Here is a 144,179-nt window from a genome sequence, read left to right on the forward strand (position 1 = left end):
ATGTCAATATAGCAGATGGAGATATAGTTGCTTATTGATATCGGAATAGAACAATTTCGGTATGATTTTGACACATTTGTGTGACGTGCAGTTATATTTTGTGTGTGGTATCTAGTTGTACTGTCGTAAATTCATGGTAGGTATCCTTTGTTATTCAGTAGTTTACATGTTGTATTGCATTTTATTATTCATTTACTTATTTCTGTGTCCTTAGTTTTTGTGTGTTCATTTGAACTGCATTACTGTCACGTAATGTTATCATTTTAGCCGTATGTTAATATTGCCATAAATGCAGGAGGTTTTGTTATCCAGAAAGCTAGGTTCAACCCAAAATTATTTCTGAAAAGGTTCTGTTCCAAGTCAGGAATATAGTAGTTGTTATCAAACAGTCCGTGTCTATGTATGTTTGCGTTAGTTTTTGTTGCAGTTCAGTATTTCTGTTGTCTCGTTGTTTTCCTCTTATTATTGATGTGTTTCCCCTCGGTTTTTATTTTATAATCCGGATTAATTTTCTTTTAATCGACTTATGACTATTGGACAGCGGTAAACTGTTGTCTCTCTCTATACGAATGAGATATTTTTCCATAGAGACATAGGTACAAATATTTAAAAAAAACAATATAGGTTACCGTATTTTAAACCTTGAGTAAAATCCATACATTCAAATGCATATTTCGCTTAATATGACAGTTTCAGTTATTTTGTTTATTTTCTTTGGTTACATCTTCTGACATCAGACTCGGACTTCTCTTGAAATGAATTTTAATGTGCGTATTGTTATGCGTTTACTTTTCTACATTGGTTAGAGGTATAAGGGGAGGGTTGAGATCTCACAAACATGTTTAACCCCGCCGCATTTTTGCGCCTGTCCCAAGTCAGGAGCCTCTGGCCTTTGTTAGTCTTGTATTATTTTATTTTTAGTTTCTTGTGTACAATTTGGAAATTAGTATGGCGTTCATTATCACTGGACTAGTATATATTTGTTTAGGGGCCAGCTGAAGGACGCCTCCGGGTGCGGGAATTTCTCGCTACATTGAAGACCTGTTGGTGACCCTCTGCTGTTGTTTTTTATTTGGTCGGGTTGTTGTCTCTTTGACACATTCCCCATTTCCATTCTCAATTTTATTACAGTTTAGTTGAAATAAAGGTATTCACTTACATATCTTCATGTTGAAATGGCAAGTGTTCATTCCATTCATTAAATGGGACATTTGACTCCCGGCAAAGATAATCGTCTGGTGTCGGTAGTTCTTTATTTACTCGACAACCACGAGCTATTGGAGGAATTGTAATATTTCCATCTACAATATATTATCGTACGAGTTGTTAAATATCTACAATAAGAAGACTAGGTGTTGTTGCCAGTGTAACAACTATCCATCAGAAACCACATGCAATAGAACTTAATAACTATTGATGACCGCAAAGTCAACAACAATGGATAAACCCCATATTGCATAGGTATTAAAAGGCTCCAAAATAATTAATTCAAAACAATTGAACGAGAAAAGCATAGACATAGTAACAAAACAATTTTAACAAAACAAAAAATATGATATACGACAAACAACAACAACTGAATACATGCTCCTGACTTGGGATAGTTACAAACATAATTCTGCGGGTTTAGACTAATTGAAGGCGCCATGTAGTATATACAATTTTTGTAAACAAATTACTTCGTGTAAATTATAGAGCAGTAATGAGCTTGCCTCTATTGACTTTTGTGATATATATTTTTGCCCACATTGTATTGCAGTTTTATTTAAAGAATGTCATGGGAACAAACATGTTCATTGATGAAATAAGAATGCCATATCTCCGCTAGTGGTGTATACAGATTTTATACAATCATGACGTCGTGTAGAACACAAGTTAACGTTTTAAACAGTTTACTTTAATTAACGTATTAAATATCATGCAAATAAAATTATATTTTACAAAAAAATAGGTAGTAACTGCACAAAAAGAGGAGTGATTATGTATCTTTAAAAATGATACAGTCTATTTGTACCTCTTTCCAAAGTTAGTTTCAATACACCATTGTTTATTCCATATTTAAATCCAGTTACAAAGTGTTCTCTGCCTGTCTCACTTGGGGGATATGCACTATTGTTCACTCTGAAAATTGCTGTTACGTTTAACACAGCATGATTGATTGTAACCTGGTTCGTCCATTTTGTCTCACGTGGTATAGGGTCATTAGGGTCTTCAGGTGTTTCTACAGGGTCATCTGTAGGATTGGCAGTTAAAAACTTTGCCAGAGCAAATTTGATATCTGAATCCTTGGTTACTTAAATGTAAAATAAATGCTTTTTAATTTAGACATTGAATAGCCTTGCATGCGCTAACAATCATTATATTTCTACGTGTTCTTGAATGTGAAGAAATGAAAGCTATTGCAGTGTCATTGTCCTAACGTTCAAATCACAAGCTACTGATAACGTACAGTTGTGTTCAATGTTCTTTGAAAAAAATGTTATGTTAATTAAGTATTTACGACTTTTTAATTTATTTTTTCTCTACGAGAAATATCTATATATGAAATATTTCTAAATGAGTTCGTATTGAAGAAAAGTATAGTGCTGGCAGTATTCATTCATTATGATATTATACTTTAACCAATTACTTAAATGGAAGACATGAAATTAGGTGAATCTTACTTGTCTGACAGTGTTTTCCGCCAAATCCTTCGGTACAATTGCAAGAAGAAGCAATTTCACTAATACAAGTACCCGGGTAGCAACGGCTACTGTTCTTTCGCCATGAACAAGCCTCTGCAATACAAATATCATCAGCTTGATCAAGTTCATACTTTTTGAATCCTTTTAAAATCAGGCACATTACAGTTGTTCATCATTTGTAGGATGTGGTTGTGCTTTCGATTCTGTCATTTGATAAGGGATGTTCTGTTTTAAGGTAGCACAATACAAAGATTTTATAACTCCAACTCCCAAGTTTTAAAATACTGTAACTTTCTTAATAATGCTTGAAAATTTATAAAAGTGGTAGTTTTGGATAGCTAACAGATTACTCTTTCAAATAAATGCAATGTTAGTATTATGCAAATATTATGTAACCAATTATAATGTTAACTGTGTCTAAAATATTTTTCACCAAATTTCCACTTTCAAATGAAATTAGCTTCTGCATAGGTATCCCTAGAGGGTTGATTTTATTATACGTTGTTCCTATGGCCATTATCTACAAAAGGGTGTCTTAGATTTCAGATAGAATGTATAGAACAAATTTTACACCTAATTGAACCTTATCTTCTTTTATGTGGTTAGGATGTTTACACTAATTAGAGATTTATAAGAGAATGGAACACCATAGAGACAATCTGAGACACCCTTTTGAAGCCCATGATGTGTTGATTAAGATTCCGTTAAAATTTTCAGTATAGTTAAAGAGATGATAGAGCTAAATTCATTCAAGTGAATCTACCCAGATTTTGCCACTAATTACATAAGAAATGATTACATAATAATTGCATAATAAAAATATTGCATTCATTTAAAAGATTAATCTTTTATCTATCTATATATACCTCTTTTATTATTTTCTATGCATTCATAAGAAAGTTACAGCATTTCAAAGGTTAGTGATTGGAAGTAAAAAAATCTTTGTATTGTGCTACCTTAAAATTTCGTTTGAGTTCGATATTATTTAACGCTGAAGTCATATTTTAAACTTTGTCCTTTTAAGATGAAGGATTTATATTCTAGTCAAGAAATGTATGGTTTGTAATATAGCCCAAATCGATCTTTAAACGACTTTTCAGTAATCGCGAGTACAATAATATTAGTATTGTTTGGCCTTTATAATTATTTAACTGTGTTTGTGTAATATATCGATTGTATGAGACGAGGCTTACGGATGCCATCACGAGTTGGTTTACCGTTATGGAATAATCGTTTCACAAATGATATCGGATATGTTCCTTAAGTCGTAACTACAATCCCCTTCCCTTTCATGAATGTGACCTACCCAATTAGACTATTTACCGGATTTGTTATCACATAAGCAACACGACGGGTGCCACATGTGAAGCAGGATGTGCTTACCCTTCCGGAGCACGTGAGATCACCCCTAGTTTTTTGGTGGGGTTCGTTTTGTTTATTCTTTAGTTTTCTTTGTTGTATCATGTGTGCTGTTGTTTGTTTGTCTTTTTCAATTTTAGCCATGGCGTTGTCAGTTTGTTTTAGATTTATGAGTTTGACTGTCTCTTTGGTATCTTTCGTCCCTCTTTTATAAAACTGATTTAAGCAAGTTCTGTACGAACTGATTTTATCAAGCATTTCACTATAATATATAGCTTTGTTTACCATATTTCTGGAAGCATTTATTTATGTTTTGGTTTTGTTGTTATTGGTAAATTACTACGATTTGTCATTAGTGAGACAGGCGTTAAATGGGTTTATTTTAGCTTGGATAGGGGGTATTAGAAAAAGAAACATGACACAGTATAATTAGTTTTCACGCTTATATTTAAGAATTGAATGCTGCTTTTTGTAAATTTATTGGGGTGTAAAAGCGTTGACCGAAGTACATTTTGTATGAGGCGCGGAAGCGCTTCATTCTTAAAATGTGCGCACGGTAAACGCTTTTACATCCCTATAAAGTTACAAAAAGAAGCATTCAATACTTATAATTACATTCTTTTAGCTAGAATCATGAAAACACGATTTTTATCAAGTTTTCATTTAATTTGCCTGTGCACTTTATTGTGGGACCTCGTGTCATCATGAATGATAAATGTTATTGTCTAATACAATTGTTTCAGGAATAGCACGTGCTGTGCAGTTAGCCAATCAGAATAACGTATTATAATGAAACATACATCTAATGTAATTATTTTATCACTTTCCTGTTAACCGAATACATCTATTCGCTTACAAACATTGTTATGTATTAAACTTCATTCTTATAATTTCAGGAACTTCGCGTTATGGCTTCCAAAAACAATCTTTATTTTACCGTTATTTACCATTTGCTTTGTTTCACATACACCACTTTTCAACTTTCTGCATTACATTTTGTACGAACACATGTGGTAGCGGTATCATTCACAACGAATAACTTTCGGTGCATTCTACATGTATACCGTTATTTCAATGTTTTTGTCAATGTGAATAATTTCATGTTGATATCAGATTTGTTATAGTCTGTAGAATATTTATGGGGACATCCAGATATGTTTCCATTGAAGAGACAACTCTATTGTTTAAGAAGCTATTTTTGGTTTACAGTTTAAAAAGACAAAATAAAATAAAGTTTTATTATAGTTACCATAAAATAACAGCCGCAATCGCTGGTATAAAAGATATATTACATAGATAATAATGAATACACAGAAGTCAATCATTTAATTGTAGTTGAATTTAAACAGTTGATCTGTATGACACCTTACCACGTATAAGCTATATCTTACGTATACAATTCTTCATGAAAGAATCATCACTGCCATGTTTGTCCTTATGTCTTGTATAGGCCCTCCAATACAGTTTGTCTTGTATCTCCCCTTCACAATACTCACAGTGATTGTCTGACACAGATGTACAACTTCTGTAGTTGCAGTGTTTTATACTAGGACAAACTACAATACAAAACTCAAACTAAAATGTGATTTAGGGATTAGAAAATGCAAAGTATTTCAACGACTTTCATCTCCTGGATTCATTAGTGTATTGACTGAAAAAAAGTTTTTAATCAAATATCGCCAATATATTTTTTATGCATGTTTTATATTATACTAAGTAAAGCTACTTTATCTATCAATGATTATTTCAATTTTTAGCCACCAGATAATTCTGTGTAGCTATTGTATAAGAACATTCGTATTCCTCTTTTATCAGCTAGAAATGCAATATATCAATTGCTTGATGCCGTTGAAACTTTTCGGCGAACATAGAACAAAACATGTTTCCACAGGACTTATAAGGAGAAATTATATAATGAAATGAGCATGAAAATTCTAATGCAACAACGTTTGTAATGTTCATTTTGATTGGCTAACGCGTCGCCAGTAAACTTAATTTGCAACCATCAAATCCCCAATTGATGCCGTCGGAGCTTAAAATGCAATTCAGTTATCTCCTAATTATCCTTTTAAAAGATAATATTTTACTCAGTAATTTACAAGAATGTGTCCCCAGTACATAGATGCCCCATCTGTACTTTTATTTTCAATGTTCAGTGGCCATGGACAAATGAAAAGAGGAGAAAATCTCTAATTTGGCATTAAAATTAGAAAGATAATATAATAGGGAACATGTGCACTAAGTTTCAAGTTGATTGGACTTTAACTTCATCGAAAATCACCTCGACCAAAAGCTTTAACATGGAACGGGACAGACGGGCGAACGGACGGACGAACGGATGAACGAACGGACTTACGACCGGACGAAAGAACAGACGGACGAACGGATGGACAGACCAGAAAGCATGATGCCCTGTTTGGAGACCGTGTTGAATACACCTATAACCTCTTATCGGATAAAATATAAAACAGTCAGTCTAATAACTGGACTTACATCTAGAAATTGATAATAAAGAGTCGATTGAAAACAAAAATTTTCTACAAAAGAGATGATGACAGTCAATTATCAAACCACATTGTTACATGGAGAAATTTGACGCTGGTTATTAAAGATTTATACTCTGTATGACCTTTTGCGATTTCTTCTCTTGACAATGTGATTCAACTAGATATGTTGGTAGTATACGTACACAATAATTATTGTTTGAACACATTTACTCAAAAAACTAGTATATATAAATGTTCTGGACCATATGAGTATTTGGACAATACGCGTATGGTCATGACCATACGCGTATACTCATATGGTCCGACCATATGAGTATAATACTCGTTTGGTTGCTAACGGGCCGGACCATAGAAGTATTTGGACCATATAAGTATTTTTTTTAATAACATTATAAACATTTCAATAATACAAAAACTTTACCTAAAAAGCAGTGAAGGTTACATGACAATTTATTGATTTTATAATAAAACAAAATACGGAAAGAATTAATATTGTTTCATCGCTAGTGATCAATCGCTAGTTACATTCTTGCATATAGGCTTGGGGTGACATTTCCACACGGTATCATGGCAAAACAGAGAAGGCAAAAATATCCTCAGTTGGCTTTCTTTAGTACTTGTAGGTCGCGCTTGGTTTAGTTTAAACATATATAATCTACTCAAAGTAAAATGGATTGGACACACGTAAACCATACTTATGAAGATCGCTCCGTATATCAATAAATTACAATACAATATTAATGTGAGCATGCAATAATTTACAATATACCATATTTACGAGTCTATCAATTGAAAAAAAGATGAAACAGTAATAACGTAAAAATTAGTAATGATGATGAGGATCACGTGAATGTAACGTAAATATACTTTTATTTTCGATTTGGTAATAAGCTCCTCTCGTATTCATTTTAGTTTTTTCCGTTTTACTGGGATTATGCATTACTTTTTGAAGATAACTCAATAAAAAGTAAAATCACAAAAATACTGAACTTAGAGGAAATATAATCGGAAAGTACATAATCACATGGCAAAATCAAATAACAAAACACATCTGACTTGGTACAGGCATTTTCAAATGTAGAAAATGGTGGATTAAACCTGGTTTTATGACGCTAAACCTCTCACTGTAAAGACAGTTTCATCAAATTCCGTAATATTTACAATGATGGATGAACCTCACAGTCATAATACATAAATAGTCAAAATATGGGTACAGCAGTCATTATCGTGTAACAGTTTTAAAAGAAACAATTTAACAGAAAACACATCTATCAAAGAAACACAAAAAGTCGCATATACAAAACACACCAGCAAAAAATGAAAGATGATACAAACACATTGACGGGTTGTTTAAGTACCGAGCCACGTTAAATGAATATCACATAAAACAATCCAGCAGTAAAAGTAATATTAATAATAGATCAAAGACAAATGAAAGAACAATATAACACGTTGTTAAGATGATAAACAACATAAGTACGCAGAATCTATGCATCAAGACCATCATTTATTATTTGTGAAGTTGATACGGAATATTTATCAACAAGGTCTTGGTACCTTCTGATGAACTTTTTTAGAAAAAGGACGAGACGTGATAAAAGCGGTTCGGAAGCACAGATTCATAATTTTCATATACAGAACTATAACAATACACCATTGTGCTGTCAAATGGTTCGACATATATACCTTGTATAATTTACGGATAAGGACCATCTTGGCAGTAATAGGGTAAGAGATTTAATACCGTTATTTGTTTGAAAAAAATCATTTCAAGTGTTCAACATGTTAAATTTACTCTTTAAATAATCTTTACGAGGCTTGAACTTCGTTTTAAAGATCTCGCTGTAGCCTCTTTTTTGTCATTTCTCCACTTAACATTCACATGATTAAATCGACTTTCAAAGATTGATTTATTTTTTTATCAAGTAGTAATCATATGGTTGATCAAAACAGGATGTTTCGGTACCATCAAATTAACAAAAGTAGGCCATTCTGATAAAAATGCAAATTCGGTCTGAAGATCAATTTTCAAAATCAGTCCAAATAACTTCTTAAATTGGTCAGGTGACACAAAACGCAAACTTAATCTGAAATTAATCATTATATGATAATGTTAAAAAAGGAACTTAATACATAATTGAAAAGTCTGGACAAGATTTTGATTTCGGAAGGTTATCAGGAAAATCATGGATAACACACATGGACACGCTCAGGCCAATAAGTGATGGGGCCATTGAAATAAAAAAAAAATGATATAAGCACAAGATTTCGTATAAACAAGCCCAGTAGTCAGCACTTTTTGTGCTGACATGAATTATCATTGATATGGTTATATTTATAAATTAACTGTTTACAAAATTTAGAAATTTTTGAAAAACTAAGGCATAGATTACCTTAGCTGTATTTGGCAAAACTTTGAGGAATTTTGGTCCTCAATGCTCTTCAACTTCGTACTTTATTTGACCTTTTTAACTTTTTGGATTCGAGCGTCACTGATGAGTCTTTTGTAGACGAAACGCGCGTCTGGCGTATATACAAAATTTAGTCCTTGTATCTATGATGAGTGTATTCTCTATGATGTGCAATTTTTTTTAAATTACACTATAGGAGGCTAAACAATGTAAGATCTGATCAACATGATACGCAATAACGGTTTACCTAATAGAAGAGTAAAAACGTTATGTTGTCCCTTTCATTAATTTCATGTCAGCTGCACTTGATTCAAACCTCTGTTAAATCGAAATTTTGACACTATCCCGTCGGTTTTGAGATAATGCAATTTGACTGTATTTACGTAACATCCAAATTTTATCAACCTTCACAAAAGCATTGCATCAAAGCTGGCACCATGACAAACTGTGAGATCGTTATATAGTGAGTGTGTGCAAGTTTCATAATGTCCCTGATTTATTCGCTTTTAACGATTTTGACCTACATGTCATTAGTCTTATTACTAAAAGTTAATTCTAGGTTTATAGATATAGGAAGATGTGGTGTGAGTGCCAATGAGACAACTCTCCATCCAAATAACAATTAATAAAAATAAACCATTATAGGTCAATGTAAGGCCTTCAACACGGAGCATTGGCTCACACCGAACAACAAGCATAACATCACAACATATAAAACACACAATAAAATATCAATTGGCAGGCTTAACTCAATCATAAAGAGTAAATTAACATGGTTGTTTACCAAATTATGCTTCCCTTTTGGGAAATATGCTCTGATGTTTTATTTTTTTGCAAACCAATATAATTAATTATAACAGATTCTAAATAACATTAACACAGCAACCTTATTACATAATATGTACATACTCGAACAATATCCCCTGTTATCATTATAGAATCCTTGGTTGCAGTTTTCACAATTGTTTGGCTGTGTACAAGTTCCACCGCCATAATTTTGTGTTCTACCGCCACGATAGATAATCTTATCGTCACTGTAACTTCTGTGGCAAGCACCATTTAGATTTGTTCTTCCAGCGCAAACAGCTTGAACAAAAATCAAAACATAAAAATAAATCCTACAATTACATTGTAAGTGATCACACAGTACCTTTTCTGAAATTAATTTCCATGAGCTTGAGTTAGACTCTAAATTACTTCCAAACAAAAGGCATTAAATTATCTTAATTATGCAACAATTTCATCTGTACCTAATTAACACGAATGATACTTGCAAGATCTAAAAAGATATGTGGCTTCAAAATTATGATTTTTGCAACGATCTGATGCATATCTTTTCTTAAAAATCATATATTCACTATACTCTGTTTCTAACATTTGTGTCTACGGTTGATCTTGGCGAAACAAATCAAAAAACAATAGCTAAATGGAGTTTAATCTAAATAACAAATCAACAATGACATAATTCATCCGGCAAATTGTATTATTGCAAAGGATTTTGTTTTATCTATTTAAAGCAATTGGAAATTTGACAGACACACTACTCATTATGCATGGTACAAAATCGTACACATTGATGAAAGTCTTACCATAATTGCAACCGGTTGACTCATAAACCCATCCTGAGCAGCATGCATATCGGGATCTTGATACTGATCTTAAATACAGAGGTAGTTGATTAGTAACATAAGTTATGTAAGTTGACTTGAAGTCTTAAAAAAAATGTAGGTTATATATTAATAAGTTATGTTGTGCCTATGGAAGATGTGTCATGACGCTTTTGTAGGAAAGAGGCCAGTTATAAATTATTGCCTATATGTGTGATATTAAATTCATTGTTTCATTAATTGGAAACGTCTTCGATAAACACAGTAATAATCTCAAGCAAATTTTATCCGATATTTTTTTACTTTATTGTACATTATTTAGTACTCGTAGCCATATAGTTAAAATATTTTTGTATTTTTAATCTTTACTCTTATACTTTATAAAACCCTAACAAATTTAAGATTAAATTGATTAGAAAATCAATAGTTATGTTAAGCTTAATATACTATCATACACGTATGTCTGTTCAATAAAAAAAAAGCCTTGCATCTATATACCGCATATTTGTTGGTAATTCCAGTTATCATTGGATGTATAAAATATGCTGAATAATGTAAAATAGTATGTTTTAAATTGTGTCCTTGGTCCTTTAAATAAATGAGTGACTAAGTCCAGCCCAATTACAAAAAATGAATTCAGAGAAGCAGGTCTTCAAAATTATGTCACTGGAATCCTGTAAATTGTAGTTTAACTACATTACCAGATAGGGAGCAAGTATTCTCCATCACTTTATTAATTATTGTTCTTAAATGCTCACTTATATTTTGAACACCTCCACCATCCAAATAGCCAACAGCCAGTTTGATCCTTTTTCTTGTAATATTCTCTACGGTAGCACACACTTCCACTATTTGTTAAATGAAAGTAAAAACATATAAATATATATGTAAAATTGTATTTAACCTTTAGATGCAGATTTGAAGTATGCAGAATAAGGTGAGAATCACGTCTATTAAAAATAAAAATGTAAACAGTTCACATTCTATGTACATCGAGCTCAAATATTACCAATTCGTCGTTGTGAATCGTCTGTGAATCGTTGACAATGTTATGGAATTTGATGCGACTGTCATACAAGTGAGAGGTTTAGCTAGCTATAAAACCAGGTTCAATCCACCATTTTCTACATTAGCAAATTCCTGTACCAAGTCAGGAATATGACAGTTGTTATCCATTCGTTTGATGTGTTTGGACTTTTGATTTTGCCTTTTGATTTTGAACTTTCCCTTTTGAATTTTCCTCGGAGTTCAGTGTTTTTGTGTTTTTACTTTTTACAATACATTTACAGTTTATAAGTAACAATAACATACCACTTATATCAAACTCAAAAAGAGAAATAACTCCTACAGTATAAGATGTTAATAAACATAGATCAACCTAAACGAATGAAGATTTGTAGAAAACATTTAGGCGATAGCTTCTATTCTCTCTGATGAAGCGATTACAAGCAAACAGTATACGGCGAGATCACTCTCATTTTGGAAAATGATCTTTCTCATTAGGAATAATTCTAAAATTGCAATAACTGTTCGACATCATGTATAAAAAGTCTTATTGACAAGTGGGGCAACTACATCAATAATTCAGAAGCAAAAATGACGGAAGAACAAAAAAGATGGAAGAACAAAATAAAACAAAACAAAATCAATAGGTCTTCTTACAGATATGTCAATAAAAATATAAGAAGTTTTGGCAATTGGATTATTTCACAATATATTATTTGTGAAAAGCTAGACATAAAAATTGATAAAATCGAAAAAAATATGTATTTCATTTTCCTATTATGTATGTGTGTTTGCGTATTCGATAATGGTAGTAAACATAAGTCAATACAGTAATACGATTCCTCTGTTGCAATTTATACCCTCCCTTTAAAATGCAAGTTTTACTAAAGCAGCGTGTAAAGTTGTAAAACCCAAATGTTTAATGTTGTAAAGTTTTCATATACAAAGTTTTGTATGTCAAATTAATTCTTATTTCGTGTAGACACTTGATTCATTTTGAAATACAAATAAGTTTAAAAGTTCAAAATAATCAATGTTTTAAGCCCAAGTTGAATCAATGCATTGTAATGTATTGTAGTTCCTGTATAACATGCTTCTTAATTAATAAGCATTAAAAGAGAAATTTGGAAACTAGACATCCGTGATACTTACAAATGTTAAAAAATAATGTATTAGCTTTTTAATATGTAAAAGAAATATTCGTTCAAATTTATATGATCTAAAAATGAAGGATCATAATGTTAATGAGATTGCAAATCGATCTAATAAACAATGTTTCTTTAACATTCTCTTTTTAATCACATAAGAAGTTATTTGACGGTGACTGTTTTAAAACATCCGACCTCTAGTAATATCCGTTTTACACGTTAATGTAAATTTGCCACCCATTACAAAATAATGTATCCTTATTTAAAGAATTTTGTCACATAATTAAAATAAATAATTGCATGATGTCAAAATGTTAATTGAAGACAAAACTTAAGCCATGCGGTGTTAGAAAGTCTTTAAACTCTTCTTATTCTGTTTTTTTTTCATAACCCTAAGACGAACCTACTTATCACGCATATCGTAATATCACAAAATTACCAAACTCTGAAGCTAATTCAAAACAGAAAGTTCCTAATCATATGGCAAAACCAATGCATTTTAAACATCAATCGAATGGATGACAACTATCATATGCCTGACTCGGTAAAAGCATTATATATACTAGCATACTAGTACGCCACGGTAACCAAATAGGTAAAGCTGTTACTCACGAACGTGTTTCAAATATTGTAGGTTGTGGATTCCTTATACAACTAGGTCTGTTATTTTAAAGTTATGTTAACAATGCTCTTCAACTTTGTATTTGTTTGGCTTTTTAACTATTTTGATCTGAGCGTCACTGATGAGTCTTATGTAGACGAAACGCGCGTCTGGCGTATAAAATTATAATCCTGGTACTTTTGATAACTATTTGTCTAGTCAGCTATGAAAGGCCCCAACGTGAAAACAGATGAAACAATTTTTAAAGAGAACAAAAATCCTCCTTAATTATATAACAATTGAACAAATCGAAATGAGTGTCGGGTGAGACATGCGCATATTCACTCGACCCTCTCTTATCATAATCAGTTGTTTAACATTACATCTTAAAACGACATTTTAGTTGGAGGTGACTTTACTCATTATTCTGGCTCAAACCCCAAAAACGGCTGCAACATCTGCAACAGACGACAAACATAAAGTACCTATCTTATTATATATAAGAGTATCCACAGCTCCTGAACAAAATATCTAAACAAATAACAACAGTTCAATAAATCATGATTTACATGACAGAATTTAGTGTAAAGACGTTACAATATTTCAGATATTGGCAAGACATTGTGCAATGCTAAAATATAAGTACTATTTATATGTATGTACCTAGCGGATTTATTTCATTGTATGATTATTCTATTATAATATCAATATAATGGTAAAAAGTAAAATAACAAAAATACTGAACTCCGGGGGAAATTTTAACTATAACATCTCTAAGCAAATGGCAAATCAAACGAATGGACAACAGCTACCGTATTGCTGACTTGGTATAACAGTACGGATTCTTTTTTGTTACATAATGTGTTCTTCTTTTGTAGATGGTTGAGTGTATAGATATAGGAAGATGTGGTGTGAGTGCGAATGAGACAAGTCTCCATCGAAATAACAATTAATAAAAGTAAACCATTATAGGTCAATGAACGGCCTTCAACACGGAGCATTGGCTCACACCGAACAACAAGCTATAAAGGGCCCCAAAATTACTAGTGTAAACACATTCAAACGGGAAAACCAACGGTTTAATCTATATAAAAAATCGAGAAACGAGAAGCACGTATAAATTTCATAAACAAACGACAACTACTGTACATCAGATTCCTGACTTAGTACTGGTGCAAACATTTGCAGCGGGATTAAACGTTTTAATTTTACCAAACATTCTCCCTTTTTCTGAAACAATAGCATAACATCAGAACATAGAAAACCACACTATAAAATATGAATTGCAAGACTTAACTCAATCCAAAAACGTAAATTAACACAATATGAACGAATAAATTTGATCTGCGATACCTGAATGCAAATGCAAATTTAATAAAATATAAGGGACAAACATTAAAGGCCAAAAAGCAAATAAACAAGTCCAAACAAAGCCATGGCAAAACACCACCGCGAAATATCTAACCCTTCAAAAATAATCACTTACAAAAAAAAGCGGTTTTAATAATATCTACAGGTAAATAAAAAAAAAATTGTCGTTTTAGGTATACTACTTATGTGTATAAAATTCTTCCAATAATTAGGAATACCAAGAAAGTTCTGTCATATAAATACATAAGTTAACACTAGATACAAATTGGGGTGAAAATCAACAATACAACTATACAATTAGAGCTAGCTAAAACTTCCCTGTACAGATTTAAGGAGAATAATCCTGACGTTCATACAAATGTAGTACGAAGAAGTGAAAATTGGTAGATAGTATGTTTTCATTTATTGTTTTTTCTATATATGTGTGGACTTTAATTAACAATAAATAATAATGTAATCAATTGATATTGCAATGCTCGATTAAAAAGAAAAGTCATCGCACATGACAAGACAAAATATAGTGTTTGATTATTTCTGTATTTGAATGAAATAAGAAAAAGATGGAGCAGTCGCTCTCATATATCGTATAGTCTAGTGCATGCAAATTTATGTTCGTTTTAACCTACATAATCTTAAAAATAGAAATCGCTGGTATGTCAAAGCATGACGAGACTCTTACCCTGTCGACACATCCTGTGTCAACCCGTAAATAGATAGTTCGATTCAATCAGTTGTTTTGTCTCGGGTTGTATTGTCAAGCTAGGACATGATTTAAACATTATTGAATCATAATCAAAATCATCTTTCCAGTTAAAACAATATGTTGCTTGCAAACATTGTTTTTTCATCAACGATTGGGTCGATCACAATTAAGGCAGGTCGTCTAACTGAATCTTATTTTTTCACAACAGCTATACAATCATTACGTTAAATTAAGATGTTTAACTACGAAATGTAAAAGCGTCATCTAGTATTTATCATCGGGGCTGAAAATATTAACAGCCTGTTGTGTGACAATACGTCAAATTATACAATTTACTATATTTGATATATTTATCGGTAAACCACATTGAAGAAAAATAACATAATGAAGTGTTCTCATTTATTTCTATTTTTGTTTTATGTTGTTTTTTTGTCATGCATATTTTCCGATAGCGTTGTCTTGATGTATTAAGTTTTATCTTACCTCCTATACATTTCCGGGAATATGATTGGTTAAAAGCGTCCGCGTGCAAACCGTGAATATTCGATATTAGGTTAGTAGGGAGGCGGGGCTTATCTCATACACGGTTAGTACTGGAGTTATGTCCCTTTATATTCCATATTAGGTAAGAAGGGGGCGGGGCATATTTCATACACGGTAAGCAATGGTGTTATGTCGCTTTATAAAAACAAAACGGTACTAAGAAAAAATCTTAAAAGTTCCAAAAAACGAAGAAATTGATGATTTAGATTGAAATAAATTCATAAAACACATTGAAACCTTACAAGTCGTTAAGATTAATGGACGTTTTTTCTGCAAACTAACAGTATTGAAGACTTGCTAATTTTGAGAATCACTAGTCTTAATTTCACACGTTCAGATGGTCGGCAAGATAAATTCGTTACATAGTGTGCTAGTGACGTAATACGGTATTTATGTAACTAATGATATCATACTGTGAAAGTACTTTAATTATTTAATATCAATTTTGCGTGGTTTACATGTTTGTGGTGTTTAAAATTCGTGGATTATAGCTTTCTGCAGAAATAACAAAACCCAAATCGATTGAATAATTGAAGCAATTAGAAACAAAAATTATTGATAACAACCATACGTTGTTATAAAATTTAGAAAGGAAATGGGGAATATGTCATAGCGACAACAACCCAAACATAGAGAGGACAACAGCCGAAAGCCACCAATGGGTCCTCAATGTAGCGAGAAACTCCCGCATCCGTAGGCGTCCTTCAGCTGGCCACTTAAAAGATGTATACTAGTACAGTGATAATGGACGTCATACTAAACTCCGAATTATACACATGAAACTAAAATTAAAAATCAACAAAGGCCAGAGGCTCCTGGCGTGGGACAGGCGCAAAATTACGGCAGGTGTTAAACATGTTTATGAGATCTCAACCCTCCCCATATACATCTAGCCAATGTAGAAAAGTAAACGCATAACAATAACCACATTTTAATTCAGTTCAAGTAAAGTCCAAGTCCGATATCAGAAGATGTAACAAAAGAAAATAAATAAAATGACAATAATACATAAATAACAACAGACTACTAGCAGTTAACTGACATGCCAGCTCCAGACCTCAATTAAACTGATTGAAAGGTTATGTCTTCATCATATGAATATCAGGCACAATTCCTCCCTTTAGGGGTTTAGTATCATACTATCATAAAATATATGAGAAGAACATAACCCGTGTCATGCCACACGTTGGGGTGTGTTACATACATACTGAAGTCATCATTATTGAGTGCCAGTATATCTTCCAAATATCTCAAAGTATTGTTTAATTTTTGTATCAAATGTTGTTTCGATGGGTCCTTGCTAATTTTAGTCATAAATTGTAACTTATGTTGATTTGTATTGCAAAATATGTTTACTTGTTTGTTAGTCTTTGAAAGCTGACAAGATGCAAAACGTTGGAAATAAAATTACTGCTTTCGAATATTAGAGCATCTTTGCTTACACATTATTTCTATAAATGGAAATTACAAAGTAGAAATTGAAATTGTTTCACACGAGTAATATGAAGTTATTACACTTATAAACACGATATCAAGTGATGAACATTTTACAGATCATTAAAGCTTTTATTTGGGACAAAACATGTAACTTATAACAACAGTTACTTGAACAAATGCTATACATGTACCTTGAATTGTAAACATTTTTTCATATCATAAACAAGCCCAATATAAAAAAAAACTTTGTTCCATATGATAATTATACGGTTAAAAAGGAACACTTTATTGTAGCAGATCATCACCGGAAATCTAACAAATCGTAGAGTTTTTTTGGTTTTTTTTAGTATTCTATATTGTAAATGGGTATAGTCCTGTCTGTTGTTGTAGTTCATAGTGAATTTATTGATATTAAATGTAATATCTAGATTACATGGCATGCGCGTATCCATGTAGTCAAATATAAATGGGCCCAAGTAAACAAAAGCTCTAAAGTTTGGTCTTAGGAGACAGAAAATAACAAAATGACTTTGCACATTTCTGCAAAAAAGTATTTTCTTTGATTTAATATGTTACTGATTTAAATTGGGACACAGACAAAAAATGTGCAAACGATTTAATCCGAGCACATTCAACTTATCATACGAGACGGACTTGTTATGTTGGTCAGGCCAATGTCAACCTATAAATTATACCGTGTAAGACTTGATAGTAGTAGATAAGTATTGGACAAGAAAGAAAGAAGAACAAACTCAAATGTGTTTTGCTGAATCATACGCATATTTTAACAATAACTATATGACGGCGGGCTACAATGTAAGTGTTGAAGTTTTGAAGCAGAATTATATCTTATGACATGTGTATGTGGGGAAATGTCCATATTGTACTAACACAAATGAATGAAGATCAACTGTTCATCAGAGGGAATTTACACATATGGTCACTTTTGCATCTGAAAAAATAGTTAGTACAAATCCTTGGTGTAGACAACTGGTGCATGACTGAAACTGAAAGTCCCATATGTATAGGTGAACATATTTATCCGTTATATTGGTATATGTGTAACATACTACATATTGCGATCGGGAACCAGCCTAGGGTCTTTCCATCTCCTGATTTAGACAACTGTTGTTATATTTTGTTTGATACTTAAAGTTATGGATAAAGCCATTTAAAAATAACCAAAATAAATGGTTCGAAACACAAAACAGTTCTTTATCAGTATTGACATTTTGCTAGATACATTAAGACGTTGGTTATGAAAAAAAACGAATAATATTGAGAATAGAAAAGGGGAATGTGTCAAAGATACAAAACCCCGACCATAGAACAAACAACAGCAGAAGGTCACCAACAGGTCTTCGATGCAGCATGAAATTCCCGCACCCGGAGGCGTCCTTCAGCTGGCCCCCAAACAAATATATTTACTAGTTAAGTGATAATGAACGCCATACTTAACTCCAAATCGTACACAAGAAACTAAAATTATAAACAATACATGACTAACAAAGGCCAGAGGGTCCTGACTTGGGACAGGCGCAAAAATGCGGCGGCGTTGAACATGTTTATGAGAGGTCAACTCTCCCCCTATACCTCTAGCCAATGTAGAAAATAAAACGCGTAACAATACGCACATAAAAATACAGTCCGAGAAGTCCGAGTCTGCTGTCAGAAGATGTAACAAAAGAAATAAACAAAATAACAATAATACATAAATAACAATAGACTACTAGCAGTAAACTGATATGTCAGCTCCAGACTTCAATTAAACTGATTGAAAGATAATGTCTTCATCATATGAATATCAAGGACAATCCTTCCCGGTAGGGGTCTAGTATCATACCATCATAACATCATAACATATTTAGCTATATGTACGAATGATTTCCTTATACCGATGATAAAATTTAGTGAATTTTTTGACTAGTTTGTGATATCGAAAACCCTGGTGTAATATTTTTTCAGGAATACATAAATTTCTCTTGTTAAAATCTTAAACATTGTTACATACACGAGCGAATCGTTCAAGTTTAGATATATAAACGCCGTAAGATGTTGACAAGGGAACGTCACCATCTAAAAATTGATAATTAAACGATAGCAAATGAAAAATCTTTCCGTTAATATATAGATATCAAGATCGAGGAAAGTTCAGTGGTCATTGTAAGTATTAGCTTTATTTACAGTTAGTCCCCATTGGAATTCCGATAACCTGACGAATTTCCAAAGCGAACAAAAATGTTATCTTGTAAAAATTCAAGGGCAGATATAGTATCAAAGCATGTCCAATTGACATAGTGTTTTTGTTAATTGCTTCTAAAAAATGACCTGAAAGAGTTTGAACATATACATTCACATTCTGACTTATTAAATGTCCATTTAATAAGGTGGGTGATTTTTTTCTTAATGAGAATGTGTGAGGCAATGTTGCATATAGGGTAGAAAATTCAAAACTTGAACAAATTCAAAATCACCAATATAAGCATGCAATTTATCAAGTACTTCCAACGAGTTCTTGACACTCAAAACGTAACTAATTACACTATTTTTGGAGGCCTTATTTGAACAATTTATTATCAGGTTTTTGATTGTACTGGTAAGAAGAATATATAATTTAGTAGTGGAACAATGGCTTGAAGACGAAATAAATCTTTATTTGAGTACTCCAAAGGATGTTTTCAAAGTGGTTTCTCGACTTTCGGTACTTTTGTCATTTAACTTTGTACTATAGAAGACAGATAATGTTTTTAAACACTGTATATGCCATTATAATGTTGACAAGTAAAGTTATTTTTGAAGTTTTGTAAACACAGTGAATGTTTAAACTTTAATTCCTCTCTGATACCGATCATAATATTGAACAATTTTGATAGGCATTTATATTTTTTCCCAATATTGAAATACATTGAATACTGATATTAATACATGCATCTTCTCGATCAAATTTAACTCTCGGAACAAAACCAGATATTTCACAATAAATTTGCAATACTTGAACACCGTTACTTATCCTTTCAGGATTACTTTTTTGATAACCGAATGACAACAATAGCAATATGGATTAATAAGTACTGTTACTGGTACTAGTAATTTGTTTTGCACGTCGCATCCTATGCTTATTCAAATTCAGTTGTACATAACATAACTTACCTTGATTCGAGACAAAAAGAGAGCAAAAACAAGATAAAAAGTCCCAAATGCATTGCACTTCCTATCATTGTTTATATAACGTTTATACTAAAACGTGTTCAATTTTTGCCTTGGATTTTAACTCAATGTAATTTACAAACAACATTAACCACTCATAGATCAGTGATTATATGAGGTAAAAACGTTAATGCAACGAAAGTGTTTTATTTTGCTGTCTTGCGCAAATAGAATAGTCAAAAAGGAAGAATTGTTATGCTTATCAATAATTGGTTAATATATTTTGGTAACTAGGAAGTCAAAATTTAACCAATAAGTAACAAGTTGATCAACTACATCTTGGAAGTTTTAATTGTATCTAATATCGCAAGGAATTTTAACAAGATTATTATAATAAAATATAAAACAAAATCGATAGGAATGACAAAACAACAACCCATACTGACCATTTCTGACTCCTGTCAAAGAGAAAGGACGTACAAACGTACAGAACAACAATTAACAATATAATCGGCAGATAGCCCGAATTTGCATAGACATGTATGCATTATAGCAAAAATGAAAGACAAGAATACACAAAATTACTATGGTAAAATAACATAATGACGGGATGTACAAGTACAGAACCACGTCCTATATGTTTCAAAGAAACATAAAAAAACATGTAGACGAATCACATAGTAAAATTGAACTACAAGCATACAATCAGGTTTTACAATAGCACAATAAAGAGATGTATTAGTACAGAGCCACGCTAAATGTATCGAAGTACATGAGCTAAAAGAAAAGACAATACTACGAGAATATCATAAACATTAACGTGATGACAGGTTGTACAAGTTCAACAAGTATCTTGTCACTATTAAAACAAACAAATATTAAACGAAGAGCGAAAAAAAACACTTATCACATTTATTTTTTTCCGACGTAGTCGGTATAGTTTCGGTTTGTGCCCTTTGAACTTTAGGACGCTTAACTATGGCAACAGAATACGCATGCTCGAAAATCCTTTCTGTGATTGGACAAAATGCTGTCATGGTGGGTGATTTGGTTGTGTTTGAAAAAAACGTCTCGTTAATTATATCGTGCTGGAGAGCAAGTGAAAAACTATAAATGTTTGAACTAGATCTTACAAAGATTTATATTTTTATTAAAATAATTGTTTCTCCAATAGCTTTTTGCATCAATAACAGCTGTTTATTCGGGACAATTATATAATTTTCAATGTAAACTATGTTGCACCTACTCATGTGATATTTCCGCGGGGTTTTGGTGAATGTAAACAAAAAGATACGAGGACCCAGAATACTGAACACAAACAGAGAAAACGTTATTTAAATGGTAAATCGAAATGATAGTTTTTAACATATACTCAAATTTAAATACGTCGGATATCTTTTTTAAAGATAGTTCTTGTTATTTATTGCTTTAACATTGACTCTGGTGTAGAATTGTGCATTTGACGTCAGAATGAAAACGTCACACAGATAGAGATATAAACTAGTTTTGTCGTTCCAAGTATTAAAGAATATAGTCTATAATTCTTTTAAGCATACCTTCTGCAGAATGTAAATTAGATATTTACCCTTCCTTCTTGCCGCTTGTCTCTATGATTAGTGTGTATAAAAGAAACACAAAAGAGCATATAGACAAAGCTTTCTCAGATATGAAATAAAATTCAGAAAGGAAATGGGGAATGTGTCAAAGCGACAATAACCCGATCATAGAGCAGACAACAGCCGAAGGCTTTCCATTTCCAAGCTTCATATTTGTTATTCAGACCAGAATACAAGAATTATAATAGAACAATATCACAGTAGCTAGCGTGATGTTAAGAACAGAGTCACATCAATTGTATCAAAGAAACACAAAAAGTCACACAGACGAAACAAAAAAATAGGCTACTACCAACAACACAATGACGGGATGTATAAGTACAAGCTAAGCCACATAAAAAATATCACCAAAAAAGCAGACCAAACAGTAAATCTTGGACGGTAATTGGTTATAGACCAGTGAACGCAGACTACTGCAAAACATATTTCACAAAAGAAAATTAGGTACATGGATATTTAAATCATTACGTTTGTCGCCAGGTTATGGGTTATTTGTTTATCTTCTGACAGGGTTTATCAAACGCCTTTCTCTTTCTTTTGTTATTCTAAATCCCTTTTTCGATTCGAATTGAATCGCAAAATCAATGTTGTTTTTATAAATTTTATAATACGTGGTTTGTTCAAGTCTGAAATACTACAATAAAACGGTTTAAATATATTGATGTTTTGCCAGTATAACTGGTTATTTATCCAGTTCTCCCTTTTTTATCTTCCTTTTGTTAATTTCCATTCAGAGTTTAAAAAATAAAAATTCATTACGATCACCAGACGTAAGCCCATTAATGTGAAATATCACAGGTCGCTATCATCTTAGAGAAACTTAAACAGTATAAACGAGTTTATATTACCTTATGTGACAGAAAATAAAACAAATAAAACATGTGAAAGAGATAATCAACGGCTTTATTAGTTCTATAACATTTATGGGAGAGACTGAAGAAATTTCGCTTCAGCTGGTATTAATATCCAAATCTACAGATTTTATGGCTTTAGGAACAAGAGAGAGTCACAAAGAAAATCTATACTATTAAACAAAAAGACCTCATTTTGTGTGTCGCTTCTCTTCCTTCCACAATAAATCAATCATCATGCCTCTGTGTCCTATAGGTAACATGCTTAGTCGCATTTGTCATCCATTCTTACGATTATTCAGATTGAGTTATTTTGGGAGAAAAACGACAAAAAAGGAGTCCGGATATAATTCTGTCATCAGACTGACTTTCAGTCATAGATAAGACTTCTGGTTTGAAACATGCCCAAATACAACCACTCGTATGATAGATAACAAAAATGAAAAATAAATAAGTCAATCAGAGCGTTCTTCATATCATGGTGTTTAGATCGCAAGGCCCACAACTATTATACCTCCTTATATATTACTCTATAACAATTATTTTTTGCGTTTATCTACATGTAAATTACGATTATACTACTTTAATATATAGACTCTCTGTAATCTGTCTACTGTTTTCTTTGAAATGTTTACTATTTAAGGGTCATACCAGTTGCAAATATGTTAAAATAAGTAAAACATGTGACACAAGTACAACCAATCGTATGATTGATAACAAAAATGAAAAATAAATAAGCCATTCAGAGCGTTCTCCATATCATTGTTTAGATCGCAAGAACCACAACTATTATACCTCCTTAGAGAGGACAATTATTTTTCGCGTTTATCTACATGTAAACTACGATTATACTACTTTAATATATAGAGACTCTCTGTATTCTGTCACGAACTTTCTATGTTAGTATAGAAAGTCCCTGATTCTGTCTACTGTTTTCTTGCAAAATGTTTACTATACAAGGGGTCATACCACTTGCATAAATAAGTAAAATTTGCTTAACTTCATCTAAAACTACCTCGACCAAAAACTTTAACCTGAAGCGGGACAGACGGACGGACGGACGTCCGAACGAACGAACGCACGGATGCACTGACTAGAAAACATAATGCCCATAAATGGGGTATACAAATTTATTGTTCAAAGGGAAAATAGTGATTTGGCAAAAATGAAAATAAGGTAGAGATAAGAGGAAGGCAGGACCTAATTGGGGTGTCGGGATCGGGTGTTTTTAAGCTCCTTATTTTGGGATTGATCCTTACGTGATCTGGGAATATATTTTTCGATTTCGGGATTTCGGGATATGAAGTTTCTTTAAATTCTGCATCTCGGGATTTCATGGTTTTAAGCCCGGGATTTCGGGATCAGGAACCCTCCGACCACCCCTCAAATTAGCCTAAGTCGGTCTTGGTCATTTATACAAGATTCATATCCTACCATTGGCATGTTAATAAGGCTCTCAAAAGAAAAGCACTGATGGATTGTCCTAGAAGCATATCTTATTAGACTAATAGTTGTCTATATATAAGCAGTTATATTTATTTCATGTTTGAAACGGTGCAAATTTTTAATTTGATTTGACTTTTACCAAAAGAAGCATTGTAGCAAAGGAGAAGAATAATTGTGGTCTGAGGCTAAAAACACGAAATAATTGAATTTAACAGAAAGGAAACAAAAATCGGACTTTAGAAAAAGGGAGAGAGCTTTTCATACCTTTCATGAAATTCTCCATACATAATATCTTTGACAAAAGATCATAATACAATAGTTCACAAGCTGTATATGCCCGCGATTTTCCAGGTGTGTTCTAGTAGTTTTGACGTCTCAATCCTTTCTTACATTAGACAGATGGGTGAATACACAACATAAGAAAACACTGTAACATCTATTGAAAAGGGGTTATCTTTGAAAATTGGAAGGTTCATTAGACATTGATTGGTTAAAATCAAAAATTACTAAATGACTAAAAAAAGTGAAGTCATACAAAAAAATACTAAAGAATATTTTAACTCATAAGTGGATGCAAATTTGATAATCCAATGCCAGAAAAAGAAAAACGACAAAATGCAAACAACAGAAAAAACTAAAATCGTAGCAATAAACTCAACAGAAAAACTGGGTTGGGTATCCAGGGTCTGCCGAAGTTGAGTAGATCCTTCACATGTAAACGTAGTGTTTCTCATATAAAATACAGGAATACGTTATATGAAACAAGCATGTATCGAGTATTAATTGATTGGCGTTCGACTCTAACGTCATATTGAGACATTACTAAATTCTTAAACCTTTGGTCATGTAAAATATCTGTATTGAAAAGCTAGAGAATGAGAATTTTTAGATTAGGGTTTTTTCTTCCAGACCAATATCGTAAAAGACTGATACCAATATAGCAATACCTATATTGAGCAATTAAAAATCACATCGAACTACACTTAAAACTAAAGCAATTATATAAAACCCTTTAACACAACACTACAGTATTCAAACGTGGTATATTGGGTAGAGTAGGCAGATCCTGGTCCATATCTCTCAGATATTCAATAAAGTTTAAAAAAAAAACAAGGGATAGCGTCATGCAAATTTACGAAAGGATAAGTTCAACTTATCAACCCCGAGCTCTATGCTTAATAGCTAGAAACGGATATGATAGGGAATGCAAGCTCTGGAAAATTGTATTAACTGGAAGATAAATACTACATATCCAAGCGCTGCTTGGATGTTGCGACATATAAATGGAAATTTCACAATTATGAACCTGAACTTGTCACTTTTGTTGGAGACTTTATCCTCAACCGACCAAAGTTGTCAATTTCTTGCTCTTAGTCAATATATAAGACTAAATTGTATAAGTTAGCTCCTTTGTCCCAAGTTCGATAAGAAAGATGCGTTCAATATAGGTTGTCACCAAACATAGAATTAATAGTGAGGAACATACATCATTTGTAAACTGGAACTTGTATAATGGAATTTGTTTAATATCGGAAGCAGAGATGCATAATTGGTTGTCAATGTTTGTTCATACAACACGCCAACAAGCGTTACAAAGTTTGAAATAGGGTACTTATTATACTTGTGTGAAGGGTGACAAATTTTATTTTTTATACTTTTACAATATTTATTGTTAGAATCTAGATTTGGTCGATTATTATAATGTGGAGAAATTATTGGTCTACAGTAATAGCTCAATGAAGCTATCAAAAACATATAAATTTTTGCCTTTTTTTAAATAAAATTATCGGTCACAACCAATTAGCTATATAGATAACACTCGTTTTCTAAATGTTGGAGATTATGTGCATATTTCGGAGAGCATAAACATGTCAATTGAAATCTCAGAACAAATATATTAAAGTGATAGACACACTTGTGAAAGTCTATAGCTTAAGTCTATACCAAAATAGAATTACATTGTACGAAATTCAGGTGAATGATTAACATTTCGATGTAAAGAACAACATCTATATACGTTTAAGGTAATTTTTACCTGCATGAAAATGCATAAACTATCTGTCAATCAAACTTTAAAAAAAAAAAAAGAAAAAAAAGTAAATAATCAAATGTTGTGAATGGTCATTCTTGGAACAAATCATATTCTACCAATATATCATCATACAACAAACACAAATGATTTCAAAAAACTAAAATAAACATATCTATACATTGTAATACTAGAATATACAAACATTGTAAAGTCCTCTCATAAAATCACAATAATACTGAACTCAGAGGAAAATTCAAAACGAAAAGCGCCTAATTAAATGGCAAAAGCAAATGATAAAAACACATCAATCGAATTGACAAAAACTGTCATATTCCTGACTTGGTACCGACATTTTTAGATTAAGAAAATGGTGGATACCTAGTTTTATAGCGCTAAACCTCTCACTTGTATGACAGTCTCATCAAGTTCCGTTAAAGGTCTACAATGCCTTATTTGAGGAGAAATATTTAGTAAATAGTTATCAAAGGTACCAGGATTATAATTTTGTACGCCAGACGCGCGTTTCGTCTACATAAGACTCATCAGTGACGCTCATATCAAATATTTATTAAGTAAACATTGACATTGGACGTCTTTTCTAAAACATTGATGTTTCGGACACCTGATCTCTGTCACTTTAATTTTCATAACTGTCTTTCTTACAAATGAATAATGAAGTGAATTTAAAATACAAGAACCGAAAGCATTTAAACATTTATATTGATGCATCCTAATATAACATGTACATCAGATTAGCCAAGGTGAAAATAGATGGAACAATATCACACCGCTGTTCAAAAGTCATTAGCTGATTGAGAGAAAACATATCAAGGTAACATACTAAAACAGGGAAAAACACATAAACTATAAGAAGAAAGAAAAGGAAAACATGAACACCGAAGTGCAACACAACAAACACCAGTGTATATGGAAACGGACTCTGTGATAACAACTGTCAAATTCCTGACTTTGTACAGGATATTTTTGTGAAAAATGGTTGACTGAACCTGGTTTGATAGCTAGCCAAACCTCCAGCTTATATTGCACGGAAAGGTGGAAAGACATAATATTATCAAAGCACCAATTAGAAGTTGGGATATCAACATATATTTTAATCAATGTAAACACCTAAAGTACATGTACTTGATTTTGTCACCCGAATGACTTGAAGAGTTACGTTACTATAGTTATCTCACTGCATCGTATTGACAATCCATCACCTTGCCTTTTGAAAAGTGTGTTCTTCATTAAAACTTGAAATTTGACTGATATAAGAGAGTACTTACCGAATTGGACGTCTAAGTCGTAATAAAGATTAAAATGTTTTATCCTTAACAGTTCAACTCTCAAAATATGTAGGTAATAAATCTATAATTGCCTATATTATTAAGGTAGTTAATTTTCATTTGACACAGAGAGGTTAACATGAAATGCGTTTACGTGCTTTGAAGGTTGAATTACAAAGAAACACTCATATAACAGAAGCTTGAGAGTGGTGTTTTTGTACACTGCAATATTTGACTACTCAAAGTAAGGATTATAAAGGCAATTTCAATTTTAAATTATATATTAATCTTCAAAATCTTTATTACGACTTGGACGTTCAATTGTGTAAATAATAAACAGTAAACCAAAATCAGAGAATACCACGACATCCAAGTCAAAATCGATGATAGTTAAGATCCAGAATCAAATCAGAACTTGTACTGTTGGTAGTATCTTTAAACGGGTGCCACATGTGGAGCAGGATGTGCTTACCCTTCTTGAGCATCTGAAATCACCATCAGTTTTTGTTCACCCGCTCAGCCATGTGATAGAATAATTAAACACCGTCGTATTAGCCAATCAAATTATTGTATTTTCACATAAAGTATTATAAAATAGAGTTGTCACCTCCATTTCACGGTCCAGTGAACAAAGATATTGATTTAAATGGTGTTTGTCAAGAGAAAATAATATCATAAAACAGAAGTCATCGGGAAATTAGCCTAATACTAAAGAACCTTAGTGAGCGCGTTCACATACCCCACGCCCCCACATTGGCAAAGGACAAATAACATTACTCTTTAAAAAAAACACATTGAATCATAATTTCCTGTCGATATGCACATCTTCATAGTACAATGTATGTCCTCATTATCTACAAAGGTTCATGAAATTCTGTTGTGTTGTTTCTGAGAAGTTGTGATGACAAACTGCTGCAGTAGTATATTGAAGCAAATAAATTCAAAGGGGCTTAACTCCTAGAAATAAAATTGATTTATAATTACCTGTCGATATGCACATCTACATAGTATGTCCTTATCTACAAAGTTTCATGAAATTCTGTTGAGAGGTTTCAGAGGAACTGCGATGACAAACTGTTGCAGTATCATATTGGGGCAAATAGGTTCAAAGGGGCGTAACTCCTGGGAATAAAATTGAATCATAATATCCTGTCGATATGATATGCACATCTACACAGTATATCCTTATTATCTAAAAAGATTTCATTAAATTATGTGGTGTGGTTTCAGAGAAGTTGCGATAACAAGAACAGGACTGACGGACGGACGGGTCAAAAACATTATACCCTCCGCAACTTCGTTACGTGGGTTATAATAAGTTGAGCAAGTAGTTTAAAATTTAGTATTACATGTATAACAATTTGTTGTTTATTTACATTTGAAAAATAATTTCTAAAATATTCTGTTGCACGAACGATATATGTTTTCCGTATTTTAAATTTTAAAAGTTCTAAGTGTATTGCAATATGGATTTACAAAAGTTAATCGATCTTTTAAAAAAATATAAAACCTAAAAATAAATTGACAAGTAAGATAAAAAAAAAAAAAGTCAAGTATAATTCAAGTATTCTTTAATATAAGGAGATATTTAAAGGTGTGTTGTATGTTTGTTGATTGAAATTTGGAAGAATTTGATAAACGGTACATATTGTAAGTACGGCACTTATAAAATTATAAATACGATACAAAACTGCTAGCAATATTATTGTCTGCTGAAATGTAGAAAATTTCATTTTATACTTTAGAATTTAGAAAAGATGCTTGGAAAATTAAGCAAAAGGAAAATTATAATGCAACAACAAATTTGAATGTCACATAACGAGATAACTTTTATTAGTACAAATATATATCAATGTCATAGAAAGCAATAAATGTTTCTCTGTACATGTACAAAACGTATAACCCTGATTATTTCTTTTTAAAATACTATATGACCTCTTTATGTTAGAACTCACCTTAATGAGCCTGACCTCAAATACCACTACCGTCGTTACGTTTGTCTCAACATTGATAAGTTTGATTCGTTATTCTAAATTATCAATAGACTTTCAAAGTTGTGAATAAATTAAACAGGAACAGTTCAGAAGTTCTTAACCTTTTTAATCAGGCAGTTGATATTTATCCTAAAATAAGAAAAGACGTAGTGATTAAACAATAGCATAATTAGGAAGACATGATGCAAATTCAATGCACATAGAAAATAACTAGAAAAGAAGAATCGTAAAGAATAACTAAAAATGTTGACTGATTAAAAGGCTATTTGCTGACGGTGCTTTTGTATTCGTTTTGATAAATAAATGGAAAATACGACTTGTGAACATGCACCTGTTAAACATTTATTTATTCTTTAAAATTTTCCGCGAGGGAACGCGTCGTATTAAATTGAACAAGTGTATCATTATGGGTTATATGTGTGATACAACTTAAACATATATATACTATACAAATGTTTATCCCGATATTAGGCCACACCAATTTAATTTCTTGTTCTACGGATTTTTGGACTCCAAAATTTGGGGCGAGCGAGCGATTTGAAAATTTTAATAAAAAAATATTTAATTTGCAAATTTTTGGGGCGAAGCTTGAAAAGTAAAGGCGAGCGATTATAATTTTTTTTTGTAAACATAAAATAGTAGGTTTTGACAATATTAAAGCTTGATTTATCACTTGTACTTTGACATTTCTTTAATTTCTGAAGTATTTTTTCCCTGTTCACCAAGAAATAATTAAATCTGGTCTATGTATGTGTGACTGACAATGAGACAGTTCTCCAACCAAGTCATAATCAGTTTGGGGACAACCCCTTAATGTTATAAATATCCCTTTTACATGTTTTATGATGGATCAATATAAGTTATAATATATTTGTTTGTACAAAAGAGCTCATATTTTCTCAAAGAACTATATATCTATCTGGTATTAAATGGTCAAAACATGTCCAAGAATTTTGTTATATTCCTGGACTTTAACCAAGTTAACACATTTACTTTAACAGTTTAATATTATTCAAAATAAGTGGACCCCTCTTTTAGAAAAAGTTGTTTAAAATATGATGTAACTCTCCTCTTTTTGAGTACAAAATTCTCAGTTTTCAAAGATCTTGTATAGAAGAACTATACAAATCCTTGGTATTTCTATTTTCTTTTCTACATCAGTAAACTGACCCCTTGTCTGAGGGAGGGTTGTTCTCAACCTGATAATAACAAACACAGGTCAAAGTACGGCCTTTTACACAGGGCTTTGATACAGACCAAACAGCAGGCTATAAAGGACCCCAAAAATATTAGCGTACACAATTCGAACAGGAAAACCAACGATCTAATTTATATATCATGTATATCCAAACGGGAAAATACCAATGAACAACAGCAACAAACAATAACTGCTGAACGACAGACCCCTCAATCAATCAGGACAGGTGCATAAACATGCAGCGGCTATGGATAGTTTTGTTTCGCCAGCATACAATATAATTGCAGTTGAATGCAAATCCTTCAGAAGTTCTTTGTACTTTATTCTAACAACGAATATTTTTTGATAGGGAATATAAGTAGGGGGGGAAGTAAACATTTTTTTGTTCTTTACAGGTATCCGCTGTTATAAATTTATACCGGAGTACTCCCTATTTGGATAAACAGGTTTCATGCTGAAACAAATATTCTCACAGATATAATTTACAAAGTGTGGTGGGGTGCTTTTATGTTTAAAATCGTTATATACAGGTTAGACTGTGATTTTAAAAACAAATGTTGATATCTTTACAAAAAAATAAACATAAATGGACATGATTACATTTCCGGATGCGGGAAGCGGGAATATAGAAAAAATAAAAAAATTCTGTTTTGAAAAAAATAGGTGCGGGCGGGTCCGTCGAACAAGGAATCAAATTGGTGTGGCCTTACTACAATTCTAATGTTTATATAGTATTAAGCTTACCAGTAAATCAATTCCTTTAAACTTTCTCTTTCATGTTTATCACTAACGTTCTAATAGATTTAACTTTGAAGGCAAACAATCTTACATATATACTTTAAAAGGGCACTAGGTACGAGATACATAAAAATGAGTATGTTTTTTTTTTGTTCAATCATCAATTAAAGTGAAAAAGTGATATAATAATTCGCTTTAAGCAGTTAGTAGAGTCAATTGTGTCCACATCAGCTAAGAAACATTAATGATGAATCATCGATTTGCATTGAATCTGTATTCATGTTAACATCAATTTAATCCCTTAGCTAGAGATGGATAACGCATGCTTTAGATTTTAACGAGAGAAATTTATGTGTTACTGAAAAATTATTACACCAGGGTTTTCGATATCACAAACTAGTCAAAACATTTACTAAATTTTATCATCGGTATGAGGACATCATTCGTAAATATAGCTCAACATGCAGACTTCTTATACGTTCAGGTATTTCACATCCAATTTTTTATGGAAATATTCTTTATAAAGCACAAAGGTGTCAGTATTCACCTCAAAAACTAACAAAACCTTTGAATAGACTTATTAAGAAGGGATATAGTTACGATACTGTTGTCAGGTCATTACAGATTGCATATTTTGGCGTTAATATGGATTCACTTATAGGGTCTTTGCATCGGAACTAAACACATTTATTGAAAAACCAGTTGTTGGCATGACACGGGTAATGTTCTTCTCATATATGTTATGATGGTATGATACTAAACCCCTAACGGGAAGGATTGTGCCTGATGTTCATATGATGAAATCATAATCTTTCAGTCAGTTTAATTGAAGTCTGGAGATGGCATGTCAGTTAACGGCTAGTAGTCTGTTGTTATTTATGTATTATTGTCATTTTGTTTATTTTCTTTGGTTACATCTTCTGACATCAGACTCGGACTTCTCTTGAACTAAATTTTAATGTGCTGATTGTTATGCGTTTACTTTTCTACATTGGCTAGAGGTATAGGGGGAGGGTTGAGATCTCACAAACATGTTTAACCCCGCCGCATTTTTGCGCCTCTCCCAAGTCAGGAGCCTCTGGTCTTTGTTAGTCTTGTATTATTTTAATTTTAGTTTCTTGTTTACAATTTGGAAATTAGTATGGCGTTCATTATCACTGAACTAGTATATATTTGTTTAGGGGCCAGTTGAAGGACGCCTCCGGGTGCGGGAATTTCTCGCTACATTGAAGACCTGTTGGTGACCTTCTGCTGTTTTTTTCTATGATCGGGTTGTTGTCTCTTGGGCACATTCCCCATTTCCATTCTCAATTTTATTGTGCGTGTTCGGTTTTTTAAAGGGAAGCAAAGTCAACAATAAGCCTTTTATTCAATCACATCAGAAAAGAAGAGTGCTTTAGAACACAAATGATATATGTTTATGAATCAGAATTTGTTTTTGCAATGAAATAGATAAAGGAAGATGTGGTGTGAGTGCCAATGGGACAACTCTCCAACCAAATAACAATTTAAAACAAAGTAAACCATTATAAGTCAATGTACGGCCTTCAACACAAATGTCTGGTTGTCAAATTAAAAAAAATATGCTTTTGACTCTTTCAAGTATGTGAAAACTAATGTGACTTATCATATTTTTGTAGTATTTCACCTTTGCTTCAGCGCAAATAAATAACCTTAGGATCATTCAAATAAAGATGGAAATACTTGGCTATAAAGTTTCAAGGAAGGATTTTATGTAAGTTAAAGATAACAGGCGGACAGACGATAGACGACCACTGACTCAAATTAATGGCAAAAAAGGTTTTTTGAGCCGACAGCTTTAAACTTCGGGTATGATTTAAGACTTCAAAAAAAGATCGTATTATCAATTTGAATGCAAAACAATTATTAAATGTAAACAAACCAAGTTAAACTTCTGGGTGTTACCATTGGCAGTCAGCAAAAATTGTAAAGTCCTATCTTTGACATGTGAGAAAAAGACATCTCGGAAGTAAAATGTTCTAAAAGGGATTTGTCCATCATTTATCGGAACACGAAACCTGTATTTTCACTCTCGGGGTTTGTTTTATAGTTTACCGATTAGTACTGAAATTGTATTGCCAACATTTTGAAAATGCAAGCATGTTATTATGTTTATACCTTGTTATCTATAAGTGTATGATATATGGGTAAGTATTTAATCAGGTTTTTAGAATGGTTTAATGGCAAAAATATGTTACTTCTTGTTTCCAATATTCATCTTTTACAGTTGTTGACTATTTTAGGGAACGGGCATTATGTGTATCAAATTAAATTCAAGCATGTACATTTAAAAACAAGTGGATGTGGTTTGGTTGCCAATGAGACAAATATCCACCGAAATTAAAATTAAATTGGTATCAATAATTTTAGAAAACGCACGGTCTTCAACAATGAGAAAAACAAGAAAACCATACGGTATAGTCGGCTATTAAAGGCATTGAGTTTATTTTCATCTAAACGCTATATGAAATGATATGGCTATCATTCCAAACCATTAAACTGACATGTTATTTACAAATAGAAAGTATCGAGCATTTAAATTCACCATAAGTCTGTTGATAAATGATTCTTTAAGAATCAAAAATTGTTTGCAATTATCTTAACAGAAGATAGGCCAATCATGTAGTTCATTGGTCTGAATGGAAACAAGGAAGTTACAAAAAAATAAATGAAGCTAAAATACTTATAGCACACTATTTCTAACTGGCATGAAGTATGATGATTGGAATCTTCAAGTTGATTGGAATATTATTATGTTTTATTCCGGTTTTGTCAGCGTTTTGGTTTGACTCAGCATGGTGGAAAATGATAATAACTCCAGTTTATCTACAAGAGGGACAGTAAGAATATTTTCGTGATCTAAAGAATCAATTTCGATTTAACCGTATCTTACGATTACTTCTTCTGTCAAAATCAAAAGTTTACAGTTACTTAAAGTAAGACAGAGTGGAAATTAATTCAGGATAACTAAAATAAACAGTTGCAATTGAATCAATTATGATTACACATGTTTATATAAAACACTTTTGTTCAGCGGTTTATGTTAAATTATTTCAAAGTTCAAATTCGATGAACTTACGTTTTACATCGAAATTTCGAATAATGGGGGGAACATCAATTAGAATTTAATAAGAAGAAATATAATCCGATGGAACTACAACTACCATCAAATATTCATCAAAACTGCTTTTTCACTTATTGTGCACATGTATGTGTTCCATTTTAGACACATTCAAATGTTAGCTGTGCTAGCTAGTATATTTTGAATACATTTAATTTGCTACATATTTCACATTTTATGGATGGGAAAACATGTTTTGTCGTATTACAATTTTTTTTAAATCGAGAACACTGCCAATTCGATATTTTTGGTAAATGTTTAATTGAATATAGATATTTTTTATCTTACATTTTTTGGTAAATAATAAGTTGAATATACATTTTAGGACCTTTTTATGTTTGTTTTAACTTACATATTTGAGTCATTCGTATTCTCGTTCAAAATAGCAATTAAATGGGAGAAAATGGTAACGTTTTTCAAGAGTGGTTTATTAATTTGCTATTACATGGTTTCAAAAGTAAGAAAACTGAACACAACACACTTTAAAATTATATAAAAGATCTCTAAACGACATGTTTTATTTAGCTGTCGTTGGAATAGCGAAGATTTAATATCCCTACTAACAATAGACAATGCTAGAACATGCATTAAATCAACTGTTAGGGGTTTAAAAAGAAAAACTCAAAAAGCCCTCTTTAACGAATAAGGTTTGAATGAAAAGTAATATTATAACATCTGTATACAATATTTCATATTTCAGAACATTGATTCTAAATGTGCAGTTTATCAAAAATACTGAGATATTTCTTCTTAATTTACAGAGAAAATGTTGAAAAGAGTACTTGGTATGAGGTGCAAAATTACCATGTCAGCTGCAGTTTCTGGAAATTGGGTCGTTGTACAAAACATCGGTACGTTTGTTTAGAAAATATTGATTATATATTGTGCAACTCACATAGAGAACAATGTAGTGTTAAGCATTGCCGTGGTTAAAAGACGTACATAATTTATCAATGGAAACTTTTTTTTAGCTTAGCTAACACAAATATTATCGGTAAGCTAAATGTAAAAAGCGTAGTCTTCAATAAAGATTTCGGCCCTAAAGTTTTATGTAACATACAGATAGCGCTCGTTTCGTCTTTGTTCGAGTACGAGAGGTTATGTATCGATCTCCGGTCGAATCAAATCTAAGACTGCCAATTTTTTTTTTTTTTTTTTGCTGCTTCTCCACTAAGCACATGACATTAAAGACTAAGAGCGAACATGGTCTGCCCGAAGTCATACTTATGTTTCTAGGTTGAGTGATTTGTCTTTCCGTGGATTGTTATCTTTTGAACTACATGTATCATGTTAAATTCTCGACAGAGTGTTTGTCTAGTGCAAAGTAGGATTTATCTTTCCATCATACTTATATAATTTCGTCCTGAATATGTTGTTTTCTAATTGAATACTTTTCTAAGCCGGTCGATTGCTTTTTTATTATCAAATTGTGGTTTGTTTGTGAATAAATAAATCTTTTTGCAAATCACTAAAAGATATTTATCATAGACAAAATTTTTCCCATAGAGTCTACAAATCATTAGCGAAAAATATGCAACCACAAAATCTCATATTGAAAACGCAAAGTGGGTCGGGCTTTTTAAAATATTTACAATACGCACGATAAAACCGTCTATAGTAGATAATTTGCTGTGATGTAATATGTTTTGAAATAGGCATCACGCAATGATTCAAGATATGATTGCTATAGCCTTTAAACGAAAATTCAAAGTAATATAATCCATCAAATTCAGTTTATGTATTGTCGATCTAAACGTATCTGAATTGATTATAAATGTGGTAGTGAAAACAATATCAAGAGGTTTCGGAAAACGTTTAAGATTTTGGTTCCAGACATTCTCAATTTGGAAATTTCCAATAATTTATGTGTCGATCCCATTCCTATCAAGTTTTTAGCATAAGTTTTATATACGAAACCTTATGACAAACCTATAAACAAATAAGCTTTACTACCGAGAACTTGTGTATGAATACAGAGTGACTTCTAGTTACGAATTCATATAATAGTATTCATTTAAAAAGCGGTTTTGAAAGTTTCGATAAATAACGCCTTGAAACGTTCTTTTTTCAGTTTTGACAACATTGTATTTAATGCATAATGTATAAAGAACCAAAAATCAAGACAGAACAATTCTAAAAAAAAACTTACTTTTCAAAGCTTTTTCAACAATGTAATCAGTTGTTTTACAAGAATTAATTATTTTTATTAGATCAGTACTGAAGTCGAAATTATCCTGTAAAAGTGGATGGTCCAACGATAAAACAAACAAGGCATGCATATATGGTATGTTGCATTATTTTTTTTTAAAGGAAAAATTGTCTAAATGAAAATAACTCTTTTTTTAATATGTATGCTTCTGAAGCGTTATTCTAGATTCATCTAAATCAGGAACACTTCGGCATAAACGTTTTAAAAGCAGAGAAACATTAGGAGCTGTTTTACAAAATGGTTCCTAGAAAGATATGTTTACTTTTTAGAACAAGATAGGGTCTACATGTATTTGTAAGTAGTAAATTGTGGAAATGACGTATGCGTTAGAAAATTAATGTCTTGCTACAGAACATAGGGAAACACAGTATAAGATTGTTGATGTTCACATATAAACAGTGTGTACCTTTCGTTATTTGCAGCCCTCACATGAATATAAACATGAGGAGATGTTGTTTGATTGCAAATAAGAGACAACTATCCACCAAAATTCAAATGAAGTGGATGTTAACAGTTATATCAAAGTTGATATAAAGGAAATAGTACCTTTCCGATCTCCCTCTTTACAAATGCTTTATGACAGGATAAGTTGACATTACAGATTCACTTCATATCTATTCGTACTTTGTAATTGTCACAAAACGTCCTTTTTTTAAATCACGTTTCTAAGATTATATCAACTTGATTTTTAAGCTAAAAGAAGGTTAAAATGATTTGGCAGAAAAGTGTTAAATGCTGCATGATTTTATATTCCTAAATTGGTCATTACAGCGATATGCGATGGCAAAATAAGAAATAAAGCTTGTTTTATCGACTACACAAATGATGTTATAAAGAAGCGTGACCAAACTCTGCAGAGAAATAGTGGTGGACATTGCACAAGACCAAACAAATGTATTGGTTGTCACGACGGTTTCTATTCGGACGGACCTTATTGTAGAAGTGAGTAAAATAAAATCATGTATTTGTACAACAACAAGACGAAACTTGTACCGGCCGACAAATTAAAGCAGCTACAAAATGTACAAATATGGTTGTGGTGGTGGTCTGCTGTAAATACTACACGGACGTTCTTAAGAATTAAATTTAAAATTCCTCTACATTCAAGTCCGTGCGCTTCACAGAGTGTCATATAGTAAATAAAAATACATGTTTTATAACCACATAATGGTTTTTCCCTGTTAAATAATCAAGAATTTTCTAACTATACTGCCGATATCTACCAAAAGAAACTTAGCAATACTATAATTAATCAAATGTAAACCATTATAACTATCCTTTCCTTGATTTAAATATATCAGTTTTACACGGGAAATTACACACTAAAGTTTCCATTCCAACAAATCCATTATTTTTGTCGTAGGTAATAATACAAATAACCATAACTGTTGTCTGTGATAAACTTGTAAAGTGTGTTGTTCAAACCACGACTGGAAAATCAAGATGAAAATATATAAAAAAAATATCAAAATTCGCCAAGTTGCTGAGTTATTTTCATGTACTAGCATTTGCACTGGAGAAGAATTTTAATGTTTTAATAAATATATATTTTCGTCTTTCAAAACAAATATATACATGCAATCGTTTTACACAGTGAAAATGAAAGTCTTGCAAATTAGATTAGTGACGCTAAATTAGAAAAAAATATAATGTATGCTATTTCCTGTACATATTTGCGGTAAATGTATATGGAATAGGTAATTTTATTATTGGAATTAGTAAATACACACCAAAGGCTGCCATAGCTGGTGACGTAGACTTGAAACCGCAATGTCCCAGTGTGGGTAAACATTGAGCAAGTTGTTCGATGATGGACCGACATGGATTTTCAAAAACTTTAAATGGTTCATATACAGACACATCATACAAATTGGAGCTTTATGGTTATAAACATATAACAACAATATAAATAGGACCAATACTGTGATTTTGAGGGAAATTATTATTACATTTTAATAAGTGAAATGAGCAAATAAGCCCTAATACGAATAAATCAGCATGTGCAATATTGAAACGTTCCACTGTCGATATATATCAAGAGTTAATATTGTTTTTTCGAACAGGGCCAATACGGGACGTTTACTTCCGGTATCAACTTTCTTCCTCCATTACTTTCGTTATGCATAAAAACATTTGTTTTATATTTTTAAAACTAAAATCATTAGATAAACAGGCTAAATGATGTGCAATGTTTTGTAAGGTCTTAGAGTCTGGAAACGGAAAAAACAGGGTCAATATGAAAAAATAGCCGTATTGGCCACTGGGCTAATACGGGGCGTTCACTTCCGGTTTTTTATTGTCTTATAATCATTTAATAAAAGTGTTATGAACTGGCTATTCCTGTATTTGCCCTGTTATAGTTTCAATATCAGCTGTATTGGCCCTCGACTCTTCGAGTCTCGGGTCAATATAGATAACCTCGAATCTTTAACTGGGCCAATTCTGAAACAGCCAGTTGATAACACTATAGTATTGAATCTTATTTGAAAACAAAGAAAAGTAACAAAATATATCTTCAACAAACCATGTGTTAATTGTGAACCATTACATGTTGGACTTGATGAAGTGTAACTCATCCAGTCCTCGTTTCCACACTAATATTGAAGCATCTGCTAGCATTTATATTTTATTGTCTAGAATAAAGAAAATGTGGTAAATTCAAAAATAACGTATACATTTTGTACTTTTTATTTTGCTATGATTTAGTTTGTCCTAAAATAACGCACTGCAATCACAGACGCTGTAAAACCCCGGCAGATAATCACTGTGAATATTGTGAAGGAGAAGTAAAGGACATGTCTTATTGGAGAGCGTATACACCACATCCATTGTCCACCAGGAAAACTTGCGAAAGTATGTATAGACATAATTTACTTTGTTCTGAAAAATTAAAATAGAGAATATACCAAAATTATTTCATTTGAAGGTGTTTCGTGAATTTAGATCAAGAGACACAAAAATCAATTAATGCATAACTAGCATTTAACTTACTTAGTATTTATTTCAATGCAATTAATATTGATAAAAATGCAATGGAAATAAAAACATATAATTGTGTTGGCTTTAAATGTCCTTAAGGAGGCTCACGGGTATAAGATTTTCAGAAAAAAATTAAACATTTATTTTTCATTACAAATTTTATTTATTACCTTTAGTAGTTGTTACTTTATCAATTCCAAAATCATTCCAAAAAATCAGTTTGTGTTTGCCCCATGTGACTTTTAAAATGTAGATATCATTGAAAAAGCTCCAAATTATCTCCCTTTGGTGCAAAAATGCCATTTTTTAGCATTAAGATTGAAATATCTTTTTTAACACATTCGGGACCTATGTTGTTATTGTTGTTTTCGAATAAGCTGTACATAAACTAAATAATTGTAAAAATTTAAGCGATTTCTGTAATTTAGTTCTTTTTTTATTTCGATATTACCGCTATATCTCCTATAAGTTCAACAGAAAAAAAGGGCATTAACAAAAATATATGCTTCTTTAGAAGGCAGATTGTGAGCGTAAATGAACGGTGACCCCATTTTTTTATTTCATTTTTCTATTAAGTATAAGAAAAAGTTTATTTATAGAAAAATATAGCGAAATCCTATATTAGATTTCGTACATTAGGGTGAAGAAAAGAGGAGTATGTGCTTATAATAAAACAAAAAAGGTCAATAAAGCAGACAATCCGTCCAATTTGCAAAGCTGCTGCGTATATCCCATCATTAAAGAGGGGACACAATGATATAATGTTTTAATTTGGTATGTACTTCAGCCATATGTATTTGTATTTTTAAATAACAAAAGTATTTTTTTCTTTTTTAACAGAGGCTTGTTCGTGGAGATCCGATAGTACCCGCTGTTTTCCTGGTAATTGTACAGATGATCTTGCTTCTAACTGTAACTGCTGGCATGGATTTAGTGGGCATCACTGTGAAAACAGTAAGTTTTGATGTAGAAAATAAATTTAGTTATGATAATTATTATTTGTATTGATAGCCCGGAATAAACAGGGGAAAATCAATGCATATTTTACACAATTTTTTGCTTACCATCCATTTGTAATCATAATAAATTAGAAGATGTGGTAAGAGTTCCTATGAGACGACTCTCCAATCAAGACACAATGTGTAAAAACTAAAAGTAAACTATTATAGGTCAAAGATAATCATATATCGTGATTTAAATTCAAATTGTTTGAAAATACGATCATGTATACTTTTCAGTAATTGCTGATGTAAATACCTCATATGCCGAAGCTAAACTGAGAGACACAGACACAAACAAGATCATAACGACACCAATCGACCCAAACCAGCCTGGTCCTCAGCCAATCCGTTGGACAAACCATGTTAACTGGAAAGAAATAGACATAGAGATCAGTTTTAAGTTTCCTGATTTAGGAAAGCCTCCAGACTATGATCCTAAAGGCGAACAACACTTTGTAATAGATTTTAAGTATGGTGTAGTCCATGCATCTATGCAGTTGAAACATTATAAAGGTATTTTTTTTCAATTCTGCTTTTAATTCGGTCATTTTGTTCTTTGCAATTATTCAATTATTGTATGTATGAAGAACGTTTTTTCTACGACAATATAAAATTATGGCCCTTAGAGAATAGTGATATCTTAACTTGTCCATCTCTAGCTTTTGCATTACAGGGTTAATCACCGGACGTTCCAATTTTATGAGCTTTTCACCTGCCCTTCTTAAGTGACGAGAAATAGTAGAACTTACACATGTAATTGGATAAACATTGTAGTAAGTTCTCAATCAAACATGATCGAAAGTTAGAGTCAAACCGGCGAACCTGAATTTGACAACCGAAGCCCGTTAAGTGTTAATCTTGACTTTGCCATTCAAGATTTAGATGGTACATTTAGCATCTGTGATATTCTCAAAAGGATCAACAAAAATCATTTATACAGTAGCTTTGTTCTTAACAGAAGTTCCAATTGTTTTCCTAACACAAGTTGAACGTCTGATAAAGTGAAACAAGCTTACAAAAAAACTCACTGAAAATAGATAACAGGATTGAAAACTATCATTGATATTCTGCATAGAATTTAAAAGTTCTAAGTTGAATATGGCTTTTTAGAATCTCAAAAATTATATGGCTAATTTCATTGTTTGTACCCCAAAACGAAATTAACGTCGCGGCATTGGTCATATGCCATTTTGAACCAATCAAACCTGGGCAAACGAACCACACAAGAAATCGTGGGTGATATCAGGTGCACTGGAATAGTAAACGGATCCTGATCCACATGTTGCACACGTCATGTCGTTCATGGAAGTACAAGTTCGGTTTCACATCTAGTTCGAGAAACATCATGGCAAAACATAACATGCAAATCAGATGACTTGAGTTTTTTTATGAATGAGGTTCATCCAGGGTCAATCGACATAAAGGACAGCATTAATTGTTTATGAATGTCAAACAATATCATCTAACGCTAAGAAGGGAAAGGTTTATTCTTACAACAGATAAATGCAAGCCTGATTTATCAACCCCATTCAATTATTAGTTTACCAACCAAACAATTTATAAAGTAGTGTTGTTTGTCAATAGTTGAAGCCTTCGATGAAAAAATTAATAAAATTGAGAAAGGAAATGGGGAATGTGTCACATTATGTTGTGTAATCATTATTGCCATGAAATCGCGAGATTTGGCTAGCCAAAAAACCAGGTTCAACCCACCATTTTGTCTTAAAATGTCCTGTACCAAGTCAGAAAAAAACGATGTTGTTATCTTATAGTTCTTTTCTGTGTGTGTTGCATTGTCATTTTGTTGGACTTTAGTGTTTCTATTGTTTCGTTGTTTTCCTCTTACAGTTGATGTGTTTTCCTCAGTTTTTAGTTTGTAAATCGTATTATTTTTCTCTCAATCGATTTATGACTTTCCACCAACGGTATGCTACTATTGAATTTATTTATGGGTTATAAAAACCAAAAAAAGATTATTCGGGATTTCCGAAAAAGACTTATTACATTTAAAATATTATAACCTACTTTTGAAGTATTCTTAGTTTCAAAAGTCAGTTGGTATTATCGACAGTTACCTGTAAATTAAAATTCAAATAGCATAACTAGTACGCCATACAAAACGTCTCGTCTACATTACACTCATTACAAGCGCTAAACATAGTAATTACAACTACTTTATGTACCATTTTTGTTTTAGAGGGAAATCATTTCGAACACAGCTTCAATTATTCCTGTAAAATAAACGCAAACGTTCCAGTATTCAACCAAAAATGTGCCAAACCAAATATACAGGATATTTCTACATGGGAATTTAGACATGCCCATAGGTAATTCTAAAACCTTTGTTTTTCCATAGATTGATGTCTCTATAAAATTTCTTCATTTTTATTATACTCGAGTTAATGATATGCAAATCAAAATATGAATTTAGCATGTTTGTTGCATGTAGACGTAGGATTAGATTCACTCTTATTTTCACAAATAATTACAAACAAGTGTTCATCTGACACTACATGACGTCTACTTTATAGAGAATTAACTCGTATGCCTTTAGATACGACCAGGTTTAATTACCTGGTAATACTGAAAGTCTTTTATACGGAGGACCAATTTGTCTAGGTTATTCACGTCTCTTGTCAATTGAAAAAAACAACAACATCCAAAATTACAAATGACACGTTATTTCGTATTAGCCAGTCAAATAGTTACAATATAAAATGAAAGCATACTAATTTTTGTTTCTGTTTCTTCTTTGTGGCGTTTGAATATTATTACATGGATGTTGCTATTCCCTTTTGGTCAACTTTGATCGTTCAGTTATTGAAATAATTTTTCATACGTTTACATTGCATAATGCATACATCATCCAGATTTTAAACAATACCTATTGAAGAGACCGTTCAATATTTACCAGATGGTCGGGTCGGTGCATTCTTAATATTATTTCATTAAAAAAAGTTAATAACCATCCTTTTAAATTCTGAAAAAAGTCCTTGCCCATCTAAAATAATCTATGAAAAAAGTCCTTGTTCCTTTAAAACTATAAGACCATCAAAAATGATTTAGGTTCTTTTTCTATTTTAAAAAATTAAATTTTTATGTCTTGAAATCAATGGCTTGTTCATTCCATATGTATATATATATTTATGTGTCTATCAGAACCATACATTTTATTGTTTTTTAAAACCAGTATGAATATACATGTACAGATTTTATTTTATTTTTTTTTTTAAATAAAGGAAATAATTTAAATTAAGGGACAATAACTTTTGGACTAGTAAACATATTATCATATGCTGAATTACTAATTATTGTTTTAATAACAGGGCATGTTTATAGCTCAAATATCAATGTCCATTTATTAATTCTACTTTTCAAAAAGAAATTATGGTCTTTTTAAGCAAATATAGGCAGACATGTTTTTGACTTTGATGCAGCCTTTTTCGCCTAAAACTTAACTATCAAACAACTTGGCATTCTGTAAGATCAATATACAAATGAGATAGCTGTACAGTTATATGAAAATCTGAGTTGATTTGAAAAAGTTATAAAAAAATTTAAAGGTGACGATCTGAATTTAGTCTAAACTTAAAATTGTAGCTTTTTTAACCTATAAACTAAATCCATAAAAATAACAGAAAAAAACAAAGTACTTAACAGCCTGGCATTCAGTAAGATCAATATAAAAATGATATAGCAGTAGAGTTTTATGAAAATGCAAGTTGATTTGAAAAAGTTATGAAAAAAATAAAAGATGGCTATCTTGAAATAACCTAAAACTGAAAATTTGAGCTTTTTCTTTAACCTTTTTATTAAACACATAAGAATGACAGCAACATACCAAACTTGCAAACAACTTGGCATTCTATAACATCAATATATAAATGAAATAGCTGCAAAGTTTTATGAAAATCCATGTTGATTTGAAAAAAGTTGTAAAAAAATTAAAAAATGACTTTCTGGATTTAGTCTAAACTGAAAATATGAGCTTTTTTTTTAAACCTTTTTATTAAATCCGTAAGAATGGCAGCATTACACCAAACTACCAATCAACCTGGCATTCTGTAAGATCAATAAATAAATGAGATTGTTGTAGAGTTTTATTAAAATCAATGTTGATTTAAAAAAGTTATAAAAAAACTTAAAGATAACTATATATATTCAGCTTAAACTTAAAATTTTAGTTTTTTTAACCTATTTATAAAATCCATAAAAATGTCAGCAATTGTAACACCAAATAACGAACTGACTTTCTGTAAGATCAATATATAATTGAGATAGCTGTTGAGTTTTATGGAAATCCAAGTTGATCTGAAAAAGTTATGGAAAAAATAAAAGATGGATATCTTGAAATAACCTAAAACTGAAAATTTGAGCTTTTTCTTTAACCTTTTTATTAAACCCATAAGAATGACAGCAACATACCAAACTTGCAAACAACTTGGCATTCTATAACATCAATATATAAATGAAATAGCTGCAAAGTTTTATGAAAATCCATGTTGATTTGAAAACAGTTGTAAAAAAATTAAAAAATGACTTTCTGGATTTAGTCTAAACTGAAAATATGAGCTTTTTTTAAACCTTTTTATTAAATCCGTAAGAATGGCAGCAATACACCAAACTACCAATCAACCTGGCATTCTGTAAGATCAATAAATAAATGAGATTGTTGTAGAGTTTTATTAAAATCAATGTTGATTTAAAAAAGTTATAAAAAAACTTAAAGATAACTATATATATTCAGCTTAAACTTAAATTTTTTTATTTTTTTTACCTATTTATAAAATCCATAAAAATGTCAGCAATTGTAACACCAAATAACGAACTGACTTTCTGTAAGATCAATATATAATTGAGATAGCTGTTGAGTTTTATGGAAATCCAAGTTGATCTGAAAAAGTTATTAAAAATTTAAAGGTGACTATCTGAATTTAGCACTAACTAAAAATTTGAGCTTTTTTTTCTTACCTATTATAAATTAAATCCATAAATTTAACAGCAAAACACCAAACTCTGAATTATTCCTAACATGAAAATTTGAGTTTTTTTTTTCTTTCCTATTAATTAAATCAATAAATTTAACAGCAATACAACTAGCTACCAAACAACCTGGCTTTTTATAAGATCAATATATAAATGAGATAGCTGTAGAGTTTAATGAAAATCCAAGTTGATATGAAAAAGTTATAAAAAAATTTAAAGTTGACTATCTGAATTTAGCCTTAACTAAAAATTTGAGCTTTTTTTTCTTATCTATTATAAATTAAATCCATAAATTTAACAGCAAAACACCAAACTATTAAACAACTTGGTATTCTATAAGGTCAAAATAATTTAAAAGATAGTCGAACAGAAAATTCTAGCTTTTTTATTCCTTAATTAAATCCTTAAAATTGACAGATATGAAACAAGCTACCAGTTTGTTGAGACATGTTTTGAGTGCCCGCTAAAGAAATTTACTACACACCGATAAAATTGATAGCAAAATTTTTCCTATAAAATATGTTCTGGCCCATCCACTAAATATTTTAAAAAAACGTTCTTGCCCATCCAAATATTTTCACAAAAAAAGTGCTTGCCCCGCCCTATTTTGCACCGGCCCAACCATCTGATAAATATTGAACAGTCCCTAACTCAGTACATACTTTAGATTTTCTTATACATGTTGTAGATTAATTTTTACTTGGACTGTAATAAGTGGTGGGCATTTAAAATATATCGATAGAGAAAGCAAAATCCAAAGAATGGAAAATAAAACCGTCCCAATCAATGGAAAAGTTCATTCGATTGACTATATTTTCCAATGGGATTTGATCGAACCTTATCATCCATGTTCCGTTGAGAATAGCAGTTGTGTTGAACCACCGGTGAAATCATACAATGATGTAACAGACTCGGTAAGTAAAAAGATAGGGTAAGATAAGAGAAATTAATTGGCCCTTAAAACTGAAATGTAAAAACATTCGTTCGCCCTCTTGAATATAGTCTTATTCATATAAAAAAAAGAAGATGTGGTATGATTGCCAATGAGACAACTATCCACAAGAGACCAAAATGACACAGACATTAACAACTATAGGTCACCGTACGGCCTTCAACAATGAGCAAAGCCCATACCGCATAATCAGCTATAAAAGGCCCCGATAAGACAATGTAAAACTAACGGCCTTATTTAAATAAAACAAAATGAACGAAAAAACAAATATGTAACACATAAACAAACGACAACCACTGAATTACATGCTCCTGACTTGGGACAGGCACATACATAAATAATCATGTCGATAAATGAAATATAGGATAGTAAATTCAGACAAACAAATATATCCCCTTATAGAAGCTGTGTTTCTCTCGATTTAAGTTTGAATATGTTGAAATTGACGTATTAAAAAAAAAAATTTTACACACATCTTTTTGACAAAACTAAGTAAAAGCTAAGGCATTAAAAATTGCATATAAAGCGTTTTTTTTTTCTCCAATTTCTACAGTATCATATGTCTTAATATAGCTGAAGCATGTTTTGTTCGATGTTAAAATCAAACTCATAAAACTGTTTTATCAATATTATGATGCAGTAATATGCAATTAAAGGAGTGATAAAATAAGTATATTTGACATTTCTGATTTTTTTTAAATTTGATTTTATTGTAAAGACGACATATGTACGTCCATTTCATGAATGAATTGCCTATAAAGCTATAAAGTTTTTTAGTTTTGCATGTACATAATGTCTAAAATAAAATTAAGTTGAAATAAAATGCATGAAATAAAAATAAAACATTTCTTGCAGACGAATGTCACATTGGTCTGGTCTGGTTGGACAGATGACCTGGCTGGAGTTCATCACTACGATTACGAAATCTACGAATTGTTAAAATCTGGAGATAGACTAGTTCAGGATTTAAAGCCAACTCTTGAGAAGAAGGACATTTCTTCTACTGAACCAAAAGTAAGTGTTGCAATGCTTCTATTTCGATTTAATTGGTCAAGTAAACAGTTTTATGTGTATATGCTATATTTAATCTTGTTATTTTTGGCCATGGCTATAGTAGTCTTACTGAACATCGCAAATCGGAATAGACTCAAGCTAGATCAGACACTTGACCTTTACTTTGTTGAAAGACATAACAACGGTTTTCCGTTGCGCTGATGTTATATGGCAGGTATTTTAGAGCAATCGGCCATTCGTTGATGATAAACATGGGATTGACTTTTCTGGATTGAGTGTCAGATAATTGTGCCTGGTATCTGTTACGGTCTTGATGCATTTAATAATCGGTTAGAAATAATGTATTGTACAAATTAAAGAAAGACGACATAATGTATTTATTGTAGGCTTTGATACAACTGACTTCCCCTGGAGTGTACTCGGCTATTATAACTGTATACGACAAAGCTACAAACTATGAATCCACCAGGTGTATTATATTCTATGACAATCTCTCAAAGGTCGAAGTTAAATCTGGTAAGAGAACTATTGTGCACCAATCATCTATGAGCACTAACCATACTTGGATCTCGGTAAATGACAAAATATTACAAGTAACTTGGTTAGATCGATTTATAAATAAAAGACATAAAGAGCAGTCATGGTTGAGCAAAGTAGAAGGATTGGAGCACGTAAAAGATGAATACGATGACCACTTCGGCAAAAGAACCAAAGATGCCATTCCAAATGCCCACGGTAAGTACTTGCAAGTTTAAGTCCGTCTACGATATATGTTCATGTACAGCAACCAAACAGAAATGTATGTATCAAAAATATTTCAACTTCAAAAAAGTTGAAGGCCGTACGGTGACCTATAGTTGTTAATTTCTGAGTCATTTGGTCTCTTGTGAAGAGTTATCTCATGACAATCATACCAATTATTTAGTTATTATCAGAATATGAAAGACATAAATGCATTATTTTTTCGACTTTCAATTAAAGTTCAATAAGCCAAAGTGTATGAAAAATAATATCAAAATCTGAAGCAGCCAATAAACTGTAATTCGACCTTAAAAAACATTTTTGAACTTATATGAAATGATATAAAGAAATACAAATACAATGCATTTTTAAAACAGAATTCTAAAAATATGATATTAAATGAGAGTCTAGTGTCAAAGATGTTGTAGAGATTCATTTAGCACTAAATATAAGACTAAGCTTACTGTTAGCCACTTAGGTGTGAGCCAAGGCTCCGTGTTGAAGACCTTACTTTGACCAAAGTGATTTTACTTTTCCTAATTGTGTTTTGGATGGAGAGTTGTATCATTGGCAATTATACAATATCTTCTTATATCAATTAAGGCACGATTAAATATACTTGATTTGTCTATAAACAATATTAATGCCGTAATTAAACCTTGCAATATTACACTATGAAAAATCAGCTAAGCACTTTATCTTGTACTGTCTATATTTGTAAATAATGTGTTGGAGTAATTTAAAAACGAAAACAAAATCACAAAGTTTCAAACTCTCAAATGAAAACGCGGTCGATATTGCTTTTAAAATACAAACCGAAATATTTTTAATATATTTTTTTTGGATAAAATTTTATATATCAAAACATTACGTCTGGTATCAGTATTAATATAAAACAGATTTTCGACTGAGCGTCGATATAGTCCTTAAATATATACAACGACATTATCGCATAGATCGTCTATAACTTAAAAATATGAAAAATATTTTCACGATAATGTTTCTTTTTTGGGGAAATTTCTGACAATATATGTAAAGTGAACATTGGTTTAAAGTATCTATATATTAAACCGTGTATGAAAAAAAGAATATGCTGTATGATTGCCAATAAGGCAACTATCCACAAGAGATCAAGTGACATAGAAGTTAATAACTATAGGTCACTGTATGGCATTCAACAATGAGTAAAACCCATACCGCATAGTCCGCTACAAAAAAGCCCCGTGTCGACAAACATGACAAATATAAAACAATTCAAACGAAAAAAAGTGACGGCCTACAAAATTATGAACGAAAAACAAATATGGTATACACCAACAAACGACACCTATTGAATCACAGGCTCTAGTCTTGGGACATATTATGGCGTCATTATACTTTTATTCTTTGATAATTATGATTTTGCAGGAATTGTCAGATTTGATGTCAAGTATGAAGTATTTGGTCCTTCACTAACTGCTCACCAAAACTTTACCCCAACATCAAACGTTGTATCTCAGAAAGGATACATATCTGTCCCGTGGAGCGATGGGAACCGACTGGATGTGACTGTCAGGGCTTATGATATTTTGAACAAATTTGTAGAAGAACACATCACAGTTTATAAAGACACAAGTGCTCCAATCATTGAACGACTTTGGCTTTCTCGTGGTGATCGCGTAAATATATCTGTTCACAGTGTGGAGGATTTTAAGAAAATGACGTAGGTTTATACAATACATTTATAGTTTTTGACCTTAAGGCTTTGGTCTTTGGGTTATCTCTTTACTGTCCTTTATTATTGTGGTAAATTTTCCTTATAAACATCTTATCATATTTACATACTTAGCATTTAAAACAGCATAATGATATTTGCATTGCATTGCTCCACATTTGAATCAGTACAAACGTAGTAAAAACTAAAAATAAAAATTCATTGGTTGGATTTTGCGAATAAAAACGTGTATCAATATGATTTTTAAATGTAATGTATTTTTTTCTAGAATTGAATGGGACGGTATGGATTACGACAGTGGTTTGAATCAGGTCGAATGGAAGTTGTTTGACAAATACACTGGAAATAATATCATTCACGGAAAAGCCCAGCTTCATGCACAAGGAATGGCACAGGTGAATACAACACATTTATTTCAATACAATAATTATTTAACAACTTTGCAGGAAAAAACATACATCCGTTAATATCATTAACACATGTAATAAAAAAATATATGCCGCATTTAATGAACAATTGTACTCAAAATGACGCGTTTATACTCAATCGGCTGGACATATTACCATGGGAGAAAACTCATGTCCATGTACTTAATCATAAGTTATATTGGCGCTTTACATGATCAACTTTTGGTGACTATTTCTTACTGTAAGTACCGATTTGATAGATCAAGATCATTAAAATTTGTTTTTTTAAGATGGACTTGATTTAAGGATCGATGTATTTACAAAGGCTTTCCCTATGGTATCATTTCACAAACTAAGAAAGAAGTAGAAAATACCAAGGGAACATTCAAAACACATTTCTTGAAAAGGTATCGGCACCAATCGACATTGCAAGGAAAAAGATAAGACATAAAAATATCTCGAACAACTACGCTGAAATTCTTACGACACAGCATCTCGAACCCAATGAAAAACGATAACCCACCGCCACTTCAAGGAAAAATATTAGATTCATAAAAGTCTCGAAACATTTCATGGAAAATCTTAAGACTAGCCATCTGGACCCAACCAAAAACGACACTCACTACCACTTCCAGGAAAAAGATTAGATTCATAAAAGTACCGAAACATTACATGGAAAATCTTAAGACTGGGCATCTCGAACCCAACCAAAAACGACACTCACCGTCACTTCAAGGAAAAAGATTAGATTCATAAAGTCTCGAAACATTACATGGAAAATTTTTAAAGCATCTCGAGCACAACCAAAAATCGGGGAGATAGCTTTTGTGGGTAACCTTAAAACTGGGCATCTCGAAACAAACTAAATATCGGGACGATAGCTTTTGTGTGTATCTTTGATATTTTGTATTAACACTAATTAAATTCGGTTCATATATTTTGAATCAAATAACTGACTGATCTCAAATCAAGTTTGATAAGACTGTAATTACATTATGTTTCAACAATTAATTTTGCAGAATTTGACAGAATGTGAACAGATGTATGAAAACGAACCACGAGGACCATCATGCTATTGTACCATGTTTCATGGTTGTTATCATAATCATTTCGTTGTCAAGCCTGAAATCACAGAAAAGGGACGCGAAGCCGGACTTGTAGTAGGCAAAGACCAAGGAGTCCATGATTCTGACTATTTCATAGAAATCACAGTTATCAATAATGCATTGCTGAAAACGACATCTCTGAAAAAGGTATCAATCAAACACGACATTATACATTAACTGTTTACAAAATTTTTAATTTTTGAAATACAAAGGCTGTTCTACCTCAGGCATAGATTACCTTAGCTGTGTTTAGCATAACTTTTAGGAAATTTGGTCCTCAATGTTCTTCAACTTCGTACTTTATTTGGCATTTTTAACTCTTTTTTTATTCGAGCGTCACTGATGAGTCTTTTGTAGACGAAACGCGCGTCAGCTGGCGTATATACAAAATTTATTCCTGGTATCTATGATGAGTTTATATATTGTACAAAAATATTGATATGAAAATAAGTAGTTGTGGTATGATTGCTAAGATAATTTTCCACCAACGTTCAAATTAAGTGAATGTAGGAATGTATAGGGCTTCAATGAAGAGAAAACTCCTTATCGTATAGTAGAGTGACACAATTCAATCGAGGAAACTAAAGGCTTAATATTTTATTTAACAATTTCCGAACAACAATTTGGACTCCTGACTTGGACAGGCATTTACAGAGTGTTGCTAAGATAAAAATGTTTGAAGGCACAAACCCTCCCCAACCTGGTGCAATGATGCAACGGCATAACAAAAGAGCAAACTACAAAACTATAAACTAAACAGAAACAGAAATAAAAGACAGAAATTAACCACAACAGGCTCCCGACTTGGGACAGGCCCATGGAGAATGCGAAGGGGTTAGATATGTTTGATTATACCAAAACCTATCACCTAACGTTGAAAAGGGCATAACTCATATCAATACAACAGGTTTTTTTTTCTCTCCTACAACTTACAGACATATTCACTACATACGGAAAACATATTTAAATTAATTATTTCGATAGAATAGTCTGATAGATTTTTGACAAACATATTTTCCCATTCCCTGCATATATATGGTATGACTATTCAGTCGTTCCATCTTGTCTTGAAAAAAAAACCAGTTTGATTTGTTGTGATTATTAAGAAATACCATGTGGACAAGGGTCTCATGTTGTAGCATAAGATCGTTAAACAGTTCGTTTTAGATTTTTTTTAACAAATTTAAAACGCGAATTTGTTTAGATTTATACTTTTGTAGATAACAATAGATGTCTCCCCTCCACACGAAGGATATGTACATGACGGCATCAGAGGTGACCCTGAATTGGACTACCAACAAGATTTACATGTTGATGCTCACTGGGAAGGATTCTTTGACAGAGAGAGCGGTGTGGAATTCTACCAATACATCTTCAGTGACCATTGTATGACAAGTCTTGAATTCAAAAACAGCAACGAGGTAAAATAATATACATCAGATTAACTACTAGTAATTTGTATTGTAGCGTATTTAAATAGCAATAAATCTTACAGTTTGTTCCCTATTTTGAACTGTTTACTATTTAGCTACCGCCAGGGCATATTGTAGCTTAGAATGTACGTGAGTGCCACCGACATGTCTGAAAATAACACAATTGAAATGCCAACTTGAAATTTAAAAAAATATTTGATATATGGAAAGAGCCTTTAACAAGTGTCATAGCATTGTTAATAGTGAATCAGGCGATATCCAATTAAAATGAGGAGTTAGTGTTTCTCGTTTGGTTAAAATCCTTTTTGTATCGAAGTAAACCTCGCGAAATGTTGTGTTTATCCTTCACATAAATTGTTCGGCGTCAGCTTTCCTTGTCAAAAATTAACCATAAACTTTTTCCACAATTGTTTTTTGTCACTATATATAGCTACACTGTAGCTTTTGTCAAATTTCATGAAATGTTTCTTCGTATGGAATAAATAAAAGAACACCACCTTTGCCTTCGTGTGAAGTATTCGCTAACGCTCGTTCCTAAATCATAAAGAAAGGCATTATCATTATTATACAAGTATACACATACAATATGGTATGGTGTTTTTTATTATTATTAAATGCAATATGGAGACCTAAGAATTTAAATGTGTATTTGATTCATAGCTTTGATAATACTTTGGTAATTCATAAACAAAGAAAACAATAACCAAGTCAACGTGTAAAAATAAGTGGATATTTATTTTGATTAAAAGAATAGATAAGTCTCTCATAACTCTTTTTAGAGTGGCTCATGTTGTTTTAAATATTATTGGTATTTTATTAATGTATAAATGTATGTCAATTTTGAGGTGAGACTCTAATAAAGTATTTGTCTTGTCTATTTGTCTATGTTTTTCTGAAAATAAAACAATGATCAAGTTTTATTTTCATTTGTTAAGTGTTATTGTTCTGTAAAGAATATTTCATGATACAGTTAATATCTAAAATATGATTTGAAATCATGAAATGTGATGAATGTTTTTTCAGACCACAGAAACTTACAATGCATTTGCGTCATTTGAGGCTCCAGTAGAGGGGACATATTTTGTATCAGTAGTAGCTGTCAACAGGGCAAAAGAAAGCTCCAAAGTTGTCTGCTCCGATGGAGTTATCATCATGTCAACCGTACCATCCGTCAAAGATTTTGTATTGGAAGGTGCCAGGACTAGATCCAGATTGTTACGTGACAACAATGGCACAGTGTGGTTATTGGATAACACTCTACGGCGCCATCGTATTGAAAACATTAGTTCTCGTTGCAAGTACGTCTGAACTTATATACTAAGGAAAATATATTTAACAAAACATATTCTTAACTCAAAATTATTTAAGCTTTTCGCTTAGGTGTTTGTCGCAGTTAAACGGCTTTAATAAAAGATGTTAATTTATTGGAGTGTGAAAGATTTGACCGAGGAAATGCGTAATCATTTTATTCTAAAAACGTGCGGGCGGTCAACGTTTTTCAATCCCATCAAATTACTAAAAGAAGCATTCAATGTTCATCAATGTAATTACATGATTGTTTTAATAGGACCACGAGAGAACGATTTCTATCCAAATTTTTTCCTTTATTAACCTGTGCACTTTATTGTGGAAACTCGTGTCATCATAAATGTTACATTTCATTTTGAAAATGAAGGTTAATTTCAGAATGATGCGAGACTGCTGTAAGCCAATCAAAATAACGTATTATAATGAATCGAACATGTTTTGTAGTTATTATACGTTGAATTACCTCAGAACAAGAACATTGTGATGACTATACTTCTTATGTGTGTTATAGGGTATCCAGTGCAGAAAATATAACCGTATTTCCAATTGGAAAACCTGTAAAACAAAACGGAGAAAAATTGTGTGGTGTTATAAATAATCTTCACATATTGGCTGCTGTCAGAAAAGAATCCCAGGTACCATGACTACATGTATAACAATACTAATAATTTTTAACATTATAAAATTTAATAAAATCACAAACCGTTCTGTCAGCATTATAAACCTTATTGTCTATCACAATATTTTTCAAGCTTGTTATTAGAAATAATTTAGATAAGAATGTATCATTGAACGATTAAAAAGACACCTTGTAAACTCACGCGCTTTGTAATAGACATTTCTGAAAATGTGTTATGCAATTGTGCTTTAAAGAAAAACCAACTGTAAGAGATTTTTTTATCCTGAAAAATAGTTTCATGTTCTTGATTAACTGTCGTTTTTTTACTAAATGTTTCCGGTGACAAATATTCCAGGTATGTTATATTCAAGATAGAAACGAGGTTACTTAACAAGTAATGTGGTCAACAAGTTATGCAAATTTCGAAAACAAATAAAAAATAATACAAAAAAAAAATCACTAATCTTCCCTTACGACAGGCCACTAATGATCTCTTTCATCCTTGTTGGAAAGTTTTGTAAACAAATAAAGGGCGTGATAATCTCCCACCTCGGAGTCAACATTCCTATTTTAAAGGACATATTTGCGTACACTCATCCATTCGGTGGTCCCTTTTTATTATTCACAGCACTGCCAAATGGGAGAAATTGTGTATGTTATATGCCGCATTGTGGAATGATGTATCTTTTAGAATCACTGGTACACTGTAACGGCTGGTGTAAGTTCCGTCCACGATGGTATATCAAGCCTAAGAAGCATCTCCCGTTTCAACAAAAAGTTGCATTGATAAAGTCATTTTCTATACATTTTCTGCTCGTAATAATTGCTCAAAACATCAAGATTAATCCATTAGCACAAACAGAAAGCCTGGTGAGCTTTGCGGTTGTTCTTTTAGCTCAGAAATTGAATGGCTTTTCAGATGTTTGAATGTAGGCAGTACTGATAACGACTAATCCGAGGTCTTGCGTGCTAACTTATTTTCGGGTATCGGTATATTTAAATTCAAATATAAAAAGAATTCTAGCGACTACCAAATTGACAATAATGCATCAAACTTCAATGTTGTGACAGTTCAAGATTTCAAACAACCTTCAACAATAAACAAAATCCGGTCTGTGTTAATATAAAACAATAAAAAAAAACAATATTATTTACGCTCAGAAAATTACTCGAAAAAGCATTTATTGCAGATTAAAGACAATGACTACCACATTGTACATTTACATTTATAAAGAATGTGTTGTGCTTCATGTGGACGATCATTAACCCTGCCCATAACCGTGTATGGACTTTTATCCGTTTTACGTTCCAACCAACCTTAAAACATCAAAGAACCGAATTACATTCAACATTAATATCGATAATAAGCACAAACACAACTTGCAAATATAACATCAGCCACATAGTACTAATCTAAAAGTACTCGCAAATACTCCTATTAAAAAGTAAGTCCAAATCTGTTATACGATACATGATACTATAAAGTTACTACTATAAGCACCAATGACATATTATTCTTCTTAAACTATGGAAAATCTCTACTGGAAATTATATTTCAACTTATTTTTTTTTTAGTTAAAAATGTCCTGGAGATCGGATATTGGCGATGCGTTGATGCACGATTACGAAATTGGGTTGTCGTCGACAGCAAGTAGCAGTGCCCCCGATATAGTTCCATTTCGATCAACCAACCATCATTTCCGTTTCCGACTTAATCACCCAGATGTTCCTGATGGAAAGGAATTTTTCGTTATCATAAAGTCCATCAGTAAAGCAGCAGTTGAGGGGTTACAGGTACTTCCTTTGTAAAATAGAGAATTGAAATAGGGAATAAACCAAAGAGACAACAACCCGACCAAAGAGCAAAAACTACCCAAGGCCACCGATGGGTTTTTAACACAGCGAGAATATTCTACAACCGGAGGTGGGCTTCAGGTGGCCCCTTAACAAAAATATGCACTAGTTCAGTGAAATGTGGTCACACTAAAATCTAAAACATATAAATCAGCTAATTGATGGGAAGTTGTCTCATTGGCACTCATTCCACATCTTCTTATTTCTTTAAGATAAAAAAAAAACGTACATGATCATGAATAACAAAGGCCAGAGGCTTCTGACTTGGGAAAGGCGCAAACTTGAGGCGCGATAAAAAACATGTTTTGTGAGATCTCAGCCCTATTCCCTATACCTCTAGCCAATGCAGAATAAACAAACACATAGCAAAACGTACAGTAAAACTCATTTTAAAAGAAGTCCGAGTCCTGTTTCAGAATAAGTAACAGAAGAAACTATGCAAAATGACCATGATACATAAATTAGTATAGTAACTGTTGAAGTAGCTCCTCAGTACTAATCATTCATATTCTTTTTGTTGCTACTCGGTACTTATTATTCATGTTTAATTAGTTTTATAATTCACACAGTTGTTCGATGAGGTGAATGTGACAGATGATAAATAATCCTGAATCAAAATTTTCATTTACCAATATCTTAAATCATTTTTCAAATAAATCAACATAACAAAGCAGTTAGAAAACAAGCTTTGAGAAATCAAAACGAAATGTTTATTACATTTATTATTAACAAAAGTTAAATGAGAACACGTGAACATTTCAATTTGTGACCGTCTTGTCGTTTTAGAGTATCGGACCGTTTATTGTTGATACAACTAAACCACAGTTTTCTGGTGTAAAAATAGACGTAAACTTAAAGGATGAATTCTTAATTGCTAATTGGACAACGAATGCTTTTGAGGATCCTGATGATCCGTATCCGATGCACTTCCAGTATGCAGTTGGTAAATATAATCTTTTCAAGTAGAATGAAGATAAAATTAAAATTGAGAAAAGAAATGGGTAATGTGAAGAGTTTATTTTATTAATTGTCTTGAGGGAAAATTAAGCCATTTTCAGCATGTATGTTCAAAACAATAAAAACGAAAAAAAAACAAGTATAATTTACTGCAACAAACGATAGTAACTGAATTACAGACTCTGACTTAGAAAAGGTATATATAGAATGTAGGACGCACAATTAACAGTAGATAATAAATAGAAATCAAATTAATAAATAAATTGCCGCCTACCATATTGCAATAACAAAGGAAGCTTGAAATATTTAACGCTTTTTAACTCCTTGTAAAAATAGGGATTTTTATCCTTCTATAAGTAAATCTTAAATTTACAATGACACATTGACACAGCTGAATGGCATGTTTGTATTACAGGTCACAGACCAAATACGTACGACATTCAACCCTTCAGAGACTTGCTGTTCACAGGAAAATGTAAACGCACGATACCAGCCACATGTACTGCTTTACCTGTATCAAGTCTTAAATGGTCACTTCACGGTCACCATAACTACTACTTTACTATTAAAGCTACAAACTTAGCAGGACTTTCAGTGATGAAGACATCTGTCACGTATACTCATGATGTGCAGCTACCAGCCAAAGGAATAGTTATTGATGTCCCTATGATGATTAATCAATCGACACAGGCTAATAAGGTATTACACGACAGTTGCAGCTGTACATTTATTACCTTCCCAGTTTGTTACCTGGTCTTATGAAATAGAATTTCTATATGGTTATTATTTCTGAAACGGAAACATGTACATGCACTAACAGTTGAATATCAGTTGCCGTATTGCATTGCATATTATTATTTTGGTATGGTCAATGAAGTATATATCCACTCATATTTTTTTTTTAATTTAGGATAAAATAAACCACGAGTTAATTATATCCTTCTTTTAAAAGATTGTCGTTAAAAATGCATAGACTATGACATTTTCATTTTTTTTTCTCGTATATAACGGTTCTGTCTTTAAGAATAATTAGAGGTATGCCAAAGACAAGTTGTAGTCACTTTTTTAATGAATAATAATGACGATACCGTAATGATATCAATTGTCACATTATTCATAGCTGAACCACCTTTAAAGTTACAATATAGATAGATTTTACTTTAACATTCCATTTATTAGTTCTGCATTCAACTACTTTGATACCAACAATTTTAACGATTTCAATCCGATATCGATACTTTTAGTTTGGCTTTGTTTATCAGTGTTAGTTGTTGCTATCGAATATATCGATTTTGATTTGTCATTTTAAATTATTCTCAACTGATTCTATCTTGTATTTCATTTACTTTTTGTTTATCTTCTGCAGTTATTTAGTCAGTTCTTCAGTTTCAGTTATAGAAAGAAACATCACAAATATTTTCCTTTTAGGATATCGAAGATATTGATTTTAGTACGGATAAGACATCATTAGCTGTATCATGGACCGGCTTTGCGCATCCCCACGAAAATGTTAATTTCAGTGGTTGTGTTGGGACACTCCCGAAAATGTGTGACGTTTCAGCAATGACAGCTTTTACGGAGTCACCATCTTTTTCTTTTAAAGGTCTAACTTTGATACCGTTTCAGGTATATCTACTATAAAATCACTATACTGTATGCATGGAAACAATGATATTTCAAGTTAGACAACTATGATGTTATAAAGTAATCAAAAGTTTAGTAAAAGATTTAATAAATGTCAAACAGATTACTTGATTGATTGTAGTGTTAACGCCACTTTCAACAATCATGGCTTTATTATGGAGGCCAGTTTTTATTGATTGAGAAAGAAAGAAATAACCAACTATCTGCAATAGTAACATTGACAATTCTAGTCATTTAAGATCTGTGTTGAACGCACCTACCTCAATCAGACGAGAGTTAGCAAAATATCGTATACGTAAATGAAATAATAACCAATTGACCACCAACATCCTATATTATATAACAAATTTCAAACAATGAAAACAAATGATTATTGCAAATTTAAATACTGTTCACAAATATTAAAATAATGAAAGATGTTACAGCTGATAAACTGTCACGTCCTTATTTATAATAAAGATTGTAATTTGCATAGGATTATTAATTCATCGATCACATTGCTATGCAGGTTCATAGGAACATAAGCAACTCACCTGTTAATATGCACTAAAGGTTTGCATGTTCAGATGGGACTGGGTAATTATGTTTTGTGTTGCAGATGTATTATGTTACCGTAGAGGCACGCACTAGAGGGGGAAGCGTTAAAGTTAGTTCAGATGGTGTCAGAGTTCTCGATATCAATCAAAATTTAACTGGAATTAATGTTTGGGATGGCATCAATTGTACTGGTAAATATTTCATGATTTTAGAAAAACACCAAATCTAAATAATTAATAAATAAATGGTTCAGTACTGACTTGAAAAATATTTTTCACAAATGGTTTATCAAAATTCCGTCGGTACCCTTAACCGTTGTATTAGTTTTGCGATTTCTTCTGCTTTTATTTCAGATAAACGGGTACGGCTCGCGAGAAGATTTTTTCTAGAATTTAATACTTCAGTATTTGTATTTATATCGTCTATGCAGTATGTATATTATAATAGCGAAATCATATTTATATATGCTTATTCCTGTTTATTTTCATAAATAGTAAAATTATTTTTAATCTATTAATTAACATTTTTATACAAACAAACCAGAGCGATTCAATTTTTTTTTAATTTCATTTGACGATGTGTCTTCAAAGTGACATGTATATTCCATTTATTAATTCTATGTTTGCTAGATGCACCAGACCTTAATAACAGTCATCATAGCCAGGTATGCTTTATCAGTAAAAATATTTTTGTAATGACAAATAAATATAAATATATATACAAATATTTTATTAGCACAAACTCATCAACATAAATGGTTAAGGCTCATTGTATATTAATCACATAGTTGATCATACATAATAAGTATTGTAAATAATCACTATATTAATGTGTAATATTGTAAACAATGATTATGAATTAAAGACATACTGGCAATTTTATAGAGTTTGTTCTGCTTTACGCAGGTACAGACTGTCTAAAATGCAAGAGGAAGTGAATTTTAGGGTTGTGTACGAATTATATATGGCATCTCTTTTTTTTTTAGCATGCATGTATATATGTTCGTTCTGATTACTTTCAGTCAGTTCAATTCACTGCTTGCTCAAACCAATACTTTAAAGATCGAACCGGTTACAATTGGTATTCACTGATTCTCTATTATGCAAATAATATAAAGGAGTAAGATCAAAAACTCACCTGATAGAATAATAATTCTACATGTGGATTTACAGCACTTTCGGAACAAACAGTTCCGAATAAGTAATTATAAACATTTCTGGAAAAGCTATCACGAACTGCATCAGTAGAGGTTATTAGATTCCAAATATCAGTTATAGATTTATTACTTTAAAATACGTTACAAAAGATATGTCAATTTACCCTGTCAGTTGATGACTATCAAATATCATTTAACTTATAGGACACTCGACCTAAATGTAAAGAGGATATTGCCTTCCAAACATCCACATCAACCCTAAACGTGTATTGGACTATACCGGCGGTGTACAATGACTATGTGAGGGATGCCTTTGTTAGATTAGAAGAAAGACTTGTTGGTGGTAAGTTTGACACATTTATAAAGCATTTGTTTGTAATTGTACGCAAAATGTACAAAAATTCATAGTAATGAAATAAACTCTATGTCAATATAATACGTCCAAAGCTGGTTTCTAGATTCGTCTTAACCAAAACCATTAAATTACAAAAAACAAAACGAGTATTCATTCTTAAATATATGTGACTTTCCAAAAGTGTGACGAATGTAGCTAGCAAAGCTTGAGATACTTACTCTGTTTATACTCCTACCTAAATTTATGGAATATGTTCCAAACATCAGTATTAAATCACTGGAATTAAGTTAACAAGTCAGAATAATCGGAACAAGTTGACAGGAAGATTTGTAAAAGAGGATCCTCTACGAATATGTATTTGTTTTAGATGTGTGGATGGCATTTCAACCATATACATATGTCGGAAGAAATCGACATGAAACATTAACTGAGTTAAACCTAAAACCAGGAAAATCCTACCGGGCAGTTTTAAAATTTTGTGCTGAGGATATATGCTTTCCACCGGTGTATGGCACAGGTGTTACCATAATTTCGAATCCTCCGTCAACAGGGGATATCATTGTACAGATAGAAGATCCAATTAAGCATCAGGTAAAAAGAATTCAGATGAATTTGTACGAACTTTACAGTTTACAGATATATATAACACCTGATTGATTATTTGGACACTCTATTTTACTAAATCGTATTAATTTGCAGCCAATATTAACTACACATTAGACAATATGGACAATAAAGGTAAACTAGCAGCCGTTCCTAATAGATTTTATAGTTACACCTCGGTTGTTCATGAAAAGCTGAAGATCACAGATTTTGAGACGAAATGCATTAAACATTGGTAGAATTGATAAATTTTATTATAGATGTTATTGCATCATACATTTTTACCAAAACGAATAACACAGTGTAGATACTATTCTGTACGCTATCCAGAAGTCGCGATTTTCGAAGCGATGATTTCCAACTGGCTAACAGGACGGTTTTGCCTACGGTGACTTTTCTCATCATTTGTTTACACCTATATATATAAAGTGCTTTGAACATCTGCAAGGTATGTATACTAGCATCATAAATTTGTGTAACTGTAACAAAAACATGCACTAGAACATAAAATATACGTGTGCATCATACCAACTTGATAGAAAAAAGTGAAACCGATGGACAATTTTTCTCTCGTAGTACAAAGCAAATAATCTTTTATTGCAAATATTTGCATCAGTTTACAGTTAAATATATACTGTTTCAATATTCTTTTCGTATTTAAGTAGAATATTCGTATTTCCCATAAAAAATATATTTCCTTGAGAATCCCAAAATAAATTACAGTACGATGAGTCTACAACTGACCGTATTATAGAAGCGATTTCAATTTTTTGACTGTATGACCAGTCGTGATTTTGAAGAAAATAAACAACGGCAATTTGAAGGTATATACGTGTCTATGTGATATTATGAACTGTCCAGGGAACTATAACGTGTAATATCTTTCATCAGGCAATATAAATAAAGTTTTAATGATTTTTGTAGACTGCAAAATAATTGTATTTTAGATATGGAAACATAAAAAATATTTTCACCAAAAATTCGAAATAGAAGGTGCATAATGCTTTAATTGATTAAAAATGGAGCATTTTCAGAAGACTTTAATAATTGGTTTAGGAGGTGTTGGAAATACCTGATGGGTGCCCATATAATGCAAAGTCGGTATCTTATATAAAGAAACCCCTTAACAGATGTTTACTAAAATTCGAAATAGACGGTGCACAATACAGTCATTATCATTTATGATAAGGAATCCGAGAAAGATTAATTAATAGTCATATCAGTGACGGATCCAGAAAAAGGGGATCCGGCGGTTTGAAACCTTTTTTTAACTATCAATGCATTTGTATGGGAACATATATTCTGAATCCCCTTTTCTCCTGGGTTGGACCCTTTCTCCATTTAAAAATGGCTGGAAACCCCATTGTATATTAAGTAGTTTATGAGGAGATGCGCTTACAAAACCGGCGAAACATATTGTACCGGTCCAACGAACGAACGGAAAGACGGACTTCATTATCACTACAAACCCCCGCTTTACAAAGTGGTGTACAATTGGGTGTCAAGAAACAGCTCTACTTCCAAAACAAAGTGAAGGAACTGTGATCAATTATAGGCTATAGTACGGCCTCGAATGTGTGCAAATACATGCATTTTTATATAACAACTAAATCTGTGTGTTTGTACAATTTTAAGTATAATGGAGGACAGTTCTGAAACTTATACACACAACAAACCTTCCTCTTATTTTAACAAAATTTAAACATCCTTATACTTAATATAGTAAGTCGAGTACACCCTATTAAGCTAAACATGTTTCATAAGTTTTCAGGATGTGAATTTATTGAAATATATTTGTGTTATTTAGAAAAATGCCACCTTCTAATGTATCGTAGATAACTTTGAAATCACCACTAGAATGCAGTGAAACAAAGACTGATCATACAGTTTCAAAATATACAAGCGAGACTGATCGTACAGTGAGGAATTCAAACAAGCGTAATTGTCGTATTTCTGGCTTCAAAGATCTGGATTTTTACCACCACTTGAAATATACTTCATTTAGTTAATTAAGTCTGGTGTTTACGTTAATTTGTACATTAAGAGGGTAAAAAGATTGTTTTTAGGTTCACCGACTGATTTTCCTTAGTGATGCACTTGAAAATATATTGATTAAGGCAAATATACGAATAATGAATGTGCTAAATTTAATTCTTAACCATTTGAGAATACCGATGTCAGCTGTATTAATCATTAAGCAATGTACAGATGATCAACTTACCGTTTAATTCAGTTTATCCATCAAATTTCAAATGCGATCCAAAAAGTTCTCGCTTCGAAAATCGTGACTTCCGGATAGCGTACAGAATAGTATCTACACTGTGAATAATAGTATTCAAATTAATTGTTTTTTTTCAAACAGATGTTAAATATCATATTGTTTTTTTGCTGAATAGAATTTATAATTGTTTTTGTTCAGCTTATAGTTACATTTGAGAAGATGTTTGACCCTGATATTGATGACCATGCAGAGGCTCAAAGTGTTGTTTACTTTTATGAGTGTGCGTTAGGTGATACTGTTGGTATACATACAGTTTGGAATAAAATTGACAACGGAATTACACTAGACGCTGACCACGTATGCTAATTTTAAGTATTTCATCTTATTTAATTTAGTATGATTTTCTGTTTCAATATTATCAAATACTAGTTAAAGCGTCCCCTAACGAGTCTCAGTAACATAAATAATTACATACTAAATTATTTACATGATATCTTTAGTGTTACACTGAAATAAGAAGAAATATCATATTTTTGACATTGGTGTATCGTTTTTCGTGTTGATAATTGTGTTAAGATCCAAAATGACATTTTTCTTATATTATTAGGTGCAATTCATAATACCATTAAACACTAGTTTAGATTTCTCTAAATGTCGGAAACTAAACATTAGAGGTTACAATAAAGCTGGTGTCTGGTCCACACTTTCCAAGGAGATTAAAACATGTTATGTACAAGACGGCAATTCGCTTATAATTTCAAATATGGTAATTGATGCTGTAGGACGTCAGGAAAAAACTATAGGTGAGAATTAATGTCATAATTTATAAAACAATACGTCACCTGACTACCTAACTGTATTTGTATAAATATTTTAGAATATCTAATGAGAATATAAATGTTTAACTGTATTCTTACCTAATGCAACTGACACGTTTATTGCTATCGCAAATTTAATTAACCAAGCTACTTATAAACTAGTATATGACGTCGTCCAATCGTCTTCAAATAGTTTATTATTTATAAACAGAAATAACATAATGGATACACTAGCAATATATCAAATCTTGGAAAATCAAATTCTAAAGATTTTGCCAAAAATATTCCACAATTCTCTGAAACTGCTCGGTCTGTTTTGGTAAGTGACCCTGTTACACCTATGCTAACTTACATTATATATATGATAGTGTGTGATAATGTATGCAGTGCAAGCTATTGTTTTATTGAACAAAACATCATTCCAAAAGTTCGGCAATTATAGCATCGCAGTTGATTTCGAAAATGTAGATTCCGCATGCATAAAACTACTTAAGTTAAGACTTGTTCGGACCAGACGGATTTTTCTACACATCCTACGATAAATTAGTATTACGATTGGATGTATTATCTTGATCCTCTTTTCTGCATACCATTCAATGAGAACTTTACATTAAAAACGTTCAATAAACGCAATTTATCATCTCAGATGGGAAGAAACATGATGGATATGGCCGTGATATTTACTTGGAGGAGAACGGTCGTTGGGAAGAAACTGACGTCGACTATACACCATACAAGAACATCATTTCAGCAACCTGGCCCTTACTACGTCACAAGAACTATACGTGGGCTGTCATCGATGCTGAGACGTTAGATGTAAAAAGTTATTACAAAGATGAGGATATGCTACAATTGAAAGATCCATGTTCACATCCTGATACTATTAAATGTGGAGTAACAAGTGAGTTATTTTGAGAAGGGTTGTGCTGTTGATTTAGATGTGTTCGATCATAATTAAACATCACCTGGTAAATAAAGATAAGCGCATCCAATTAGGAGATAACTGTATTGTATTGTAAGCTCCGACGGCATCAATTGGGGATTTGATGGTCGCAAATTAAGTTTACTGGCGACGCGTTAGCGGAGACAGTAAACGGGTATTTGCGACCATCAAATCCCCAATTGATGCCGTCGGAGCTTAAAATACAATATTGTTATCTCCATTCTAATGAAACTGACAGAAAATACCGTTAAAACATTATTTAAAGTCTGTCATATGCCGTCTGCGCTTGCGCGTACGTCCCATAGCATCAATTGCCAATTGATGCCATGTAAGAAAGTGACGTTATCCAATCAAAATGAACGTTACAAATGTTGTTGCATTAGAATTTCAAAGATATCAGTATATTATATGTAACATTTACAAAAGCCTTTAGATCAGATATTTAAGAGGCAGTTAGCAATCATGTGCATGGTCTGTTTTAGACTCGGGAGTTAGGATAACATACGCGACATGTCTGTAAATAAAACGATTATCTAATTGTTCCATTGACCAATTCTATGAGACATTTCAAGTCTTACGACAAGAATGTGCTCTGCAAAAAGACACAAGTACTCTTTGGTTTTTTTTGTAAGGAATATTAACAAAAGTTTTTCATATTACTTATATTGAATACTCACTGTCAATTTTGATTTAAAATGACTGACATTTTAATACATTACAGACAAAGAATATGTCAATGTGATATTCGATGCAAATAAGGAACTAGAACACGGTAAACGATATATCATGTGCATCTATGCTCCTCGAAAGGAGATACAGTACGAGAAGTGGACAGAAGTGTTAGATGAAATAAAGTCTTGCAGTGATGGAGTTACGGTTGATTTAACACCACCTACACTCGGTCACGTGTGGATTGGTATTGACCCTAAAGAGGAATATCAAGTAAAAGTCATATATAAACCTGTACTTTTATGTTTCAGCACACACGTTACGAAATATAATCTCTAAAATAATACTAGACTTTTCATATTATAATATTTAAACAACACGTTATTAATTACATGAGTCCGAAGCGGTGAATGATTTCGACCAACATCATTAGAAAATAATCATCTTCATTTATAGATTAATGCGACTTGATAAAACAAACGTAGTATTGATTCAAACAGTTTGGGCATTTAACTGAGGTTCATCCCTCTCAATTTTAGAATATAATATGAACACGGGAATGTGTCAAAAAGACAACAATCCGATCAAAGAATAGAAAACAGGTGAAGTCCAACAATGGGTCTTCAACGCAGAGAAAATATCCTACATCATTTCTACATCTGGAGAGGATCTTAAGCTCGCCGTTTGTCAAACATGTATGATAGTTCAGCAAAATAGATACCACACTAACCCCGAAACATTCAATTGAAAAAAAAAATTAAAGACTTACAAAAGTTATGGTTACTAAATTGGAAAAAGACATAATTGAGAGCCGAAATTTTATTCAAGTATATTTGTAAGGTTTTTCGTAGAACTTTGGAGCCCATAACATAGTTGGAACTTTCGTGTTTTTCGGTTCTGTTGTAAAGATGTAGAAAAAAACAAGTTATATGAATTGGAACCTCAACATAAACATAAAACGTCATACAATAATGATATAATTGGCAGCTGTATCAGCCGGTACAAAGAAAAATCTGTGTCGAATTTATTAAGCTGATGATAATAGAAGACATAGGGCTGTTGTGATTGGTAGAAGAAAATGTTTTTTACTATACGAATATCAATATCTATTGTATTGCTGAGTTGAAAAACATAAATCTAAGGATTTTTTTGTTAGCTTTTTTTTATTTATCCTTTTTTTTTAGTCTTCAACAACAGATATTTTCGTCAGCTGGGATTCATTTACCGATGTCGAGGAGTATAGAAAAACTGTGCATACGTCAGGCATAAAAGAGTACGAACTTGGAATAGGTAAGCATTTTTCAAAATATCAGAATATAAAACAAAACCTTCAGAACTTAACAATTTGTTTTTAATTCATTGAATAAAGCATGCATAATTGTATTGTGATATTTTCGAATGAAATACCCTTTTGAGCAAAGTCTAAAGGTTAATGCCGCTACAAGGTAGCACTCGTATCCGCAAAGTTGAAAGGAATAAATATAAGTTGCAAAAACTTGTTTTCCAATCCACTATAAATGAGTATATTTAAACTAAAGCTGCAGTCATGCATGACAAGTCACATGCTTTTATACAAAACAAAAAGTTATTAATAAAAATTAGTTGTCATATTTCCTAGTTTTTTTTTGGTTTGTTTTTGCAAATGCATTGTTATTTATTTTTACTTGTGAGTTTCAACATCCTTTTGAATCCTCGCCTCTCTTCTGACCATATTTAATTTTATATATTTGGTAGACTTTGAAAAATGATGTTTCGTAATTAACTTACCATAGATTATAAACTCTTCATAGATACTAGGATTAAGATTTTATACCCCAAACGCGCGTTTCAACTTAAAAGACTTATAAGAAAAACTTAAGCATTTCTAAAAAATAATTTTTAAAATATATTAAACGTTTTCCAATTGAAAAATCACGAAAATATATTTCCAATATTTTTAATACTATTTTGGATTATACTTTTCAGGATCTACAAAGGGAGGAACAGACATATATCCATATACAAAAGTTGGACTTGTAAATCATTATACAGTACATGGTTTGAGATTACAAAATGGACATGAATACTATGCAACTATAAGAGGTATCAAATATTACAGATTTTACACTAAATTCATTGTTGTAACATACAATAAATCATATCAATTCGTATACATGTACTTTTCAATTTATGTGACGTCTAAAAGAGGGGCGAAATATACCAGAGGGACAATCAAACTGATAGATAGAAAATAAATTGACAACGCATTGGCTAAAAACTAAAAAGAAGACATACAGACAAATAATAGTACAGAAAACACAACATAGAAAACTAAAGACTAAGCAACACGAACCCGACCAAAAACTGTTCTCAGGGGCTCCGGAAGGGTAAGCAGATCCTGATCCACATGTGGCATCCGTGAAGTTACATAAATTTGTACGTTTGCAATCACGAACTTTTTCAGGTCTAAACTGGCATGCTACATTTTTTTGTGGTCTCTGATCTCTAAATTATGATATAGTCGTGTGGTTTGTAAACAACTTGATTCTGTGAAATTCTCGATTATGGCGTTTTGAAAGAATGAATGTAGACACATTGACATCAAAGTTCGCTATTTTAACAATAGCGCCTAGGATTCTCCTCGCTTTATAAATTACTAAAATTATGAAATTTTTACAACTCGGTTAACTACTGCTGCATTTATTTTGTAGCGTTGGATTTTGCAAAACGAAGTGCCACATCAAGTTCACATCCAGTAAAGATTGATGGTACACCACCAGGAAAATCTGATCGGCCAATAACAATAGAAGGACGTCATTTATCAGATATGAGTGAAATAAATGCATGGTTTGTATATTAGTTTAACATTTCATTTTAAGAACGTTTTGCCTCCACCAAACTGCGATTGAACGTCGATGTTATAGCGGTCAAAAATTTAAAAAAAAAAGTTGGCCAACAATTGACAAATGCGTACACCATATATCACTAATTTCAGAATAAATACCAAATTCTTTGTCAAGGATTTGCCATAATCAGCAATTTCAATGACACTTGAATGACAAACAGCATAATTAGGGGTAGTTAGATATTATAATATTCTATTAAAGATAAATTGAACATGTATTCGTAACATTTTCAGTCTGAATTTGAAATAATCCATAAACATAAAAATCAATATAGATCATAACAAATGTATAATATTTGTATTTATCAACTTAGATCTTTTATATTGTACTAAAGCTGGAGAGATGTCTTCCTTGATAAGGAGAGTGGGATTGATCATTACCTATGGTCGATAGGATCCCATCCTGGATATGATGATGTCATCCCATTTACGAAGACTATGTTGGACTGTGGCGCGTCAGCTGAAGATTCAACAATTGATATTCACGAAGGTCATGCCTACTTCATCACAGTTAAGGTAAAAGTGAATGTACAACTGTTGACATAATTTCACAATTCAAAGCAGCTGATACATGTAATCGTACTTTTGAACTATTTTCGTAATAAGTCAATTGCCTGAGATGTCTTAAATTCTGACGATCATTAAACAACGAAAATACACAAAACAAAACAACTAAACTTTTTTCTTTTTTCTTTACCTGAATGTTTATCCATCCTTCTTTTTTGTACATTTATAATGTTCAAATAAATTGTACATGTAATGTTTAAGAATACAAGCCCAAAGTATTAGCTAAAGTGTTGATTGTACATATATTTTTGAAAACAGACAATCCACATGATACCCATCACATTTTTTTCAAACAAATATCACATTCGGCATTTTATATTATATCTATTTAGTTTAATTGTCATGGTTATAGCAATTGCTTTGACGATTTATATGACAACTGCTTTCCGAAAAAAAATATGTATTTACAGGAGAATATCCTATCATGTAGATTGTCGAAACATGTTATATCGCTTCATTTAGATTAAATGTGATTTCAATTTTTCGTTTTGTCTGTACTTGCCTAATTAATAAAGACCCTGTATCTAAAGGATAGTTCATAGACAATTGAGTATTAATTAAGTCCTTCATTTGACATTTGTTTATTGAATCACATGGAAGTAGCAAGTAGACCTACTGTTTGAAATGCTCAATAGTGTCAAAGTATTCAGCCGAGGATACGAGTTCTACTTTTTATTGATGAAATTACATGTAATGTTTTGTATAATGTATTATTATTTGATTTATAAAACTGATATCCGAATTAAATGTTAATGAAAAGAAATAAATCCAACAAACGAAACATATAGAATCGTCTTCGCCTCATTGAACTTAACTGTAGTAGTTTACTGTATACAGTTTTGCTTTTTTTTTTATTTCCAAAGGCTGTAAATAGAGCCAATCTCATTAGCACCGCTTCTTCCTGGGCTTACATATATGACATGTCTCCCCCAATTGCTGGTCATGTATACGATGGTAGTCGAGAAACTGCTGCATCTTATATGAAAGATATAGATTACCAAACAGACGTCAAGACCCTATCTGCTTATTGGGAAGGATTTTATGATCCACATTCTACTATCAAGTCATATTATGTTAGCATAGGAACTCGCCCTAAGTGTGAAGATGTATTAGCTAATCAGGATATAGGAATATCCTTTAGTAAGTTCGTTTTTATGTCATTTGAACAATGTCTTTGTAGGAACTATTTTATATAAAATAGATTATCAAGATACAATACGTTTTGGAATGCTGTACACATGTTATGCAGGGGCCTTGACCTGTTCAGATTATTATCCAATCAGCAAGGGGGTTTCCCATTCACCTCTGCATGTGCTTCTCATTTACAATTGTTTTGCGAGATCATACTAATTAACCAATGATATTGCTTATTAAGTTTGAATTATCAAATCAGCACTTATTATCAGGTCTCTTGTTTTAAACGCGCAATCATAATTATTCTTAAAGCAACGCTTGCTTGTAGTAGTCATTTTATATTTTTCGGGAAAATAATTTCTTCCCACCCACCACTCCCTAGTGGACATTTATTGTTATTTGCTATATACATATGTATAATACAGATATTGTTGCATTTGTAAAATCTATGCATACTTTATATTGTTTAATTAGTAGAGTAGTAATGTTTCAAAGAACTCACAGTTTTTATGTACTTCTTGTATGGAGTACCACAGTTTTTCAATGTGATTTTGCTTTCTTTGTAAATATGTTTATTGCGTATTGATATGCGAAGAAAATATTAAACTGTGATTCTTCTCCCAAACCTGTGTTTGTTCAGTTTGTACTTAATACAATAACCAGTTAGCTTATGTCTTTGTCCCGCTAATTAACTCTGATTAGTGTAAATTACGTGCCTACCTGCATTGTAACTCTTCAGCATTAGGTTTGGGCCCAAAGGGATAGCAACCTGGTTATTGGTACCACTGGCCTTAATATTCAACATCAAATAAGAGAGGATCTGGGTGGGACAAGTTTTGTGGATTAATGTTGTGATTAACATAATTGAAGCTTCTCCAAGTTCAAATATACTGTTCAACTGCATCATTGAGGTATCAACGTTCAAAATCGCTATTCATCAGTCAAGTGAATCACAATGCATGTCAAGGCCGTTAAATCCTTCTTTCTCAAAGAATACAATGATATAAAGAAATACGTCTGACATTTTTGAAACAAAAAAGACATAACCATAACAGTCGGTTCGTATTTGAAATTTACATAATATGAATATTGTGTTTTCCTCAGATATTTTGTAGAGATTGATATGAGCAAAAATGCCTTTCATGCAAACAGCTATTTGTAAAAAAATGACAAAAAGTTGTTGCAAGATAAGTTGTACATCGTTGTTGAATTGAAATGTGGCGTGATAGATTAATGCATACGCCTTTTATGTTATTTCTTTTTCTGATGTGTCTGACCTTTAAAGTACTATGGTTTTTTGTCAGATTTTACCCTCTGTCATATGCATTTGGGATCTGGAATCCGATACTATACTACTATCACAGCATGTAATACAGCTGAAATATGTACATCTGTGACGTCAGACGGTGTTATTATTGACAACAGTCCACCAACACAAGGAATAGTGCTAGACGGTGTAGATGTGTATGACTTGGAATATCAGTCATTGAGGTCAGTCAGCTTAACAGATTTCAAGAGATTTTTTTTTCTATATTTCTTCAATGTACAAGTATATGTAAGAGAATGATAATCCCTTCCGTCATAATTAAGTACGACTGTTAGCGAGTACTTACTATGATGAAAAGGATTGTTGTTCTCTTACAAACTTAGAATATAGTAAAGTGCAAAAGGCTCGGTGCAATGTTTATTATTAGGTGGACTTTCCTTTGAGGCATTTCATTTATGTGTTGGTCATGGTGATGTCTGGAAATTTGAATAAATTGTGTTTTAGACACAATTTTGTAAACAATGACATGGTAGAAATTCTGAATACGTTTCCTGTTTAAGAGTATGTTTTCTAATTGTGTTTAAGGGTTTTTTTCCTCATTTATTTACAGTTCGATTTAAAAATTCAAAATCTGTTCCACAGCCAATTTTATTCCAGCTCCCACTCTTTACATCAGATACATTCGTACTACTCAATAAACTAAAATTCAAATGTTAAAAAAATGTTTTTATAGTATCCGGAAATTCTAAAGTAAATTGTATTTCCTGTATGTACCGGTATATTGGAAATGAATATTCATACTAACTGCAAATACAGTAATAAGAGTTTTGATAAGCGTAAAAGATGCAGATTTATTTTTGGTGGAGGATCTAATTTTTAACATAATAACACAAACATTATCTATTGTAATGCACAAGCAATATTTGAAATTATTTTGATCATGTTTGTTTGTTTCGAGATTCAACTTTCAATCTATAAAACTGTGTTCTGGTCAGATATTCTTTGTTTTGAACTGTTAATAGGCCGAGATCCTTACTTAGAACATGATTTTTATTCATTCTTAATTACAATAAAGGAACACATAATTCTGCACTTTCATTGGTCGAGGGCACTCTACTATATTCTAAATGCAGATGTATCACCATGATATATTTGTTTATCGGTAATTCGTATATTTTCCCTTTGATCTTACTGCCTAATATTTTCGAGTATCAACGTACCGGGCTGTATCACTGAAAATATTAGGCAATACATTGTGTGACGTCATAATTACCGATAAACAGAATAATAGGGAGTTCAGTTTTTGATACTGACTATATCACGTGGAACATCTTAACTACCTATTATTCTATATATATTCAAAACGTTTGCATATTGTTAAAACCACAGACCTAAAACTTTGGGTTGTTATTCTGCTGTAATATGTTATACATAAACAATATGATAGTGCACTGTAATTGATACATTTTCCCCGAATATATAAAAAGCCATGTAGTAAATACTTCTGTGTAAATTACATGAATTATCATTAATATTTTCACAATCATTAATTAACTGTTAATAAAACTTTGGATGATTAGAAATATTCGCGATTTTCTACCCCAGGAAAATATTAGTCTAGCTGTGCTTGTCAAAACCTTTTTCAATTTTGGGTTATCAGTGCTTGTCAATTTCGTAATTTATTTGGCTTTTTTCGATTTTTTATTCCAATCGTTTGTAGGCGAAATGCACGTCTGGCGTACAAACATAAATCTTGGTTTCTTAGATGAGTTTATTTGTAATCTCCAGTTTTATCACCTGTTTTTTTGTTCTTACCTATTTCACACAGAAATTACATTTCTGCAAAATGGTATGGATTTACAGATCCCCATTCAGACATAGACAAATTTGCATGGCGAGTCGGAACAAAACCAGGATCAGATGATATTGTAAAATCCACACATTTACCACGCTCTGATATATTAATGGAACCAGATTTACTACATAAACTACCAAGAGGACAGCGTATTTATGTAACAGTAAAAGCGTATAATAAAGCGGGTATGTACTGTTGATTTATTTCTGTAAAATTGATTAATACAATATTCCTGTCCAAAAATAACAAACTAGCCTTTTGTTCAATATGTTAAAATGATAATGTGTGTTTTCTGCTTTGATATATTGAATATTTCAACAAATAAAACAGATCATCATATTTTTGGTTTAATTCAGAAAAAAAAATTGTATTTGATGTAAAGATGACGACGAATATGTTTCTTTTCTGTGACATGCAATGTGTATTAATTTTTTTCTTCATGTTCTTACTCTATTCCGAATTATTTTATTTTGTTAGTTTACCTAAACTTTAATGAAATATTACATATACCTTTTGATATGCAGGACTAAGTACAGAAGCCAATTCAAACGGTTTCCTCATCGACGACTCACCACCGTTGATAAAGGTGAAACCTTACATGTCAACAGATTATGGTTCAATAAAAGACAATTCTGTAGTATTTAGAAGTACTATACAAATACATTGGGAGGTAGAAGACAAAGAATCATATATACAGCGACAGTACGTCTCCATTGCAGCACACAAAGGAGGCGAGTTCAATACATCTTCAACTGAGGTAAATACAACAACGTAAAGAAACTGTGTTTTAGTGTGCGATCGTTTCTGGTGATTTATTGTGCAATCGAGAAGTACTTTATTCTGAAATTAAAGAACAAAATAAGAAATGAAGAGAAGAAGAAAATAACATGATTTCATATCACATAAAAACAATGGTCAAGTGCCTTCCGTTTATAACGTATGTCCAGAGGAGTAACTTAAACAAGCAGTGTGGAATATCTGTAAATGCAGATAAAGATGACAAAAGACGTATTGCAAAGTTGACTTTTTTCAAAATGAACAAGAATAATCTGCATATTGTCTATGTTTTGTTTTGCAGTTAAATGGTATAGTGAGAGAGTATACATTTTCACAACTTGATTTACATGATGGCGGGAATTATACGGTAAAACTCATAGTTTGTAATGGTGCAAAACTGTGTGTTGAAGCCGAATCTAAAGGGATCATGATAGACAGCTCTCCACCAACTCCAGGTAAATTAAAAACTTTGAAAAATTCTTCTTCCTCTTTATAAAAGGAAATAAGATATGTTATGATATTTATAAATTAAGTCTATGGAGTCTTTTCCATGAACATTTACATTCGAAGCAATTAAGTTATTTCTTTCCAATTATCGACAAAATGAAAGTACAAGTATAATACATGCTCACTTATTTTTATTAGGCATGTTTGCGATAAAGACTGATCATGCTGCAAATCTTCATCGCCATGTTGATGGCTGGATGACTTGGTCAAGGTATAAGCTTTGGCTGTCATGGTTAGGATTCACAGATCTTCATACTGGAATAGACAAGTACTTTGTATCCCTTGGCAGCAAGTATATGACAGATGATTTCAATAAGGTAAAAAGCTCATTTCTAATATTGAGGTCTATTGTCCGTATTCTCACAATTTACTGAAGAACAAAAGGGTAATGTAATAGTTTTATTAGTACAGATGTTATACCGATGACCATTCTTAGAAAATAAGACTAAATTTTTAATAATTCACTTAAGTTGAAATTTGCTTTTCATGTTGTTATATGTATAAAAACAATTCCACTTTAGGTATTTGGTTCACCACAAGCGTTTTTACATAACCAATCGGGAGTCGACAAGTATGATGAAGGATATGTCCAGACATTTGAAGTAGATACTAAAAACTTGGCAAAATTTGAGCATGTGTTTGTAAGCGTTTGGGCGGTCAACCAGGTAAAATGTGATTACAATCAGTTTTTTTTTATGTAACAGGACATTCAATTTGATATAAAATAACACCAGCAAGTTCAGAATCCAAGATAAAGCGTTGGTGGGGACGCTTCCATTGCCATTTTGCCAACATTTATTTTATCGATGTTAGGTAAAAAGCGAATGTGTGTGCGGTTCTGTCGTTATCCGCCCAGTTACACCATGGATAAACGTACAAAGCAAAAACGTAAACGGTGCACAAAACATGTTACACAGATCCCTACACTCATAAGGAACTCAAGTTAAGAAATTCTAGATTTGGACTTTCACATCAACAGGGAGATCGACACTCATATGTGATTGTTATGATGTGATACCGCAAAGTAAAAGTAGAAAGTTGGAATTGAAAAATTTAAGTTTTCAGTTTTGTCGAAGGGTAATATCTAATAAAATTGAGAATGGAAATGGGGAATGTGTCAAAGTGACAACAACTTGACCATAGAGCAGACAACAGCAGAAAAACTCCCGCACCCGGAGGCGTCCTTCAGCTGGCCCCTAAACAAATATGCATACTAGTTCAGTGATAATGGACGTCATACTAAACTTCGAATTATACACAAGAAACTAAAATTAAAAATCATACCAAACTAACAAAGGCCAGAGGCTCCTGACTTGGGACAGGCGCAAAAATTGCGGCGGGGTAAAATATATTTTTTTTTAGATCTCAACCCACCCCCTATACCTCTAGCCAAAGTAGAAAAACAAACGCAAAACAATACTCACAATAAAACTCAGTTTAAGAGAAGTCCGAGTACGATGTCAGAATAGGAAACAAAAGAAAATAACCAAAATGACAATAATACATAAATAACAACATCTGTTATTCAACCTGTCATCTACCCAACACTCTTTTTTCTAATTTTTTTTTCTCATATGTTATTGATAATACTTCAAATTTGTATATGAACTTTGATCACTATAGATGAATTTCAAAAATTATGATTGCAACTTAACATGCTTAACGTATGATAAGATAAGATAAGATAAATAATAGTTTATTAAAGTGTCACATATTGATCTACATTAAATTACATAACTACATCATAAAAAAAATCAATACCCAACCTATAAAGACTTACGAGACACTGTATATACAAATAAAAGCTATAACAGTTCTACTGAAGGAAAATGTTATTTATAAAAACGCATAGTCATGCATTACATGATTTAAAACTCATTAAATATGTACACACAATTATAAAATATCTAATCATGAATACTTCAAAATAATAATATAGAACTTACTAATAAAAATCAACAATAAATATACAAAAGAAGTATAATAACAGTTTAGTTCGCTTAAAAACGCACCTAGGGTAAAGGTTACTTAAAATTCAGTAAAAATGGAGCATTATAGCTATTTACATGGTTAATTACAGATTGGATTACCAAGCAGAATGATACATTCTCAATTTAAACTTGTACCCGGAGGTTCATTAGAATTGATAAGGAGATGTTCAGCGGTCACGTGTCAAGGACATTGTGTTTGTGCTGCTCAAGGACAACGATGTTCAAAACGAGCATGTAATGATGTGACCAAAGGTATTATAATTTCAAAATAAACATCTTATTTTTTAAATGTCAAAGGATGTGCAATCTGCATCCAAATGATCAGTTTATTACAATGGAAGACACGCAAGATTTCTACTCAGAGATGATTTCATGGCACTGATTTTTATTCCAGTTTCGATGATTATTTAGTTTTAGAAGAAACTCGTTTCTGGCTTTCACATTTATTAGTCAGATATATTTTGATTTTTTTTTCTACGCTTTCAAAAGTTTTTGAACACACTTTCAGAAACTGCATACATCGTAAAACTTGCTTCGACGTCAAATACCGTAACGGATAGAAAACTTAACATTGTAACTTATGATGCTAGTTATATGCCTAACTGCTCCATGCATTGAACTAAAAATTGACTTAATATATAAAGGGCAACAAGTAGTCCTCAAAATATATACGGTATATTGTAATATGTGTTTGCATTTAGTACATTTGTATTTCAGCAAATACTAACAACTTGTTAGGCATATATGATATAACAAATATTCAGGAATCGTCTCCCTTTAGTGATGTGAAGTATACGCCATCAAATGTCGCTCTGGCAGCCAAATGGCATGTAGTACAAGCTCAGGGATTGAGGCCATTGTGGTAAATATAACACAAATCATTCAAAATAACAGGAATCGAGTAATTCATAGATTATTATAGTTAAACGTATAATGTAGTGCAATTACACAAATGCAATTTTTTGGTCTGAAAAAAACCTTGTTATATATACAAAGGAATACATAGTGCTGTGAATCAAACATAACTGTCATGTGTCAACTTATTTTAATTGAAAAAAATGTGTTTGTATGAACAACAAAAAACGATCGAAATTTTAGTGATTTTAAAGCAGTCATGGCCTTCTTTTTTTAAATCCAATTACTTATTGGTAAGTGATTATATGATTATTATCTGAATATAACATTTCGCTTTCTCGTTGAATAAAGACACAAGAACTCTTTTTTGATAGATTATTATAATTCATCTTAGAATCAGACATACTAATATATCAGCTCGCGTGGGAAGGCGGGGCAACACAGGAAATTCATGTATTCAAAATATTCAAAATGTTTAAGGTATGAATGGACAGCAGGATATACAGATAAAGATGAACCGGAAGGCGTCTTTGACAATTTAAATGACGATGTCTGGCATCATGCAGGACAAACAAACCAGGCAATATTGAATATCAAACGAGGTAAATTTTTGTACTATTAAATTAATCTTGAAATAAAGTATTCAATGTCATTAATATTACCAGAAATTAATATCAAAATGATAATGACTATATGAAAAGGGAATCGTAATAGCCGCGGAATCGCGTGGACTTCCAAACATTACAAATGAGTAGTATTGACATTGGACTGAACAAACAATTGCCAGAGGAAAACAGAACTTATGAACAAAATAGATTAAGAGTGGTGGACATAAAGAAAATTGTTACACTTTATTGTATTTTATATATTCAACTGTGTGATCACTTATTCTATTGAATTTGCAAGATTTATTGATTTTTAAATATAGGTCAACGGTTAAAGGAATCACCAGTATCGTATGCAATGTTTGTACGAGTATGGTATGATGACGATACATATGCTGTTTTTAAAACTGATGGAATATTAGTTATGTCAACTCCTCTACCAAGACGAAAAATAAAAGGAGCAGCGGTTTGTAGTTCAATCTTTTGTTATGGAGAAAAAAAAATTCATTTGAAATATACTTTGCCTTCTCACCTTTATCTTTATAATTAAATAGTGCATTGTAACATTAAACGGAGACTGTCATCATAAAGGAATATATTGCTGTGGTAATAAAATTCAAACAGAGACAACTGTGATTTTTGTTGTACAAGACTGCTTGAAAAAAGTGTTAGTGATACGAAACATGTTCAAGATTTAAATTTGCATGATTTCAAAAATTAGACAACGGAAGGAAAGGACGTTTAGATCGTTTAATATTAGGTGTGTTCTCCCTTAAAATGATTTAGGGTTTACTTATGATAGAACAGATATACCATTTAAATGTTGTAGACGTTTTTTTAACTAAAATTATTTGTAAAAAGGTTTTTTGTTAGTTTTCAAACCGAGGGAATCCGTACCTAAGGTATATTTGAACTCACAACTTTATGTTTTATTTTTAAATATGTTACTTCAGGTTGTGGAACAAATACCTGGTTACTGGAAGAAGGATATAGATTATATTAAACCTGGAGCTCCGTTTACAATCAGATGGACAAATGTGTTTAAGGATGATGCTAAGATTATTGACAAGTTTAAAGTGTATCTGAGTACATATCCAGGAGGTATATCTTTATTATAATTGGAAAGAGGGACGAAAGATACCAAAGGGACAGTCAAACTCATAAATCTAAAACAAACTGACAACGCCATGGCTAAAAATGAAAAAGACAAACAGAAAAACAAAAGTACACATGACACAACATAGAAAACTAAAGAATAAACAACACGAACCCCACCAAAAACTAGGGTTGATCTCAGGTGCTCCGGAAGGGTAAGCAGATCCTGCTCCACATGTGGCACCCGTCGTGTTGCTTATGTGATTACAAACCCGGTAAATAGTCTAATTCGGTAGGTCACATTCATGAAAGGGAAGGGGATTGTAGTTACGACACAAGGAACATATCCGATATCATTTGTGAAACGGTTATTCCATAACGGTCAGCCAACTCGTGATGGCGTCCGTAAAATTTACGAAGGGATGATTTCAACTTCACCATTTGGAACTGTTGGTTTAATAGCTTCCTTGTGAGCAGTAACCCTCTATCAAGAAAATCATGATAGGAAATGCAAGCACGGGAATATCGTATCAATTGGGAGATATATACCCCGTTTGCAGGTGCTGCTGGAATGTTGCTACTTAGAAATGGAAAGTTAACAATTGGAAAGCTGAAATCATCTCTTTTGTCGTAAAATTTTGTTTTCAACCGACCCTCATTGTCAATTGCTAGATGTAAGTGAAGATACTTGTATGTATGACCCAAACAAATTTCCTCAGTATTGTCAAAAAAGTGAGCCAATGTTTTCAATTACAAAGAATGGTTTTAATTGTTCAATTGTCATCATTTCTTTATGATTGCGTCTTATTTTTCTTATGAGTTTTATTACCCTACTTCCCTTCAAACACTCCTACTTGTCTTAATAAAAAGACCCATTGATTAATAATTTTATGTAGATGATACTAATTGAACTGGAATTTCGTTAAAGGTCACGACATACATGAAGTGGAATTGGATCTACCAGGATCAATAACGTCTCATAACATCAGCCGAGTGCCATTATCTCCAGGAAAAGTATTTTACAGTAATGTTGTAGGATACAGTTACTCTGGAATCCATGCTACTGAATCATCAGACGGTATCATGGTAGACTCTCAGCCACCAGTTACTGGCACTGTCTACGATGGTATAGGTGGGTAAAATGTGATTCAAATCAATAAAACATGAGGTAACTGCAATAAGACGCAATAAATATTTGAGAATATACGTTGTTATGTTCTTCTCATATATGTTATGATGGTATGATACTAAACCCCTAACGGGAAGGATTGTGCCTGATGTTCATATGATGAAATCATAATCTTTCAGTCAGTTTAATTGAAGTCTGGAGCTGACATGTCAGTTAACTGCTAGTAGTCTGTTGTTATTTATGTATTAGTGTCATTTTGTTTATTATCTTTGGTTACATCTTCTAACATCAGACTCGAACTTCTCTTGAACTGAATTTTAATGTGCGTATTGTTATGAGTTTACTTTTCTACATTGGCTAGAGGTATAGGGGAGGGTTGAGATCTCACAAACATGTTTAACCCCGCCGCAATTTTGCGCCTGTCCCAAGTCAGGAGCCTCTGGCCTTTGTTAGTCTTGTATTATTTTAATTTTAGTTTCTTGTGTACAATTTGGAAATTAGTATAGCGTTCATTATCACTGAACTAGTATATATTTGTTTAGGGGCCAGTTGAAGAACGCCTCCGGGTGCGGGAATTTCTCGCTACATTGAAGACCTGTTGGTGACCTTCTGCTGTTTTTTTCTTCTATGGTCGGGTTGTTGTCTCTTTGGCACATTTCCCATTTCCATTCTCAATTTTATGTTGGTATGTATATCAATAGATATATTTATACTTATATCCAATTATTAAAAATAATCAACAAAAAATATCAGACTGTATCATGATTGACAATCTGTCACAGTTTTTGGTTGGTTTAGTGTATATTTTTGCCTTATCAACACTTGTCAAAAAAGATCAAAAGCGCCATTTTATTCTTGATGCAGAACAAAGACCACATGCACTTTATAGAATTTGGTGGTTAAATTAATGTTTTATAGTATTCATCATCCACATTCGTTTTACGTCTAAGATAGACACATAATACCTTTTTGGGGTTAAAATAGTCTGAAAGATCTCAGCAGTAGCTTTCGAACTAGATAAAGGGACTTTCAGAGAATTAAAAATACACAAACAAAATCAGTCTATAAAACGTACTAAACTCTTTTAAATTGTTGCTAAATGATATTGATCTCGTAGACGATATTTGTGCTGTGGACAAATATCTATTTATGCTTTATTTTTCACCAATAGGTATACACGACATTGATTACCAGAACAATTCAGATGTTACCGGGGCTTCATGGCACGGCTTTTCTGATCGAGATTCTGGAATAACACATTACATATGGTGTGTACAAACTAAATCTAAAACTGCAACATGTGATGTTAGAGACTGGGAAAACGTTGGAGTTCATCATTCTGTATCCAGAATTATTAACAGCTCACGCATTGATACAGGTAAAAAATTATTTCCGTTCTCCATTTACCTGTGTTTTTTTCTCTACTTGGTGGCATTTTGTTGGTTTTTTTATAACAGTTCACGCATCCATACAGGTAAAAAACAATCTGTTCTCCATTTAACTGTGGTTTGTTTTCTCTACTTGGTGGCATTCATTATTTTAACGGTTTTTACCCTTGTCATTTTTGGGCCCTTTATAGCTGGCTGTTCGGTGTGAGCCAGGATTCCGTATTTTGACCTATAATTTAGTTTTACAGATTGTGACTTGGATAGAGAGTTGTCTCATTGCACTCATACCACATATTCGTATATCTTATTATGTTAATGTTAGATTACGGATTAAATATAAAAAATTATCAACGTCTTGTTTCTATAAATTAGTCTAGTACAATGTATTATACCATGCAAATTAATAGGCATTCGATGTTGAGTTGAGAAATTCAATTTTAAAAAATGTTCTATTTCACAATATTTCAAGTATATTTTTATAAGATAAAATATATATTGGGATTTAAAGAAATTATAAACAAATTTCAACATTATGAATATATATGATAATCAATTTATTTTCTAATGCAGGAGCTGAAATCGAGAGTCTTGTTTACGCAATGGATGTTATAGGACATAAATCTAAAACTGTAAAATCAAATGGCATCATGGTTGACTCTACACATCCAGAACCTACTTTAATGGAACATTTAGATCATAATAAAGCTGAAAATCCTTCATTTGAGGATACAGACGGTGGTGTACCTATTGACTGGGATAATATAACCAATATCAATTTATGCAATTATATTGTACGTGCCTCTGAATGGAATAGTTCAATAGGGAGCTGCGTGAGTGTCTTAAAGTCCGATAAAAATCTAGCAATAGACGGAAGATCCTTCGTATTTGTCGAAGGCCAAATATCACAAACATTAAGTAATCTAAAAGCTGGACATTTATTCCGTGTTACTTTTGTAACCGCTCATCCACCCATACTTGGGGCTGTTTTAGCTAATAAAGAAGGATATGTAGAAATTGGAGATAAAAGACACGTCTTCATGGTCTACACAAAGCATGACAAACACGGTAGTTCCTCTAAAGAATTAAACTGGCATCACCACACATTCTATTTCCGTGCCTTTACTTTCGAAGCAACAATCAGTATTGGAAGTATGACTGGTCATACCGGCATTTTGTTCGATGATTTGAAAGTTCAGAGGACCATTTTTCATCATCATAGTGATGAAAATGAAAATGGCAAACATATTCACGCACATGTGGTTGCTTTGCATCAATGGTCGTCGATCCATGCATCTTGGAATTTTGTTGATCCAGAGAGTCCGATAATAGATTACATGTGGGCTGTTGGTAAATAGAAATCATAGAATTTAAAATTTCACAAACTGAAAACTATCATGTGTAATTTCATTGTAAACATATATTTTTTTTAACTTATATAGATAAAAATAAAACCTAAAAATGTTGACGCCAACTGTACAAGGTGGCATTGTAGCTACGTAAAATATTTTTCCGAAAACAAATGCTAAATCAGGAATGCTTTCTATTCATTATTCAATGCACTAACACATTTAAGAAATCATATTTATTTAAAGGCTATACAGAAGGGAGTACAGAAGTCCAAGGATTCACTAGTGTCGGTCTGAATAATTTTGCTTACAACTACAACGTCAGCTTAGCCCATACGTCAGTCATTCATATCACTGTCATCGCTACAAATGCTGCAGGATTGAGACACGAGGTGCATGCTGAAGACCTGCTTGTTGACTTAACGCCACCGTATATAGATTTTATATATGATGGAATAGGTTTGTAAATGAAAAAAATAGAATCAAATGTTAATCTTTGTAAAATATTTGATGTATTTGATTTAAGTTTATATCAAAAAAAGAGGGACGAAAGATACCAAAGGGACAGTCAAACTCATCTATACTATTAAACGAGAAGACCTCATTTTTGGTGTCGCTTCTCTTCTTTCCACAATAAATTAATCAACACGACTCTGTGTCCTATATGTACAGTGCATAGTCGCATTTGTCATCCATTCATATGATTATTCAGATTGAGTTATTTTGGGAGAAAAACGAGAAAAAAGGCATCCGGATATTGTCCCGTCATTGGACGAAATTTTAAGTCAGATTATACTTCCGGTTTGCGTTTTTCTGTATACTTTGAACAAACAAATAGTACGAATAAAGTATTTTAATTCTGTTCAGAGTTTATTAAATGGAGAGGGTCTGTATACTATGTCAACTGACCACCATGGATCGATTACTAAACTAAGAATTGAAAGTAAATACACTTTATTTATATAGTAATATACAGATACAAAATTATTCATGTGAACTTTTGATACCTTTTCTGAAATTCTCCATTCATTAAATATTTTACAAAATTCATTGATTACAAAAAAAAGATGTGGTATGATTGCCATGTTGAGACAACTCTCCACAAGAGACCAAAATGACACAGAAATTTACGACTATAGGTCACCGTACGGCCTTCAACAACGAGCAAAGCCCATACCGCATACTCAGCTTTAAAAGGCCCCGAAATGACGATGTAAACAAATTCAAACGAGAAAACTAGCGGCCTTATTTATGTACAAAAAAGGAACAAAAAACACATATGTAACACACAAACAAACGACAACCACCGAACTACAGGCTCCTTACTTAAATGCTCATAACATACTAAATGTATGTTCATATTGAAATTGATAGAAAACCAAAAATTCGGAATTTTGGAAATGAAGGAGGAGGTATAAAACTTCTAACAACACTTTACATACTTTTAACTCCGCTCTGAATGCCCGCGATTTCGCGGGTGTGTTCTAGTAAATCTAAAACAAACTGTCAACGCCATGGCTAAAAATGAAAAAGACAAACAGAAAAACAATAGTACACATGACACAAAATACGTCGTCTTCAAAATGAAAGAAAATAATGCAAAACATTTTAATATAAAATTATGCACAAACAAAATTTAGATTGAATTTGATTGGATAATTCCATTCAGTAATTTTGAGTAAAGTGGAGAAAAGGTTGGTATGGGTCTTTAATTTGCAATGCGAAACAACACCATTTCATCATTAAAGACATGTGTTTCCCATCCCAAGTAGGAAGACATATATATAAAAAAAAAAAGGAGAAATAATAATAAAATATAGATGATGTAAGCTCAATATATCATAAATGAAGATAAGCATGCGAGAGCCACAAAACGAACAGTGATGATAACAATTCATGCATTGATTTATCAACTGAAATATATACAGAACTCATATGTTTCTATATGTTTTAGGATCTGACATCGACGCTCAAACTACCAATGAAGTATCTGCTAATTGGGAGGTACATGACTCTGAATCTGGGATTGATGTCTGCGAATGGGCAGTCGGTAAGTATGTGTACGAATGGTACAAAGACTTACAAATCTATAAAAGTGCATGTATACAATATGACAAGCTCTGTTAAATATTTTATATTAAACACATGTAGATGTCGACATAACGATTTAATTTATATAATGAACCAGAAAAATCTTGTCTTTTTAGAACACCTAAGTTCGGGGTTGGTTTTTTTTTCGGTGTGGTTCATGTTGCTCAGTCTTAAGTTTTCTGTGGGGTTTTTTGTAACATGTTATTTGTCTTTTCGTCCTTATTCTTAATTTGGCATAGTGCTGTCAATTTGTTTATATAAACCAAAACTTATGATATTTTTGAAAACCATGTTTGTCATTTGCGTCAATTTTTACTAAAAACAAAACGATACTGTATTACTTTAGGATTTTTTACTTTACTTTTCCTTTTTAAACAAAGGACATAGTTTTTTTGTGTGTTGAGGCGACGCGAGTCCACCACAAATAAATCAATTAAACAATGTTTTTATTGTAGGTTACCAACCGTTCGGCAATGAAATCCAAACATTCCAAGAATTAGTTAAAGGATTAAATAGGGTATCAAAAGTGTTCACCAGCAGCCAAATATCAATGCAAATGGTTCACGTGACCCTACGATGTAGAAGTAAAGCCGGATTAATGTCATCTAAGTCTTCAAACGGTGTTAAAATATCAAACCTTCCACCAAATACAACGACTGCTGAAGTAGAAATTCTACCACATACATTAACAGAGTATAACCCTAGACATCATTATCAGGGTGATACATCATACGTAAGAGTAAAATGGACAGGATTTGAGGATCTGACAGGTGTCGATTCCTACCTTGTAAGTCGTAGTTAAAAAAATATATTAATCTTGATTGAATGGAAGTTAGCTTTGGTCGGGTCACAAAGATGACCAACCTGAATTAAAACATGATAAATATCAGAATTATTTATGTGTGGATTAGGGTGATAGGATTTCGATTTTTCAAAGATGAAATTTAGTATAAAAAAAACGTGTTTTCGTTGGGGAGTTCCTTTTCCTGTATTCACTCCGTCAATTGGCAACCCATATACATGTAGTTCAAAATTTGTAAAACATTTATATAATAACCCAGTTTGAATATTTTTAGATTTTTATTCTCTTCAACATTGTTAGGGTAGATATCCTCCAGATGACCATAGATTATCGTATTGCATGTATATTAAATGATGTTTCCGTTTCTTGATACCAAACAATGACAATACTCATGGAATAATTGCATTTATTTTTAATTTTTCAATTTTAAACACCAAACAAAATTTATTTGAAAAAGCAACGACTGTCATCAGTTTGACTACTATATCATTTATATTGATTTGATTATATTTAAATGTAAACAAACATAACAATATTTTTTTTATTTTTCAGCTTACTTTTCACAGCAAAGATAAGACAACTGTGATTTCTAAATCAATAATCGCTGAGGACCAAGATACCTCCTTTTGTGTGTTTAAAGGACTAGATCTTAGGACTGGAAACTTTACCACTAGTATTAAAGCTGTAAACAAAATGTATCTTAGGAGCGAACCTGTGTCTTCAAATATCGTTGTTTCATCAAAAGTCCCTGCATTGATAGGTGTGTACACTTAAAATCTATGAAGTTAAAACAAATGTGTTAATTAGTAGACCTACGTGTGTACCAACAAAAATGTGAAATATTTTTATAATAGAGACAGTCATAAATGTTGTCTCAACGACACAAATAATCCAATTTCATCTACAGAGCATGGAACAATTACTTTAAAGTATTGTACACAGTATTAATTTATTTAGGTATTACAATGAGTTTGTTTAACATCAACATTTAACATTACTTTGATACTGTACAAGAGTTTTGACGCAAACAAAATAATGTCTCATTAATAAGTATTAAGACCTACGTTTTGAGAATACAACATATAATATGATTATGAGAAAGTATGACACATTCCAGCATGACCTTGTTTGTGTATTAAAGACTAGCAATGCAGTATTGCTAACTTTATTTAAACTTTATTTTTTTTATACATTTCGCAAAAACACTTTCTAAATTTTCTAAAATCTGTTTAATTAATGAATGTATATCATTTTTCATTCTGTTCAATTCGAAGTTCTGTATATCTCATTTGATTGTGCAAAATATGATCAACGGCATCAAACGACAACCATGTGTTTTGGTCAACTAAAACCATAATGGTTGTTATTTTCTCTATATAGATTTGAACAGTATGTTTTGTATCGGTTCCTTTGATTTTCATCTACAGTATTTTTTGTTTTCTTATTTACATTATGACAATTGCAGAGAACCCGCACTTACAACTGGTTTTAGATAACCGTACACTAACGTCCTCTTGGGAAGATCACTTTAAAGTTCATCAACCTTTGTATTATGAGGTGTCAGCAGGAACAACGCTAGGTGGCGCTGATATTATACAGTGGCAAGAAACAAAGAACACATTCCTAGAATTCCAACTTCCTCAAAAGATCAAATCACTGAGAGATTTAACTGCATATATATCTGTCCGATGTGTTTCAGCAAATGGAATGACATCAGTGCTAAATGCTGCTGTCAAATTATAATAACATGAATAACAAACAAACTTTAATGCCGTGACCGTCCTTTCATAAATTCTGTGATACTTTTTTGTTTTTATTAGCTAGTTGATATATATGCTTAAGTATTTTTGTTGATTTTATTATGAGTAATAAAATGTTTTAAAAAGATTAAACAATTATACTTTTTACAAACTAATGAATTTCGATAATATTGATAGTTATCAAATGTTCCAGAATTATAATTTAGTACCCCCAGACGCGCGTTTCGTCTACATAAGACTCATCAGTGACGCTCATATCAAAATATTTATAAAGCCAAACAAGTACAAAGTTGAAAAGCATTGAGGATTTAAAGTTCCAAAAAGTTGTGCCAAATACGGCTGAGACTGTCGAAGGTTTTGTTTCTAAAAAATCAAGAGAGTAGTCAATCTTTGAACAAATTCAATAGTGACTATCCCAACATGCTACCTGTGAATTGTTCTTAATATTTCAAAGACGTGGTATACAAAGACAGAAAACCAGCTAATAGATTGGGTTAAGTGTTTTATTATGAAAGTTCATTTTGTCTTAAAATAATAATGACATGCAAATTGGACACCAGCTATCCTAAGAAACATTAAAACAGTCAAGTTTTATATTAACTGCAGTGCATTAATGTAGTTTTGCCACCACACAAAATATCAGTTAACTAATGCAAAATCTGATCTATGATATAGTACGAACATCTCACGTTTATGATTTGACCTTCATCAAACGCGGTAAAAAGTCATGAGCAAGTAAGTACACAAAATTGACAGATTTGCAATCAAATAGATATGAAATTAAACAACAAACACAGTCAGCGTTTAGTTTTGAAGTTTGTAATGAGTAGATACTCTACAAATGAACTGAAGGATGCCTACGGGTGCGGGAGTTTCTCGCTACATTGAAGACCCATTGGTGGCCTTCGACTGTTGTCTGCTCTATGGTCGCGTTGTTGTCGCTTTGACACATTCCCCATTTCCTTTCTAAATTTTATATCTATGATAACGTTAAGGAGAGAAAAGAAAAACGAAAAAAAGACAAGAAATATATACGCAACGTAACCATAGAAACCGTAGCAACAAGAACTCTAGAATGGTAATCAGATTTTCCTCCACATGACTATGTCACCCGTCGTGTCTAATATGTGTAGAACAATTATATAACATGAATTGTTATGCTTACAGGACAAATATTTTGACTACACTCCATGAATTAAGTTTGAATTCATACATTTTACATTGAACTTTATTCTTCTTAAAGAACGATCTTGTGTGACCAAAAACAAGAATTTTGACATTCGATTTTAGTTTTATTTTAGATTAAAAGCTTTTTGAATTGAAGAACAGGCGCATTTAGACTATTTGGGTTACAAGTCTTTCAAACGTAAGCTTTCCGTTACGCAAACAAAAAATGTTTTTTTATGGATACCTTTTCTGTAGAAAAAGTCAGATTTTAAATTGAGTATAATTGATAGTTTTCAGAGCTTTGGATTAGTATTGATTGTCGCAAAATTGACGTTATGAGAGAAGATACTAAGAGTTTTACTATTTTAAAAAACGAATCAAAAGGCATATACAAAATGTAAATACATTATAAAGTTACTTGTCAAACAAAAGTAACACTGAACGACCTCTTGCCTGCTTTATAATTTCTATTATTTTAAGAATTAGTCTTCCAGGCGAATATGTTCATAACATAAAACATGTTCTAAATCTGCACTTTAAATATTCTTAGAAACAGATATATAGGAGAATACGCAGACTTTTTCACCAGAATCTGTTCAATATGAGTGATTGATTGTTGCTTACTTAATGCCCATGTGACACAGTTCATGGATAATTAGGACATATTTACAATTTATAAAATAGGTTAATCTTGTAAAGCAAGGGTTGTCTGAGATACTACAGATATCTACCAAAGACATCGGTTGGATAAGAAGCTACTGAGGACAGGCCTCTATTGAAAAGGTTGATAATACATGCTTGCGAGCGCTCAATGATTCACTCTACCTGAGATAGACCTTTTTTTACGTGTATGGGTTAAGTTTACTTGCAACCGCTCAAGATTCCCTCTACTTCATCTAGTCTGCGCTCAATAAAATCTTAAAACGATAGATAGTATAGAAATTGTCATAATGCCTTTAAAACTGATGCAGTAGGTAATACGACGAAATTAAGTGTTGACAACAAAAAGGAGCAATGGATGCATTTGTTTGTAAATCTGAAAGATCTATCAGAAATCTTCAATTTTTCATTTGTTACTGACATTGTCTTGATGGGTTGTCATTCGTTTCTTCGTTCTTAATTTTTATATCATTCGTCTCTATTTTTTCTTAATTTTGCCAAATATTCGCTACTCCCTATATTGATATACTTAATGCGCTTCAACTTTGTTCTTGTTTGGCTTTTTAACTGAGCATCACTATTGAGTCTTATGTAGACGAATCGCGCATCTGGTGTACTAAATTATAATCGTGGTATTTTTTATAACTATTTACACCACTGGGTCGATACCATTGCTGGTGGACGTTTCTTCCCCGAGGCAAACACCAGTCCAGTAGTCAACACTTCGGTGTTGACATAAATATCAATTATGTGGTCTTTTTTTTATAAATGTCCTGTTTACAAAACTTTGAATTTTGCGAAAAACTAAGAATTTTCTTTTCCCTGGCATAGGTTACCTTAGCCGTATTTGGCACAACTTTTGGAACTTTGGATCCTCAATGCTCTTCAACTTTGTACTTGTTTAGCTATAACTATTTTGATATGATCATCACGAATGAGTCATATGTAGACGAAACACGCGTCTAGCGTACTAAATTATAATCCTGGTACCTTTGATAATATTATACAGAATAGAATATAATAGATAAATAGAACAGAAACAAATTTATGAATTATAAAGAAAAGAGAAAAATAGGCAAACAAAATAAGAAATTTGTTTTGCGTATTTTTCTCTGTCCTTGACTATTTATAAATCAGTGTAGAAAGTAATACATGAATGCAGATTGTTTTTCCTTTGAATCAGATTTTTTTCTTCTAATTTGATAACATGCGACGTACATTATGTCAACTTGACATTAAAATTTTACAAGATTGATTTACGAAGTTTCTGCTGTCTTATCTATATTTAATTACATTCTTTCAATCATGGTTAATAATATTATATAATGATATAGATTATTGTAAATGAAAACTACTAAAGATATAATTTATATTCATCTTCAAACGATTATTGATTGTCGATTTTATATGCACTGATTGGAAGAGAACTTGCATAACAGTTTTTACAAATGTAGAGCGACCAACCAATTCTTAACCTTTATTTCAAGATAGTGTTGCGTGAACAGAAAGAAAGCAGGATAGTTTTAGACATGAAATATTTCAACTTTACTTTTTTATATCTTTTATTTGAGATTTTCTATGTTGTTCACTCGATTGCAACAATGAAACTGTTTAGAGGAAAAATGTTAGAGGGATCACGAATTATGAATTTCAAAATGCCTACGCTTTACCAATGTGCAACCTTGTGTCTTTCGATTCAACCATGCATGTCAATTAACTTTAATCGCGGACAAAACACGTGTGAAATCAATGATAAAGCTGATCAGGGTCAACTGAAGACCGATAGTTCTGGAAGCTTCACCTACATAGAACGGAAAAGTATGCCTAAGGTACATGGTTTTCAATTAGCAGCTAAGAGGTAGTAGGCATTTTATCAGCAGAAGTGACTTCTGTATAGTAGTAGATGTAGTACTGTTAGTAAAATAGTAAACAGTTAGACGTATTAAAAGAGTACTAGTTGTAGCTGTATAGTAGTTTAATTTTATGTTGTACACATGTAGTAATGTCCATCTATTTTCTTTTTTTTTTCTTCATTAAAATAGCAGATAATTTATCAAGCTTCATGCTCAACACCAGAGTATGCGATGAATATTTTAATACACTGTGCGTTTGTTTATATTACTTCGGTCTTTTCATTTTATTTATTTATGCTAGAATTTATATTTGCTTTGCCATGTTGCCATGTTTGTGGTGTGCCTTTTTTACGTAAATTTTCACTATTCAAAGTTTGCCAGGATGTGCGTTTTGTTGTTTGTTTGTTTTTGTGTATATTTGTATGCATTTGCTTGAAAGCAATCTATAATAACTTATATTTTTATAGACGATAAATCTACCGAATTTTGATAAAGCTTTCCTGTCGTATCATATGCTATATTCATTCTTAATTTCTTAAATGTAGAACTGAATTTTACAAGTTAACATTACGATAGTCGTTGAAAATATATTACTTTTCAATGAATCTATTTCAGGATCTCAACAATGGTGATTGTGAAACAGAAACATGTGACGAAAAGGAAATGTGTATAGATAATAATGACGATACACCTAGTTGTATAGCTAGTGAGTATCAACTAAATGTCTTCAATTTTGTATGAATTTAAGTATTTAACTGTGATATAACTTAATCACGGCAATTTGTCAAATTTTAGCTAAAGTGTCATAGTAACTTACAAATTTACATACTTGATATAAAAATTGCATTGTCAATTTGGAAAAAAACGAAACTAGTCATTTCCTAGTAGACAAGATATAATTGAAAAATGCACTTGCTTCAAAAATTATTATTTTGGCGAGTGATGTAATACATGTACTTAATGGTTCTCTAGATGCATTTATGTAGATTTTTGTTAGGTTTTTGTTTTGGACCGAATGATGTTTTTGTAGTGTCGTTTGACCTAGTCCTAGGTTGCTCTTATGTTAAGTGGTTTTTTTTGTAGGACTTGGTATGGATGTGACCTTATATCTGAAGTTGAACATAGCTTAACTTTGTCCGTTGAAATAGAATATTGTATAACTTGGACATATAACTTAATAATTAGGTCATAATATTTTATTCCATCGTTTCAACCTGCAATCAAATCAAAATACAAGCACTAAGTTCACTACAGTTCAAAACAAATGTTAAATACACGCTACACTACAAATCAAACAAGCCATATTTGTATCCCCTTAATCTTTTTCAAATCTACAATTCGGATCTGATTGGCTATATTATTTATTTATAAATATCATTCAAGCGATTCTGTGTAACACAATTTAAAATTCTGTGCTTTGTCATTGTGTTATATTAAAAACAAATATCAATTGAATGAAAATGTCTACAAATATCTATAACTCTTCATACGCATCGACATCTCATTATATGCCTATCTTAGATATATATGTTAACATATACTTTAACGTAATTTTTCTAACTTTTGAGGCATTTTTGTTTTGTTCCCTGTATTACACTGAACATTTTCCAAACCTTTTTTTCATACTAGATATCTCCTTCATGTGATCTTGGAGAAATCTTGAAAAGTCTTGACCAACATTTAATAGAGCAATACTGTTTCAAAGTATCCATAATTGAATTTCGTCTGTACTGGACCAATAGTCTGTTATTCCTGGGGCGTAAAACACAGTTTCTGATGTTTGAAAAATCTTTTAAATTAATTCTGAGAGAAAAACAGAGAGATCTAGTTCAACCGATACACATATTCACAAAATTGCATAGTTTGTAATCTAAAAAATCACAGGAGAAATAAGTGTTTATTGTCGTGGGGAAAACTAAAAAAATGTTTTATATTTTAGTTTAACGGCGCATAGATGCAGTTTCACCTGAAGACAGTAGGGAACTCTCGTTTTATTATACAACAAAACAGTTTGGAAACAGTGATTAGGGTGTTGAAAACTCTACAAAAGAAACTATCGTCTTTCTAGAATCCACAGATCCACAAAAGGGCATGAACATAAAATTAATCCGGAAATTGATTTGAAAACTGTTTATTTTATCATAACATTTGTCTTAATGTATTTAATAGTATCAAGTACTATACATTTTGCTGCTACATGGTTAGAGAATCCTGATAAAAGTCCCAAAAATTTGAATTCTTTTATTTTTCCCTTTGTGATATTCTGGTCTTTTATATGTTAAGTTTTTTTTTTGTAATGTATTGACTCTGGACATTTAAAAATAGAATGGTGCGGTTAACTTTTCAAAACTTTCGATACAGTTTCAATTTGCATTATGATTGACACACCGGAATTACTAGGTATGAAAATGTACTGGTCTTTTTGAAGTGATATTCTTATCTTTGAGTTGTTATAGAAATCCGCCTTAACTAACATTATTCGTCTCAAAACCAAACAAAGAAGGTGGTTGAAAATCGTCCAACCGACCGACTTGGCTATTATGTCAAACGTTTTGTCATTTAAACAATTTCGATAGAAGTTTTTTTAAGTCCGAATACTTTTCAGGCACAAATAAGCAGAAAGGGTAAATTTCCGTGATAAATGTTATCCGCGGATAAGTGTATTACAGACGTTCCTTGCAAATTTCCGTAAATTTTACTTTTTTCACTGGATACATAATCTGTCGATATACTAGTATAAAGAGACCGCTTTGTGAATCATTTAGGGTTGTTTAAAGACAAAGTCTGACGGAAGAAGGTAGGCTCTCTTCACATTGGTTTCCTGTGGCATCTGAAAACACATTATTGTTGAGGTAAAATTCCTCCAGACCCGTATTATTTAAGACTTTAAATACAGACACTGGGAATTTTGATATTACGCAATCAGATGTGTTTGCTATTACCAGCTGTTTTATGTTTGTTGATGCTATTTCTTTGAATAGTAGAATGTATTCGTCTATAAACAAATTCATGTTTGAAACGTTAAGGTATCGGAGATTTCTCAACTTTGACAAAGAGTTATTAAAAATCCATAGTATAGGACATGTTGATAAGTCTACGTACTCTAAATGAATTACATTGACGAATGTTCTTTGTCTGAATGCCGACAACTTGCACTTTCCTCTTGTCAAATTTGTTAAATGTTTCAAAGTGGAAAATTTTGACTTGAATGGCTCGTGAATCGCGTTCATGTCACCAATATCCAATTCAAAACTTTCCAAACTAACCAGGTCGGATATCGTTTCATCTGAAAAATTGTCTGGTTCGCTTGAGTTTGAATTGAACTTGATATTCAGGTAAACCAAAGATTTTAGTGGTTTGAAAATATCTTTTGGAAAGGTTGATACGTATGATAAAAAATTATTCTGTAAGCATAGTCTTTTCAAATTACCGAGACCATAAAATGATTCCTTTTCTAAATGATTCAATCTGTTCTTGCTAATATCCAGTTCTATTAGACGGTTCAATTTTTGGAAAGCTCTACTATGTATACGCATTATATTGTTGCAATTCAAATTCAGAACATTTGTATCAGCTGGGATGTTTGGAATATCTGTCAAGTTACTACCAGAACAAACGGAATAATTGATGTGAAAATTCTCCCAACAACGGCATTGTATATCACATGGTACGTTTGAACACGTGACATGGGCTGGCAAAATATATATCAGTACTTTTATAAACTCCATTGAAATAAATAATTTATGCCAATCCCTAAAACAAAAAAATGTTTTAAGAATATTTTCGAATAATACTTCCAACAAAACATTTAGTTGACTTGTATTATCACAGAATCAGAAAAGTCTTGAACAACCATTTAACTTCACGAGAAGGTTATGGTTTTCTCCTTCAATATTATGAACCCCAATTTGAAAGAAAAAAACGTATTGTGGTCAAGCAGATGACCAAATATAATATTCTGAATCCAAATTTTCCGCAAACCTTATATTTTGAAAAATTGAAAAACAAATTATTCGCTTGATAGCGTCAAAAACATTTTTTACGTCCTTCCCCTTTTGATATTAAATGGTTACTCCCTTAAAAGAAATATGATGAAAACAAATTAACATATTATATCTCCAAGTCTAATGCAGACGAAACGCGCGTTTGGCGTATCAAATTACAAGTCTGGTACTTTTTAGAACTATTGATTCGATATTGGCCATTTAACCCTTTTTTTCGAGCGTCACTGATGAATTTTTGTAGACGAAGCGCGGGTCCAGCGTACTGAAACTCATTCCTGTCGTTAGGATGAATTTATTTTCATATAAAGATTATCTTAATAGGACGTTGCAGCTTTTAGTGAATCTACTAAAAATAAATTTAACGAACTAAAACATCATTTGTCTTAGCCATAAATGCATTTGTTTTACTAACTGAGTTCATAGTCTGTGAGTATTAGTAATTATACTGCACAGTTTGAAGCAGGAACTCTGTTTTCTCATTGGACATCTGAATCCTACACCGTCTTATGATTTCTCCATCCTTTCTGTAAATTATTTCTTTTTTTCCATTTGTTTGTATGGTTTTGGCCTTGGTGTGGTCTGTTTTTGTATACTTACTTCAACATGCATATTATCATTTATCGAATTTTACCATTAAACATACCTGTGTATTACTTGTACCATTGTCGTGCACTCTGGCATGACAGTCAAAGCTCAACAGAAGGTTCATTGATGTATTCGATAATTTATATTCATTTAATTAATTGTTTCCTCTAGAATATTTGCCCATATATGGTATGGGGTAGAAACATAATTTCATTTTACTTGTTTGTCCTGCACTGAACGTGACACCGTATCCGATTAAATCGAATAACATTTCCTTTTTTTTTTAATTAGTATGTCATACCAAATTAAGGTCGTGTATAAGCATTGTAAAAATCTATAATTCTAAAATAATTTCCTCGTTTTTTAAATGATATGATGTGACTATATGCATTGAAGTATTCCACCCAATTAAAGGTCAAGCATTGTCATTGTGAAGAAAAACAACTCTTCACTTGTTTTTAATTATAAAAGTGGAAACTTAATGACCTTTGAATGTAATAGAATTTCGACGCAGGAAAAAAATCTTGAAAACCTAAGATTAGTATGCATTGGATATTGTTAAAATAAGATTTTGTCAAGATGTATGGAATTGAATGATAAAATCAAATATCTGTTGAAAATCCTGTCACAAAAAAATAGTATGATACATGCATAAAAGGTTTGACATTCCATAATATTGGTTTTTTTTTTTAAATATATACACTTTACATAAAACAAATATAAAACTTCAAGGATTAAGAAATCGTAGGAGCTAGATTTTAGTTTGATATATAATTTTTTAACACTCTAATAGATTCTTTATTGCTCATATTGCTGTTTATATTTTAACAAATGAATGCAATAGTAGTATTCTGCTATTCGAAAGTCATTGATCGATTGAGAGAGAGAGAAAAAATCGTGTCACAAATTAAAACCGATGAAAACACATTTACTATGAGGGGAAAACAAAAACAACAGAAAAACTAAAGTGAAATCTTAAACCAAAAGACAATGTAGCACACACAGATACGAACAATAAGATAACAACTACTGCCATTTGCCCGACTTAGTACAGGATATTTTAAGAAAAATGGTGGGTTGAACCTGGTTTTGTGGCTAGCCAAGACTGACGTTTATATGGTTAATATTGTATTAATAACATGTACAAGTGTATACATGTGCACTGTAATTTGTTTGAATTTGATAATTAAGAAGTAATAATTTAATATTGCTCAGTCGTTATATTTTTATGTAGGGTTTTGTTGACCGCTGATTTCATTTTCGTCAATTGCTGTCGTTTGCCACCATTTCGTCGGTTTTATTCGTCCTTTGGTATCTTTTGACTCTTTTCCAAACTTATATTATAAATATTACTCTATTGATTCCTGTTGTTTAAAAGATAAATTAGTCCTATAAATTACTCAGAACTCGAAAGTAGTTTTTTTTTAAATCAATGTAAAACTGTATTTGATAATTGTGAATATCATATATACACGGCTTGTAATCTACGCAAGCAGAACATTTGGTTTTGCAATGAAACCCGTAGGAGTTCAGCTCTACGCACACAATTAAATGATACATCTATCTCTTCGTTAAGGTATTCACCACAGCATAGCATTCTCCGATTTTCAACATTTTGATCAGTTGAATAAGAAATGTACATACCGTTTGAAGCGGTGACAATTACTCCACTCAAGCACAACCGGAAAATCCTCCCGCGGTTTTCATTGCAGAACCAAATGTTCTGCGTGTGTAGATTACCAGCCGTAATATATGAATAGTGCATACTTTTTTGACTTTGTTCTTTAACTTTTTTTTTCATGTAATAAAACATATAAGGTTTGAAACACATATTCCATTTGACCGGATTGTGCTCAAAATTGTCTTTCCATAATCACTATTCTATATTACTGAATCATACATGTTTGTTAAGTCGTGTGCATGTAAGTGAGAATGAGCGAGTGATTGGATGGGTGTGTAGTCAAATTATATTTGTATGTCTTGTCCTGTACATATTGTCTTGTTTTGTGTTTTACATGTTTGTATTCAAAACTTTGATAATTGTGAATCTGTATATATATAGGTTGAGGAGATCCACACGTAGCCTCTGGCTGTTGGCAATCCTCTTTAAATAAATAAAGAATTACATTAAATTAAACATCATCAGATGGTGACCGTGGTGTAGTGGTTAGTGCATCGGACTACTAACAGAAAGGTTCCTGGTTCGATTCCCGTTTGGGATGAAAATTTCAGGAACTCAATTTTCGGCTCTCCCTTGACACCATCTGCGAGAATGGTCTTGAGGAAACGATGATAGTCCGTCGAAAGGGCACGATAAATGGCTGACCCGTGTTAAGAGAGAGCCATATCTCTTGCACGTTAAAAGACACCCTTGTAGATTTCGAAAAAGAGTAGGCTACAAGGACTCACTCGCATCCGCAAAGTGGAAAGGGATTAATATAAGTTGCAAAACTTGTTTCCCAATCCACTATAAATAAATATGTTTAAACTAATTAGTTATTAAGCTATCGAGAAAATCTGTTCGAAGATTTAATAAACCGAAACACACACTCAAACAACTCTAAATTAGTATCATCAGACAAATCATCACTACCTTCTATTAATATTTTGCTCAGATAGTTGGGACATAGATCCCGCAACATTGCTATATTTATATCTGGACAAAGCAGATTCTTAATTCCAAGTAGAAGAGTAGTCCGATAGTTTGTGTAACGGGCGCAATGAATTAAATAGTGCTCAGTGCTTTCAATGCAGTCACTTGGGCAGAAATCGTAAAACCTATTTAATGTAAGATTATATTTATATAAGTGGTCATTAAGAGTTCTAAGCCCGAAGCGTAATCAAGTATGAATCTTTTTCTCATAACAATGTCCTCGATGTTTATACATCTCAACTTCTTCGTTTTGCTCGTGTCTTAAACAACGTATTTTATTTTTAAGAAATAGACTCTGTACGTATTACTGAAAAAATATTACACCAGGATTTTAATATCACAATCTAAGTAAAATATTGACTAAATTTTATCATCGATATAAGTACCTAATTCGTAAATATAAACTAATATGCAGACATCTTATATATGTTACAGTAAATAGGTGAAATTAGAAATTATATGTTAAAACTAAAATTTAGGGAATTTGTGTAATTCCTGATGCACTTAGTAAAAACATGTAATTTCTGAAACTGCCAGTTATTTACAGTTATTGCTACATTTTAAACAATTTTTTACCGCTATTTACTAACCGTTCAAAACAATATTTGTTCTTCAAATATTGTAATTTTTTACGCAAATAGTGCTCATCTGCACAATATTAGGTGATTCAAAAATATCACTTTCAAAAATAAAACATAAACATAATGTTCCCTTGCTAAAAATGTTAACATATTCGAAAATATCTATTTGAATTTTTTTTTTTGGAAATCTTTATTTCTTTGATACGTAATTAAACATATACATGTACTGTACATTTGCTATACAAAGATCTTTTTTTAAACACATATGCAACTGTGTCAATGAACTGAACTACCGAAGCGTTGTATAGTTGTTTAGCTAGCAAATTTTATTGTAGAACTCACAACCTCACACAAAATAGTATTGTAAAACTCACAACCTAACACAGACAATGATAAATCTAAAAACAAACACGAATCAAATCAGATCAAATTATTTTATTGGTGTAAAATCCAAATAATGGATTGTTACCAAGACGAACATGACAATCATTACACATTGTTACAAACAAATAATAATTTATGTTAAACAACATTAATATTCTATAAAACTATATTTAGAAAAACAAGAATAACCTAAAAAAATTCAGAATCTAGTTAGGAATCGTAGCTTTCAAAAAAGTAACCTGATATTGTATCTAAAAGATCTGCAATCGATAAAAACGTTATGAGCCAATACTCCGCGTGGAAGGCCGTAATTTGACTTACAATAATGGGTTATTTTTTAGAAATTGTGACTTGGAGCGAACTCAGTGGATTATTACAGACAGAAAGTCCTTTTACTTTCAACTGGCAAATTGAAAAGCTGAAACATATCAACTGAATGGAAAACAATCCGTAATATTCCTGACTTGGTACATGCATTTCCTGCGAAGACAATGGTGGAGGAAATAATTCCTCGGTAGTCGGTGCTACAAGTAGAGGAGGATCTGATAACCCATCATCAGCACTTACGGTCAGCTACACACTACTGTGTAGTTCATGTTCCTTAGTCTTTAGTTACATTGTATATGTATATTTGATTCTCCACCCGAAAAGCTTAAGTTTTGGCATTTAGACTAACAGCCTATCAAAAATTACCAAGGCTTTGATATTAAGAATCTTGCATATCTGGTACATTGTTGAAATCCTTTAATATTCGGAGTTTTTGAAAGCCCTATATCTAACTGTCATAGTATAAAATTCGAATTATATATGTATTTATTCCAATATGTTGTGATGTTACACTATTGTTCTAGATAAGGAATAAGGTTTGGTACCATTCAAACGTTTAAACCCGCTGTAATTGATTCACCTGTCCCAATAGTTATCAAGTGTACCTAAGTCATGAATCTGAGGTTCAATAGTGGTCGTTTGTTGATGTGGTTTTTAAGTGTTTCTCATTTTTTAATAGATTAGACCGTTGGTTTTCCCGTTTGGATGGTTCTATATATCCCTTCATAGCTCCGAAAGTTGACCTATGATGTTTTACTTTTATAAATTGTTACTTGGTATCTTTAACAGAATAACAAAAAAAATACATCATCAAATAAAGACAATTCTTGTACAATTCTTATATGTCGATTTTGCCATTGCTTAGAAAATCCCTTTTTGTATTTTGAATGTAAATTCAGAAAAGCGTTTTGGACGCATACAATTTATAAAGTGAAAAAACGTTATCATTCTTAAGCTTTTATAATAATGGTTCTTGAAATATGTTAAAAATATTTCATATCTTTTGGATAGTTTTATGATGTTTCGTTAATTATTATTACCATAGCTTTTGTTGCAAGCTCCGGTCTTAACCTCACGAGACCGAAGTTCGAGTGAGGTTGCAAGGGGGTTTCAACAAAAAAACTATAGTATAATTTATGAAACACTACAAACCTATCCAAAAGATATGAAATATCTATAACATAAAGAAATATTTGACAACTATGGTATATTTTCGGTTATTATGATTTTTACTCGTGTTGCATTCCCTTAAGTTATATTGTACAGCTATAGGTAAATAATACATGTAAGCCAAAATATCAAGCGAGTTGATAGCTGTAAAAATGACAAAATAAATCAGTGATATCCTGTAATCACTGTAGCAATCAGTAAATACATGTAATTACTAAATTGACTAGTATTTACATGTATTTACTGAATTGTTTAGTAATTACATGTAATTCCTAATTTCATCTTTTTACTGTAAGATATATACATTCAGGTATTTCACATCAAATTTTTTATCGCAATATTCTTTAAAAAAGCACAAAAATGTCGAGATTCACCTCAAAAGCCAACCACACCTTTAAACAGACATATACACAAGGAATATAGGTACAAATGTACGAAAAGTATGGCACTTTTTAGTAATAATATTGATTTACCAATAGAGTCTTTGTATTAAATTCTTCAACAAGGTAATACGGGTAATGTTCTTCTCATTTATTTTACGATGGTGTATTTCTAAACCCCTAACTGGACTGAGTAATTTTGTTTGATTCTCATATGATGAAGACATCATTTTTCAATCATTTTAAATGAGAGGTGGAGCTGGCAGGTCAGTAACTGGTAGTAAATGGATATATTGTATATATAACTGTGCCCCTCTACTTGCTGACTTGTTTCTTTATTATTATGAGGCTGACTTCATGCAGGAACTTCTTAGAAAGAAAGATAAGAAGTTAGCAATATCCTTTAACTCTACTTTCCGCTATATAGATGACGTTCTGTCACTAACCAATTCAAAATTTGGCGACTATGTGGATCGCATCTATCCCATCGAATTGGAGATAAAGGATACTACAGATACAGTTAAGTCGGCTTCATATCTTGACTTACATCTAGAAATTGACAATGAGGGTCGGTTGAAGACAAAACTTTACGACAAAAGAGATGATTTCAGCTTTCCAATTGTGAACTTTCCATTTCTAAGTAGCAACATTCCAGCAGCACCTGCATACGGGGTATATATCTCCCAATTGATACGATATTCCCGTGCTTGCATTTCCTATCATGATTTTCTTGATAGAGGGTTACTGCTCACAAGGAAGCTATTAAACCAAGAGTTCCAAATGGTGAAGTTGAAATCATCCCTTCGTAAATTTTACGGACGTCATCACGAGTTGGTTGACCGTTATGGAATAACCGTTTCACAAATGATATCGGATATGTTCCTTACGTCGTAAATACAATCCCCTTCCCTTTCATGAATTGACCTACCGAATTAGACTATTTACCGGATTTGTAATCACATAAGCAACACGATGGGTGCCGCATGTGGAGCAGGATCTGCTTACCCTTCCGGAGCACCTGAGATCACCCCTAGTTTTTGGTGGGGTTCGTTTTGTTTATTCTTTAGTTTTCTATGTTGTGTCAGGTGTACTATTGTTTTTCTGTTTGTTTTTTTTTTTTCATTTTTAGCCATGGCGTTGTCAGTTTGTTTTAGATTTACGAGTTTGACTGTCCCTTTGGTATCTTTCGTCCCTCTTTTCAAGCTCTGTAACCATGTTATTTAGGTAAAGAAATACAGATTCTACTTTCTATAAGTTCTTCATTGTTCTTTATTAATTAGGTCTTTCCACTTTTCTGTGGAAAGACCTATTGTTTTTCTTCTGATTATTTTTTTTTTATTTTTTCTCCCGCTAATTTTATTCTTGCGATAAATATTTGTTTCGCAATATGTGGCTTAGATATTTGGTATATGATATCGAACAGTTTATGCGCTTTTGAAATTTACCCTGCGTAACCGAATACTTTTCTTTGTAGGAGTTATCTCCCTGAACACTGTTTTTCTTGTGTGCACAACTCCTTCGCAACCGTAAAAAATTACGACAAATTTATTTTTCAAAATTGCTCGTTATATCCTTCGCATGATTTGTCCTTTTTTGACCGAAGCGATATGAACGCTCCATATGAAAGTTATTTCCCCTTATGCATTTGATATAAGTGATATGCATATCTATCTTGTTAACCATAAGTGCTAGAGACCAAGGATCTTTTGATTTGAGGTCCTTGGTCCAAAAAGATTAAAATTAGGTCAAGGTCAAAGGTCAAGTTTTTATTCTAATTTTTTAATTTGGCTTATTCTCTCTTATTTCCAGAAACTGTATAAGATAACTACAAATTATTTTAACGAAATTGTTTGTTGCGACATGTCGTTACGCGTAATTTTTGATTGCGAGGGTACGTTAAACGTAAAAGGGAGTTTTCTCCCCTCTTGTATTTAAAAATACGCGTATGGTGATATAACTCATTAACCAAATATAAATAAGACCTATAGTTTTTTTATTTGCGGTCCTTGGTTTGTGACCTTGACATTGAGGTCAAGGTCATAGGTTAATAGGACGTTCTAGATTTTGACCTTTGCTTTAAATTCATAAAAATACATCATAAAGCCATTGGAACTAACATTAATAATTTATTTTTCCTTTATCAATATCAAAATAGATCTTTATTAGTGGAAAGACCTTCAATTGTTCTCTGAACAATTGGTTTTTAATTTTATGTATTTTTCATTTTGCTTAGATTCCTCAGTTACCTATTCTGACATCGTATTCGGACTTCCTTGGTTCTACATGTATACTCATTAGCATTATTTTAAAGTTTTATAAAATCCTTGTTTTCAAGAGTTTCTGAGCACTTTAACTGGTCAATGATAAAGCTATGCAAAATCAAGAGCACATTTTCCGACCAAAGTTTCAAAGGCTAATACCTCGAAAACAAGCACATTGACCTATATAAAAAAAAATTATTACTAGGTTTTTGCTCTTTTGTTTCCGTTGGTTTTCCCCTATTGATATTTACTAATGCGATGATTAACGTTTCATTTTGAAACTCAGTAGTGAACCTTCCTAATATGGCAAAATTTCCTATTTCCTTTTTTTCGCAGATTTCAAGATAAAAATCTTAGTTATGACAAAACATGAAGAGGTTCGGAAGTGAAAATTTCTCAGTTTTGATGTAGAATTACAATTAACAATTAACAAATTTTCCGGTGTATTATGTTCGGAGATGGTACGTTCCTTGTTTTTCTAGAAAATTCAAATTTCCGGTCATAACCCACGTTAAAAATATTTCAAAAAAAGTTACATTTTACTAAATCATGTTATTACATAAATAACGAACTATTCTAATTATTCAGTTTCCAGGTAACACTATGAAAATAGGCATATTGTATTATTTACCTTTGCTGGAATACAATTTCGATACATCTCCCTTATGCAAAACTGATTCCTGACCTGATAATATACTTCAGAGATCTCTTCTTTTTAAATGTATGTATCTGAGTATTTTGACCTGGATGAAAAATTAGTTCAATTACAGTTGTTTCTTAGTCGACCTTTGGTCTGTCTTATGGTTAATTGTTGACACCACTTATTATTTTGTGCATGTGTATAAATACATGATAAAAACCTAGGGATTTTCCATTTTGAATATTGCTCGTAGTTCAGTATTTTTGTTATTTACTTTTTGCAGAAATCTTTCTTTAGCAATGAAATATAATGAGCCCGTGTGTCTGCATTTGAATCAATCAGAGAATCAATCTAGGAAACTTAATAATCATATTAAAAATCATTATACCATGTGTTTTTGGATGACTTCTATATAACTATTTTTTCTAAATAGCTGATATCCAAGATACAGATGTTACAATAAAAACAAGACAAGAACATATGAAAGTGACACACACAAAAATCGTGCTTGTTTGATATTAACATTGACTTCATGAAGATTCTACAATTGGATCGTCAAGTCTCATTACAACACATGCTCTTCATTAAATAGTAGGATTTTTTTTAGGTAATTTCTAATAGTTTCACCTTAATTGATAATATGTTCAACTAGTATAATCAATGCTATAGTAACATTATATACCCCAGATGTTCATTTTCCTGCTTGATATACTGTACAGAAACTGGTGACCTTCAGCTGTTTTCTGTCCTTTAGTCGGGGTTTTGTTTGACTGTCTTCTTGACACAGATCTTATTCGTATACTTATACCTCAATTCTCGATTTAGAATTGATCAAATAATTTTTAAGACAAATCAAAGTTACACAATTTATCTGATCAATCATTTGATAGAAAACAGGAAATCAACACATGGAGATTTGTTAAAGAATAGCATGTGATATAAGTAGAACGACGATATTTGCTAAATAATATCGAGGTAGGAGTGTAGAAGAGTTAGATTACCTAGATATTGTCTTGAGTGTGGGGTGTAGCGCGCTTATATTTATTTTCAGTTATCCTCCTTCTTCTCGTATCACTAGACTGGTGTTGATTTTAATTTTTATTAATGATCTTCCTTTGTCTAATCCGAATCATAACAGCGATTTATGTGATGATGATAGCACCATATCAGTCTTTGGACAAAACAAAAGTTGCATCAGTCAAATACTTAATACGGTTTTACAAGATATTTTTCGCTGGTGTGATGAAAATAAAATGGCTGTAAATGTATTTAAAACGAAAGCTACATGTATATGCAATGGATCTAAACAAAAGCTTTCCGTTACATCAAATGAAAACATTAATCTTGCTTGATATGAACACCAATTTATAGAAAGTACATGTGAAAAGGTTCTAGTTGTTTTTATTGATGCATCTCTATCTTAGTCTTCTCATATCGATTATATAATCAAACAAGTTAACTCTTCTTTAGATTTACTTAAAAAGAATAAAGAAATATTTAGATCACAAAGCTTGAAAAAATGAACTATAACGCTTACGTTTTACCTCACTTAGATTAGTGTTGTTCAATATGGGGATCTGTAAAAAATTTCTAATAGATAGTTTACTAAAACTGCAAATAAGGGCAGCACGAATAATCTTAGACGAACATGATTACACCAAACCTTCAAGAGAATTATTTCACGAATGTAACAATATGTGCGTATTACACAAAGAATACTTTTTTCACAAATCATTACTAATGTGTAAGGCAAAACATGGCTTAATTCCAGAATATATGTCCAGTCATATTGTATCAGCTTCTTCAAACCAAAAATATAATATGAGATTTTCATCCTCAGATAATTTTATAATTCCAAAACCGAATACAGAGTTGTATAAGTCTAGTTTCTCGTACACTGGACCTAAAGTGTGGAATGCTCTTCCTAATTCAAACAAAAAATCAAATACAGTATCAGAATTTAAACATAAATACAAACCTCAAATCTATGTACTTTTAATATTATCATCATATTTGTACTGTAATGCCATATCATAATTATTTATGTATTTTAAATAGTATATAATCTTTATTTATCATGGTTATTGGTGCATTGTTTATTTGTAATGTAATTATTATTGTATTAAGAGAGCCTTATTGAAAATTTGTGTAATCCAAATGAGTTATTCTCTCTAAATAAAGATATAATCATTATTATTATTATTTTTATCATTATTATCACGGCTTTGAGACGAAGGCAGGCATTTTAGCGACGTCGCACTGTCTGTGGAAAGTTATCAGCGACGTCACATTGTGTGAGGAGACGTTATCAAACTTGCTTTTGTCAAATGGAAAACCATAATAGGGAGGGTGAAAAGACCAGTTATAGAACGATAAACAGATAATCGAATTTTATATATAATTTCGTAAATATATCGTAAAAATCATCCGCTAGACACAATGTGACGCTTTTCGGCGCGTTCGCTGCGCTCAATTGCATAAAAGGTTCACATTATTGCTCGACCTGACATTTTACGATAACAATGTGTAGAAAACCCGATAATCGATACTTATCAAATCAGGAGTGTAGCAAGCAGAGCTTTTTACAGAATATTAAGTCAGTGTTATAGCACACACAGATATATTAGAGAATATAAAGTAAAGAGTGTAAGTAAGGTGTGTGTAGCACTTAAGATTTATTAGAAAATATTAAGGAAGGAATGTAGCACGTGAGATTCATTAGTGAATTTCAATGAAGGAGTGTAGCACATGAGATGTATTATTAGTTACATGGTGTGTTAGTGACTAAATACGATATATATATGGCGTCTTTAAAATTTTTATTGGCTGAGAGAGCTCGAATCCCCATATGAAATTTACTCGCCCATATATATCGTATTAGGTCACTAGCACACTAGCTATATATATAGATAACGTATGTTGCTTACTGGCTATCTTAGCATGTGATATTTCGAAGAGTGGAATATCAAAGTGATCAATTTACTGATAATACTGAGTAAGACGTGTAGAACAGTGACATTAACTAGAGATTACCTTGAGTACAAAGTGTAGCAAGAAGAGATTTACTGAACGTTATATAGGAAATAGTCTAGCACGTATTACTAGAAAAAATATCAAGTAAGGAGTGTAGAACGATGATATTAATAAGCGATTACTAAGTCAGTAGTGTAAGACGGAACACTTTACTACACAATATCAAGGTAGACTTGTAACACAGTAAAGGTTTTCTTGAAAATATCATTTACGGAGCGTCTACGTAGAGATTTATCAGAGAATATCCTGGGTTATTAAACTAAATGATAAGATAAGGTTTGATAAAAGAGAAACGAAAGATACCAAAGGGACAGTCAACCTCATAAATCGAAAACATACTGACAACGCCATGGCTAAAAATGAAAAAAAAAAAAACAAACAGAAAAACAATAGTACACATGACACAACATAGAAAACTAAAGAATAAACAACACGAACCCCACCAAAAACTAGGGGTGATCTCAGGTGCTCCGGAAGGGTAAGCAGATCCTGCTCCACATGTGGCACCCGTCGTACGCGTGTTGCTTATGTGATTACAAATCCGGTAAATAGTCTAATTCGGTAGGTCACATTCATGAAAGGGAAGGGGTTTTGTCTTATATTTCAGCATTTTGTACTGCAAAATGAATAACGAAAAACTATTTAAGAATTGACATGTGCGTACAAACATTGGTATAATTGCCATTGGTACAAGTTTGTATTAAAGTCAAACAAATAAAAGCACTAAACACGGAAACTATTACGAACCGACGGGCACTAGTGATTTCAACAGTAAAGCTGCTCCTTCTTACTGTTAATCTAACGGATCTGCATCATTACATCTTTCTAATTTTATGAATATGAATAATACCAATTTTGGATTTATTTACGCATTTGTTAACATTACACGTAAAACATGAAAGTAGTTTTACAAAGTAACATATTTTTTTTTTTAATTTTCATTTTTTATTGAAATCTTTACATTTTTTAGTAATAAAAACATCGAACACCGGTACCTTATCCCGGCCTCGTTAATGTTAGCAATAGATCATGTAAATAGATATGTGTTAGTATTTGTTAGTTCATTCTATAAAAAAAAGATATCAGCTGTAGTTACAATATCATACCATATTTTTCATTTGCATTAAAAAATAACATAATAAAAGTTCAAAAATAAGGACCACGAATAATTGTATTCATCATATTACAAAAAAACATTTTAACAAACATACAGATATTCAAGTTTTTATAGGTTTTTTTTTAAGAATGGAAATTTTGAGAAAAAAATAAGTTAAATGAACAAAATTTAAAATAATAAAAAAAAAAGATAAAGATGAAAACAGAAAAAAAAAAAAAGAAATATATTGTTCTGATGAATATTTTTTATGTAACTTTTTTGTTGACAAACAATTTTGACATATAATGTACAAATCATTGTAATAAAATTATATGAATAAAACATTCATATACACATTTTTTTTATAATTTTGAAATAATTTCTCCAATGATTTGCATGAATATGTATCGAACAGACAAAAATACATTAAACATATGTTGTCTTTTTGCATCCCCATTATTCTGTTTTTGATCTTTAAAAAACTACAAATTGACCTTAAATTAAGGTTTCCCTCATCTTATCCAAGAACATGATGTCCCCTTCTTCGTCATAAAGATATTCTATATATGATTGTCGTTGTATGATTTTTAACATCACTAATGGAAGCCCCCTTGATGGAATGTCTTCATGTAAAACTAGAAACAACATTTTCTTCTCCCCTAGAGTAAATAATTTCCAATCTCGTCATATTGAATTCAAACATACAGTAATACGAATCAAGAAATGCCTTGGCGGTTATACAAATAGTGTTCTTGCTATCACGATAAGCATTCGTTATGTTCAGAGTGATGTCTTCACCAGGAATAAAGCCTCGCTGGTGAATGCATAGGTTTTTTACTTCCATTTCCCTCTAGATTTGGAATGCATTCGTTGAGATCTCACAAAGATGTTTAACCCCGCCGCATTTTTGCGCCTGTCCCAAGTCAGGAGCCTCTGGCCTTTGTTAGACTTGTATTATTTTTATATTAGTTTCTTGTGTACAATTTGGAAATTAGTATGGCGTTCATTATCACTGAACTAGTATATATTTGTTTAGGGGCCAGCTGAAGGACGCCTCCGGGTGCGGGAATTTCTCGCTACATTGAAGACCTGTTGGTGACCTTCTGCTGTTGTTTTTTATTTGGTCGGGTTGTTGTCTCTTTGACACATTTCTCATTTCCATTCTCAATTTTAGTTGATAATGAAATTCTGTTCTCTGTCGGCATACGAAATGAATGCGTCATACGCTATAAAAAAAGAAGATGTGGTATGATTGCCAATTAGACAACTATCCACAAAAGATCAAAATGACAAAAACATTAACAACTATAGATCACCGTAAGGCCTTCAACAATGAGCAAAGCCCATACCGCATAGTCAGCTATAAAGGGCCCCGATAAGACAATGTAAAACAATTCAAACGAGAAAACTAACAGCCTTATTTATGTAAAAAGATTAAAGAAGTATATTTTATATGATCAATGCAAATAAGCATATTTACAAGGCAATACGATATGAGACTTCCTACTTTATATCGGCCTGTTTGATTTTTTTAAATTCGAGCGTTACTGATAAGTCGTTTGTAGACGCATCGCGCCATCTTGCGTACTAAAATTTTCGGCTAATTGCGGCTAACAGTGGGTATCGGTATGATGAGTTCATATTCTATTATTAGAATCTTTATAGGGCGTTGTCAAAGTGAAAGCTTCCGGGCTTCATAAACAATGTACTTCGGGTAACGCTTTCACACCCCATTGAAGTTACAAAACGAAGCATTCAATTCTTAAATACAAGGTCTAAATTTATTGATCTATACATTTATTACAGTAAAAAGATGAAATTAGGAGATTTGTAGAAAAAGAAGATGTTATATGATTGCCAATGAGACAACTCACCCCAAAAGACCAACTGACTCAGACATGAACAGCTACAGGAAACCGTATGGCCTTTTACTATGAGCAGAGCCCATGTCGCATTGTCAGCTATACAATTCCCCGAAATCACAAATGTAAAACATTTGAAACGAAAAAATTAACAGCACAATTCATGTATCCAAAAATGTACGAAAACAAAAAGCGACAAACGACAATCACTGTGGTTTTCAAGACATATCTGTTGTTTTTCGAAAAAATTGTCTTGTTTTGTCAACACTTAGTCCCTACCGGGTCCGTTTCCTAAACCCATTTCGGAACCTTAAATCAAGACTTAGGACAGGCCAATGTAATTTTTGGCAGAGTAAAACTAGTTTTGTAATGTCTATACTATCTACCATGTATATTTGAGAGTAAAGCTCTTCTATAAAAGCATGCAAAACAAAACTTTGATTTACGTGCTTGCTATGTTTGCACACAATAGGTAGGTGGAGTTTCAGTCTGTTTAACATATACTGGCACTTGATTAGACAACATAAATTGACACAAAATGAAGTTAATGTTTAATGTCCAATCAAATTCTAGTATATAGCAAACAGACTGAAAAAGACTATATACCTGTTGTTTACAAAAATCCAAACAAACATAGCAAATAAGTTTGTTAAAGGTCTGCTTTGCATGCTTTGATAGAAGAGCTGTCGTGATGTAAATAAAAACAGTTGCAGGCACATTGTCTAATTTTTAAAGTCATAAGAAACCTCAAATTAAAAAAAAAATGCGTATGTTTTTTATAACTCAATGGATAGTTTTCATTATAATACTTATGTCCATATAATTTTTTCTGAAGAAAATTCTTTATTTGTTCATATTTAGAAGAAGTTTACTTTATTTTAATTGCTTCCATCCAGGAAGCAATATCCCGACATATTTTCCGTATGCAAAATGACCTCAGTTCGACCCATCTCGTAAAAATCCGGTGATGGCAATCAACATTGATGTCCTTAAAATAAACTATTATCTGATTGAACATGTTTTAAAACACTTGCTCAATATCCATGCCTTTTTGTTGATTGTTGACAAACAGATGACAATCGTGAAACGTCGGCTTCAAAACACGAACTTTAATTACCTGTCATATTTTCACAACAACAGAGACAGATTGAAAAACATTTGACGATTATACCAAATTTTTGCCCCAAAAAAATGATAAAATCGTGCACATGAGACTAAGTTTATGATGTTTGTATGCATTGGTTCAATAATTAGAATATCATCATTTTTCACCGGTCACTTGTTTATTGTGACTTTAACAGAAAGCTTCAAACATATCCAGAAATTATAATGTGCGTCTGCGATTGTCTGTTCGCAATTCAAGACCAGATGCTTCTTGAGGATAAATGTCATCGGCTTTAAATCCGACAATCTCAGTAAGACAATAACTAGACTACTAAACATCTATTAAACGGGTATTCGTATTTGTTACAGAAAAGGTGAGGTGACTACAATATGACACCATCTTATGGTGTTTAAATATCTCAACTTCTTTGATTCGCTCGTGTATTTAACGAGGTATTTTTTAATGAAAGAGACTCTGTACATATTGCTGAAAAAATATTACACCGGAATTTTCAATATCCTTATATAAGTAAATTATATACTTAATGTTATCATCAATACAAGTAGCTCATTCGTAAATATAAATTAATATGCAGACATCTTTATTGTTTACACAAAAATATCAACATTCATCTCAAAAGTTAACAACACCTTTAAACAGACGTATACAGAAGTGATATAGTTACGATAATGTTGTCAGGTCATTCATGATGACATATTTAAGTAATAATATTGATTTTTTTAAAAGATTTTTTCCAACTTATTCTAAAACTAGTTTTGGCATGCTACGGGTAATGGTCTTCTCGTGTATTTTAAGATGGTATGTTTCTTAACCCCTAACGGAATGAGTGATTTTGGTTCATTCTCATATGATAAAGATCATTTTTTCAATTATTTAACTGATGTCTGTAGTTGGCATGTCAGTAACTGGTAGTAGTTGTATATTTTGTTTATATTTCATGCTCTGTAACCATGTTTTTTAGTTAATGAGAATAAAGATCTATCTATCTATAAGTTCTTTATTATTTTTGTATTTTTCATTTTGCTTAGATATCTCAGTTACCTATTCTTACATCGTATTCGGACTTCCTTTTAAACATTAGTTTTACTCTGTGTATAATGTGTGTTTTTTTATTCGATATTGGCTAGATGTATAGGGGAGGGTTGAATTCCCACGAAAATTTAAAACCCTGCTGAAAAAAGTTGTAGCCTCTGGCGTATGCTATTTTTGTAAGTTGTTTTTTTCTTTTTTTTTCATTTATATGTTTTGTAGATTAGTATGAAGTCCATTTCCACTGAACTATTTCAAATTATTATAGGGGCAGTTAATGCCCACCTAAGGGTGAGGGATTTGCTCGCGTCAATGAAGACACATTGGTGGCCTCCGGCTGTTATCTTATCTTAAGCCGGGTTGTGTCTTTGACATATTCCCCAATCCCATTCTCAATTGTATTTCAAACTAAGCCAAACGAAAGGCGAAAAATACCAAAGGGACATTTAAACTCATACGTCGAAAGCAAACTGATAAGTCCATTGCTAAAAAATAAAAAGACCAACTTACAAATAATTGTTCCCAAAAAACAGCGTAAAAACAAAACCCTAACAACACGAACCTCACCAAAATCTAGGGTATCGGTAATATCTGTTTCTCCAGAACGTTAAGCTGAATCGGTTTCACATTTTGCACCCGACATGTTGTTCATGTTAGTAAAGACCTGGTAATACTATTAAGTCTTATTCGGTAAGTCACATTTGGGTGAAAGGGATGCGAGTGTAGTTATATAACTGTGAAACGGATATATGGATTGTACAGGCAAACTAGTATTGTGCAAATACTAGATGAAGATGAAATTATAGGGTGGAAGACACATCGGTGGCCTTCTGATGTTATCTGCTCTTTGGTACGGTTATTGTCTCTTTGACACATTTCCAATTTTCATTCTCAAATACCTGTTTTTGACATGTTCGTAGAAATATTATTTTATATGCCTGCCATTCGAAATATTTTCGTACATTCCTTAGGAATAGGTTTGACTTTTTTCGATTTTGACATTCAACACCGAAAAAAATTATTCCTTTAATTATCCCATAATGATCATATCATCTCAAAAATAATTATTCACACATCACTTCTGAATACAATTCGATTAAAGATGCACAAGTGATTGGGTTTTACTTTTTTTTTGGGGGGGGGCTAGTTTTACAAATGTGACATATCAAATTACACCTATAGATTTTTTTCAGCTTTTCTGCAGTATATATATAATATACTTGACATTTCACAATACGTCAAAGCAATTTTTTCTTGCTGCAATGTTGGGTTTTTTTCATCAAATTTTGATATATTACTCCATATCATTCTTATTGATAATCAATATAAGTTCACATAATGGTCACAAATCTTTACGTCATATTGTCTGCTTATCTTTTTATAGAACAGGAGCTGGTTTAAAAAAGCTATCCTGTCATAAGACATGTACACATGAAGAGATGTCTTAGATTATGTCTAATGACCCTTTTATGACTATCAAAGGACATATCTCAAACCTTGTCTCGAAGCGGTCTTATGATGATTTTTGAAACGTTATCCTAACCATGTCTCAAATTCTTTAAATTTTCAAATGAAATCATAATCTTTTAGTAAGTTTAATTGAAGTCTGGAGCTGGCATGTCAGTTAACTGTTAGAAGTCTGTTGTTATTTATGTATTATTGTCATTTTGTTTATTTTCTTTGGTTACATCTTCTGACATCAGAGTCGGACTTCTCTTGAACTGAATTTTAATGTGCGTGTTGTTATGCATTTACTTTTCTACATTGGCTAGAGGTATAGGGGGAGGGTTGAGATCTCACAAATATGCTTAAACCCGCCGCATTTTGCGCCTGTCCCAAGTCAGGAGCCTCTGGCCTTTGTTAGTCTTGTATTATTTTAATTTTGGTTTCTTGTGTACAATTTGTAAATTAGTATGGCGCTCATTATCACTGAACTAGTATATATTTGTTTAGGGGCCAGCTGAAGGACGCCTCCGGGTGCGGGAATTTCTCGCTACATTGAAGACCTGTTGGTGACCTTCTGTTGTTGTTTTTTTCTACGGTCGGGTTGTTGTATCTTTAACACATTCCCCATTTCCATTCTCAATTTTATTATGGAAAAACATAGATTCACAGGAAAATGTATTTACATATAGTATGTCTTTCACATAAATTACTAAACGTATTGATTGATTTAATAGGTTGATATTCAATTATTTAAAAAATTGAGTGCAATTATATCAATAATCTATAAATAATACATCAATATATATAATATTTATCAAAGGTACCAGAATTATAATTAAGTACGCCAGACGCGCGTTTCGTCTACATAATACTCACCAGTGACGTTCATATCAAAATATGTATAAAGCCAAACATGTGTAAAGTTGAAGAGCATTGAGGTACAACATTCCAAAAAGTTGTGCCGAATACGACTTAGGTAATCTATAAGCAATTCTTAAATGTAAAATTAAGAAAAAGGAGTGAAATTATGACATTTTTCTATTGTACAAGCGAGTGGAATTCAAAACGTTCAATGTTGACGTTGACGTCTGAAGTCTTGAACTATGTGTCATATGATGAACCTCTATTTTAATGTCACACTACTTTGGTCCTTATAATACTTCCTGTCATTGTTAATACTACGTCTGAGACTCATCTACAAGTACTCCGTCATCGGGGTTAGCAGGCTGCCAAGCTGACTAATCTGACACTGAGAGTAGCTGTTGTAGAGTATAGAATGTAAAGAAACGATAAAAAAGTAAAAATAACAAAAACAACTTAACAAAACTAAGATGGCGGTCTACCAAAATTGCGTCATCCACATGTTCCTCACCCACTGTAGAAAATAACAAAACGCTCACCTTACACCTTCGAGCACAGATCCGTCAATTGATCTCTAAATATTTATGTATAAGCAGGAAAAGTAGAATAGATAATTAAATAATAAGACACTTTGCAAATTAAAAGAAATAGTGTAATTTATATAAATAAATGTATAACTATAATAAGACCATAATGAGACACCTCTCGTGTAGTCCTAAATTTAGCACTAACTGAAAAAGATGTCCGTAGACACCGTTGACACTGGCAACGAAATTGAATCAATCTCAAAAAGACCTATTCGCGTTTAGACTGAACAAGCACGATCGATCGTTCGATCGATCTTATTTAATCCAATTAGTTTTTTACACTACAACATAAAAAGAATCGGTCTGACCTTTATTTTCCTATCTAAATATAACAAACACCTGAAAAAAGATCGATCGCGATCGATCTCAGCGTTTATACCAAAAAAACGATCGATTTAAATAAGATCGATCTTTTTAAAACCACCTCCAGTGGTAGACTTTTTAAATCCGATTAAAGATCAATCTTACCCGTTTACAGTGAACCAATGATCGATTTCAAAAAGATCGATTTTAAGATTTATCTTTTTTGTCAGTGTAAACGGGGTCTAATTGAGGACTACATTGTGGAACCCTCTTAAGACAAATATGTGTCGTAAGACCATCCTAAGACATGTCTTAGTTCTAAAACAGTTTCTTGAAACAAGCCCCATGTGCTCCGTCTTTTCAAGATGTTACAGGGTTCTGAGATTATAATTCTCCATTTATTTTACTTTAACTTTGTTTTAAAATAAAAAAAAAATTATGTCTGTGATATGGAAGATTTCTATGTACATATAGTATTATTTATAAAAACAAATAAAGGTTTTCCTCTCACACGTCCTCAACAATTATATTTCAATTTTTGTAAAGCTTGAAAAATATAATTTTGTCTTTGGAAATAGTTTTTGTTTGAATCAATTATTCCTTGTCTCGTATGTGTATAACTACACCTCTTTTCATTTCATGTTTTTACAACATAAACATGTAGGACAAACAAATGAATTTCACATCATGTTTCACTTTTTATTAATAGTTTTCTCAATAATCTAGAATCACGGAAATCCTCTTTATCTGTGTACATCATTTAAAAGGTAGGATTCAAACGTTTGCTCAAAGTTTTATTTAATGTATACCAAGCATAATGATTATAACGCAATCTAACCCCGATGAAACGTATACAATGTGTGATACTAGCAGTATGGATCAGCATATCTATCTAGATTTTGACAGTAAACCCGACATTAAGAAGAGTAACCGTCCATTTCTGAAACGTTCTGCAAAACGAATTATATTATGCGCTATTGTCATTGTCACGACAGCTGTTCTATCATCAGGACTTACATTTGCTGTTCTGTATTTTAATGGTAACTATAATTCAGAGGGAAAACATCAGTCTTCTGTGGTAAACATAAGTCGGTCGTGCGAAAACTTGAATTTTCGTGTAACATCTGTAGGAACCCGTTGTCCTTTTGATTGGTATAACAATGGCGCTGCTTGTTATCTGATACGTCACGAAAAGAGAACATGGTTTCAAGCAAGAGATTTCTGCCGAAGCAATGGATCTGATCTAGTTAGTTTCCATAGCAAAGCTGAAGTTGATTCGCTTCCGAAAAACCAATTAAAAGAAGAACCGTATTGGACTGGATTGAATGAGATTGATCATAAAGGTACATTTAAATGGAGCGATGGGACTCCGCTTGATTATAAAAATTGGAACTTATACGAACCGAACCATTGGAACAACTTTGAACATTGTGTCGAAATGGAGCACTTCACTCACAGAAAATGGAATGATGGTAATTGCTATGTTTCACAAAGTTTTATCTGTAAATTGAGTCTTACTGACAAATGTGGGAACGGCAATTGGTATCTACACAATGGATCGTGTTACCTGTTTAATCCGTCTGATGACACGAAGCTGTCATGGGCTGCCGCTCGCCAATTTTGTCTACGAAAGGGTGCAGATTTAATCAGCATTGGTTCGGATAATGAATTTTCATTTGTTCTGAGTCAAGCTTTTCAATTATCTACGTCACGCAAATGGATAGGACTAAATGATTTGACTTTGATTGGCGAATATAAATGGCTCGACGGAACTGTTTCAAAAAATCTAACATGGGCCAATGGAGAACCAAACGATAAAAATGAACATTGTGTCTTCTTTGGAAGACTTGGTAATATTTATGATCATGACTGTGCAACACTGAATGGGTATATTTGTGAGAAAGTTTTGTGAATTTCATTAAATATTTTTTTAGAGATTCGTTTTAGATCTCACAAATTTTAACAAACACTCATGAACGGCTTATAATTTGGTATGTAAGATGCGTGATTTATCTATAATGCGTAACTATTTTGAATGTGGTAAATTCGATGATTTTTTTATTAATTTATTTTGCGTTTAATGTTAATAATCAATTAACATTACTTATATGTGTGTACTTTATTTCCCTACGGTAAAATACGGATTGTTTACAAAGAAAAAGAGTGTTGTCCTCGAAACTCGATAACCATTGTTTAAGACGCAGTCTTGTGATTAACAGATCCACTATGCCTCCAGGAATAAACAAATTTTCAAACTCGGAGTCGAAAGTTCCTTTTTTGTATTTTTTTTTTTGTGCTTTTCATGCGACCGTACTTCTTAAGAAAACATTCATCGACTTTTCTGGTTTGATTTTTAAAAACGACGCTTTTTTTCATTCAAATAGATTTATTTATTCAGCATATACTTTTTATCAATCAATTTACATGCTGTGCAGAAGAAAAAAAAACCAGAAAAATCGGTCTATATTATTTCACTCTCTGCACATGAAATTAAAATTGTAATGAAAAACTGGAACTTGGACCTAAAATCAATTCAACATTTTCGAAAATAACGAAAGAAATATTATAGAAAGATGATTAAGTACCTGATTTGTAGGCAAAAATATGTATGTCTTACTAAATAGATGAGGCTTGAATTACAATGTTTAGACATATACTTTAGGTGATTTTCGATAAACTTTCATGCATTTTGGCACAATTTTGCTTTAAAAAAATCTAAGCTTGTAAAATATTTCTAATTGTTTGCTTAATGTGTAATATCATTGTACATAATACATTGATGTTTTGCAATTATTATAGAAAAACTATACATTCGCATATAATGTATTTTTATATATGTTATTTTTATAACTGTATTGTAGAATTAAATTTCTTTTCAAATAAGAGTGATATTGTTTTATTAATGTATGTTTAAATTCATGATAGCTAAACGTCACTGTGTATCAGAATGTATTTAGATTTGTTTGATTTGTCGATGTTTTTACGGTTCTTAACAGATATAATTTGGTCTTTCCTCTCATGCGATTGAATTCTATTGAAATGTGAATATCATCAAACTGGAGGCCATAACTAACAGTTCAACACAATCAACAGTTTCAAAGTATAAAACTATTTGGTATTAAAAATTGAAAACAACACGTAATTAATTTAATGCGTCCAACGCGCTCTTCTAGATTTACTTTCCAAGAACCCTCAAACCAAATATTTGAAATCCATTGATGTATAAGAACCAAAACAGTTGAAGAGCTCAGTCTATACGACCAAAAGTACCTGAAAAATAACCAAATTCATCTAAGATCAACTTTACCTGAGGGAGTTGAAACCTCAGTTTCTTTAAAAAACATAATTTATAAACGGACAATTTTTGAAAGTTTGTTACAAATCATGTCAGTTACGAAGTATTGACCTCTGAGCTAATGATTCCCTGGGTGACTAAACCTCCACCAGCAGAGGTATCGATCAAGTCATGTTAAAAGATGAAAACAGCACGTTATTAATTTTCAGAACCGGAAGCGCTTTTCTGGATTTACCGTAATCAGGAATGCTCAAGGCCGAATATTTGAAAGCCAAAGATGTATAAGAACCGAAACAGTTCAAGAGTTATATGACCAAAAGTACTTAATAATAGCTAAATTCCTCTAATGTCCAATTTGTCTGAGGGAATTGAAACCTCAGTTTCTTTAAAATTTCAAGATTTATAAACGGACAATTCTTGAAAAGTTGTTATAAATATTGTCAGTACCCAAGTATTGACTTCTTGGCTGATGATTCCCTCGGGGACTAATAGTCCACCTGGGTCTTCGCGTCTGCTGATGGACTGATAGTCCCCGAGAGTATCACCAGACCAGTAGCCAGTACTTTGGAACAGTCAAACTCAAAGATCGAAAATCAACTGCCAACGCCATGGCTAAAAAAGTAAAAGACAAACAGACAAATAATAGTACATTAGACAGCACATAGAAAAGTAAAAACTAAGCAATACGAACCCCACAAAAAACCCGAAATGATCTCAGGTGCTCCGAAAGGGTAAGCAGATCATGCTCCAAATCTGGCACCCGTCGTGTTGCTGATATTATCAAAAACCCGTAAATAGTCTTGTTCGGTAGTTCACACTAGATAGGCTTTTGGATTTTGAAATGTTTTGGCCAGGAGCATCACTGAAGAAATATTGATTCACTGATTGTCCAAATGCGCATTTGGTGCAGAATTATTTTTACCGTTTAAGCTATATCAACATATTTCTTTGAGATTCATTTTAGCACAAAACACCACAAACAGTCACAATTTTTGTGACGAATATTTAAACTTGAAATTTATACATGTATATGGAACAAGATCCAAACATTCACACTAATTTTCAGCATATCAGTCCAAAACATGATAGTGACGGTCTTGAAAGACTATTTTCAATTAATGGTATATCAACCACTAGTAACCCGAATTTAACTTGATCGGACAAAAACGTGTTAACGCTATTTAAATGAGATTGATCGTTATTTGATAAAGATTGACAAAAATTAAAAATTATATTTAATTCATTTCAATTTATATCAATTCATTTTAACGCCAGTCAAATAGATTTCTCTGCAGTCGATCAATTGAAATCAAGTTAGTGGTTAGTTGCGTCAAACTAATAGGCCACGCCCCTGTTAAGCTATTTCAAACATGCATTAATTCGTTTTAAACATGGATGAGACCCGGGCTTTTTACAGGTAAATCACTCAAGCAAAACGACCTCGATGTATCTATCGTTTGGGCAGAATCAATTTGCGCCAATTGCAGTTTTTTGTTTCAAACTTTAAATGCGTACAGTCTTAGTAAAGTCGCATGTTTCACAATTTAATCAAGCGAATAAATAATAGGGCGCCCGAATAATACACGTGACATGTTCATATATAAGGAATTAAAATAAAAACATTAAAATATATATGCACACGCGGTTTAAAAATGCAAAACTTGTGAATCTGTTGAAAATAAAATAGTTAGATATATAACATGATTTTGATTTGCTCAAATGCACTAGATCTTTATCGCATATATACATGCGTTTCAAAAATTACCAAGTTCTATGAAAACTCGTGGCATGTAAGTTACGTGTGGTCCTTTGCAACTATTTACAAAACTTTATGTATTCCTGTATATTTACCGTTTCTCTTTTTTCTGTTTTACTATAATAATTCTTTATTCCGTAAGAAAATATACAGCTCATAGGATCAAATACATACACAAATTATACAGTTTACTATATTGTACTCGTATGTAAATGTAGACACGGAAAACTACACAGAAATTATTTATTGTGTACATAATTTAAATCGATGTATTTCATATTTTCGGTATTGACTGTAAAAAGTGCTTGAGTGCAGTATGAGTGAAATACAGAATTAACTCTACCTTTTTTATATTTCTTTATTTGAGGTAAGCTGCTGGCCAAGTTTCACTTATTCTGTCGCAAATCATTTACTTCAATAACCAATCAATTGTATTCTGAAAGAAGTTGATTTGTTCTTTGTACGAATACATGAAATATTTCTCACTGAACGTTATGTTTGCAATCGATGATCAAATACAAATCTACAGTATTTATATGAAAGAGACTTAATTATATATTTTTTTTTATTATTATTCTACATATATTTGAAGGATCGAAATAATCAGTTCTACAAATGGATGTTATTTAAAGACTTGAAATTTTACAATTATCAAGTGCATCCATGAAATTTTTATCGACGCACCAACCTTTTCCCTTTCATCGTGCATAGCTCATTTTCCGATTCACTTAAGGTTTCTAACGATCTTCTTACTTGTTCATTGCATTCTAAAATTAAAATCCTACACAAATTGCAAAAAATTTTATTCTCCGGCTAGACTGCGTAAAAGATAAATATTGTTTTGTTTGTGTATACACAATGTTTTGAAGGCCGATATCCAGTTTGGCTAAAAAAGAATAAATTTGCGCCACAAGTTAATTACGCGATTCTTTTTTTTTTTTTTTTTATCACTTTATCATAAAAACTGCAACATTCATTTGCGCCAATAAAACACTCATTTAATTGTGCAAATATTATAGACTTGTTTTCAAATGTTTCTTCTTAGAGCACTGAGGAGGTCCTTTTCGGTATTTACATGTAGGTTCAGAATTCGCAAACTGAAAGGGCCTCCTTAGTGCACTTAGACTGACAAAAAAGTGCACTAGGGACCTGGTGGAAAGATAGAATTGACACAAAAAAACATGGCATACGGAAGGAGAAGTACATAATTTCGAATTTTAGTAATTATAAAGTTTTTTAACAGTTGAAGTAAGTATTATAATGTTACATGTACGTGTAAATATGTTAATAGTTTGGGCAATAGTTTCGAGGTAAATATGACACAATTAATAAAATTGAGAATGGAAATGGGGAATGTGTCAAGTTCCATTTATTGGCGCAATTAATATTATAAAACAGAAGAGATGAGCGCTATTCAAACGTTTACAATATGACAAATTACACCTAACCGTTTTCACAAATCAGTAATTTTTTCGCCCGGGGATATACACCTGCCAGTAATCTACCTTCAGTAACTTTACAATACCCAGCCGTGTCATTTCCGTATATTGTACATGTAGATATCACGTGTTATACATGTATATACACCAGAAATACCCATTCGTGATTTTAAATTTCAGAAGAGCTCCATATCGGGTACATCATGTACATGTACATAAACATAAAATTACAATAATATGAAGAAAAAAAAATGTTGTTTTAGTAAATGCACCTAGGTATGTATTTGTACACTTATGTTAATTCGTTATTTCATGTATCTTTTTTTTGCTTCAATTACTTTTTTGTATCTTATTGACTTATTCGTAAATCGAAAAAAACGCACAAATCTGAAATGAATGGTAAGCATGGCATTGAACATGTTGAATGATTTCTCTAACTCAAAACTAGTTATCCATGTACATGTAGATGCCTCTGAAATTATATTTTTCTCGTTGGGTTGCTTGTCCATTAATTGACGTTTACGCTATATTCTTATGTTCGGTATTTGTGAAAACCGCTCATCTATCAATTTTACAAGAAATATAATACTTGTAAGTCATGAACATTGAAGTTTAACTTGCTATCATTTTTTCGTATACGCACAAACATAAAATAAAATGAAACACCTTAAGCTGGGGTCACACATTCACGATTTTTACTACCGTCCTCGACAGGACCATTCCCGATTAAAATTTATCAAAAGTCTGATCAAGATCCTGTGAATCGTGGATGGAAATTCAAACTTAAATCAAAATTTGTAAAAAAAAAAATTTGATCGCGACAACAATCAGATAGTGTTCAGGAAGCGACGATATTCAACCGTTTCTAAGCGAATTAGTACCGACAATCCCGTTCTGAATCCGCTTCTAACCCGATTTGTATTTTTCGCCAGGTAAAATTCGACCCAGTATGTCACGACTTCGTCCCGACTCTACCGAACGTAATCCGACAGAGATCAGACGGTGACCAGACAGTGAACCGACGCTGACGGAAGATATCCGTTAGAAAACTCTCGGCATATTCGGGATGATCAGGTACTGACGGAACGTAATCCTATCACGGTCCGCTCTATCGCATTGCTAACGGCTTTGTCTGGTCTCAGTCGTATTGTATTCTGTAATTATCGGGACTCTGACGTGGGTATCATTGATTAATTTCGTATTAATAACGGGACTGTTTCGGAACGGTTTCGGCAAAAAACGGTTCGCAATCGACAAGATCTGGATGCAATCTGGACTCAATCGGCAGAAAAACAAATATGAAAAATTACTCCAGATCATTCCCGTTCCACAAGACACCGTCCAGAATACACAAGACATTGTTCGGAATTCGATCCGATACAGCAGAATCTGTCACGACATAGCCACGATTGTAATCCGACTAGACAAAATCGGCTGAGTTGTCCCGAATGTTACGGGACGCACCTAACTGTCGGGGTGCTTTGCCGAACTATTCGGACCCTTCCCGACCCGTAAGAATCTGTTACGAACTAACACGACTGTATTCAAACAATGATAGGACATTCCAGATAATTGAGGATACTAATCCGACTTTTTCACTTTTCGTGTCGTATTGCTGTCTGATCTCAAACGGGAGCAATAATCGGCAATGTGTGAACCCCGCATTAAAGCGGTTTAAATTATGCAGTGCATTTTGAAAATATAGTTTTAAAAAACCGGTTATTTTTGTTTCATACTTTTTCTATCCCTTTTCTTAAAAATTAGGACACGTGTCACTGGTTAATATAGAATACAATTAACGGTACGAATTTTCTTGTACCAGATGCGCATTTCGAAAATACATGTCTCTTCAGTGATTAGAATTTGAGCTGTTTTATAAGTATGTATGATGGTGCCTCGTTTTAAGGGATTGGAATTCTTTAAAATAAATTTATCTATTCATCCATAATTATTTTTTTGTTAAAATACACTATAATTTAACTTTTTTTAAATGACAACTTGTAATTACCGGAAGATTTGCAGATATTGACCCCCGTGCGTTTGGATTAGCATTTAAATGTTCCTGTATTTTTATAAGAAATACGTTATAACACAATTTGGACTTGTACACGTATATATATGCATCTATAAGTCCAATGTATATATATGCATCTATAAGTCCAAGCATGTGCATACAATAATGCATGTATGTATACGCATGAGTTTCTCGCTACATTGAAGACCCGTAATATAGGCCGTCCTCTTTTGTCTGCTCTATAGTCGGGTTTTTGTCTCTTTTACACATTCCCCATTTCCATTCTTAATTTTGTAATATACGACGGTATATTGGGGAGCGTCTAAACACCACCTAGGCCGCTTTGGTGCACTAAGCTCAAGAAAGTGCACTAAGCCTATGATGGGATGGTGCTATGAATGTAAAAAAGATACCATCGGACGCTGTTTTTCATGAAGATAATGTATCTGATTTTTTAGTCATTAGAAATTGTAGTTAAGCCGTAATTTTGATTTTTTCTGTCATCAAAGGTTTTGTCCGACGACACGTGCCAGTAATTAACCAGGTAATAAAAACACTGATCCATGCAGAAATAAAGAAACATAACAAATACACGGCTTCCACCTTTTTGTTTGCCGTGTTATATAATTGTTTGTTTTTGAAAGATTTAAAACAAAACTTTGTATTTCTTTCTTTTTTGTGTGTATTTTTTTATAGGTTAATTATTTTGACTTTATGATACTTTTTTGGGGATTTTTAGTCAAACTTCGTTGTAATTCGAAGTTGATGATTTTTGTAAAACGATTGTTTTAGGTGGTGTTTGTTTCGTTGTATTTGTAAAATTGTATGAAAGATTGGTTTGTTCTATAATAGAATACGGAGCAGGTATATGGGGTCAAAAAACATATTCCTGTATTAATTATAACTCTATACATAATAGGGCTTGTAGATTTTTTTCTCGGAGTACGAAAATATGCACCAAATGCTGCAGTTATGAGAGACTTAGGAATACCACCTATTTAAGCAGTGATAAGCACTTTTAATTACAGAATAAAGAGATGAAAATATAAAGAATAGATTAAATGATTCATGGTTGCTTAACGACCAGTTACAAATATTACATTCTACCCCTCCGTGTTTTTGTCCATCTGATGAGTTAAGCCTATTTAAACTGATTCTTATAGTTCGTTTTAATGTTGTACATGTACTTTTATACTACTGACCGGGACTAGGGAGAGGATAGGGAGCCCGCTAACATGTTTAACCCCGCCACATCATTTATGTATGTGCCTGTCCCAAGTCATGAGCCTGCAATTCAGTAGTTGTCGTTTGTTTATGTGTTACATATTTATTTTTCGTTCATTTTTTTTTGTTTTATAAATAAGGCGGTTAGTTTTCTTGTTTGAATTGTTTTACATTGTCATATCGGGGCCTTTTATAGCTGACCATGCGGATTTGGCATTGCTCATTGTGGAAGGCCGTACGGTGACTTATTTTTGTTAATGTCTCTGTCATTTTGGTCTCTTGTGGACTGTTGTCTAATTGGAAATCATACCACACCACATCTTCTTTTTCATATTCCTGTGCTTTTAAAATGCCCATTATAGACATACAAATGTATCATGCTACATTAAGCTTAACATTTTAATTTAACAATTTATATATTTATTCAATAACGACAATGTTGCTGCAATAGGTGCCAAAAACATCAACAATATTTTATTGAAAAGAAACGGCATTTTATTTCACTTGTTCTTAAAGAAAAAGATGTTTAATTTCATTTAGTATACGGACACTGTAAATTTTCAATTTAAATGAGGAAAAATTTGTTTATATTTATATATTGTGTCTTATACGTCTCTCATTTATCTTTTAAAGATTGATGCATACAACACAAATGTTTAAATGTTTTGTTCAGTTCTGTGATTCTCATTTTATTTGTATGTGGTGAGACTTTGAAATAATAATAATGATAAAATATTGAATCTAAAAATATTCAGAAACTATACACTTTTCTTAAATTTATACTTGAGTCAGAAAATTAAAACCAGCAGTGTCAAAAATATTTTTTTTAAGCTGACAAATATTTTACACTCAGCGACATTCAATATCATTGACATACTATATAGCACTAATCGCATTATACATGTACATATATTTTGGAAATCTTATCAGTAATCTCTCTATTGAAGATGTTGAAATCTATGTATTATAATTATACGCTTGTTAGGCAAATTCATATTCTACAAAGATATTTTCAATCATTTTAGTTTTGATAAATACCATTACAAATAACATATTTGTCTCAGTCTCCTGTGTGAGGATATTCGATTGATATAAAACAATAAACAATTTAAGGTCGTCAGGTAAATGTGGATTACGGATTAAGATGTTAGATGTCAAACTTGAATTAACAAACTGAGGTGAATTTAACCCGAATATGTAGTTTCTCTTCAACAGTGTTTTAATTCCAAGTTCCTTATTTTCATTTAAACTAAATCAATTATATAGAATGATAGAAAGATTCGGAACTAAAGATAGTCACAATTAAAAATATGTATTTTGAAAAAAAAGACAAAAACCGCCAGATCATTTCTGATTTAAATCCAGGGTCCGTATATGCATCTTCTGACATCAGACTCAGACTTCTCTTGAACTGAATCTTAATGTGCGTTTTGTTATGCATTCACGTTTCTACATTGGCTAGAGGTATAGGGGGGGAGGTTGAGATCTCATAAACATGTTTAACCCCGCCGCATTTTTGCGCCAGTCACAAGTCAGGAGCCTCTGGCCTTTGTTAGTCTTGTATTATTTTAATTTTGGTTTCTTGTGTATAATTTGGAAATTAGTATGGCGTTTATTATCACTGGACTATATATATAGTATATATTTGTTTAGGGGCCAGCTGAAGGACTCCTCTGGGTGCGGGAATTTCTCGCTACATTGAAGACCTGTTGGTGACCTTCTGCTCAATGTTGGTTTTTTTCTTTGGTCGGGTTGTTATCTCTTTGACACATTCCCCATGTCCATTCTCTATATTACAATGGTACGTAAATTCAGATTTTATCCGAAAAGACGGATTTTTCTACATGTTCTACAAAAAATTTGTACAACTATTGAATATTGTAAATGTTTAATGCATAAATGTCCATATCTAGATCGAACTTGCTTTGCTTCGTCGAAAGTACGAATATAGAAAAATCACAGATTTATATTACAACTAAAAGGTCCTAGAACAGTTGCAGAAATCATCAGAATTTGTTTATTGTTAGTTATTTGTACATGTATAACTATAATGCGAACCCGAAGTTGTGAAATAGCAACTAAGCGTGAATTCTTTGGAAAAGCGACGGTTCTATGAAAACCTATTGTCAATTTCAAGTTCTGTTTCGACATCATTATAATATATGTCACTGGACGTTAAAATTTAATCCTTTATTTCGTCTTCGTCTTCGTCAAATAGTGCTGTTGGTTTCTGCCGAAAAAAATCTTTCAAAAAGTTGTAACCTTTGTAACTTTTTCAGATAATTTTACCACATGACAAGAAATTATACAATAAACATTGGTCACGCACGATAGATTCTGATGTAAGACACGTACCGTTACAATACCCAGTTTACACGCATCAGCGCACACAGGTTTGTCGAATAGGCCAGTTGATTGGAGGAAAGTTACCAAAAACCACGCCTACCTTTAACTATTATCCAATCAAACGCCTTTGACATAAACATAAATAATGCATGGGTAATATTACAGAGATTTTGAAAAAAGATGAGAATCTAAATTCTAACTTAAAAGTATAGATTAATGCTCGTAATGCATTTTCGCAATTAATATTAAATTTTAAACATACTTTCACCTATCTAGTGAGGAAAAAATACAAATTTAAAACAATTGCAAATTACAACTATTTTAAATTATAATGCACAGCAAGGACGTATATTAGTTATCCGTCCGTCTGCACTGTTTGTGATAAATGGGTGTCAAAATGTATTCAACAAAAACCTAAAAACCAGTTTCAAGAAGAATTCTTTGCTTTTATTGCAGAATCGCATAAAACATAATGTTGTCGTATTTTCAAAAAGAATCATCAATTTGAAAACTACTTTTCCTTTTTACCTTTCTAACTTCATATATTACCATGATTACGCAGATATAGATGTGGTAGTTGCCGATTGAGTCTAGAAGGTGTCAGGATTTACACAGAGAAGAGAGAATATGCCGTCTCTGTGACTCAAACAACATTGATGACGAGTACCATTACATTATGAATTGTAAAACATTTAAACTATAGAAAAAGAAGGAAATGTTTAAGGAACTACTGTTAGTCAAACCCTTATATCTTTAAAGCTGTTCAACAGTTAAACTCATCAAATATTGTAATATTAGAAAAACTATGTAAAAGTTATAAATGTGAAAGTCAGTCCTCCAAGTTTATTTAATTGTATCGTTTACACATGCATGTAATAATTTTACCTTATAGTTATGTTTATGTATGTTATTGATAACTAGCAATTGAACTTTTATGAGAAATAAAGTATTCGTATTCCTTTAAACCATAAATTACAGTACACGAAGACAGCCTACGGGTAAAGTACAAGTGAATATATCACAAAGATCATCCGTACGCGTCCCTGTAAATGCAAAACTCTGGATTTTCTATGATAATTACCCGAGAGGTTATAAAAGATTTAGAAAAGACTGCAAAAGGTGTTTGCCAAAAATGAATTGAAATAAAAGATTTTTGTGTAGACGAGTTACAACATTGCATGATTAGAAAATTTGAGCAAAAAATGTAAGTGCACATCTTTCTAGTCGCGAAAAACACGCATATCGAGTTACGTAGACGAAAAAGAATAAGTACATTCATAATGATTATGATGTAAATTCACGAAATTATAAGGTTATAATTAGAAAACAATCTAAAACACGATTCGTCATTCCCCATGTTTATAGATTAAAACAGAATTATAATTTTAATTCTTAAATTAAATTCTGAAATTCAAAAGGAATGTTTCTGATACTTGACAGTTCAGCGAACACTATTACATGAAATGCACGATGATATTGACCGAAAACAAAGGTGAAAGATTCAAATTGTAAAATCAGCCGCTGAACGGTAGAATTTCTATCAATCATTCAACAATAAAAAAAAAAAAAGACTATTGAGTGTAAAAGTATGATAGAAATACTTTTAATTTATTGAAATGCCTGTTAAATTTTTCCAGTCATTGGTTACTAGTGATTGTCAATCCATATCGATATTTCATAGCACTTTTACAAATTCTGAAAAAAATAAAATAAAAATATAATATTCCCATGAGAAGAAATTTGTCCCGCACAGTGTTTAACTCCCAAAAAAGGGAGTCTAACCAGCAAAGAAATGCTTTATCATCTGTAGATGGATTTTTATATATGAAACGATGTGTATTGATTTTACTTGGTTCAATGTTCAGTGGCAAGTATTTTATATATGCGCAGGTCCTGAGACAGAAAATCCAATTACTCATTCACTTATGGTCTTCAAAAATAACGATTGCGGGATGACGGACAGGAAGACTTCAAACGTAAAAGTGTGAACTAGCTGTCAGAAACTTAAGTACTCTCAGATCCTTTCTTGCTATTGTCGTTTTGTTCTTCTGGTAAACAAGTGATTCTTTCATTGTTGAAGACTCTCTAGCGACTATAAAGATGAACAGGAATAAAACGCTGACCATTGATAATTTGTATTTTTGTTAAGCTCTTACTTTGTGTTCGATCAGGTCCCGTGGACTTTTACTCCATATTCCTTTATTTTCTATAAATGCGTCTGTCTTGACAGTAAGTTGACACGACTTAATACAAGTTAAACCCTTAAATGTAAGACACCAGATGAAAATACTCAAAAAGGAGAGCCAGTTTGGTATTCTGTAAGGTTAGCGTTCAATTCTTCATGAAGAAACGACTATATGTTTTCTGTATTCAGCATAGAATCATATCTTCTAAACTATATTTTTTCGCACAATGTCTGGATATTGGTGGACATGCATCATTGCGAAACCAGACATTTACAAATGAAAATTAATTCTTATACTATAGCCATTTAGTAGGAAAGTAAATGCACAAAAGACAAGTAAATCAGAAACATGCATGGATCACGCAAAATTATGCAAGGGCGACACCGGAGTAATGGGAGTTTGCTTCTTGCAAGACATTCGCCGTGAAAACAATTTGATATGAAGACAAGCCTTTGTTTCAACTTTGTTTTAAAATTTCAAACATGAGGCTGTTACGGCCCAGGTCAATGTTCTTAAGCAACACATATTTTCCTTTCATTTTGCTGTTAGCTTTTTGATATAAATTTTTACATATTATAGACTATTATGATTCTTTTTTTTTTCAATTTCAGTTAAAAACTATATCTGATTTGCTTTTAAATAAATTTTTACATGTTTAAATGTCTTTTTCTTTTTCTTCATCTTTTTGAAACCCTGGTTTTGTATTACCACTGACCAGTTCAGTAAAGAAACAGCTGACTCATGTTTGCATAAATGTGTTTTTAACCAATCTAACATGCTATTATTTCCTTATTTTTTATTCCGTGTCTATAGATAGTCTTCATCGGGGAGGCAAGATTTATTTTGTCTGTTGGTTGCTTGGCTAGCGTAAGCTAATCGATTTACCTCACATTTTGAAGTTTAGTAATTCTGAAAAATTCAATGGTCGAATTGAAGCTTAATACCTACAAAAAAATCTCAATGAGCGAGAAGACTTTCATTTTAGTAATCTCTGGTGTATTTATGATGGCTTGGTTTGAAGCGAGAACAGACGAACTATGCTTACTAGTGCTGCATAAAAAAAACATGAGGATATGGTTTGTCCTTTATTACAAATTTGACTCCAATAAGGATAATTTTTGTCTCATAGAAAAGTCGGTATTTTTTACCGATGATTTATTTTTCGATTTTTATCGGATATAATAGTTATTTTGAAAAATACAAACCGGATAATTATTTATTAAAGTTTCGTATGCATCATAAATCAAGCTCCGGCAACTTTTGACTTGTTCTAATATAAATAGTAATGATTTTCATCGGAGAAAAAGATAGATATTTTTGTCGTGATTGGAAGAATCGTAAAAGTGTTATTTTTCTAAATTCTGTTTGTTTAATCGGACATCGTAGAGTTTTACTTTGATTTCTTTTTGCCGAACTGGACTTCATATTGTGTATTGATTTGAAACATGAACGCGGACCTCGATGAGAACACCTGGATTGAAAGTTTGCAAACGTTCCGACCAATGAAATTCATTTTAATATGTAACGAGAGCACCTAGATGGAATATTTTATCTATACTACAATCAGTTTTAACTTAGAAATTTTCGCTCAAATATATAGGAAATAAAATTATATGAAAGCAACAATGCAGAATGTTTCTTTTCCATTTTTTGTTTTTTTTAACAATGTTTATGTTCATTTCAATTTGGTAAGTAGACTTATATTAAATGCCCAAAACGTAAAGGTATATTTTCTTTTAAAACATTAAAAAAACGTAAGAGTATGCCGACAAATAGCCTGTCAAGGTCGTTAAACTTAAATCAACTTACCCATCTTTATCGCAGACTAAAATTTATCTCATATATACAGAATACATGTTCATTTATTACAAGTACGTTCGGATGCATGATAGCACAATAATCTTTTTACAGAATCGTAAGAACAATATTTTTGTTTGATATTTGTTTCTCTTCCACAATTAACGCCCGATTTGGCAAGTGACCGGTATTACAATTTAACACAGTTTTAAAAGTTCAGTGGGCTGCTACTTCATTTAGAATTTTGAGCATGCCTTTCTGTTTATCATATTCAACGTCAACATTATCTTCGTCAATTTTATTATTCAACAATATCTTGTTTTTCATTACAAGCTTTACCAAATATCAATATACAGCAAGAGAATGACTATATGTTGCTTCCCGGAAATATAAGACACATCAATTTAAATTATGTACACAATAGATAATTTCTGTGTAGTTTTCCGTGTCTAAATTTGATTTACGAGTACAATATAGTAAACAGAAAAAAAGAGAAACGGTTAATATACAGGAATACATAAAGTTTCGTTACTATATAGTTGCAAAGGATCACACGTTACTTACGATAGATACATCGAGGTCGTTTTGCTTGAGTGATTTACCTGTAAAAAGCCCGGGTCTCATCCATGATTAAAACGAATTAATGCATGTTTGAAATAGCTTAACAGGGGCGTGGCCTATTAGTTTGACGCAACTAACCACTAAATTGATTTCAATTGATCGACTGCAGAGAAATCTATTTGACTGGCGTTAAAATGAATTGATATGAATTGAAATGAATTAAATATAATTTTTAATTTTTGTCAATCTTTATCAAATAACGATCAATCTCATTTAAATAGCGTTAACACGTTTTTGTCCGATCAAGTTAAATTCGGGTTACTAGTGAACGTCATAATCGATTTGATTAACACCATACTTTATTCACGGAAAATGAAAATGAACCCGACTATAGTCTGTAACTGAAAAATTCTATCGAAAAATACAGAATTTAAACCGAAAACTATAAGAAATATATCCTTTATATTTTGAATATTCCAACTATAATAAGTGGACTAATTCTGTACTAAAAATCTGGCCTCCCTCCCAGCTACTTCTTATGGTCGGAAGCAATAGATATCGAAATGTTTTATAAAAAAAAGTTTGCCACAGAGGTTCCATTAACATCTAGTTTGCATTGTATTTTCTTTTCCATGTTTGCTTATAACTAGCATATTTATTCTAAAAATGGTTTTTAATTAGGGACTAAGAATGTATCAGCAAGTTGATATCTATTTTGGATTATATTAACAAAAACAAACTTCATTTATACTAAATCTGACAGATTTTCCGATTCCCATTTTTGGAGATATCTGGATAAAAATATAAGTGATGACATAATATGAAAACTATCGCTAGTGAAATTTTGTCACTTATCTTATAAAATCATATTTGACAATTTTCAATTGAATTACAATTGACAAAATTTCCGGCGTACTCTGTTTGGAGATTTTATGATACACTATATGTTTTTCCTAGAAAATTTAAAATTCCGGTCATTACCAAATATTTTCGCGTTCAAAAATTTCCAAAAAAGAGTTAAATTTTGTCTTAACCTAGTTGTAACATAAATAACATAACTTTTCAACTTATTAAGTTTCCAGGTATTTGAATAAAAATAGGATAGTGTGTTATATAGTACAGGTCCGTGTAAGAACCTAGGAAATCAAATAAAAAAAGTCCAAATGCACAAACAAATGGTGAAGTGTTGGGAACTTTTTGACAAAACCATAGTAATACGGCAATGTATGCCATATTTGTCTAGAAAAAAAGATAGAATGCTTAATCCATCCGCATAGACGACAGTGTAACGCATTGAAAGTAGGTCAACTTCTATATTGTTTTTTCTGTATACAGCAGATACCTAGCACACAAGTTTTTTTACATTTGAAATCATTCGATAAATATCTTCCCTTTTAATGAATAAAAATTTTGAAATTTTTTATTTGAACAATATTATTCACTCAAGTAAAATAATCAAAAAGCGTCATTCATCGTAGTGTTTATCTCCCTTGCTTGGTTACCTCTTTTTATAAAAGGATCGTAGTCTGCACAACAACAATAACAAATGGCAGACAAGTCGGACCCACCCGAAATGAAGTGCAGCTTTAGTCTGTTTTCAACCGACACATGCGGGTGTCATCCAGTATATTGACAGGATAAAAATTGTACGAAAACTGGTTGAATGAAATAAAGACATAACACGGCGTTTGAAAGATCTTAGACTGTGTGGAGGTCAACAAACTATACATGTACAAGCCATTGACAGTGAAGGAGAGTTGACGGCACTGAGATGTGTTATTTTCAGGTGAATACATACATGCTGTTTTCAAAAAAAAAAAAAACACTTATACCAACAAAGATAGATTAAGTGATAATAGTTATCAAAGCTATCAGGATTATAATTTAGTACGCCAGACGCGGGTTTCGTCTTCATAAGACTCATCAGTGACGCTCATATCAAAATATTTTTAAAGCCAAACTAGTACAAAGTTGAAGAGCATTGATGATCCAAAATTCCAAAAAGTTGCGCCAAATACAGGTAAGGTTATCTATGCCTAGGATAAGAAAATCCTAAGTTTTTCGAAAAGTTCAAAGTTTTGTAAACAGGAAATTTATAAAAATGACCACATTATTGATATTCATGTCAACACTTTGACTGGGCTGGTGATACCCTCGGGGACGAAACGTCCATCAGCAGTGACATCCATGATAACATGACGTCATGACATATGTTCATAAGGTGTATTTCGTTATGCTTTACAAGGCATTGGGCAATACAATTTCGATAATAGTTTTAAGGATTAATCTCTCTTATGCAAAGCTCTGATACTTTGAGATCTTTACATGAAAGGCTTTTCTTTTTTTTTTCTTTCTTTCTTTTTTTTCTTTCTTTTTTTTTTTGAAGTATAATGTGCCACTCTGCCTAAGATTCAGGCAGAGGTGAAAACATGACCAAAAAACCATCCAAATTGATATTGATTTCAGTTCATAATATGTAGTTATGCACAAACAAAACATTCGTTTCCATTTTCTGTTCTGGTAATAGAAGATACAATTTGGTTGAAATGCACTAGAAATAAATGAATAAGGGGAGATAACTCTGTAATTTGCTATCATTTTAACCAATTTTCTAAACAAGTTATTTGATATTACCAGATACACACGAACGAAAGACTAATACTTTTTAACTCAGGATGATGGTTAGTATTAAATAGCATGATTAGCTCGGCGGGTTTTTTCTAAACATCTTTTAAAGCATCACTGAAAGAAGTTTATTGTCGAAATGCGCATCAGGTGTTCACGTAAACATCAAATATCTTAACATGAAAAAAGGTCCAATAAACGAATTTCAGTTGTTTCTTAATCGACATTTGGACTTTCTAATGGTTTTCTGTTAACAACACTAACTTGTATGCTACAACATTAGAGCGGCATTATATTTTCTCGTCAGTCCGTTCGTCTGTTCATTCGTCTACTTATTGTTTACAAAAATAAATATTAAGCAGAAATGCAAACTGAATAAATTGAAAACAAATCCCCAAAAAGACTCTGAAAATTTTATAAAATATAGTAACGAAACTAGTTAATGTATTTGTTCATAAATCTATATTCTATGAAAGCCGTAGATAATGTTTAAAACTGTCAAAATATGTAGAGACATTTGAAGGTTATGATTTCCACAACAACACAGAATATTGGCAGCGTCACACATGAAGGACAAGCGAACACAAATGATATTGCTATCTGATCAAATTTCTAAATTGTGGAAGTTTCTCGCCGGACTGAAGACCAATTGGTGACCTTCTGCTGTTGTCTGTTCTGTGGTCAGGTTGTTGGTTCTTTGACACATTCCCCATTTCCATTCTTAATTTTAAACGATCATTAAAGCACAGTATCAAAACTCCTCTCACAAGTTGGAATCTAAGTAAATCTACAACTTTGTGATATCGAAAATAAACTTGATGATAAATTGTACTGTATGCCGTCGTAAATGATCAGTTTTAATAAGGTATAAAAAATCCAAACATAACGGAATTAACTCAGGGAGTTGGACCAAGAGTTTTTTTTTATTAATATCAGTATATCTTGTAGCAGTCTCTCTTACTCACATAACACATCTAGGTTTATGTTTAGGAATAATTTCTTATATGTAAGAACATTTTTTAGATTACTCCGATATCTAGAATAGGGGGATAAAACAGATCCAAGCAATTTTCGACCCATTTCAATGTTATCCACTGTGTCCAAATTTTTTTAGAAACCTTTGTATATGCTACTGTATTTTGTTTAAAAACAAACAAATAATATAAATGATAGAATTCAGGATTATGGGGAATATCCGTTTAAATAGCACTCATTTAGATAATTGATAAATGGTGGGAAGAATTCGACAATCTACTCTGTTTTTTGTTTTTTAGATAGCGTTTGAGACTGTAAATAACAATATCATTTTTGTCAAATTTAAACTTTAAAAAATGTGAAGACCACTCTGAATTAAATTGATTTAAATATAATGAATTTTGTATGTTATGTACATTAGTGAATTAAGATAAGAGTGTTTTTTTCAAAAATACCTTACTGTACCAAATAAATTTTCTTTCTGAAAATTATGTGTATATATAAATGGTAAAACATTCAATAACACCGCTCAAATACAAATATATAAGAAAATTCAAAAAACAAATAGAAGAAAATGCAAATATATTTAATATATATTTGTTACAACGATTTGTTTAAAAAAAATACTGTCCTGTTATAAACTACGGAATAGTATTTACTAACCGTAGTTCTCTTCCTATTCAAGTGTATTTAATAAATGAGAAAAAGTACAACTTGAAGTTAATCATTTTTTTTTTTAGATTTGAACTGATGATAAATTTTGCGTGAACTAATGGATACTATTTTTTTCAACTATACAATTCTACGATTCCTCAACCAGAATTTAAATCTTCTTCAATAACGACTTGTGACGTTACTTAATAATAAATTCTTATTGTAATTAACATATACCATGTATACGGAATAATATTTACAGACAGAAATTAACTTCTATTCAAGGATATTCTTAACATTTTGATTAAATTTGGACCTGAAGAATTTTTAAAATATCACTATTATAAGATTTATACTAATGGAAAACTTCCGTATGATCTCAAGTAACACTATTTTTTTCAACCGGAAGTGAACTTCGGTCCGTAAATTTTATTCAAAGTTTTATATGATAAACAATGTTATGTTGTGTTTGTTTTATTCTTTATATGTTATGTACTGTCTAGTGTATTTAGGTTTACACTACTGCTGATAATCAAATTAATATCTCTGTAGACTGTAGATAAGTGGATCCTCTAATTTATCTTCAAGATATTAATTTTGATATAATAGTTCAGGTTTTAGCTGACTCCTAGCATGAAAAAAAAATATGAATAGATTTTACAACAAAAAAAACATCACAGACATGCAAAAAAAATATTTCTGTTGTATTTGTATATAGTCTCATGGGTAAATGTGTTGTTAGAAATACCTGTAATATAGTAATATATATCTTCAGCCTGCAATTGAAATTCTTGTATCACAGGTGCTATAAGTTTCTTGTCCTTTGCAGGATAATTTAACAACACTCAAATTGGTAGGTTGTTTTCAAATATCTCTCCAACCAAATGATCCCATTAGGCACTATCAACAATCATTTAAACAAAAATATATACTTCAACTTTAGTAGAGTCGATTGCTATTGATAATTGTAGTGTTCAGAAGGTTTAAAGAAAGTGTGATGGCAGTTTTGTGGCACATATGAAATAAAAGATAAAAATTAATAAATAACAAAAATGTATAATATTTAAAAAGGAAATAATCACTTACGAACGATTTTCTACAACCGGTGATGATTTAGAGGTCTGTGAAGAGATCAACAGGAAATTGTGTTATTCCAGTTTATTTCGAGTTCATTAGATATGAACAAGAAAATACGAAAAAAACTATAACAAACGAAACTTTTAATTTGTCATGTAATTAACTATCTTTATTTTGGAACCTTGCTGTAAAATGTAAAATCACAAAAATACTAAACTCCGAGGAAAATTCAAAACGAAAAGTACCTTATCTAATGGCAAAATCAAATGATAAAGCACATTAAACGAATGAAAAACAACTATCATATTCCTGACTTGGTGCAGGCATTTTCAAATGTAGAAAATGGTGTAGTGCTAGACTTCTCACTTGTACGACAGTCGCATCGAATTCCAAGATGATTTCAAGTACACCTTTCGACTTTTGATTTAAAAATGAAATGGTTACAATTGGGTAACTGACATTATCTCTTTCGTCGTAAAGTTTTGTTTTAAACCGATCGTCATAATCAATTTCTATACATACGTCTATATCAAATGGCAGATTCAAAAGCTCAAACACATCAAACGAATGAATAACAACTGACTTGGTATAAAGAATTTCTTCTGTTGAAAATGGTATATTAAACCTGGGTTTTTATACCGCTAAACATCGTTTTTGTATGACAGCTGCATCAAATTCCATTATAATAACAACGCTGCGTAAACAAAATAGACATAAAATGTTAAATTGTCAAAATGTGGGTACAGCTGTAATCACTGTGTCACAATCTCAAAACAAACAAATATTTAACAAAGAAGCACAAAAAGCATCAATCAAATTTAACAACCGCATCATTGCTTCGCGTGTTTTGACGTCAGAAGATGTAAACGTCACACAGGAAGAAATTTAAACTAGTGTTGTCGTTCAGAATATTTTCAAAAACATTATAATTTCACTTTAGGAAAGGTGTTATACAGGGTTGAAAAAAATTGTTAGAACTAATTCCAGAAAAAGACCGAGATTAAAAATTATTTAGAAGTTCTTTAGAATTTTTAAGAATCCACATATTGTTAATACAATTACGCCAGTTAAATAATTTTGTCGTTCAAAGTATATTCAAAATTATAAAAGTGTACCAAAGAATCACAAAATGTCACACGTACAAAACACATCAGCAAAAAGGAAAGATAATACAAATGTTTTGACGGATGTATACATACCTAGCCACGTTAAATAAATTTCAAAGTAAAAGTAATATTAGTATAGAACAAGGACAAATAAAAGAACCAATATAACACGTTATCAAGATGAGAAACAAAGTCAGTACGCATAATCTATACATCAAGACCATCAGCCTAATTTCAAAGTTGAAACGGAATTATTATTTGCATCACGTTTCATTCATAAATCCATGTAAGTGAAATGTAATTTTCTTTATAAGTGACATTTTAATGATAACTACTTGCCAAACACTTAAATTCGGATATCATTTGTATACTTTTTTAAGAGACAATGTTTGAGTCAATAAATTTGTTTATCATATATCTAGAACACAATTGTGTATATTTAATAAAGTATTTTTCAGTCTGTATCACCAACCCTAGGGCTGTATCGCATAGCTATAACAGTATCGCATACCCCGTATCTCATATCCCGTATCGCATGGCTGAACCTGTATCGCATACTGGGCGTGACGTTATACATTGCATCCAGTTGTTGTGTTTCCTTGCATGATACGAAATTTGACCTCATGTAGTAATTTGTTATCAAAAGTACCAGGATTATAATTTAGTACGCCAGACGCGCGTTTCGTCTACATAAGACTCATTAGTGACGCTCATATCGAAGTAGTTATAAAGCCAAACAAGTACAAAGTTGAAGAGCATTGAGGATAAAAAATTCCAAAAAGTTGTGCCAAATACGACTAAGGTAATCTATTCCTGGGACAAGAAAATCCTTAGTTTTTCGAAAAATTCAAAGTTTTCTATCAGGAAATTTATAAAAATGAATACATAATTGATATTCATGTCAACACCTTAGTGCTGACTACTGGGCTGGTGATACCCCCGGGGAAGAAACGTCCACTAGCAGTGGCATTGACCCAGTGGTGTAATTAGTTATCTAAAGTACCAGGATTATAATATAGTACGCTGACAACTGGGCTGGTGATAGTAAGAATTTCATAAAAATGAGTTATTTACTCAAATTTTCAAAGTATTCACATATTTGGTACAGCAAAATTACTATCTTGTCGAGTATGTGGAGTTTATATACATGTATACGTTTGACTGTTAATAATCTTTGAATAGATGTAATTTTGTTTATGTTTACAAATGAGCTCATATTGTTAAATAGTTAAACTCAAAAAACAAAACTTGGGAAGGTGGGTTGTATTCTACGGAGGAAACAGCTGACAGTATCGTTAGAGTGAGTTCATTTAAATACATGGTTTTAAAGTATATTATATGCCAGTGTCATCGCTCTATATGAAATAAGATTAAGTTTTAAAGGGGCATTACGATGTGGATGTCCGTTCAGTATAAACGATCCAAAATTATTATATGACTATCATGAAAAGGGATATTCAACATAAAAGGTATTCTATGAAAGAAAGAAAAGTCAGCTTAAAATATACAGGAAAATCATAATTTACTTGACAAGTTATATTTTCGGATGATTCAAAAGGATATCCCATGGATCTGATTCTATTAAAATATTAAATACAAGTAAACAGAATAATACATCCGCATATTCTGCTGTATCGCCACTAGACCAATATCAGCCATCGGGACTGATATTGGTTCATCGTGCTGTTCTATATTCTAATTGTAACTTCAATTCGGAAGGAAAACATCTGCTATCTAGTGTTAACATACGCCAGTTGGACAAAATCTGCGAAGTGGACATACATGGAAGTCGAAAATGTACAACGTCTTACGATAGTACGAATTTCAGCTTGAATGTCCGTTTTTGTCTGTAGGATCAAATTATCCTGGCAATTAGCATACAAAGGACACAGTTTGTATTTTGATACTTCACCAAAAGAGAACATGGTTTCAGGCAAGAGATTTTTGCCGTAGCCATGGATCTGTTCTGATTTATTTCCATAGCGAAGATGAGATTGATAAGTTTCTGAAAAAATAATTAAAAGACGAACTGTATTCGATTGGACTGCATGAAATTAATCAATCATCTTTACAAAAGGGTGCAGATTTAATCAGCACTGGCTCGGATAATGCATTATCATTTGTTTTAAGTCAAGCTTTTTGACTATCAAGGTCAGACAAATGGATAGGTCTACATGATTTCGCGTCCATCGGCGAATATAAATGGCTTGATGGACCTGTTTCAAATTCTAACATCGGCTAGTAGAGAACCAAACAATGATCGACATTATTGTGTCGACTTCGAAAGACTTAGTAGTGTTCATGAAGCTGACTGTGAAACAATTATTAAAATAATTTCATGGTTTTTTTTTAAATGATATCATGTGACTATATGCCTTGATACCCACCAAATAAAGGTGAAACATTGTCATTGTAAAAATGCTCTTCGCTTGATTTTAATTATTAAAGCAAAGTGGAAACTTAATGATCTTTGAATATAATATAATTTCGACAATTGAAAAATCTTGAAAGATTGATATTCATTAGATATTGTCAAAAGTAGATTTTGTCGAGATGCCTGAAATTGAATGACAAAATTAAAGCTCTGTTTAAAATCCTGTCAAAGCAGTTACTATTTTTTTCATCGATACAAGGACATAACTCGCAAATGAAAAATCAACATGCAGACATCTTATACGTTCAGGTATTTCACATTAAATCTTTACAAAGCACGAAAATGTCGGCATTCATCTCAAAACCAAACCAAACCTTAAAACAGACTTATACAGAAGGGATATATTTACGATAACGTTGGCAGGTAATTAAAGATGGTGGTTTTTGGTATTAATATTGATTCTTCACGCTTAGGGTCTTTGCATCGTATTTCAAAACATGTTTTTGGCATGATATGGGTAATGTTCTTCTCGTATATTTTAAGATGGTATGTTTCTTAGACCTAACGGTAGGGCTTTTGTAAGATTTTCATATTAAGAAAACATCTGTTTTTAATACGTGTAAATGAGATTTAGAGCTGGCATGTCAGTAACTGGTAGTAGTTTTGTACATTATATATAATATGAGGAAGGCGCTACCTTAAATGCCAGCTTTATACTAAGACAATGTCCTATGTTTTGATTAGTTGTTGGTTGTTTAACGTCCAGTGGCAAATATTTCATGCATGTTCAGAACAAATGTCCTTGGTTCAACGTATTGTTTATGTCTAAAATAAAATTATAAGTTCAGATAGAAAATGTTAAGGGAACGAACATTGAACTTGAAAAGGCATGAGGGGTTTAGTCCTATAACATATGACTTCGCATTCTTATTCAATTTTTAACGTCTTTATACTGATATTTTCATATTTTATTTTTTTGGAATATGGGTGGCACGTTGATAGTAAAAAAAAATTTATCAGAACAGTAAATAGAAATAGTAAATAATGCCCCCAAGGTCATATGTTATAGGACTAGAGGGGTTATGGTATTTTTCCGGAAAAAATATTTTGGTTTATAAATTAATGAATAAAAAATCTGTTCAAGCATAGGACAAAAAAAAATGTTTTTTATCCAGATCTTCACCAAAAATAATTTTATCTTTCAGATATATTTGCAAATTAAATTTAACTTTTATATATATCTTAAAACATAAAAACTTCCCAAACCGCACATGTAAGTCTGTACACAGTAGTTTTTTAGGTGATAATAAAGGCCGTATAATAATTAGGCTGTATTTGCCAATTTGTTATGATAAACATTAATACTAGTGTTAAATTTTGACTAAATAATTTTAGTTGAAGGGCTTCGGTAAAAAAAATCTGACTCAAATAAAAAAACAATTGTGTTTCTGATCATCTTCAGTTTGTGAGTTCTACATGTTCTACATCAATTTCATGTACTAATTCAGAGTCAGTTTTATGTCATTTTTTGCAAATATTTTTTGTATTACATGCACATGATGTAGCTTACTTTTCAAGTTTGTATATGACAGCAAAATAAAATTGAGAATGGAAATCGGAAATATAAGCATGTAAAA

At 32.0% G+C, this 144,179-nt stretch overlaps 4 protein-coding genes and 1 long non-coding RNA gene across 5 annotated transcripts in view; 4 read left to right on the forward strand and 1 right to left on the reverse strand.

Moving 5' to 3' along the window:
- LOC139482937 (uncharacterized) overlaps positions 1–13,139 on the reverse strand; it is a 13,535-nt gene extending 396 nt beyond the window's left edge. Inside the window, exons 1-8 of the mRNA XM_071266966.1 lie at positions 13,129–13,139; positions 11,327–11,416; positions 10,551–10,618; positions 9,871–10,047; positions 5,435–5,599; positions 2,664–2,777; positions 2,015–2,293; positions 1,160–1,301 (exon numbers count right to left, since the gene is read on the reverse strand). Of these exons, the coding sequence (XP_071123067.1) occupies positions 1,160–1,301; positions 2,015–2,293; positions 2,664–2,777; positions 5,435–5,599; positions 9,871–10,047; positions 10,551–10,618; positions 11,327–11,416; positions 13,129–13,139 (1,046 nt within the window). The remainder of the gene's footprint in view (positions 1–1,159; positions 1,302–2,014; positions 2,294–2,663; positions 2,778–5,434; positions 5,600–9,870; positions 10,048–10,550; positions 10,619–11,326; positions 11,417–13,128) is intronic.
- Positions 13,140–41,258: 28,119 nt separating this feature from the next.
- Positions 41,259–46,909, forward strand: LOC139529869 (uncharacterized). The gene is made up of 3 exons (XR_011665913.1): positions 41,259–41,528; positions 43,213–43,342; positions 46,690–46,909. It is a non-coding gene; the product is annotated as an uncharacterized lncRNA (long non-coding RNA).
- An 866-nt stretch (positions 46,910–47,775) lies between these two features.
- On the forward strand, positions 47,776–58,868 carry LOC139482938 (uncharacterized). The gene is made up of 11 exons (XM_071266967.1): positions 47,776–47,967; positions 48,354–48,702; positions 50,116–50,410; positions 50,691–50,817; positions 51,849–52,082; positions 53,156–53,356; positions 54,392–54,666; positions 55,188–55,311; positions 56,871–57,089; positions 57,936–58,092; positions 58,522–58,868. The coding sequence occupies exons 1-11, from the start codon at positions 47,776–47,778 to the stop codon at positions 58,866–58,868; spliced, it is 2,520 nt and encodes an 839-aa protein (XP_071123068.1).
- Positions 58,869–59,540: 672 nt separating this feature from the next.
- Positions 59,541–89,256, forward strand: LOC139529870 (uncharacterized). Its single transcript, XM_071325807.1, has 33 exons — positions 59,541–59,732; positions 60,349–60,478; positions 60,917–60,951; positions 61,648–61,786; positions 62,166–62,389; positions 64,821–64,979; positions 65,230–65,425; positions 66,087–66,341; positions 67,105–67,325; positions 68,237–68,342; positions 69,018–69,134; positions 69,743–69,878; positions 70,272–70,452; positions 71,367–71,643; positions 72,942–73,128; positions 74,733–74,944; positions 75,284–75,516; positions 75,838–75,991; positions 76,182–76,360; positions 76,565–76,708; positions 78,124–78,286; positions 78,752–78,896; positions 79,370–79,491; positions 79,818–79,960; positions 80,448–80,595; positions 81,518–81,721; positions 82,890–83,096; positions 83,677–84,453; positions 84,699–84,911; positions 86,407–86,502; positions 86,999–87,330; positions 87,898–88,105; positions 88,811–89,256. The coding sequence occupies exons 1-33, from the start codon at positions 59,652–59,654 to the stop codon at positions 89,086–89,088; spliced, it is 6,402 nt and encodes a 2,133-aa protein (XP_071181908.1). The 5' UTR covers positions 59,541–59,651; the 3' UTR covers positions 89,089–89,256.
- A 26,585-nt stretch (positions 89,257–115,841) lies between these two features.
- LOC139529871 (macrophage mannose receptor 1-like) lies at positions 115,842–119,923 on the forward strand. Its single transcript, XM_071325808.1, has one exon. The coding sequence runs from the start codon at positions 117,931–117,933 to the stop codon at positions 119,023–119,025; it is 1,095 nt and encodes a 364-aa protein (XP_071181909.1). The 5' UTR covers positions 115,842–117,930; the 3' UTR covers positions 119,026–119,923.
- Positions 119,924–144,179: the final 24,256 nt, after the last annotated feature.

This window comes from Mytilus edulis, chromosome 7 (assembly GCF_963676685.1).
Source record: "Mytilus edulis chromosome 7, xbMytEdul2.2, whole genome shotgun sequence".
Lineage (NCBI taxonomy): Eukaryota > Metazoa > Mollusca > Bivalvia > Mytilida > Mytilidae > Mytilus > Mytilus edulis.

Coding starts and splice junctions, on each gene's coding strand:
- LOC139482938 (XM_071266967.1), top strand. CDS start 47,776: ATGCATGAAATAAAAATAAAACATTTCTTGCAGACGAATGTCACATTG. Junction 48,703..50,115: donor TGCCATTCCAAATGCCCACG/GTAAGTACTTGC, acceptor ATGATTTTGCAG/GAATTGTCAGATTTGATGTC. Junction 50,818..51,848: donor ATGCACAAGGAATGGCACAG/GTGAATACAACA, acceptor TTAATTTTGCAG/AATTTGACAGAATGTGAACA.
- LOC139529870 (XM_071325807.1), top strand. CDS start 59,652: ATGTGTGACGTTTCAGCAATGACAGCTTTTACGGAGTCACCATCTTTT. Junction 64,980..65,229: donor TTACACTAGACGCTGACCAC/GTATGCTAATTT, acceptor TTATATTATTAG/GTGCAATTCATAATACCATT. Junction 87,331..87,897: donor CAGGTGTCGATTCCTACCTT/GTAAGTCGTAGT, acceptor TTTATTTTTCAG/CTTACTTTTCACAGCAAAGA.
- LOC139529871 (XM_071325808.1), top strand. CDS start 117,931: ATGATTATAACGCAATCTAACCCCGATGAAACGTATACAATGTGTGAT.